Below are 138,498 nucleotides of genomic sequence, written 5' to 3' on the forward strand. Positions count from 1 at the left end.
AGCCACCGCCGGGCTTCCCAGCCTGGCGTCCTCACCGGGGCGGACTGGGGACGGCCCGGGACGAATTCGGCTGGACAGGCACCGGGTACGGAACGGGAGAGAGTCTCGCCACGTCTGCTCACCCCTTTCTCACTCCTTCTGTAGCTATTTGCGCAAAAGCCGCGCAAACGTGAGCGCTTGCGGCACGAAGCGCAGTGGGGATTGCCCATCCCGGTGTGCCGAGATGCCTTCCTGGCCCGGCCCGGGGGGGCGATGGGGCCGGCAGCACCCAGGTACCGGTGGGGGGCTCGGCGCTGCCCGTGCTCGGCCCCGGGGGATGCGCGGCCCCGGCCCCGGCCCCGTTATAGCGCGCACCGAGCCCGGAGGTGCCTCGACCCGTTATCGGTGTGAGATTACTCCCTAATTGTAGCGAAAACCCGCCCTTTCAAAAGCATTAAAGGCTTGACGTTTCTTTTTCCGATACAAGCCAATATTCAGATTACATGGACACTAATCAAATAACCCGGGCTATTCCCTTTGTCAACATGCTCATAAGAATCTTCTGCCAGGCGTTAAAGGCATTTATAGGGAACGACATCTTTCAAAACCGATGTTGCTTAGTCCGGATTTAGAAAATATTTGATTATGACAAGACGTTTGATGGTTATATTTTACATACCAGCTGTGCCATAAATCGTTTCATACCTCAAAGAAATTCCTAATTTTGTTTCCTGCGAGTGCTTTCTATGAAGCAGGGATTTCCATTTCTAGCCATCCTTACCCATACCTGCAGCTCCCCGAACACCACGATAATAAACCAGAAGTGGTATCAGGCGCCGCCGAGGAAGGCTTAGGAAGATTTTTCCATCCCCCCCCCCCCCCCAACTTTAGAAGAAACTCCTCTTTTTAAAGTACCGCTACAAGGGGAATCCCCTCCACCTCCCGAGCTCCCCCCCCCCTTCCCCCGCTGCACTTCGCGGCCGCTCCCGGGACCGCCTCTGCCTCGGGGGGACTCCGCGCCCCTTGGGGGCCGTCGGGGATCCCTGGGGGAGGCTTTTAGGGGGCGAGGGGAATTAAGAGGGAGTCGGGGCGCCGCGGTGGGCGTTATCCTGGGCGGGGAGCGGCGGAGGGGGAGGAGGAGGAGGAGGAAGCCGCCGTGCGGGGGGCGCAGGGGGGGCGGATCGGGGCCGGCCGCGCTGCCGCCGGCAGACCGAGGGCAGCGCCCGGCGGAGCGGGGGGCTCCGAGCCGTCCCTCCCGGCCGGGCAGAGCCCTCCCGCAGCGGGTAAGGGCGGCGGAGTGCGGGGACGGGGCGGGGAGGGCGGCCCCGGGGGTCCGAGACCCCCAGAGGGGTTCCCCGGGGAGCGGAGAGGGCGTGGAGGGGGAGCACGGAGAGATCCGCTGTGTGGGCCGGGGGAGATGGGGCTGGGGGCGATGGGGTTGTGGGTGATGGAGATAGGGAGATGGGGCCGGGGGGGATGGGGAGATGGGACCGAGGGTGATGGAGCCGCCGTGCTGCAGCCCCTCCTCAGATATCCCCAGGAGTTCCTCCCGGCGAGCATCCCCTCGAGCATCCCTTGCCCTTTTTGCTGCTCCCCTCGTTCGACCGGCTCCCATCGCGGCAGATCGGTGCTCGGGGTCTGGACTCTTTGGAGAAATTGGTGAAGTTTCTTTGCAATATCTCGCGTCGTTATTCTGTATTTGTATAGGGTATAACGAGATCTGCGCTCCTCTGCAGAAATTTCTGAGCGGGTCAGTAAGTTAGGAACTGCTGTTGTCACCTGGAAATGTCATATTGGGCTTTACGTTTGCAAATCCTGCCATGAAAAGGTTTCCGTAGGATTGAAGTCCGGTACCAGTGTGTGAAGCCTCTTCATACCTTCATTCTGTGATCAGACAGGAACTAGTCGTAGGAAATGTCAATGAAAACTTGATGGAGGATATCATTTTTATGCAACTCTGCATTTTCAGTAGAGTTGCTCTTAAATGAAAAGTGGTCGTACTCATGCGTTGAATTCGGGAATTTAAAAAGGATTGTTCAGGAGCTATTCTTTGTTCGTGGCTTTTGAAAATGCCGAATTTAGTGCTCGACAGCTCTTGCTACCATTTGTTAAATACAATTGGTACTACAGAGAGAGGGATTTATTTAGGCAATAGGAAGACAGAGGTATTACATTTAGTATTTTTTAAAATGTGTAAAAGTAGATAAAATCACAAGTCGTTTTTCGAGAGAGCACATTTATTCGGTATTTATCATCCTCCAGTATTCTGAAGCAAAATAGAGCTGCCGTATAGAACTCTACAGAAATACCATCTTATAGGAGAAAAAATAAAGCTCTATAGCCATAGAAATATTGATGTAAAGTCAAAATATTACTTTAGCTTCTATTACCTAAATGTAAGATAACCAGATAAGAAAAAAACAATAAATTCTTTGTAAGAAATTATATATTATATGGAAGATTTGGCAGAATTAATTGCCTAAATCCTAGCATGTTATATGCATGTTTTTTTTTTTTCTATGTTTATAATGCAGTGAATCAGTATGATTTTCCTACAGCACATGTTACTTGAAAATGCTATTAATAAACACCAGCTAAAGAACAAAGTATTTAATTGGGAAACAAATTATTTTAGATCAGAACTGCTTTAATTTACAAAATTCGCTTTCGATTACAAGGTTTCTTCGCTTCACCATAGTATAAAATAAGTTGTTTGTGTTATTTCCCACAATTTCACATTACATAGTGTTATTCAGATCAGTTACTGGCTGTTAGTGGAGTAGACATTATGTAGTTTAGAATTAATGTAAATAACATTAAAGTAAGTGACTGTTACTTAGTACAGTTGAAGTAATCTCATGTATTAACCATGTGAAAGTGACTCGTCGTAGTTTTAAAATATTTTTCTTCATATGCAAATGATAAATATGCTAAATTGCAAAAGATTATATAGCTGTATGTGAATATATATATGGTTGTGAATGCATGTGTATTTATGTGTAGACATATACGTGCACACAAATATATTAGTTTCTTGTCAAAAAGAGGTGTTTGAACAAATATCACATTTTTTAAAAATCAAGAGCTATCAAAAATAAATAGCGTGAGTGTTAAATGGAAGCAAGCTTCTTGAACATCAATCAGATAAAGTCATTTCTCTGAATTTGCAAAAAGAAAACATGAATTTGAAATATATGAAGAGAGAAGAGAAACCGACTGTTTTCACAAGTTACACATTTTGTTTCGGTCTGATTGCGTGTGATTTGGTCTGATTGTGTCTGGCTTGTGGTTGGCTGCTTGGCCGCTTGTTTCTCAGTTTCCTCTGTCTGCAGATAAGGAATGGAGGTTTTGCCTGCGAGGATGCCTGTGTGAAGGAAGAGATGCACCTGTCTGTGTGAGAACAAGTGTGGTAGCACACATTTCCGTGGTTGGGTCTTTCCTATCTACATGAATCAGACAAGGATTTTCCTGAAAGTGGATACATGCATATGTGTGGCAAGTAACTTACAGTGTGTTGACAGAGGAAGGTTTGTTCAGTTGCCTTCTCTTCCCATGAAACAGGAATTCCCATGAAATGACTTTGCTGCTTTAAGATATTTGTTTGTTGTATGCTCCTTTTGTGTGGGGAAGAATTAGAGGCCTTTTTTGCATGTTTGCTCTCCCTTCCCAGTTGTTCCCTGTAAAATTGAAATTTCCTGTGACATTTTGGGGTGGTATGTCTATTGCTGAACACTGAACAATGCCAGAGCAGCTGGGGCAGAATCCAGACCCAGCCTCTGAGATGACCACTGCCACAATTCAGATCTGGAATACAAAATACTGTGTGCTCTGAACTGAAATATATCCATACAGCATGCTGCATATACTGTGCGGCTGAAATCATGCTAATTCATTACATGCATCATACAGTAATCCTCAAACATGTCTTGAGGGTTACAGTGTGCTCCCAGTATCCCACAGGAACCCTATTTTTTAGGTCCTAGACCTTGAAATTTCAAGAACAAAAGTGGTGGATTAGGATAATGCGCCCACCACATGGATGATCTGTATGCTAGCGAAGAGTCAGCCCTTCAGTACAGATCCCTGTGCACAGAAGTTAAGTCTTTAAAAGCCAGCAGACTACAGAGCTACAGTCAGCTCTTCTTTGTCTGCAGGTGGGTTTTCTGACTTGTGAATGGCTTGTACAAGGCAGTACCATCCACCAGGGTCCATTAAATCAGATGCAGTGCCAGACAGAATGAATAATTCTGCCTCTGGGGCCAACCCAACTAGAAAGGAGTATTGACATTTTATGCATCATGGAGCTAAACTCCTAGATGCAGTTTGTCTGAACCTGGGGTAGCAGAAGATAAACATATTTCATGCTTTCTAATTAGGACATTGTGGTATTTACTATTGCTTGTTGTCCAGCCTGAAATATTAAGAACCCTGCTAGTTTTTGTGGTTTGATTGTGGGTTGGTTTGTAAGATTTTTATTTATTTATTTATTTAAATTTCTTGCATTTGGGAGGTGTTAAGCAGAGACCTCAGTGACTCTGTGTGGGGTCACTCGTGTTCTACCAGATTTAACACCTCCCATTCACAAGGTCTGCTAGATCAAGGAAGGCTCCACTGGAGCTGTGCTGATACCATTCCATCACACGTCCCAGCAAATCAATATTAGTGAGGCTTTCCTGCTGTGTGGGATGGTTCATTCCACTCCTGCCTGCCCTTTTCCTGCTCTGGAGGATAGTGGCAGTAGAGATAGGTGTTCAGTGTGAAAAGTGCTAAAGAGCACAGGGAAGTTTGCTGTGGAGCTCCCATTTGAAAATCCCTTACGTTAGGATACATGCCTCCCCTGGAACTTGTCCAAATCTCAGTTATTTCCTCACCAGACTAGCTCTGACAATGAATTGCAGACATTTCATTCCTGGGCTTCAGGTAGAGTGGAAATTGCATCCCCATGGTCGTGTGAGAAAAGTTCTGCCCCTTCTGCAGAGGGGCAACTCCCATGAGATCTCTCTCCGGGAGAGATCCCAATTCAGCTTTCCCTGTCCTCAGAGAAAAAAAGAAAAAAGAAAAAATAAATAAATAATACAAATAAAAAATGGAATCTTATCTTTTAATCTGTACTTCCAGTTGGCTCCTGTACTTCACAATACTTGCTTCAGGCAGATGTGGAGCTTTAGGTATTTACTCATTTCTAAACGGGGATTTTTGCTCTGTCTTCTTCATTATTGTCCCTGAAGTTTGAGAGATTGTTCATAATAAAAAGATTTGGCAGCTTCATGATTCACTAGGCTGGGTATCCAGCCAAGATATAATGATGGCTCATCAAGAGCTGTCAGTTTATATTGCATGTACTGTGGATTTCAGGTGATGGAAGACAGTCTGAAGACCACAGAGCCTTAAAATACCAGGATTTGGAAAACTGTTCCCTGAAGATACCATGACAATAAAACAGCAAAATTGTGAGCACCCCATAAACTTGGAGGTGTCTGACTCAGTAAAAACTTTCAGATTGAACCAGCACTCAAGAAAGGGCCAACCTGGAAGCTCAACATAGATATCAGGCTCTTCACTCAGAGCTTTATGATCTGCTTTATGATCTTTTCATGGGATGTGAAGTTTCCCTATTTCTACCCCTTATTTTTCAGGGCTTGTCAAGCCGGAGTTCTGCAGCTGCTGTGCAGAAAGGCATGATGAAAGGATGCTGAGGCCAGCTGAAATGCCAAGGGGAGACCATTTTCATGCACCAGGCTAGTTCAGCCCCGATTTTATTCTGCTCTGATCTGATCAGTTAATCTCTGCAGCCAGCAAATTCCTCCCTGGCGCATAATTGTATTTCCTTTTGCTTCTCCCCTGATGCCTGGCTCAGGCATGCTGCAGGGACTGAACTGTCCCAGGAGCGCAGGGTATGGGCTCAGAGCAGAGGAGCCAAGAAGAGGTGCTCACAGTATGGCCCAGGATAGCCCTGAGTAAGAAAAACATTCTGGTCTCCACGGGTTTCATCATTAGCATTTTGTTTATCAGCGCTAATTGAACTGCTCTTAATACATGAATTGGAAGTGGTACATTGGCAGTAAAGGCCCTTCTTTGAACCAGCTGATCCCATATCTCTATGCAGAATCATTGCTGGAATCTAAATTTGCTATGTGCAAAACTGGGAGGATGAAATAGGATACTTAGAGCTCAGGAATTCAAGGAATACTGTCCATGGGCTATTTCTAGAAGACAGACAGGATGCTGAGCTTGAGCTCAGCACTTTGTGCAGCCCACCTGGGCTGGGAATCACAGCACATGGCTGTATCCACTTGTCCTCTCCACATCTCCTTGTGCAGTTTTCTTCTGCCATGTACATGTGCTTTTCAGTTGCAAAGGTATGAAGGAACCACTTCAGGCCCAAAGGAAAGGCTCCCAGACCTGGGCCCAGGCTGAAGCACAGATACTCTATCTTGCAGCATCAGTGAGCTAAAGGAAATGGCCTCCTTAGACCTTCTGTGCTTTGAGAGGACCTTTTCAGCTTGTAATTTAAATGATTTAAGAAGCAGGTTGCAGTTTGTTCCAGCATTTGCCTTGGGGTGTTTGGAATTACTTATTTTATCTTTCAGAACAAGAATTCTTTCTTTTCTTTGATTTCCTGCCAGTTTCCTCCAGTTCCAATTCTGATTCTTCTCCTTTGCAGTTCACTGCATGAACAGAAAAAGAAAATTTTGCACAGAAGGAAAGCAAATGTATAAAACCCAAGAAGATTTTCTCACTTGTCCATCTCTGATTCCCTTGGAATTCCCTTCATGTGTTAAGAACCCTTAGTTCCTTATAACAACAGAGAATAATAAATACTGCAGACAGAAGCACTCTGTCTGCATCAGCTCAATTCCCTTAATATCTGTAGTTTATTGTGCATGACACTGCATGTCTGATCATGGATTCCTCAGACCGACAGACCCCTAATTGAAATCAAAGGCAGTTTTGGCAGTAGCCATGGGAATGCCATGGCATGGAGTCCCAGGTTATATGCCTCAGGGAGAACGTTGTCACACTTTTGAGTTGAGAGGAGTAAGTTCAAAGGTGAAGGAAATGATGGTTCCAATATTTAATTTCTATTCTATTTATTTATGTTTCAGTCTTGTTGACATGGCAAATGCTGTTCAAGTTAATCCCTACTCTGGAGAAAGGCCAGAGTAGATGTAAAAATGTCTGGGAAGACTGGGATGATGCTTCCCCAAGTCAAATACTTAAAACAGTAGTTTTTGTGAGTATCTTTTTTTTTTTTTTTTTGGTTTGTTGTTTGTTTGTTTGTTTGTTTTCCAATGTAGGGTAATTGTTTTGAAAGGGATATCACTATATGCAAATTCCATCACAGTTGAAATGGAATGTGAGGGTGAAATTGAAGAAGCTACTTAGAGTTATTTTTTATCAAATTAAGAGAACCAGTTTTTATTATCCACTTCCATTTATGTTTGCAAAGAACTAGCTAAAACAAGTTCTGGTTGAGAAGTTTCCTCACTTGCAAAAGTGGTTCAGTTGTTTTCGTTACACTCATAAAGTTGATGATAATATTAAGCAAGGCTACCAGTGCTTTTATGACCACCAAGAAGCAAAGGGTGATGCCACAGTTCAACATTAACGCTATGGCAAGAACCAGGATGAGTCCTATGAAAATAGGGGAGGGGGGAGTCTGTGTTTAAATTGGTGTTTCTGCACTTGGATGTTTCCATGCGTTTCTTAGAAGAGCTTGCAGTGACATCTGAAGGCCATATGGTAGAAAATCAGCTCATGAATGTTCCTATGACCTTCTTTCACTTCTCCTCCCTAGAAATGTATTTTTGTCACAAGGTGAGGGAGCTACCCAAATATTTTTCAGGAAGACACGAGTTGTAATCTGATTAGTACGAGTGGGATGACATGCAAGTGCTAGGAAACGGGGAGAGAAAAAGGATATCTGCAAGGTTCCAGCTTGGAAGAGCATTCAGGAAAATGGAAAATGGCTACTAAACATTTCAGCAATGGAGCTATTTCTTAATATGCATGGGAGACTGTTATACAATCAACTAGGATAGATATACAGACAACAGCCCCAGCATTGGGAATGTTTGTGTGTTTTTTTGGTGAATGTTTTTGAAAGGAACAGACTCTCATGCTTCCCACCCAGCAGCTAGGCAGTCACAGCTCCTAGCCACCAGCTCAGTGGTTGGAGGCAGACAGCTGAGGGTGGGGAGCAGAAACTTAAGAATGCCACTCAGGTGGTGAAGCACTGATCCAACCTTGGTTGTCACAACTGTCTGACAACTCCACTGCACCCTTCCCTGCTAAGCCCAAACTTACAGACAAGCTGAATTGTGTCTTACACTGTTACAAAGCATGCTAATTCCGGGGAGGGAGGGAAGGGGGGGTGGAGGGGAGGAGTCTTCTTGAAGAAGCACAGAAAATGCCTAGAATGGGTCTTAGTAAGGGAGAGCTGAAAGGAGATGGTGCTTTAACCAGGCAGCTCTATTAACTGGATTAATAGAGAACGGGTTCACAGAGGTCTTCTGAAGACATGAAAAGGAGTAAGCCAAAACATTGGAGCTGCATCTTCAAAGCAAATTACTAGAAATACCTGCTAAATCACAGTGAAACTTGGCAGGAAAAAAGGGTATAAATCTTTCAGATTAAGATAAGGAAAACCAGCCTAAAGCTTCATAGTTGACTTTGCAGGGCCACAGGTTTGATATAGATTACCCCAAAAACATCAGGTTGAGCCCTTTTCAGTAGCAATTTTTGAGCTGCTTCTGGAAACAAGCAGGCTGGGATCAATTGCTGTGAGCACCATCTACTTTGTGTTTTTTTTGATGGAACATCCACAACTGCATAATCCATAGGGAGTTGCCTGCCTATAGGTACTGGTTGCTTGACAGATCTGTCACACTCCTCAGAAATAAAGATGCAAAATCCATGACTCAGGGACATGGTATATGTGTATCAGACACTCTCTAGGGGATGAAGAGTCCATTAACCATCAAGACCCTAAACTCATCCATATGAAGAATTCACATCTGTGACAGATAGAATATGGAGAGTACCCATCGTCTAGCAGGTGATCTGACTCTAATGTGCTACTAATGCACTATAAATATTCAGTTTATTTCACCCTTTCAGAGACATGTGTGTGGGTGAGCCCAGAGGAATAGGAACTGCTTATGCAGAACATGAGTGAGAACAGCAGGGTTGTATTGCATGAGGGAGAACGTGTCTCTAGGAGGCAATGGCACTCATAGCATTGGCTGTTTGAGGCAAGCATGTCATTGCACAATACAGAGCTGAAGACATGACCTTCACAAAGAGGCTTATGACAAGGGTTCTGTAAACTTGCCAAATAATAGAAGAGGGGTGAATTAGTCAAATGTACAAGACAGCTCACAAAGCTGTGTGAAATGAAAACGCAGAATAATTACTGCTTCTCAAAGCCATGTTAGCCAAAACGTGGAAATCAGTAACATAAGACAAGTGTGATTTTGGTGTAGTATGTCTTCACCTATACGTTAAATGAATTTGCATCAAGTTCTCTTGTTGAGCACAGTAAAGCTTAAAGAGGGGTGGTTGCCTTGCTGACACCATCCCACTCCTTTGCGTAATGTCTCAGGATGGGGTTCTCTTCACACAGCACCGCCAGGTAGGTTAATCCCCTCCAAAGCAGGTGGAAATCAGACTCATTTAAAATGTTTTTTAGGAGGACACTAACTGTCACTGTTCTGACACTGAAATCAAAGGAAGGTGCTGGAGATGTCACGCTGAGCAAAATACCCCTCCACACAGGAACACATAAACACCTTTCCGCATTACAGTTTTTTATTTGATTAATGAAAATCGGTAATATTAGCAACTGTCTCCTGCATTTCCACTGGAAAAAATCATTGTTTTGATATCACCCATGAAGCTGAGAAGTCTATAAAAGGAATAAAACCACAGGGAAAACTTGTAATGCTTGTCCTGATGGCATGTGAAAACACTGATGGGCATTTCTAGGTCACTGAAAAGAAGTTGATTACAACTGTAGCTGCTTAAGTACTGGAATGAGGTAAGAGAAGGACACTTAGCTCATTGAGGGACAGAGGTGATGGTGTCTGAGGAATGTATGAAGATAAAAGACAGAAATTATGCTCAGCTTGGGAAAATAAGCAATTAATCCATCAGTGGGAACTACAGAGATCCAAGTGCTTTGAGGTTCAAATACACCAGCCAGAGGGGGGGGGGGGGGGGGGGGATAGCTGAATACACCATACATAAGAGGTGTAGGTAGGAATAATAGGAAGTTAAGGAAATGAAGGCCTGATACCAGCCTCAGAAGTTCATGACATTCCAGGAAAAAATAAAAAATCAGTTAGGTGAAGTTTTGGAGAATTCACTGTTATGATCGTTTTCTCCATCCTTTGCTCCCTTTGAAGAATGTGAGCAATTCACTTCAGTCTGTCAAAGAAAAATGCCAGTCATTCTAGTGTACCTTTTTCATTTCTCATTAGGACTCCAGTTGTAGGTTTCTAATCATTATAACCTTCTTTAGACTCTGAGGACTGTTGGCAAAGATGTGAAATTTGCTCTGGGACTGGATTCAGAATTATACAAGAGCTCCTGTCCTGCTGTCACTTTTGGGGACACCATGTTATACTGCAATGTTTCACTAGATGGTGCGTTTGACAAATTATTTGAAGAGATTGATCTTCCCTTGCTGAAAGCTTATGATGCAGGGCTTAACACAGCAAGCCTTTTTGCTCTCTATAAGCGGTACATCCTCTTCACAACTCTCTACAAAGTTGACCATGCTGTGCAAGAGAGGAATGTGACCATTGCTGTCACTTGGGGGATTTTTTTTTTTTGTCCATCACAAGTCTTTGACTAATTCATAAGTCACTTAGAAATCATGGCATATTGAGTTCAAGGGACTCTTAACTTTGGAAAGAGGGAAGCTGTGTTGGTTAGAAAATATCTTATACTCCTTATTAGGTTCCATTTCCCCCATCTCATCAATCTAGGAGAATTAAATGGAACTGAAGATGTGCATATATTGATTTATTTGCTCCCAGAAGGGAGGATTAGCCTGAAAGCAGCTGTGTGGGACAGAGAGGACAGGCAGAGGTTCCCACATCCAGGGAATTAATTCCTGCCCTTCTTCTTGGATGTGTGGAAGCCCTTCTATCCTCAGGATTTGGAGCAAGGGCATGGGCAGCACATCAAGCAGCAAACACCTTTCTGGGAGCTGCTGACACTTTCACCAAGGAGCTCAGAAAAGCTGCCCAGGTTGGAGGTATGTGCTGCGCTTGTGCTCTGGGAGCTGGTGGTTTCACATCCATCTTGCAAGTAGCAAAGCTAAAGCGGGGACACGGTGCTAAAGCCTGTCTGGCCCCTCTGCCTTTTCCCTTTCTTTGGAAAAGATTTTTTATATTATGGCAGAAATCACTAGGTGGTGCTGTTACTCCTAAAACTTGCACTTAGTATAGCACATTTTCAGTTTTTGAAGAAATGGTTCTGGTAAGCTTTGGGTGTGTGGAGGGAGCTTTTGAAAGCTGCTGAAATAGGGGAAGGTAGCAGGCAGCAGTAGCTGGCTGGAAGGGGGTGTGGATTTCTTAGATCTTGGTATTGGTGCTTTGGCTGGAATTTCTGGACAAAGGGAAGAGATTTACTGCACACAGGCAGCAACCCATCCTCTTCCTTAAAGCGTGTGTGCTCAAATTCAGCATCTTTGACTCCTTTCCCATCACAAATTCAACCTTGAGGGCCTTCAAAGGAATCAGGAGGTTCTGTTTCCTCTGGAGGGACAACAGTGTAGCCAAGGCACAATGCTCTCCTGGTTTACATGGAGACATTCAGATGAATTTCACAGAAAGGGGAATCTTAGTGAGAGGATTTGCCTTCTAAGGTCATAAGTGGATAAATAAAATAATGTTAGAAAGGATTAGGAATTTTAGATTTATTTATTTTTCTTTCTTCTGATAGTTAGAAACTTGTATTTTTATGTATTATTATTATTTTTTAATGTGACTTGACTGTTTTCATTTATTAAAAAATAATATAATTTAAATGGAAACGTGCATATGAATGTGCTTATGTGCTTATGTGTTTATTTAGGTAGATTCTATATAGTGCACAAATATACACATACAAGACATCATTTCGTTCTCATAGCAATAGTAACTTCACCGGATTATCGGGAAACCAGGCAGTGAAACTCATCAGGAACAGAAAGCAGAGACCCATTCTATCCTCCTCTTAATGATTAATATCTGGCAAGCCACTTGAACTTTGGTTGTCTTTTTTTTTTTTTTTAAGGCCATCTTACTTCAGAGGCTTACAATGTTCTGTATACATAACCATGCATTTCAATATTTTCAGGGTAGGGATTTAGACTTGCCTACCAAGAGGAAATTATTCTGAATTAACTATACTGATTTAGAAACTGATTTAGTTAAATCAGTGCAACTCTCCTGAGCACTTTATATCACTTCTGTTTAAGTCATGAGTCAGTGAATAACAAATCAATTCTGTTGGCAGAGAGTGAGAAAGATTAGACTGGATCTTCAGCCCTTCTATCTCAGTATTTATTAGGCTAAGGACTCTTCAGGGCTTGTTGCTGTTCTCTTTAATTTTCTCTGCCTAATGGACCTGATCCATCTCTTGATGGCGTAAATGAGGGTTTTTCCATGACCTCCAGATGGGAGCTGGAGATGGCAATAACTTTATTAAAAACCTAGAGAAGCTTAGAATGACAAATAACTCAAAACTGCCTCCTTGCTATGTATACAGTTCTCAGACTGAGGCTCATAATGCAGAAATTGCCTCTGCTCTGAAAAATGTAATATTCTATATTCAGTGCAAGAAAATTCAGTCCCTAAGTATACCAACCTCTACTAACATCATGCAAAGAGTCATAATCTCATTCCATTTTCCTAACAATAGCTAACAGCTAAAATCTCACATACATTTTGAGATGGGATGAAAATAATCCCTGTGTCAATCTACAAAGATTTTGTGCATTCAGGCTGAATAGATTTGGGACTCAGGCTGTTCCTGGTTTTGTATCTGCTTAACCAGAACATGGACTGATGTTACACTTACAAATTAAAAAGCACAGCTTTTTCAAAACCTATTTGGTAAAGCATCTGCTTTTTTGTTGTTCTCTTTCTGCATTTTTCTTCGCGCTTATAAGGACTACTAAACAAGAAATTTATCTGAGAATATGTTGAACAAGAATATTCTGAGTTCCATGTACTGAAGATTTTGCTTACTCTTACCAAGGCTTTTTACTGCTGGCTGCAGAGAATACAGTGCAGAAACAGTTGAGCTCTTGGATGGTCTCACTAGTCCAGAAAAGAGTAACTAAGTTGTTTACAAACCTAGTATTTTGGTTTATTGCAAAGCCTTTTTTCTCTTTCAAAACTGGATGTTAATAAAGCTCTGTGTAACCAACAATCTTCTGACATGGTCTTACAATTCACCTCCAGTTAGTTCCTAGAAACCTTTATATTGTAAGTAGTGGTGCTCCCTTCCATTTTCATCTGTATTACAAGTGTGATTTCTTACTCATTTTACAGGTTTATAATGGAACTCACATCTTTGCCTAAATTTCTGTGGACAAATGACAACAAACTTCTTCATCACCATTTTCCGGATGTATTGGCTACTGTTCACACCACACAAGACATTCCCGAAGAAGCTGTTTTTGGACCATGTATGCTCCAAAACACCCTAGTGGACACTGTAGCTTTTATTGCCCTCAAGTGTTCTGAAAGACGGAGCATCCATTACGTATTCAAGGTAGGAGAACGCAGCAAGTCATGTCAGACAGGATCACACCATCTCGCAGGAGGTGACTATGTCAGGGGGTAGATTTTTGTTCTGTTCAGCACAACTAACAGCTCCTCCAAAAGGGAGAAGTAGCCAGTGTGTTTCTAATTATGAGCTGTATACTGGAGGGACCTCAGTGAAAACTGGCTCCTTTGCAGGAATACAAAGTTCCACTGCTGTGCTGACTATTGATGACTTGGCTTTTAAGTTTAGTCCAAAAAGGAGCCCTGTTTTTTTTTTCTCATCCTCTTGGAGACCCTAATTTGAACTCCTTGGTCCAATTTGTATGCTTGGGTAAAGACAATGGCCACCATTGGCACAGGTTGTTCTTCCCAGCCAGCCATTTACCCCAGCAAAGCAAACCTGCCCCTAAGCTGTCTTTCCCCTTTGAGTTCCTCTGAGCCTTACAGCCTCTCGTGGGGTTAGCCTCCTGGATCCAAGGAACAGCCTTATCTTCACCCTTCTTCTCCAGCCTCTGTCAAGGAAGCCAGACCATGTCCATTGCACAGCTCTGACTGAACCTGTTGTGCAGTAAAGCCCCTCCCTCATTTATGAATGTAAAAGATTCATATGAGGGATTTCCATCCCAGGAAGGGGGTGGACTTGCATCTCTTGTAGTGTCTCTGCATGCACGGAAAAACTGAAGCAGGCTCATGCTTGCAGTTAAGTGTACCCAGGTCTTCTGTTCTGCCCTGTATTCCTCCCCACCTCCTTCAAACTCTCTCAGCTCCTTCCCTGCAGGCCTGGTTCCTGGAGGAGCTGTGTTCCCTTTGACTTTGCTTAGAGCTCCGGGTGGGTACTTGGTATTTCTGAAACACTGAAACTAATAAATGACAGCCTCTGTCAAAGCTATTAGTTGCAAACACTGTGTGTGTGGGTGGGTGTGCTTGTGTTGCTGTCAGACTTTTGGATTTCTCAATCATTGTTAATTACCACGGCGTTTAGAGAGAACCAGTTACAGGGCATGCTAATTTATTTTCTCCCTTATAATAATTAACTCTTATACTAATGCCCCCTTAATGTTTTATTCTTTTATTCAAGCTCCTACCGTGGTCATACTTTTCATGGTAGGTAATCGTCAAACTGAGCTAAACACAGAGAAAGAAAACCAAAATACTGTTTCTGATACAAAACACCAATGAATGGCTGCCCTGCAATTAGTGGAAAACAAAGAGCTATACATTGCTTGGGGTGAAATTTGGATCATACTTGTCATTAGACATTTTTCATTTCCAAATTTCTTCCTTTCAAAACAATGACTTAGTGCTTCAAAAATTAGTTGAGGCTTTTTATGTGTATAAGTGTTGCCCTTGATCGCCCTGTGTTTCAGCCTCCGAGCTATGAAAATCTTCCCCATCCTTCAAATACTGCTGAGGACATAGATCTGCTGTGGTAAAAACCAAGGAAAAAACCTATAAATAAATAAATCATTCCCTATTCAAAGCAAATGCAATCAATTAAATAAGATGGGAGCCACACACTGAATGAGGAAGACAAAACCAAATGTTTTACAGTTATATTATTTCCAGAGCATGGTCAACCTGTGACTAAATGACTCAGGAGTCCTGTGGAGAAAGGCATTTATGCAACTGAGGGCTATGTTGTAACATGTACACAGAAGGGAGATTTAATTTGAGCAGTAGGCTTAATATTATGTTTTTAACTTTTGAGTGCCTGACCTTCCAACCTAAGTGAAATTTTCAAATTAAGCTGTTTGGTATTCCTGAATACACACATACTGAAAGTAAATCAACCCCTCACTACACTCGGAAGTAATGTAATGAAAAGTATTAATCAAATGAGTTTTTGTCTGTTCGTATACCCTGAAATGAATTTAAGCTATTTATCGAAGGAAGAAAGGGGAATATGTCAATGTCATTTTATTTCTGAAAAAGGAAAGTGATAATAAAAGTACTTCCTAGCTGTATTTGTTAAAATCTAATATTTACATAATTTAGCCAGTAGTAAATGTGGAAGTTGTCTCCTTGGGATGTCGACTCAAATAATCAAAATGATTCCTAATTTACCCCTCTTCTGACACATCCCATGGGATTGAGACCCCTTCTTACAGAGGATCACGCCATCTGTACCTCTAAGATCCACACCCAACGCAGCCTCAGGAGACAACCAGCATCAGCAGAGGAGAGCACCTTGCCATGAGGGGGCTGGAGATGGGCCAAGGGAGCAGCCCTGGCACTGCTGGCCCAGAGCAGGTTCATGTGAAGAATGGTGTCCCCTTCTGGTCCCACTCAGTGCTCCCAGAGCTCTAAGCACTCACATGAGGGAAGCCTTCTCCCTCCCATGACTTTGAGTTTGATTACAGCCGTGTGTGATTTGGGGTTGCAGCTTTGGCATGGGCTCTGTGTGAGGCAGAAAATAGGCTTTTTCTTGAATTTCATGGAAATCTATTTGGGGTCACAGGACTTCAAACTTGCATTTTTTGTGTCCTGTTTCACAGGTGGATGTTACGTCTGTGCACAGTCCTACAGGGCTGCCTTGGATGAGACTTGTACAAGCAGCTGCCAATAGCAAGGAGCAAAACTTAGAAGCTTACTTAGAAAACAGTCAGTTATATTATCGCTCTACCAGGAAAATCAACAAAAATGAGGAGCTGCTTGTCTGGTATGATGAGGAGCTTTCCAGCCTCTTGGGTTTCAATGAGATAAAAGCTCAAAGTCCCCAAAATGGTAAGTACCAGACTAATGGTTCTGCGGGGGTCACTGAGGACTGAAGTGAGTCTGCAACATTAGCATGGGTGATCCTGTAATGCAGGAAATAAAACCAGTCTAAATCCTTAGCAGTCAGGTAAGAAAAGAGAAAAAAAAAGAGCAATCAGCTAAGAAAACATTCTGTTTTAGGGACTGAGCTGGAGGCATCCAGTGAGAAGAAATTTGTAGTTCTCTATACCAGTTTAGTTGTTACTTTCCAACAGAGGACAGTGCACTAGGGAGCAGTGCTGAAGTTTTTAAACTGTGCAATGGAGATCTATGCACCTGACTACCTTGGACTCCTAAAAGCCTAAAATATCCATTGGAAATATGCCTTTAAAATAAAAATATGCCTTTAAAATAGCAATTTTATCTAATACAAACATGGCTGGAGAATCTAAATGAGAGCATTTCTGCAAGGAGCACATGGAGGTAAATACAAGTGAACCATTTTCCATAACAGCAGGGGACCTGACTCTGCACTGGCATTACCTTTACCATGTATAGTCTTGTATGACATAAGAGATGTTTCTGGGTTTGTGTTTTGTTTGTTTGTGTCAACAGCAGGGTCAGGATTTGCATCCATCCATGATTCTAACTTTGCAAAACTCATCATTTGTTGTCTGTTTCTGCAGAGCTGAGATGCCAAGAATGCAACCGAGTCTTTAAATGTGAGCATTCGTATCTCTCCCATGTCCGCTTCCTATGCGGACCAGAGAAGAGTGCCCTGCTATGGAGAAACTTCCAGGATGGCAAGACTGAAAAAGGCAACTTAGAGGACCAGACCACAAATTTCCACAGCCTGGCAAGGGATCTAGAGGTCAAAATGGCAGCTCATAAAGATGATGCCCATGGTCTCACTGGAGAAAAGAGAGCAAAACTAGAAGAGGCTGAGAACAACAGGAGCAGAAAAACAGTGTTGTTGGAGAAAACAAATAACCTGAGTGAGGGACGTAACTGTGGGGGCAAGGAAGAAGTTGGGGGAGAGCGCTCACTGGCAGGTTCTTTCTGGAAGCCTAGTTCAGGGAGGCAATCAGCTAGGAAGGATGCTTTTGAGCAGAAGCAGAGTGCTTTCACTGAGGTCAGGAGGGTGAAAGAGAAGATGAGGAATGAGAAACCCAAGGAATCAGAAGAGGAGGATGACACAGTCCCAGCTAGTAAGGAGCAGGTATCAAAGGAAGTGTTGCTGAACTCCTCTGGCAGTGCATTCTCCTTTGTGTGGCCCACCAGAGCCCGAGGAGAGCAGAAGAGTGCTTTCAGCAAGCCTAGTAAATGTCTAGCAGAAAGAGCTGCAATAAATTCTTCTCATCCCATGAGTGAGTCACCAAAGAGCCTGGGGGAGCTGTCCGGCTTCATTGCCACCACAGACATCATGTGCTGCAGCACTCTTCTCAATTCCAAGTTCTTCGTCAGTGATTTGTGTAATGCTCAGATGCTGCAGACTAGCATCACTCGGAGCAATGTTTTCCCATATACCTCAGACCTGTGGTCCAAACAAGCAGGAGGACAGTTACAAAACACAAGCACCACTTCTTCCTCCTCCTCCTCCTCTTCCTTGACTCTTCTTCCCCCTACCTTCACGTCATTTGGAGTGGCTGCCCAGAACTGGTGTGCCAAATGCAACCTGTCCTTTCGCATGACATCTGATTTAGTCTTCCACATGCGGTCACATCACAAAAAAGAATACTCCTCAACTGAATCCCAGAGCAAGAGGAGACGAGAGGAGAAGCTAACATGTCCAATTTGTCATGAGTACTTCCGAGAACGCCATCATTTATCCCGGCACATGACCTCTCACAATTAGAGCTGTGCAGACAGATCTCACCAAGGGACTGGGCAGGTTGGGTGAAGAAGGGAAACATTATTCAATTGTATCAATTTCTTTTTGCAGTTACATTAATTTCTTACAGGAGATCACTGTTTACAGTAATTTATAATAGATGCTTTGCAAAAAATATAAAATGTTTACAAAAGTCTGAGTGGGTTGTTAGATCTGAAAACTCAACCTAGCCCTTTTCAATCTATTTTTGAGGAAATAAAGTAGTGAAATGAATGCACATGCAGTATTAATTTGCAAAGAGTTGGGAACAAAGGTATCATTTTTCAGATAGAGTTTGCTTTGCTTGTATCTGATTTGCTGGTGTATGTGCAGTACAATGTAAATACAGAAGTAACACACTCTTTACTGAATGTGGAATCTTTAAACACTAAAAAAAAAAAAAAAAAAAAAAGTGTTTATATGCTTAAAGAAAATAAGTTACTTTTCCTAGTTTTCCTAGCAGCTTTGGTGGACTCACTCCTTTGTGTTAGCTGAATTTGCTCTCTTATCAGATTCATCTCACTGTCTCCTTGGCTTTGGAAGGGACTACTTAAAGTTAAGACTACCTGAAAATAGTGGTTGTCAAAAAGTGACCAACACACAGCCAAAGAGGATGTGAGTCGTAAATCAGTACATCTGAGTTCTGTTCTATGCTCTGCCGCTTTTGAAATATCTTACACAAAACCAAATCAAGATGGATCTGCATCAAAATGTGACCTGTTGTCAACACAATCATGTAGACAGGGAGCGCAAATTCTTCCCTGAGGTGTGCTTGCAAAATGTGTGTGACTTTGGTAGGCATATAGATCGGATAGGGGCAGAGTTTAGCTTGTGGTTTTCAGTTTCTGGATATACTAAAGAAAGTACCTGGGATGTCTGAGTTACTGCTATCTACTGGTAGACAGAATCTGCACCCTTTAAGTCTGGATGAGAGGCTCTGTTCTGCTGACAGCTAGAAGAGGAACATCCTTCAGAAAATGACAGAAGCATTAATTGCATTGGATGAGACCATCTCTATCATTTGCTTTCTACATTGGCCAATCCATCCATTTTAAAGAAGATGCCAAAGTCTCTCTGTAGCCAGTCTATATGAGACAGTTTTCCGTTGCCTTCTTTGGTTTGTGCTCTGCTTAATCTCAATCAGTTTATATTGCTTGAAGGGGAGGGGAGGGAAAGCAAGAACCCTGCCTGTTGTTACTGCAGCTCATCTAATTAGCCCTTCATTACTTTCTAAATCCATTTAGGGACTTTCTCTTGATAGCTTATGACAACATGTTATTCAAGTGAACATTTATGTCTCTCTTGAAGGGGATTTTTTTAAGGCTGTCTCCTGTTTTTGTGGCCTGTCTCTGAGCTTCATCTGCAGTTATTCCCTTTCAGAAAGAGAATTGTTAAAAACTGCTTATTTCTCAAATAAGAGTACCCCTAGGATTTGTATAGGACATTACAATATACTCCTTTTAACTTCATGCTGATGATACAGTCCAGTGTTTGTCTGCAGCACACTGGACAGAATTTTTTATTGAGTTCCCATGATGATGCTTAGGTTGATAATGCAAGTATCGGACAAGTGACAAGAGACAGCCCTAGAGTCTTAGGCTGTCAATTGGGATCAACATATTACCCTCATTGCCATCTCTTGGGAGATTTCTCTAAGTCAGAGACCATATTCTTATATTATTATTTTAATAATAATATACTGTTTGTTATTAATACATGGCTGTTTCCTGTTAGCATAAACATTTGACTTATTGTAGGCCAGTCACCGGCTGTGCACTCCAGTTTTATTTTCCCAACATAAAGTGATTAAACCTTTACATTATGCCTTTGAGTTTAGAGGACATAAATTGAGACTGGAGGTCTGGTTGGACTGCAACACAGCTTTCCCAGGTCAGTGGTGGAACTTCTTTCATTGGAGTCATTAAAAACCAAAGTGAACAAAAGCTTTGAAACATGCAGCACAGGGAACAACCTTGCATTGAGTAGGGGATGATGTGGTTTCCTCCTAATCTTTCCATCTCTATTTTGTGTCCAATAACATTTACTGTGTAAGGAATATATTTATGGCAAGGTTTTACAGGCCAAATTTCACTCCATCTGGTTTTATCTGGGTGCCAGCCAGTTTACTGTGAAGTCAGTGTCCATAAAGTGTAATAAAGGACTCCATGGTGTAACTGCATTCATATGTGGTTAGGGTTATAGTTCCCATTAGTAGTTTAGGCCAGATTGTGATCTCACTTATTCCAGTGCAAATCCAGAATAATTCCATGTTGCTACTCCTGATTTACATCAATAATATTCAGATCAGTCTGACCCTGTATGAATAAGACTAAAGATTTATTTATTTATTTTTCATACCATTACTGCCAAATATTCTCCTCTGTGCTTTCTATAAAATGCTGTTGTCTTAACAGTTGTATGTTAGAAACTTAGCTTCAGATTTCTTCTGGAAAAAGACAGGAGCAGCTACGCAATGCTTCCCTGTATTATGTTGGTTCATTGCTTCACCACTCCAAGGGCCTGTTTTTCCAGTGCGCTACACTTGGTTATCATTTAGGTCAGAATGAAGCAGTATCTAACTGGCTACATGGTTTCACTGATTTTGTGTTGGTATAAGTGATACTGGGAAAGCGTGGAAAAACAGCCACTGATAAAAAGCTGCTAAATCTCCAGATTTCTTCCAATGGTGTGTTAGATCTACATCCTCAGAGCTCTCATTAGTAATTAAACTTCATTCTGCCCATCCTGTGAGGCTTAAGTAAGCAGCAAGACTACGGGGAGAGAGAGCTTTCCTTTATATCATGAAGTTGTTTTCTTTGGTGAAAGAAAAAAAGAAAAAAAAAAAAAAAAAAAAACAGCACAAAAAATGACCTATAACCTAGTTTCTTTGTGGACATATCTCAGCCACATAACTTAGATACTGTGATGACAAACCCTGTATAAATGCCTTCTGTGCATAGAAAGAAAAGAGAAACAGTTACAAAGAGTGTCAGAGCTGATTCAAAATACAAAAATGAAGAGGAGAGGTTTCTAACTAGCTTTCCCTCTGACATTGTCCTTATCTCCTCCAGTTGCAGGAACAGCATGGATTACGCTAGCATGTAAAGATTGGGGGGTTTCCTCTTGCAAAACAGAAATCCCACTACAGGGAAGCGTGTACTGTCCTTACCCCTCTTCAAATGGCCAATGGCACAATGATTGAGTGAACAAATTGCTTTTTACACCGACAATTACAGTGTTTTGTGAACTAAGACCTGTTTACACACACTACTGTCCAGTATCACATTCTTTTGCCAGCTACACCTGTGCTGACATCAGAGCAAAATATCATCGGCGCCAGCAGAATCAGACCTTGATTCCTATGTGTGAAATAAGCTCTTGTGCAAAGCCCCTCATGCAACTGGGGGGAATGTCTTTTATGTGTCTCATGTTTAACTGAGTGTCTCATCTAAGTTGGGCTACATAAACCCTTGCACTTAGCCAAAATTCTGGGAGATTTTATTTCTTTATATGAAAATATTCATATTAAAGCTGAGTGAACCAAGGCAGCGCAGGCAGAAGGAAGCCTAACGAGACAAAGAAAAACAAACTTCCTGTAACTGAGTCATGCTGGAAGCTTTTTTTCCTAATGTCTGGAAATCTGAACATTTAAATTGGTGCGCATGAAAGGAAATCCTGCTGGAAGAAAAGCACTCCCCTAGATGTTCTTGAAGAAATGAAGGGACTTAAGGAATTCATGAAGGACTGCATCCAGTCCCAGTGCAATACTGTGATTTTACTGGAGGGATCTTTGTCTTTTGTATGACTAGAGATACTTGGAGGAAAAAAATGGAGATGTGTTTCTTTATCACAACCACACTCAGATTTTTGAAGAGTATGCATGTGCTTGTTTTTAGGAGTAAGTTTTCACTAATTCCTTACTGAATCTGTGGGCTCCCTACAGACCACAGTTTGAAAATCACTGGTCTAGGGCAGTTTTTGTGGTGTGATCAAGGAAGACTGCATTAGAAGCACTCTCCAGAGAGCAAGAATGCAGCATTCTGTAGCAAAAAACAAACAAAAAAAAAACAAAACAAACAAGCAAATAAAAAACAAGTAAGCTGGCCGCCATTTCTTGGTTGGAGTCCTGTGTACTCGAAAAGGAGAAGGATCATACTGCTAGGAGGCCTGGTACACCAACTTCTGTCTTCCTTTCTTCGAAAGGAACATTATTAGAATTAACGATTAGGAAGTTGTTCTAGGTTGGATGGTAAGGAAATTGTGCTACAGACTGTTGAATGTCCATGTCAGCTCTGGAACCAGAAGGGACAAGCGTGATGGTTTCAATGTGTTTCCTGTTGTATAAAGAGCTGGAAAAGCACTTCAGTATTTACCAAGTCCATCCCCAAGACAACATCTGTCTAACTTTCTCATTTAAACCACAAATCGTGGATTTTCCATAACTGATTTTCATTTGTAATTTGGTGATATTCTAGTCTTTCACTGCAGTGTAATTTTCTAAACAATTACTCTCTATTGAGAGAGCATTACAGCATTATTGATATCAAATGGATTCACCAGCAAATGCATTTTCTTTTTCTTTTTTTTTTTTTCCCCAACTGTTAAACATTTATTATTCATAAGTACTTATCATATTACTCAGGCGAAGAAATTATTTATTATTTTTGCCCATTTGGTATAATTTTTGGTCCTTGAATGGATGGCTGAAGTTTTTAAATGTTGGGTTTGACAACCACTATTGTTTGTACATGACAGCACAACAGATTGTGTTTAGGAAAAAGGAAGCAGTATATTTGGATCATTTAGATATTAAAGAGACTTAAAAGACATTAGAAGAAATACATCAGTGTTGTTTACTCATTCATGACTAATCCAGTCTTTTCCATATTAAGTATCTTTAATATTCTTCATACATATATCACTTTACACAATAGACTGTATGAGTTTTAATCCATTTAAATGGTTCTGCAAATCTGACAAATTCAACAACTGGCTACTGCATAAAAATCAGAATATGAAAATGACTCAAAAGAGCCCAGGTTAGTGATCACACCAAATGTAACTGGAAAGATAAACAAGTAGTAAAAAAGATGGAAAGTCTACTTTGTTGTTAACATTATTTCCTGTAAATACTGAAAGAGATTCTCTGCAGCTAGATGTTTAAACATGATTTATAAAAAATGGCAGTTACTTACAAATGAGCAAGCAAACAGCAATGTGTGACTACTACTGTCTCTAACTGACAGAATTTGGGGGGAACATTTTCCTAAGCTTAATGCCTTACAGGTGGTATTTTGCTGAGACAAAGAATGTTGAGATCTAGATTAGAATTATATGTATTTTTAAATCATTACAGAGACATACGGTTAGATAAAAATTGTAATGATGACAAGGAATGTAGGGCATTGATTAGGTTCATGTGAATAATATGAACTGTTAGTTCACATTATCAACCCTGTTATTTGCCCTGAAATACACTATCAGTTAATAACTAGCTTGTTATCATGGTGCAAAGGATATTTCTTTGCTTTCCTCTGGTCTTTGGAGTAGGGCACACAACCATCTGTTTTTAGCCTTTAGTAAAAACCTGATTCTTTTTCCTCAGTGTTGATCTGAGCACTGGGTTAGTCAATGTACTGCCTTTTCCCTCCTCATTTCCCATCCCTCTGCCAGATACTAGGGGAGAAGCAGACATGCACCAGGAATCTGGGCAACCCTGACAAACTGGGAAAGATTATTTTTGGTACAACTAATGATGAAATGGAGAAGACACTTAGCTCTTGCAGTTTGGAAAACAGACAGTCACAACTACTGTTAATTCTGCTTTAAGATGTGTGAATGGGAGTGTGCACATTTTCCAAAGGAGCAGATGTGCATTTTCTATCTTTGCATGAATGCTTTGAGGTGGCCCACATGCCTTCAATACTGAGCTGGGATTTTCTAAGGAACCAAAGGAAATCTCTGTGATCTGGAGCTAAATCTAAGACAGACAGTGTAACAACTAGCATTTACATTTCAAGCCAGGAGAGAAATCCAGAAACCCCGCTGAATTATCCAAGTATCTCAACCATGCTGAGGAAGAGTTGGATTCCTCAGAATAGGGTGAAAATGCAACATGTTGAAAAGGGAGTCACTTAGAGCTATGTACAGGGAAATGATGACTACAGAGATTGAACCCAAGTTCCTACTCCTTTTTGTCTCTGGAGGTGGCTTTCTTCTCCAAGACACTAGGTTACTAGAAAATTAACACAAAAAAATGAGACTTTGGTGTGAAGCCTCCATTCTCTTTTAAGAACTCAAATCCACTTCTGCTATCCAGAACAGTACCATTCCTGACGCTTGTGAATTATTCTGTGTAGCAGAAGGGCCTTAAAATAATTTCTCCTGTGGGAACTGAGCTCTTGTGCAGTAAACAACCCATCAAGCCAGACAGATAATGCATAGAAAAACACCTGTGCCCTGCACATTCCCTCACATGCAAATGCACACACACACACACAGTGAGATTTTGGGGGTATCATTTTTGCATTAGTTACCTAAATTATGGCTAAACACTGTTCTGGGCTCCCCAAACCGTTATTGGTTCAGCTCCTGAGAGCGTAAGTCCCCTCAGGCTTCTTTGAAAATTACAGCCTACCTTTTTTTCTAGGAGCACATGCCCCTGCTGGGCTATCTAGAGCTGTGCAGGTGAGCACTGAGCATCTCCTTTGCTTTGATAAGTGCTGTTGCAGCCGGTGTTTCCATGTGAGGAGGCACCCCTTTCCCTTCCCAAGAAGTGCTCTCTGCAGAGATGACTGATCTGGAAGTGGGGATGATGATGTAGAAGTTGGTATCATCTACTTGGTATGTCTGTGGGGAATGGGAGCCACCACTTGTCTGTTCCCCAATGATGAGAGCTCTGCCCAGCCTCTTCATTATGGATACAAACTCCTCAGCAGCTCCAGATGTCACAGCACTGGTGAGGATTACCAGACCTTTTTGAGACCCGTACCTCTCCCCTGCCAGAAAGGACAAAAAGCATCACAAAATGTGTCCATTTTCAGAGATTCGTTTGCATAACTGAGCCAAGATACACTTCTTTCCTTACTTGCTATTAACAACCAAAGAAATTTTAAAATATACTTTTCAACTATGATGTTATTAGAGCACTTTTTTATTATTATTATTTTTTTATTTTTTCTCTGTAGCCCAGCTGTACTGTAAAAAAGACTGTCACCCTATGCGGTACTCCTGAGCCATCAGTTTCTGGATATGAGTTCCAACAGCTGATGGTTACTACTGCTGGATCTCCGTGGCTTTTACTTCTACAGCAGCTCCTGGAGCAGTAGGATAGTCAGGCAAGGAAAGCAAACTTCTCCATTGCTCCTGCAGGGTTACTCAAAGCTCAGCCAGCAGCATCTTCAGTTTCATTCTCATCCCTGCTCTAGGAACATGGCTGTCATAGTGCTTGGCCTGCAGACTACGCAGGCGGCATATTATGAAATTATAATTATAGTGGTTTCCCACAGGCTTTTTGTAGTCTATAAATGGAAGATGTTGCATGGCCTTTGTCCCAAGCCCTTCAACAAATACCCTCATATTTTTGGGATGCCATCCAAGTTATCTCATTCTCTTACATAAGCCAGCTGACAGGAGGAGTTTTCTTGCACCCTATTTTCAGTATATCTGAACACACTGGATACTTTTCAAGGGCTTAGTTCCCTTGAAAATGAAGTCAGTGTGTCATAACTGGGACCTGATAACTTGAAAGGTAATCTAAACTGCTTCAAAAATGCCATTCTTTAAGTAAGTTGCAGTATGACATCTAATTCTCATAGTAAATCATAAGAGAGGGGCCAATAGCATGGTAATTAATTTTCACACCATCTTTGGTCTTCTCATTTCACTGTAGATGTAATATCCATTAGAAGACCCTTTTCACGGTAGATATATATAATACAGGACCACATCCAGCTCCTTTGAAGTTAGTATGTGTCTGCCTGTTCTCTTTGATGGGAACTGGAATGTGTCCATAGTAATCATACTCCCTTAACACAGCTCATCTCTAACTGCCTGGAAAAATAGATGGACACTGCAGCCTGCTACTGAGTTTAACCTTTTCAGCATGCTCCAAACCAATAACTGCAGACACCATGGTGGCACCTCTTTCAGTGGCTTGAAAGGGGAGAAGAATTAAAACCATTGTTTAAGGCTGTTTAGTACTCCTACTGCACTTTATGAGCACCAAAGAGCTTTGTTTCTGCATATTGCAGCGTTTCTTCAACTTCCATGGACAGCAAGGTGGGGAGCGACACACTGACAAGTGCTCCAGACTTACTCAGATGTGCAGAACTTAGTGCTTCTCTTTGCTTTTGCATTCTCTGGACAAACTGGGCTATTAAGGGTGTTTTCATTTATTGAAATAGCATCTGATAGATCGCACAGGTAGGAAGTGAAGTGCTACATGTAAAACTATAAGTGAGTTTTGGAAGAGGTGTTACCAGAGTTTTAAGCAGCATGGGATTTATTTTTAATCTTAGCAACTTCTATAAGCAGTCATAACTGCTGTGTACTCTATTCAACTAAACTTCTGAGAACCAGTTTACAAACCTATGTGTCCAGTCTACCCCATTCCTAGGAGTTATTTATAAATTGCATTAAGGACAGGGCTGAGATGCACATTTTTGTTTTTACATTCTCTGCACAGCTTGAGCTAATTGCAGCAGACGCTTTCACCAAATGAGTTATGGTGTCTAATGGTTCACTTTAAAATACACAAAGAGGAACCTCTGAAATGAAAAACTATTCTCAAAATAAATTGTCATTTTACCTTTGAGCTGGGGCTGGGTCCATATTTCCTTTACTGAGTCACTGGGTCTGTCATAAACTTTGTCCAGGAGAATATGTTGTCCTTCATCAAAGAAGTATGAGCATAGGATTGGTATTGAAGTGGTGTCACCTCCAATATTGTACCTTTTCAGAAATTTAAGATATTAATAAAACAAGTAAAAATTTGTGGCAGATGACAAATCTTCCTTCCAAATTTTTTTTCTTAACATCACTGCTGAAAGGGCTTAAAGCTACGTTTTGATGCATTTACATTCATTCTCCCCTATCAACATTGGAACATCTATCAGAGAAACAAAATCCCATCTAACAGGCTGGGACTGTTATTGCCCACAGTTGGCTACAAAAGCAAACAGAATTCTGAATGGAATGTTTTTCTCTTGATTCAACCTGAGGAAAAAAACAAATCAGGAAGTACACAAAGGCTTTTATTTGTAGAGAAACATCAGATTCTTTTTCTTCTTCTGATTTGAATATTGTTATATATTTGAATATTAGGGTTACATATGTACTCATGCTTCCTATGTCATTAGTGATATTTAAAGGTAGACCCCAGTTTAAGCAACATCCAGCTGACATGGGTTCTTATTTCCTGCTGTACACAATAAAAACTACTGGTATTTGGCACCTCATAAGAGCAAGCATTTGTTTTTGTGCCTAAAGACTTTTTTAGCTGCTAAATTTACAGCCATCATGTTTGAAAACTTGGTTGTAATTTCATTTCATATCCATGTCTGAAGATTAAAGTCACAGAAGTGCCTAAATGTCAGTGGAGAACCCCTGCTATGTATACACATAGCAGAGTACCAAATTATTTTTTTGTCTGCCACTTCTCTCTGATAATAGAGCACATATGACACTGAAGTATTTGCACTTTGTTGACTATTGGGAGATAGCATGCAGTGATCTCCCGTTGTTGATGTTAGGAGTGCCTGGCACAGACATTCCAGCACAGACCTACTAGAAAGGGGTGTTTCGTCCAGTCCATAACTAAGTTCTTTTCATCTCCGGGAAAGGATTAGACAACCCAGGAGATCTCTGTCCCAAACAGTGAAGATTCCTCATTTTTCTGCAGCATTTGGAAGCTGTGTGCTGGGCTCACACTGTGACTGTCCAGAGCTGCAATGAGCCTCTTTAGTGTGTCCTGGGGAGCGCTGTGCTGCCATGAGGTGCTGCTGCTGCATGGCCCAGGAGGCAGCTGGAGCCAGCAGAGCCCAGTTCCTGCAGCTGCCATCCCAGCTGAAGAGAGTGGCAAGCAGCCAGCTAGCTAGCTGCATGGCTGAGGACAAAGCAGCTGTCTCTGCACAAGGTTAAGAGGCAATGATCTGCTGAGTTATTGCCAAAAAAGCTGAGTCCTTCCACCTCTGTTGGTGGCATCAGACAGGGCAAGGTGGATGAGCACTGAAATTCGTTGTGTTCTTGGTGCAGTCACCCATCTCCAGGAGGATTTATTTGTCTGCTAGATGTAGCCTAGAACACATTATCTCCTCATGCACTTGGAAGGAAGGAAGGAGGTCTTTAAGGTACATTTCTGGGACCCCATCTAGCCACAGTTATGCTGCAGTGCCAATCTGGGACAGCTGGCTGGGCAGCAGAGAGGCAAAAGTATGCAGCCAGTGTGAAGCCAGGCAGCAAAATGGCAGAGCAGCTGCATGCCCTACAGTGCACGTCTTACACAGACTTGAGCTGAAGAAGTCTACAAGATTTTGAGGGAAAAGCAAATGTCAAATATCTCCCTTCTCTGTGAACATAAGTTTAGAGGCTTCTCTGATTATCAAACTTCTTGTCAAGAGAAAGAGACAGGGTGGGTGACAAAGACAAGAAATATTTTGACAAGACAATAGAAATAGAGCAATGCTGGAGAGCTCTTCCTGCGACTCTCTAGGGCAGGGAAACTGGAGAAACTTTATTCAGTAATAACAACGGAGCAATTGTTAGAATTTTAGTTTAACTCTTGGAGGCAAGTTCTTCATTCACTACAGACTTCTCGTGTGACATTAGGGAAGTGGTTTAGATACCAACGAGTCTCTTCTCTAAGCTATGATATTTAAAAGTAAGGAGCTTGTGATTGGCCAGGTGAGAGACATTATGCATTATGGAAATCATCCTCCCCTTAAAATCATTGGATTGGTTTAGGTAGAATTTGAAAACATAAAATGCTTATGGTTCTTTTTACATGACTTCAGAGACTGAGTCTTTTAAGTGCTCTCAACTCTGCTTTCTCAAAGGGCTAGAAATAAGATTTCTACCAAGGAAAGGACTATAATGACACCATTTGGTACCTAGGGCATGATGTTACCTTTGCTGCTTTGTTACCCCAGCCCTGGTTTGAGTTCTGACTTGAGAGAAAACTGGGACAAGAAAGAGGAAAGTGCTGGTGCCATCTCAAGTCTATTGGAAGATGGCAATGTTAAGAGCAGGCATATGGTGCTGCAGCAAGAGTGCCACAGTATCTTGAGGCAATAGTGCCTTTAAGCCACCTTTGTGCTCTGCACAAGGACCATTGTGTACAGGGCCAATTGCCCAGCATAATTTGGCACTGAGGATATGGCAGACTAGATGCTGTAACACAGACTTATGCATGGGCTGTTTTTTGGACCATTCAATCACTTGACCGCTGCCAGCAGTGAAGGATTTAATTAAAACAAACATATATAATTAATACAAGACACATGCAGAGTCAGATTAGAAAGAAATCAGAAAAAGAAAACAGATGTGACGTCCAGGATTGCATCCTGCAGCGTAAACCCTAAATTTGCTTATTTAGTTTTAAACATGTCAAGTGATGGTACAATTTCTCTTGAGATATATTTCCCGACTGTTATTGTTTTCCTTGGCTGTTTTCCTTTTCTCATTTAATCCCAGTGATGTTAGGCTGTAAACAGGATAGCAAGCCATGTAAAGATAATTCACTGTTACAAATAAAATGCTGTTTTGAAAGAGGTTTGGTTATTTGCCATTCAAAGGTTTACCTCATGTCTATGATTAAAGCATCTGTATGAACAATTTTCTTCCAAACATGCTCTACCAGTAGGTCGGACACCTGGGTTAGAAGTTCGTAGTCTCCAAACATATCAAATCTCAGATGGCCGATGTTGTTTTCAAATACATTTGTGTGGAATGAAAATTTAATCAGATCTTCAAATACTTCTGGGGAAGGGATCTGAAAGAGTTTGGAAAAAAACAGAACAAATCATTTGCTGGCATCAATAGCTTGGCATAAGTTTTAAAAGGAATTACATGGGTCAAGTTTAGTTCAGGTGGGACATATGTGAGAAATATGACCAAGTCTGAAGTACAATAATGTAACAACATTAAGACTTCTGCATATTAAGCTTAGGTTAGCATGGGCTGCCAACCAGTACTGTTTGCCCAGTATTGGATGCCTTAACAGCATACACAGAATCCAGATCAGGCCCCCATTTGTCAAGGCTTAGCTTATTTTTCAAATATACAAGGGAAATTCTTGTGCCAGTAAGACTAAGAAGGCTACAAGAACAAGCCCAGGCCTGTAGCACAAGTCATTATTCCAGATCTGCCACCCAAAACTGCTTGCTTCCATTCTCAGGAAGGCACTTGAAGCTTTTATAGTCTCATTGATTGGGCTTAGCTGACAAACAGCTGCTGGCTGCAGGTGAGGCTGGCCCCAGCCCTTGTTAATGAACCAGTCCCTGTGACAAGGAGGAATCTCCTGTGTTGGGTATGTGCTGGGATACTCATGAAGTAGACATGTGTTAAATCTCTTAAATGGTGGCTATGTGCCTGGAATTTCATGTGTTAAGCTGTGATTAATTTCATTTTGTTTATCTGGATGTTAGCAGACATTTTTTTCATAGCAATGTGTAGCCAAATAATAAAGTTGTCCTAATAACCCCTATATGCTTTGGAGACAGAATCTTCTCCCTTTGCCAAACTTATGTTTTGCATGCATATGTCTGAAACTGGAAGACCTTCCAGCTTAAGGAGATAAGGTTTTCAGATATAGGGGTGACCTAGAAGGGTGACCTTCTGCAGCATGGGCTTTTCTCCTCAGGGTTGCTGTGAAACTGATTTTATACTTGCTTTTTCATCAATTCCCCTCTGCTATATCTCAGCCCCAGACAATCCATGGTTTAATAGTGAAGAGAACAAAGAATCTGTAGTGTCATGTGCTAAAAGGTGCTCTCTCAATCCACAGTATGACCCAGAACTTGGGAGACATCTGTGTCTTCTGCAACTGAAGGAAGTCAGGCAACCTCCTGCCCTTTGTGCAGTGCCCTGGCCTGGGGTCTGTGCTCCTGCCAAAAGCACCTCTGCCGCTGCAGGCAGAGGGTTTCCAAGCTGTGTGAATGCAACTGTACTTGACATAGCTCAAACACATTCCCTTTACCTGAGGGAATGTTAGCTACCATATCACACTTCTGGCTGCCCTGGGCTTCTTCATCATTCAGTGCCTTCTGTATGCCAGAATTTCAAGAATTACTTCAAAAGTTCTGTTGGCCAGTAGTTGTTGATCTAGCGGTGAGAGCAAACTTGACTGAGCCCTTTCCTTTACTTTCTTTCTCACTGTACCTTGTGAAAATAACCACTGCATCTGGACTGTAAACATATCAGTCCAAGCTGCTGAGTTTGTCATTTCCAATCCACTTCCCAGTGACAGCAATGCTACTTGATCTGCTCGCTGTACTTTGATTAACAAATCACAGTTTTGAAGAATACATCCAGCATGCACTGCGTTGCTCTGACAGAGCTTATTTCTAGTTCAGAGGTACTGGTCCCCCCAGGAGAAAAACTCATCACTCATTGGTAACATACAAATAAAACTGATGTGGTACTTTCAGCCACTTACCAATGATATTTTAATGAAACATGCACATTTCTTTCTTCTTTCTCATACAATAATTGCTAGATGCACACCCAGAAGCATGTTGATTAGGAATAACCTCTCGGTCTATGCCTGGTAATTTTTTTCTACTTTTTTTTTTTTTTTTTTTTAAGCGCTGTATCACATCTTGTGTTGCTATTTCTCACAAATTCATTACAGATTTCAAGGTAAGTTTCCCTTAGAGCACATCTCTTGGGCTAAAATGAATATGCAATGATCTCAAAAAAAAAAAAAAAAAAGAGAGAAAGTATGAAAATACATCTATTCCAAAGGCTCTGACTGAAAGTCGGACAAGAATCACTCAGTAAGCAATTTTCTTAAAAAATAAAAAACACAAAACAACAAAAACAACCAAACAACAACCACCACCACAACAACAACCATTTTAAGTAAAAGAGGGGAGGAGGCTGAGACTGACAGTAGAGGGTAATGGTCCTGGAAAACCCCAGGTTCATGACACTGGCTGATGGGCCACGTGCTGCTGGTACTTACAGAGGTGAGTCTAGCTTCAGAGACCAACCGCGTACTCCCCTTTGAAAGGCAAGGCTCTGCTTGCAGGTCAAGAACAAGCTGGGACAGGATGCAGCTGAGACTAAGATCCTGCTGGTCAGTTAGGCAGTGTTTACAAATGACTTGATGGTTAAATATAAACCCTCAGGTGCCTTAGTAAGAACACTATAAGCAATGTGGCTAGACTAAAGGACCTCCAAGCTAACACCACTTAAGCCAAGAAGAATTTCATTTGGTTAACTATATAGAGTCTCCAGCTCTGTTCTGCAATTGCCTTCCACATGTGTGTGGCCTAACTGGAACAGGCAGTGTGACACAGAATAGGACTTAGATTGCTGCCCTGTGACTCGTGCATGGGGTTTTATCACTGGCTCTACTACAGACACATACCCCAGCCATGGGCAAACTACTTTTCCAGCCGCACCTCTCTTCCCTCTTTTCTTCCCTTTCATGTCTCCCCTAAATTGTTTTGTTTATCTTGATGGAAACTGTATTTTCATAGCTAATTATATACTGACCACTGTAGTGTAACTCTTCTCCATTAAGGTTGCTAGTGCTGTCAGCCTCCGGGTTAAAATACTATCAGCCAAGATACCTGGGCCATTGGAAATCTGGAGGCTGGTTTAAGAACCATGAGATTTTGGGGAAGTAGGGGTTGTTGCTCCTTTCTTTCTCAGAATACCAATGGGTATCTTTGTTCACCCCCACAGGCTGAAAGGGTACCATCCATTTTAGTAGGTTCCCTAGAAAAAGGACTGAACAGGACCAGCAATATCCCTGACAGCTGCCTCTCAGTTGCTCTTAAAAACAACCAGTGATTGAGATTACGTGTTCTTCCCCAGGCAATCCAGTCTAGCACGTCACTAGCCTCACTATTATAAGGATGTTCCTAACATCTTGTGTAAACAGTCTAAGTCTGCTACTTTCTACAGTTTAAGTGCATTACTTCTTGGCCTATTCAACATGGGTAAGGAAACAGATTATTCTTTTAATATTTGAAACAGCTTCTTATGTACCTGAAGACTGTTTTCATATATCCCCTCAGTTTTCTTTTCTCCTGAATAAACAACTCAAATCCTTTAAGCTTTTTCAAGATAACTCTTACTCAACTCTTCTCGTTATTCTTTTTCCTCTTCCCCGGGCCTTCCCCAGCAGAGACACAACTTTCCAAAAAAGCATTGCCCAAGATTGGGCACAGTGTGCTCCAGCTGAGGCTTCTTTAGAGCCGAATGTAGCAGAAGACTTCATGCATTTCACTGATTATATTCCTGCTTATCCAACCCATTTTGATGATGATTATTTTTTACTGTGACAACTTGATTCTGTGAACTTGTGTTCACGTTGTGGACTCTGAAGGACTTGTATACTTCTGTACAGGACTCCTTCTAAACAAGCCATTTTCCTCCCAGCATTGTGCAGCTAATTATTCCCACTCTAGAATCTGTGCAAAAACCTTGCTTGTGCTCTTACTTAACCTCATCCCAGTTTTCACAGATAATTTATCCAGTTTTTCCAAAACCATAGCTTTGAATTCTTATTCTGTCCTCTGTTGCACCCGGACAGCCAGGATGGAGAGGTTACCATAAGCAAAAGCTGAAATGCTCTGGAAAGGATTAAATGAGGTTATTTAAGGCTTTCAGTCCACCCTGAGGAGCTCAGGGCAGAGGGAGAAGCTCTCACAGCAGATGGCGCTGCACAGCGACCTGTCAGCCTGCTCTGACGACATACGGCTCCAAACACACTCACTGCAAGTCAGCGAGCAAGAGTTTAAAGCATTGTTGTTTTCTTGCCTGGAATAACCTGGAAGATTACATTGGAAAACATGACTCATGGATAAGTTTTGATTTTTCATCTAAAGCGCACTGAAATTCCATAAAACTAATGGGGAAATCTACTGTAACACTGATGGCGATGGCAAAAAAATGAGCATAAACAGATTTCTTTGGTGGGATTATTGTAACTGCAAATGTAGCTGTATTGAGCTTCATTATCAGGGTCAAAAGATGAAAGGTGCTAGCAAAAGAACAAAACTGATTAACAAAATGCCATTTTCTTCTCTGCAACAAATATAAGAGGCAAGCAAAAGGTGAAAAGTCAAAGTTAGTTCCACTGACTGCTGTGGTTATGTTATAAATCAGCATCAGAAAGGCCCACAACATTTTTTTCTACCTGTTAGTGACAGATGTAGCAATTTGTTTACCCATCTTGACACTCTGAGGCTGAGTATTTTGTTTTAGTTGTTAATGGAAGCATAAAAGCAAGCATACTCATTTCTGGGGGAATGCCTGTAACTATTACCTCCATCAGCACAGCAGAATCTCTGCTATAGGTATTATTTATCCATGAAAATTGGTACTTCAAATGAAGGAACAGCTTCTCCTTATAAAAGATTCCTTTTTATCTTTTACTAGGGATGTACAGTGCAGTGGGGAGACTTTCTTCATCAATTTCATCTGCATTTCTAAAACATTAGCACAGAAATTCCCTTAGGTGTGAAGACTACATTAAAAAGATTTGGGCATCATCAAGGGGCCACAAGAGTCACTCAGGGAGGGGCTTGTCACTTGAAGCTGGCATAACACATTTGCCAAAATCAGGCAGCAATTCTTCTACAGGTAATCTACAATACTCAGATATTCATGAGTACATGGAAAGGAAGGTGTGATGAGAGAGAGAGACAAACAGAGGAATAAGAAGCGAGGATTACAGAAGTGTTCATCACTGTGTTTACAGAGTTCTGCCTTACAAGCAAAAGGCAATTTTCTGTTTCACAAACAGTATATGCAACATTTGCCTCTGGGAAGTCTGACTTCAGAAAGAGGCATTTATGCAGCAGAGTGCTCCGGCTAGCATCGACCTTGCTGCTGTCACAGAGGAGACATACTACCCAGTATTATGCTTCAGCAGCTGTTCTACTACAGTAGATGCAAAGGTCTGCATTTCACTTGTCTGTCTCCTATGCCCCATTCCATCCCTCCTGCAGTTACTCATCTTCACTTTCAGTTAATTGTGTTGGATCTGCTTCACTGTCAAGGTCACTATCTAAAAAATCCAACTGTCAAGGGAAAGGTTGGTTTGGAAGGTTGGCAGCACAAGAGAAAAAATACCTCTTAGATCGTTAAAGTATAAGCATAGTACAGATTAAATAGCCACCGTGTCCTGTTTGAGACTGCCAAAAAAGTGAAAAAAAAAAAGAATTTATAAATGCATTTAGTGCCATGTTCTAAGCTTCACTGTAATCTTATGGCATGTGCTTTCTGCGGTATTGGTATGGGGCATTTTCTGAACTGATTCATAGAAAACATTCCTCTTAGCTCTGCAAAAGCAAGGCAGAAACAATTATCCTGTAAAGTGAGTCAAGAAGATACAGGGACACTGTAGGAAAGAAAAAAAAAAAAAAAAAAAAAAGAGGAAATGAAAGTACTTTTGCTGCCCAATGCTCTGTGGAATAGGTGAATTTTCTTCTATCACAGGGAAAAACCTTTATGTCAAGTCTTAGTTCACTCACCGTCTTCTGCCTTAAAATATTTTAACACCATTTTCTTGTCTCTCTCCATCCCAGTTTCCTCAAGCAATGTGAAAGGATGCATACCTCCTTTGGTAGCTATTCTAGTTCCATAAGAGACCCATGCTTTTCCTCTGCTGTTTATTAATTATTCCTCCATAAAGAAATCTTAGTTTTGTCCTAATTTTCATTCACACTGCTGTGATTTCTTTCTGGTGGATAATAATATAATTTTATAATAATAATAATATATAATAATTTTCTAGTAATTTTTCTTTACAAAGAGTTCAGATAAAAAGTGGCATTAATTAGCATAATGACATTTGCTCATTAGCTCATTAGCTCTATCAGGATCAGAATTTCATACCATGTTAAAAATAAGGCTTGTCCTGTACATTCTGTTCTCAACTTTCAAGGTCTGAATAAAGTAAGTAAGGTCTGAACAAGTAAAAATACACAGCAATATCCATTAACAGCCTGCAGCAAATATGGTGACTAAGCTGCAGGATAGGTCCACTTTGTAGGATGAAGAGAAGTTTATATCTATCAGTGCTAATATGCTGCTAATAATTTAATAGGAGGGGGAGAGTAATGGAATTTAAAAAAGAAAAAATTATTTATTTATTTATTTATTTTTGCTTAGAGGCATGAACGGAGCCAGCATCTCTTGGTTATCAAACTTGAATTGAAAAAATGTCCTCCCCTGGAAATACTTAGACTTTGTCCTTGACATTATTGTTGGGGATAATACCACAAAGCTCATGCCCACCTTAATTCATGCATGCCAAAGACTTCAGAGAGTGGAAGCCTGCAAATTTCCTCCCCCAGGAAACATTTAATAGTTACCTGACACTTGGTATACTCTGGTTCATTGCAAAGGCAAATGCATTCTCTTCAAAAAGTAATTTTATGAGTCCCTTGGGAAAAGTCTCTGATAGCCACGCTGGAGCAGTAGCCAGAAAGGAGCTAACTCCATCCAAGAAAGGGATCAGGTTATCCTAACCCTCCTTTTTATTTGAATGTGGAATTTTAACAAGTGCTCCTGGGAGCTCCCTCCAGCACAACAATGAACAAGAAAGATTGCCAAGACAGACCAATGAATAAATAGCCAGGCTCAGAACAAAGCGCAGACTGTTATGCAAACCATGCAGCAAAGGCAAAAGTAGATTATTAAAAATCAATTTCTCCCTGGGGCCACCTAACTTCCACCCAGATACTTCTTCCAAAGTATTTCTAGGTCACTGGGAAACTGTCTGATGTTGAGCATGAGATACAATCAGAACAACTTTCCACTGTCACTACAAAAGGAGTTGCTTGTTGTTCTAGTGTAATAGAATTAGAAATCAGGTATGGAAATCTTATATATAAAAATCTATTGCAAAGTATGGGGCTATGTGTTTTGCAGGTCTATGCATTTACTCTGGACCAACCGCATTTTTCTCAGATTACAAACTCAGTTTGTAACCAGTGGGTTTCTGCATTAATTTATTACAGCTTGAAAAGCCGTACTACTCTTCTATGATCATGGAGATGAGATATTTTCACTGTAACAGGGAAGCCCTGTATCAGCATCTTTTCTTGTGGTAGCCACAGAAAGAGATCCACAGCCTGAAGGCCATCGTCCCCAGAAAGTATGCATCCAGAACTACCATCTACTAACACAAGCTACTACCCTGGTTTGCCTTAGTGTCAGAGAGAATTCTGTCTCCAAAACCCACTGAGGCACAGGCTTCTTTAATGGATACAGGTAAATCCTGACGGGTTGATGATATGGTTTAGAAACAAGGTAAGATATCTGACTCAGTGCTCCCATTATAACTGGCATCAGTATAGCTGGCTACAGGAGAACTGTACCTGTTTTGGCATGATTCCTGGGATGTTGTCCTTGGCATGTTCAGGGATGTAGAGCATTTTGAGGTGTTCATCATCAGAAAGAGCTTGCAGGTTGGCAGTCACCTTCCTGGCCAACTCCTCTTCTGAATTAATCCTTTTGTAATTTCCTTTGTTGATATTCTTGGTGAGATTGGATGCTATAACAGCCCCAATGTCCACAAAAGCATAATTTTCTGCCACAAGTTTACCTACAGTTTGAAGTGTCTGTGGCACCTGGGCACGCAGGTTGGCAATGTGCTGGGCTACAGCCATGGCTTCACTGGCTTGGATGGTGATGTGTGGCTCCACCCCAGACACACTCCACACTTTGCCAGTGACTGGGCTGAGAACCACTTGGCTGGGGATGGAGGCATACAGGGAGCTATTACCAACACGATAAATGCCCACTGAGAGGGAACCTCCTACTGTGGGCTCACCGATAACTGTGGCCCGGTGTAGATCCTTCATAGAGCGAGTGAAGGCTTCAGCTGCTGAGCCACTCATATGGCTTGTGAGGATGTAGACATCCTTGAGGGAGCCGTATCTCTTGCCAGTCACCTGAGGGAGAGTCCATACCTCAGTGCTGCGGGAGGTACTACGATCAAAGACAGTGTAGAGGTGTTGCCGAGGCTCAGGCTCAAAGAAGTAGGAACAAAGTATTGGGACAGCAGTGGAGTAGCCACCCGTGTTGTACCTCATGTCAATAATCATGGCATCTGTGTTAACCAGCTTGTTCCACACCATCTGCACGAGCTGAGGCCCAATGGCCTTCACTGTTTCTGCCTCAGCCATCATATCAAAGCGAAGGTAGCCCAGGTTGCCTGGCAGTACCTCAATTTTGAATAGCGCCTCAATGATATAGCTGAGCTCCTCAGGGCTGGGAATCATGTTGGGAAGCTGTTCTTCTGGTGTTGGTTCCACATGGCTGTGGAAAACATGAAGCCGATGGTCTCCTGAGGCCTCCTGCAAGTCACTGGTAAGCTGGGAAGCCAATGTCTCAAAGTCTACAGCTGATCGATAACCTCCTTGGGCCCGTTTGGTGCTGAGCATAGCACTGGCCTTCCCAGCCACTTCTGGGATGGCATAGTGAGCTTCTAGGAGTTGCCCAGTACTTTCCAAAAGCATCCCCATCTTCCTGTGAAAAGCTAGCACCTCTTCAGCCTTCTCCAGTGCGTCCTCAGCCAGCACTATGGCATCAGGCACAACTCCTCCGCCCATCCAGCTTTCTCCATGGTTGTCAATGAAGGTGATAACTGGTACTGTGATAGTTAGGCCACGGGTTATTCCCTGCTCAGGCTGCAGCAGAGGGAACGTAGAGGTGTGTGAGAGGCTGCCTGCTGTGATCTCCCCAATCAGTGTGGCACGGCCCAGGGACTGCATGAGGTAAGCAAACTCCTCAGCAGCTGTAGCAGTGTGGTGGCTGGTGAGCAGGTAGATGCCACGCTGAGCTCCGTAGGGCTGGGCCAGCAGTTCTGCCTGGCTGTTGTGCTCCTGCGTGTGGTTGGTGCGCCTGTCATAGGTTGTGAAGAGATGGACAGGGCCTACAGCGGGGTCTTGGAAATAGGAAAGTAGCACAGGCACAGCAGAGGAGGAAGGGCCTCCAGGGTTGTAGCGTAGGTCCACGATCAGGTTCTCTGTATTTTGGAGGGGCTCCCACACTTTTTTTACTATGTAAGGTCCCAGTTTAGCAAGCACAGAGGCATCAGCAAACTCATCGAAGCGCATGTAGCCCACATTGCCTGGCAACACTGACACCTTGAAGACAGTATCCACCAAAGCATGCAGCAGTTGCTCATTGTCAGGCAAGTTGGCTGCCACTGCAATTGGTGTCTCAGCAGGGGGGACAGCAGTTTCACCTGGCATCATGACTCGGACCAACAGGCGAGGGTCCTCGGATAAGGTCTGCATCTCAGTGTTGAGCTTGGTGGCCAAGTCCTCTGCTGACTGCACAGAAGAGAAGTCAGAAGTGGTGAGGTGCCGCAGAAGCACTGGCACACGCTCCACTAAGCTGTAATAGTCCTTTAATATGTCTATGAGGCGGGTTAGAGTGCCAGGCACTGCTCTGCGCACTGCCAGGATATCCAAGGATTTCTGCAAGGCTTGCTCTGCCTCAGTAGCCACACATGGCATCACTCCATTAACCTCCCAGCTCTGCCCAACCCCACTCAAGGGGCTCACAGACCGTGACACGGGAACCATTAGATAAAAATTAGAGAGGCCAATACGCAGTTTCTGGATGTCCAGTGATCCCCCAGCTGTCTTCTCCCCAACAGTGATAGCTCTGTTCATGTGCTTGAGGATGTAAGCCACATCTTCAGCCACTCCTGTGGTGTGGCGGCTGATCAAAACAATGACATCCTTTTCTTTGCTGTACCTCTCTCCCAACACTTTCGGCAATGTCCATATCTCTGTGGTGGTGTTGGAGGGCCGATAGTATACAGTCTCAACATGCAGCATCTTGTCTGCTTCATGCAAGTATGAGATGATGAAGGGAAGTCCGGAGATCTGTCCTCCAGTGCTGTGACGAAGATCTATCACCAGGGCAGATGTATTTATTAGTGTCTTCCATACCTTGTCCACCAGAAAAGCTCCAACTTTCTGCACAACATCCTGTCCTATGATATAATCAATCCTCAGGTAGCCAACATTGCCCTCCAGCTTGTCATATACAATCACATGCTCAATAAGACTCAGGAGTTGTTCACGAGTGGGGGAAGCCTCAGTTTCTTTTTCAGGAGCTGCATGTGGTGATGGCTCGTAGGAAATCACCAGTCTTGGGTCATTCAGAGCACCTTGCACTCCAGCTGTCAAGACGCTGGCCAGCAGTTTTGGATCTGAGATGTCCAGGATCTCCCCACTCTTGATGGCTTGTTCAATGGCTTCTTGCATTCCCACTAGGTTTTCAGGATAGCAGTAGTTATCCAGTAGAACTTTAGCCATGTCCAGCACTAGAGTTGGCTGAAAAATTTCCTCAGCTGATACGCTGCACATAATCAGAGAATAAAATAGGAAAAAATGTGTTCTGAACATTTTGTACTTGTATAGAATAAAAAATAAAATAGTATTTAGGAAAGAAGTCAGAAGCTCTTATCAGTCAGGATGAGCATAGCTCTCCGCTGACCCTCTGTGAATCACACTGAATTCCCTGTGATGATTCCAGGTGCACTGAACAGATAAAAATCTTTTATCTGCATTAAACCTTTAATCTCATTAAAATGGAGTGCATCATCCGAAGTGCACCAATAGATGAAGTTCAGCTTCTTGCTACTTTACAGACCTCTTATGAAACAGCAACAAACTTCAGTCATCAAGGAACATTTTTCTGGCAGTTAATTGTTTTCAAAAAATAATGCATTGCCTGTTACAAACTGGACCTGGCTTATCCTGACAGTGAATTGCTTAAATCCAAAACTTTGATTTTAACCACAATTAGAACAGCAGTCATCCAGTCTTTTAGCATTATTTATGAAAAGCTTATACCAGAAGATTTTTTCAGTGACTTAGTTGTATCAATATTTAATATTTTTTCAAAAGTTGTTGACAATACATTGTCTTTGGTGTTTTCCAGTCTGTGCTGCAAAGAACTGTTTTTTCATTCTCACTAAAGTCTCCAAACAAGGAACTCCAGACATTTGGAACAGCTCATAAAATCCAAGGTAATGACAGCCTGTTAATTTCTGTGCTGAGAATTGCCAGCATTTTAAACAGGACTTTGAAATACATTTGCTTCAACATAATGCAGCTAAATGTGAGGTGACTTTAATCTTCATAATTTGCACTCAATTAGGATTTACTTGTAATACCATTGAGTAACATATGGTCATGTCTGATGACAGCTCCCAGCCAATGGACTTTAGGCTCAACATACTAAAATAGAACGTGGGGGGTTGTTTTCTTCTGCTCACAATGTATTTGAGACCCTATTGTACTAAGAGTTTGAAAGAGGATCAGAATACGCGGGATGCAGCTGCAGGCTGTACCCATGTGAATTGTCAACACTCTTAGCTCCAGTATTACATGCCAAAGGCATACAAGAACAGATTCTTGGCTTTAAGTCTCAAAAGAGCTGCTACCCCAGCCATTCTGGTTGCTGGAGGTGGCTGTAGGAATAGACAAGGGCATGTGGGAAGGGCACGGTTTTGCATTGCTTTCAAAATGTCACTTGCTGCTACATATGAATACATGTGGAGGGGACAGTTTAGAGATGGCCTGCCCCAGCTGGGCACACTATTGGTGTCTTGAGCAATGCCTGCCTGAAACAAAAATCAGCCACTCACATGAACAAAGTTTAATGCAGTCCTCTTTCTGGGTCATTTAGTAGTAGGAATGAAAGAATTTTGGGAAGCTCCTTCCTTCAACATGTTTGTATAGGGATAGCCTAGTCTATATACGCAGGTTCTATTTCATCCCATGCTTGATTTGTGCCTGTGTGTATGTAAATGTACAAATGATGGAAAGTTAAACATATTCTTGTGCCTTTTTTCTACCCATATAATGAGTTTTCAGAAAATGTCAAGCACTATATAAGCTTTCTGGGTACGAAAAATATTTATTTATTTATTTATTTATTTTAAACCTTAACCACAGATAATCTGTAAAGTGGTGAATATAAGTGTTGGAGACCTGAGAAACAGTTTAAGCAGTTTATCCTGTTGTGCCCCTTTGAGTCTGCTTAAAATTTCAAGGCCTGTGGTGTTTGTCAAAACTGACTGGAAATTCTATATTCATATATGAGGAATAAGAAAGTATGACATTTAAATGTTATGAAGATTTCCATATCTGTGTGCACTGCCTTTGTTGACATTATACTAAAGATTAAAAAAAATATATATATCCAACAAAAGGAACAATTGAATTGTTCTAAGAGTCCATTAAAGATAGGACTGCTCTACGGCAAAAGCTATAAAACATGATGCTATAATCACAGGTATCTGTGATAACCAGGCTGTGCTCTCATTTTCAAAAATTAAATCCTAGTTTAAAAAATGTAGCCAATTACCTTGTCAAAGGAGAGGACTGGGATATAGCTGGAATTTTTGTTGATAATGTAGAAATAAGTAATTAAGCTCCAAGTTTGCCACATTTTGTGTGCCTGATTGGTAGTGAAAAAGTGAGATTCAGACTTGTTGCATCTTTGTAGTCTAGTGTGTGCATACGTGTGTGTGTTGGCTGCTCTGTGTTGTGACAATGTGTGATACCCACCACAGAGCTGACTCCAGGACATTATCACCAGCTTGAATTGCTCTTCTTGCTTTCTTCTCGCAAAGGATAATCCAGTATTCCAGGGCAAAAGTAGCTGGGATAAAAATGCTCCAGCAAAACCACACTTTGTCCAGAAATTGACATTTGAGCTCAAGGATTTATTGCCAGAGCTGAATTAATTTCTCATGTGGACAATACAGTGGACAGGGCTTCAAAAAAATGGGCTTCTGTTTCTAGCTCTGCCACTACCCTACTGAAACGACTTTGGGCAAATTGATTTCTATTGCTTTTCTAATCCAAGACTCTTCTGTCTGTTTAGTTTATAAAGTCTGGGGGGCAAGGGATCTCTCTTGCTACACTAATGTCTACCACATACGCTGCACTTCCAATGTCAGACTGTGCCTCTAAAGGCTGTTAACACAGGAATAATTGTGTACACTGCAGTGTATGCTAAGACAATTAGTTCAACAGGCAAGATATTGTACTTCATAAATCCCCAACTTAATTCTTAAGCACCATGCACTCTGTACACTGTCTAAAGCAGGGGACTTTCAAAATAAAACCACTAGGAGCTGTGGTACATAGTTGTATCACATGTGATCTTAATTCTGACACTTCACTTTGAAGTGCTTAACTCTTTAACCGTAATTCACTATTAGCATTTTGTTCTGCATTCCACCATCTTTCAATTAACTTGAAAGTGAAGATATAGATTAACTAATTTTGTTTTGATGGAGAACAAAGCATAATAATTAAGAAGAAAAAAAAAAGTGAGATCTAAAACAATGACATAAAAATGTGTAAACATGAAAGAGAGATTTTGCCTGCTGGGCTAGGGGGTTGGGTTGTTTTGTGGGTCCCCTTTTCTTCTTTCTTCTTTCTTCCTTTACTCCCACTGGGTGCTGGAGGAGGGCATGCCCAGAAGCCAAGGAGCAGGGTTGCAAAATGGATCCATTGTGACAGGAATTGGGAAAAAAAGTACAATAATCCATGTCCCTAAGAATATGTCAAGATGGATCTCTATTTCTGTCTGTCTGTGCAGTAGCTCTGAGCATACAACTTTCTATCCCACAAAAAAAAGAGAATGACATTGCATGTTTAGAGAGTGTACATAGTACTTTCCTTTTCAATCCTTCAGTACATAGTACGTAATGGCCACCTATATGAATTAATGGTGCAAAAATTTAAAGTATTTGCTATCAAAACTGTAGAAACTCAAAGTTTCTGGATTTCATGTAAGTAACTTAATTCTGATAAGTAAATCACAGTAAATCTTCAAAAACCTTTTTTTTTTTTTCTAGAAGGGCCTTCTTTTACACTGTATTCTTCTCTGTGACTTTCTACTTTTAGAATAGACATAACTTGAAAGGATAAAGGTTTACTCAAATTATCTCATTTTCAAACTTCTGTGCAAAGGGTAGCATAGAATGTTATGAGTGTTTTATATGAGGTGTTAATAGTCACCTCATCTTAATCTGAATATAACAGACATAGATGAATAGCCGTAAGAACCATACTCAGAAAGAAGATAGCAATAAACACTGATCATTTTTGATCAATATACGTGCCAGATAGTTATCTTCCATAGCTAAATAGGTTCTATATATCCTACATTAAATTCATTATATGATTTTTTACTTAGCATTTAAGGAATTAGTTTCACAGATTTACAATATTCTTCTCTACTTTAGGCATATTAAGAGGCTAAAAATATTGAAATAACCATTTCCTGCCTGTGATTTTTGTGAAATCATAAGATTAAAACAGGAACTCTTTTCTGTTTTTCACATATATATTGTGCATTTTATTGTGTTCTAAAGATTTTCATATCAGGAAGACTGGAAAAGGTAGCTGAGGTTTATACAAAGCTAGGATTTTGAGAAATATGCATAAGATTATGATTAGTTTCACCCAGTAAAATCCAAGATATGGAAACACTCCATACTGCAATATATTCCTCAAGTTCAGATACATGTTCTTCCTCATGTTTTTTGCTATTGCCCTTTGTCTCTAGCACACTGAAACAAACCTCGTTTCACATTATAAATGTAAAATAAATGTTTTCTCAACATGTATGAATTAAAAGCTAGGACAGTGGAAAAGTTTCACACTGGATCTTTTCAGTGATCTCTGATTTCTTGTGCCCTGAATTCAATGTGATATGTACCACTCATTTCTACCTTTGTAATTTTTCTTAAATAGTGTTAGAAGGTGAGAATCCTTCCTTATGTGGTGTGGATACTTCAGGCTTTGGAGAAGAACAATTTACTTACTCCTTTCTTCCTTCATAGAACTTATATTTTTATCAAATATGTTGTGCAATGTAATTCTGTTCATTGAATTATCAGTATCTAGCATGTAATTCTATCATGAAGTCTAATTTATAATATAACCCATATATTATTATGAGATATTATCTCATATATTATGAGATATTTTATATCTCATAAACTTTCATGACCCTTTAAAATCTGTCCATGAGTATTTCATTTTCTGACTTCCTGTAGCTATGAACTTCCCACATGCTCAGAGAAGAGGCTTTTTTTTTTTTTTTTTTTTTTTTTTTTTTTTAAGATTAGTCTGCCTGCATGGTCTGAGTAATGGACAGAGTAAATATTTTGGTACTTGTCCGATACTCCCTGTTTGTCATCTGCAGCTCACCGTTCCTTTAGAGGACCACTATAAATCATTTGGTCACTGACAAGCTGCAGTAGCAGGAAGCTCATCTGAAGGTGGCAGCAAGAGCTGCTTTCTCTCTGGGAGAAATAAATTCTTGAACCTAGAAGCTATGCCAATAAGGTAATGGTGAAATTTGGACACAAACTACTTTTCATTTTAATAGAGCCTCCTAATATAGACATATGTAAGAATTAGTATTAATTTAAAGGTGATATTGGGCTCCTAAATACTGAGAGGTAGGGTTTATTAGCTTAATCATGGGACTATGGTAATGAGAATGTTAATGTTTCCAGGACTTTGGTAAGTCTTTCTAGACAAACCTCCCCTGTCTTTTATAGATGTACAAGTCTGGGTCAGTACTACTTCATGGCTGTCTGTGTCGGGCATAACTGAATTGCAAAGGTATGGTCTATGGCTGTCTTTTCTGTTCTGTTCTTGCAATTCTGGTACAAAGAGAACCTTGTACCTGAGAAGGCTTTCTAAGTTGCTTGGTAGTACAAATAACAAATAATATCACCCTAAGATTCCTTTATAACTTCTAAGCTAAAAAAAAGTAATGTTAGGTTTTTGTTCCTAAGTCTTGCAGCTTTTATGCTGTACAAACCTGTAGAGATTAAAATTGAAGCTGGTGGAAGGCTTTTTTTTCTTTCTTTCTTAATGTTGAAAACTTTCCATTTTATGAAAATAACTCTAAAAATGAATAATGATTACATTTGTAACAATAATACCTTAAATCCAAATTATGTTGGATATTAATTTTCTTCTGCTAACCCTTTCCCTTCCCTTTCCTTCCCTTCCCTTCCCTTCCCTTCCCTTCCCTTCCCTTCCCTTCCCTTCCCTTCCCTTCCCTTCCCTTCCCTTCCCTTCCCTTCCCTTCCCTTCCCTTCCCTTCCCTTCCCTTCCCTTCCCTTCCCTTCCCTTCCCTTCCCTTCCCTTTCTTTTTTTAGTGTCCAAGAAAGAGAAAAGCAAAGGAATAAAAGAATGAGAAGACAACTTATATTTTTTACTAAAAGATTGGGGAAGGGTAGAGGATGTATATTCCCATTTTGAAACATCTCTAATTTCAGCCAGGATTCATTGTATGATCAGGAACAGGTGGAGAGTCATGGCACAGTTGTAATAAGCTCACATTGACAACTCTGCTGAACTGCCATATTCTAGATAAGCAGAAAATTCAGGAGGGTTTCAGATAAATGTATTGCAGCTATCCAGCCTGAGCTAATTTAAGCACACAGTTTTGCATTTTTGGGAAGTAATTTGTCAACAAAAATAGGAAATAGATGTGCAGTCCTTGGAGAACTGGTGTATTGTGTGTTTGCACTATACTATCCGTATCCTGTAGATCCTACACTTCTAATGGACTTGTTTGTCCAGCATGATGAACCAAAACAGAGTTAACCGATACTAAGTAGTAAATATTAAATATATCATCAGGAGCCCTCCTATCCTTAATATTTGAAAAAGTGAGAACTCCAGTAAGGCCTTTATTTAACTACCAGGTACTGCAAACAGCTTCCACCAAACTCATTCCTAGAAACTGTGCTGCTGATGCCTCTCCAGCTCTGAGGGCAGATGAAAGCCACCCTGCTGCAGGTGTCTACTTCACTGGCCTAAAATGAACATGCTTGGTATGTCCAGGCAGATGAGCCATTGCTGTCTTAAGCCATAGTGTTCGCCATAAAGAAGTATTTTCTCCACCACTACTCCAGAACTCCACCAGAAGCTTTGGTTCCCAAGGCCCAGACCGCCAGGTCATTGCTTGCTCAGCTCTTCTGGTGCACTGGGCCTGTGTCAGGACGTGTGAGGGCTACCAGCGGCACGGCAGGGCTCTGGCCAAAGCTAATGTCCTGGTGAGGGGACAGACTCATGGCGTCCCATTTTCCAGGGCTACACTGAGGCCTTTCTCCTGCGAAGCTTTCAGCTTACTTATGATTGACTATCCAGCATAAGCTTTGTGATCAGGTACAAAAGAGAAACAGGGCCAGCTTGGCATCAACAGGCCACACAATGGCTCTGAGGCAGCCTGGTGGCAGCAGTCAGCGCACAAATGGCAGCAGGGCAGTTGAGAGACGTGAAAAGAGCAGAAAAGGCTGTGTCCAGCCCAAAGGGAGACAGACTTTCCACAAAGACATTAGATTAATGCACCACGACATGGGGAATAACGAAAGGCCATGGCAGCCCAGAGCTGGTGCTGAGGCAGCGCGTGGGCCTCTCACAGCCTAAACATGGCACTGAGACAACGTGTGGGCCCCTCACAGCCCAGAGATGGCACTGAGACAGCACATGGGCCCTTCACAGCTCAGAGGTGGCACTGAGACAACGTGTGGATGGGACAGAAATTAGAGAATGTGAGGAACGCTGAAGAGGGCCCAAAAATGGCTCAAGGCATTTTGTAGGCCTCAGTCAGCGCCGGGGCCGCAGAGGAGATTTGCGTCTCAAGCACATCCAGCTCCACTCTCCTGCCCTACAGACAAGCAAGAAGAGCTCTTTGACCACCTTGCTCGCCAGAGACTGAAGAAGGACCTGCCCTGGTCTTCTCTGTGCTAAACACGACAAATGGTAAGTTGGGGAGTTCAAATGGGTAGAGGGAGGTGGTTAGCTCCAAGATGGCAGCTAGAGGGGAAGCAGAGCTTTTGTTACAGTGTTTGAGGACAGGACCTTCCTCACACAGATTGCTCATTTACTACATGTTGTCTTTGCCAGATTGTTCTGTATGCCCTTCTGTAGCTTTCCAGTCTTCCCTGCAGTAACACACATCAATTCAATGCTGCATATGGGCAGCTACAGTGAGGTGTTAATACCTCCTAGAGTGCGGGCCTATGTGGACCTACATGTGCGTGATTACTGTGACCAGGCACAGAGGGAGGCTGGAGGAGACCCAGCTGTGGTCTGGGAGATGTGTTAGAGCACAATCGTGTCTGAAATTATAAGCCTCCTTGAGAGAGAGTCTAAAACCTGTTAATCTGAATTTCAGGAGTTGCCAGTTCTGGGTTAACATTTCTGTTATGGTCAAGGATATTTCCAGCATAAAGGTATCTGAGCAGATGCCAGCTGACCACCTCCAGATTCCTATGAGGCTATTGTCTTTTAATCAGTAATCATGAAAATGGAGATCTTCTTGGCTTTTAGTGATCACTGGTGCTGTGTTGTTGTTAAGTGATAAGTTGCATCTGCTGTTCTTCCGTGTTGAGACATGACACAGAGGATATTTTGCCTGCTGCGAACACAGAAAATGTGGGAAGATGTGTAAAAATAGCAACAGTTTTATCTCCTGAACAGCTTCCACCAGCTCATCATTGTATCTATTAAGAATGGAGTACTGCTGTGCAGCCTTAAAATTGTCTGTGGCCGTCAGCTGGTGATTCTGATGTTAAAATGGCCGTTGTTACACAGCTAATGGGTCTGAATAAGAGGAGGTACTTCAGCCACATGTTTATGTTAAGCAAGTATGATTTGTTTTTAACTGTACGTGTGCTGGACATTGCACAAGCCCCAGCCTGCTCCTCAGTAGCAGCAAGGTGCTGGTCAGTATCCACCGTTTGGTGGTGAGGGGGGCTTTTCTCAGTGTCTGATGGGGCCTGGCTTGATGCAGGTGGCTGGGTGCTTTGCCTGCTCATGCAACCTGTATATTTTCTAGTGCTTTTTGGCCACCAGACTGATTCTTTGCACCCCAAGGAAATTGAAAAGTGAACTTGGGCAATTGTTTAAAATCAAATGTTCAAAACTACATAAATTGAGCTGCTAAATTTACAATGTAAAACATAACACCAATTTGACACATACTTCAGCCATGCTGTAGGTAGCATCTGTAGTCACGACTGGGTTCTCATTCCTTCTTGACCCTGATCATCACCCTGTGGAAAGATTCATGTTTCAATTTACTGCTATACCAACCAAAATGTTAAGCCTTTGGGAACGTGATCATTAGAGCTGGCTGGAGGAGGAATTTTTGTTGTTGTTGTTGTTGAAATACAAAAGAGACTTGTACTACAGTTTTGGGAAAAAGTCTATAGAGCTTCACTGGAATTCTGATAGCATAGCTAGGATCTGAATTTTTGAGCCAAAAAAAAAAAAAAAAAAAAAAAAAAGGCTTTAGATATTTTTATGTTTATTTTTTATTCAAGTAAGTTTGGAAAACAAAGATTGATATTTGACTTCTGAGTGTGACAAAAAGAACAACTGATTGTAGAGAATTTCTCTCTGTGGGGACTGGTCTTTCTTCTTCCTTACTATTTCATTTTTTCATTTGATTATGGATGAAGTCCTGTGTTCGGTGAACTTGGAATTATAACAAGGACCTTGTGTTTAGATGACTTAAGAGCAGCACACAGTTGCAATTACCTTAACACATGGGTGAATAAGTTTTCTAATGTGTTCACACCACATACTTGTTTGGTGTTTTTTTTTTTTTACTTTAAGAGGACAAGTTGTACAAAATATCATGAGCTTAGGAGACATCAACAAAACAAGGAGAGAATACAGGGGGGTCTGAAAGGAGTAAGACATAACAACTGTAAGATGACAGAAGCCAGTGGGGAGTGGTAAAATGAGAGGATGTCACAGGAAACCTAACAGTTTAATGACATGCATCTATGGATGGATGGAGTTTGCATGGACCCAGACCTCAGATCTGATCCAATTGCAGCCCAGTTCTAATGAAAAAGGCTATAAATCAGTCCCAGGATTCTGATGAATCGTGCTTTGTGCTCATGGTCTGTGATATAACCATCAGTTCTCGATGGAATTACAACCATCCTACTCACACTCACCTGCTATTTTCTCTGTATTAAGTTAACAATAGTAAATAAACTGCATATTAGATTTCAAGCTGAGCTGTTCGTGCCGAATGAATTCGTCTTGCCCAAAGGCTGCCTTAATTTAAAACATATGTATTCATTTAAATCATGTTGCTTCCATACATTAAGCTTCTGTTCAGACAATATTCAATATTTTGTACAGATATATAGTTTGGTATGAGTTTGAATCAAAAATGTTCTCTGATAGATTTATTTATTTATATTTTTTTTTTGGTGGAAGGTAGAGTGATAGAAATGAGGTGGACCATGAGAGCTTTGTACAGCACTTAAAACTAGCACCTGAAAACAACACAAGACACTGTATTTTCTTGCATGGGCAAAACCTTCACTAAAATCAAAGAAAGTTTTCTTTAATTGCAGGAAAGATGGGATTCTTGTTTAGTGAAAATACAAGTGAAGTCAGGAGGATCATTGTATAATAGTGTATTTATCTCATGCAATAGCATGTGTCCCAAAACATAGACAGGAATTCTCAATTAATCACATTTCTAAGGCATGAAAGAATTTTGTATGTAAAATAGAGTTTCTCCCAAGAAAAAAATAAAGAAAAAGAAAAACAGTTTGGTGGCAGACTCCAAAAAAAATATTTAGACCCCTAAAAATGAGTTCTTTTCACAAGTGCTGAGCACTGCCAACCCCCACTGGTGTTAGGATACAGCTCCTAAGACTGGACATTGTTTGACTGCATGTTCTTGCAAAGAAATACTAAGAATATGCAGTAGGTCAAAGTGGCTCTTTATCTTTGTCCAGAGATAAGGGCTGCTGTTCCTCCTAGGAAACAGTGTCTTAGAAGCGGAAGGCTGTGCTTCTTATCATTCAAGTATGTGCCATAAAGGGGTAAAAATAGGGACATTGAGGATAAGAAAGATGAAACTGAGGCACCTGTTACCCACAGAAGGAAACTTGGGAATGAAACAAGATGGAGAGTCTCGTCTGCTTTGGAAATTGAAAAACTTCACTTAGAGGAGTAAATAATTTGTCTTAAAATGATCTGTAAAAGCCGTTGAGATTACTGACATGAGAAAAGGCTTGCAGAATTTTGACTCCTGACTTTACCATGCAGACCAAATTCAGTTCACTGAGTTTTACAAAAGTTGAAAATATCAGAGTTGGATGAAAGAATTGTATTTCTCTGTCTATTAAACATGTACAGGACATCCTCAATCCCATAGGCTGCTTTGAAGATGCTTTGGTTTGTGACCTGAACTGAACTGATTTAAGAGAAAAGTTCAAATAAGGTATTCAGATTACATCACTGTTAGAAATAATGCATGGTTCTTTCAATCTCACAAAACTTGAATTCATGATACATAATGCAGACTATTTACAGCGATTGCGATTTTTTAAATGCCAGCTTTCCTTCAAAAGAAGCGGCACCAACAGCCAGCCCAATGCTGTGCTCCAAACCTTGTTTGCAAGGATTTTCATACTCATTACTAATGTACAGATTTACAGAGAGCAGAAGGAGGTGTATTCTTATTCTCAGAGCTCCTGCCTTGTATACTACCTGCAGCCACATTCTGCCACTTTCATCCCTTCATAGTTATATATCAACGTGGGCACCCCAGCATCATCCTTATAGAGAATGGAGATGGAATCCAATTTGGTTGGAACACAGCAGGCCTTAGAAGCTTTTTTCGGGTTTTGGAGGTGCACCAGAGTTTGGACAATAGCATGTTTTGTTGGGGTAACGTTATCTGTCAGAGGGAAGAAGCAACCTCCTTTGCACTCAAAAGCCTCGTAGTCTTTGGGAGCGATGATCCAGGAATCCCAGCCAATCTCCTCAAAGTTCACATGGAGGGAAGTTCTCCGGCAGTGGTTGGCTCCGATGCTTCTCTTGCTTCTGGATGAATGCCGGCGGGGTCCAGTGACGGCCTTTCCCTGTCCCGGTTCTTCTTCTTCAGATGAAGTGTTGTTCTTTCCTAATTTATTTAGTACACTTTCTTGTTCATGAACAATCATCTCCCGGAGCTCCACCCTGGTCTCTTTTGTCCTATTGCTGCGGTCATTGGAGAACACTATTAACAGGGGCAGATTTTTATTGTCAGGAGTAACACTGATATCCAGCTTTCCACAATTGAAACCACCCAGAGCCTTACTCTCAATAACAACCTCTAGCTTGTTTTTAGTCTTCATTTTGTCTGCCCTGACCCATCTTTTCACAGCGCTGGATACTTCAAACATCTCCCAGCCACACTCCCGGATATTGTGGGAAACGAGGAAAGATTTTGTGCTTTCTGGGTTTTCCCAGTGGTCTCCATCTAGAACATCATAAATGACCATGTTGCCTTCCAGTCTAGACAGAGACCCAACTTCCCTGTGACAGGAGATAAAAATTCTCAGTTCAGCTCTGGTGATTTCCTCATATCGTGGAATAGAGATGTTGAAGAGCAAGATGTGTTTCTGAAATGGATTTTCTTCTGCTGAAGCTAAAGAAACAACATCTGCAATAGGAAATTAAAAGACGTGGTTACAGTGCTTCTGACTGTCCAAATAACTTGCTTTTCAAAGATGCAGGATATATTTTGGGAGTGAAATAAGAACATGGTTACCTAGTAATAAAAAAAATAATCCTGTCTTCTGGCCAGGTTTCAGGAGCAGGGAGCAAAAAGCCAAAATGGAGGTCCCTGATGGTGGTGGTATTTTCACTAAGATTTCATGGTCAGGTGAGTATGGGGAGGAGTGGAGGGATAGTATCAAGAGTCTGCCTAGAAGAAGGTGTGGGTGATGCTGGTCAATAGTCGGTGAGTAAATAAAGCACCTAAAGCGTCCAGATTTAGCATTTTCCTGAAGAGATTTTTACAGAAAGGATTCTCAAAAAAACAGTGGGAATTTACCACTGATCATCATGCAATGGGATGAACTGCTCCCCCAGTATGGAGAAGTATAGTACGTACTTGTCTCTTTCTAGAATTAATTGTGCTGAGGCTTTTGCCTCAGCTGTCTTCAGATAGCTTTGAAAGCAGCTTGGGTTACTGAGAGTTAGGGGAAATAGAAAAGCATTTGAAAAACCTGAATCGAAGCTTGAGGGTCTGTCTAATTTGGCGCTTGGTGATAAACAGCCTTTCATGTTTGGGTCTGTTCCAGGCTGGACTCACTGAGCTTGTGTGATATATATATATATATATATATATATATATATTTATTTTCCTGCAAATGTATGTGCAGTACCAGCAGTCTGCTGCCTTGGGAGGGGCAGATATTTGGCTGGAAGATCATACTGGTAATGTTTTAAAGTGATCACTGACTGATGTCTGTTTAATGGTCAATGTAAGATAATTACTCAAGCATCATTGAGTTTTAGGGTAATTTTAATTGGCTACTTTTGACACTTGGCTACTTTTTACACTTTTTCAGTGATCACCCTTTAAAGAAGTCTGAGAGGAGAGGGGGATGTGGGAATTGTAATCTAGCTGTCATACTGTTAAGGTTTCTTTCCATTTCAGGACTAGGGTCACTGATTTGAGGATTTGGAGATCTCTATAGTTCTGTTACCTGCATATGTCTATTTTGTATATAAACAGATTCTCCCTGTCTCATTTCTATCCCAAGAATTGCATTTACTTATAACTATTTTTTACTTCTTCTTTATGTAGAGCTTTCAAAAATCTATTTATTTTTACACAGATCTTGATCTTTTGTTGTTGTTGAGACAAGCTTGACTTCCACTTTCCCTGTAAATCTGCCTGCCTAACCCAGAATCTGTGGGGAGCAGTGCTGTTCCTTGCTTGGATCCATAGCAAATTTCTCAGCTGGCTACTGTGTTTTTAAGGATGACAGGAGCCTATCAGAAAGAAGAGCTTTATTGCATGGATATCTCAGTTATAGATGATCAAAAGTATTCTAACACAGAAGCTCAGTGACAAATCTCTAGCTTGGAGAAACATGGTTCATGTAAATGCTGTATTCAGGGCATTGACTCAGTTGATGCATTTGAGAAGAGAATATTGTACAATAAGAACATCAAAGAAGAAAACTTAAGGTAATGGTATTTTTTAAAGATGAATGAAATGATGGAGCAAGACTACAGTCCAAAATTTTAACCTGCTTAGTTTCTAAATAATCTGTGGACACTCAGTTTCCTCAGAAATTCAAAATAATCTGAGTAACTGTTGTCCATATAATTCTCCAAAAATTCTAGTCCACATATGCAGGACTTCTCCTACCTTCAGTACTGAAGCTCCTCACAATGTTGGATGCGGGGATGGAGGACTTGTCCGCAGTGTATCTGTTGTATAAATCAATCATGAATTGTGGTGGTTCTTCCTTGGTCTTCACTTGTGAGGGGACCCTTGATAAATTCAAACTCCGTAGTAAATCCATCTTCATATTCTCCAGGAAAGATTTAAAGTCAAAATGGGTCTCCTCTTCCACTTCCCCAGGATCGTGAAAGGGTGCGTCAGACTTTCCCATAGCTGATAACTTGTCCCAGTTTTCCAAAGGCTTGCCTCTTGTCAGACAGGCAATGATATTGAAAACAGACAGTGCAGCTAATACTCCAAAATAATGCATTTCTTATATATTTACTTTCTGATGGAGAGACGAGAGGACAGGGGTATTTTAGCTGATTAAAAATGTTGTACTATTACAGACAGAGGAAAGGAGATGGAAGGCAAACAACTGGAATGCCCTTTGCAAATAACTTTCTTGTGTTCTTTTTGCAGTCTGCTTCAAACCCCAGCCTCTTGTCAGTTGTCAAGCAGATTGGTTGTACACTTGCCCTTATCTGAGTCATTGATGCCATGCTTCAGCTTCTGTTATCTAGCAAAGCTCTTAGTTAATGAAGATTCTGTAAACATCTGACAAACACATATGGCTGTTGGGAAGGACATTGTATATTGTAAAGAATCCACATTTCACTTAAAGGTCATCATTGCTTAATTACACTCTTTTTATCATTTCCTTTCCAACACAGACAGAAGCTTTCTTAGGGACGTGGAGGATTACACAGTTTTCATCAAGACTAGAAAACAGAGATCTAGAACAAAATTACTCTATTGGCTATTAGTAAATAACATCTCACAAATCTCTGTCATGGTCCCATAACCTGCCATCAGAAAATCTCCAGTAATTTGATGGAGACCTATGATTCTGCAAGACATGATCTCATGGCAGTGCAAACAACCTTAAAACTTAATTCGTTTATCAGCCAAGAGCTATTATTTGTACACAGTGAAATATCTGTTTTGTGTCAAGTTTGCTTCGTGCTGTTTGCAGGCTTGTCCACTTGCAGTTTGATTCCTTTGGTAGATGGGAATTAATTATTGTTTTTATAGTATCTTACGTAATATATTTCTTAGATTCTTGATGGTCATTCCAGTCCCAGAGCAACCAGTCATTATTTTGGTGACCTCAGAATAAAGACAGAACTAGGCCTTCAAGGCTAGGCGGAAAGTAAGAGGTCTCTGTGAAGATTATCTATGCAGATAATGTTACCCATGAAAAGGAGTGGCCAAGAGAAAAATACAAGTTTGATGATATCATTTCTCATGATACAGAGGAAAATAAAAGGTGTATTTATAAGCAAAAATGGCACTTGTTATTTATCTGAATGAATCTCATTATCTAATCTAGTGATACATGTTCTGTCAATATTATTAACGCTTCATTTTTAATAAGCACAGCTTAATCCACACTGCACATGTGCCACAAAGTCTGAATAGCACTAGGAGCTCTTACATTAAAAAAAAAATCGCAAAGATACAGACAAGATTTTGTCCTTCCTTCTCTAGATTTGTAGCAGGGCATATACGGTGTTTAAAGTGAGCCCAGACTTCTCAAATGCTCACTTTTGTATCTGTTCAGTTGACAACTGGGATCCGACAGTCTGGTAAACTGTGTTCCTAACCTGTAAAGTGAGAAAGGATTGCTTTGCACTGATGCTGTTCTCCTGAATTAGCAAGATTGTTATGTATCAGGTATCTTCTACCTGTGTGCAAGGGCCTGATGGCTTGTGTTTGGCTAAAGCATAACTTTTGAAGGGTCTCCAGAATATCTGAAGATATCAAAAACTGGAGTGTTTTGTTTTGTTTTGTGTTTTTTTGTTTGTTTGTTTTGTTTTGCTTTTTTTTTTTTTTTTTTTTTTTTTTGTAGCACTTTTTCCAGAAGACCATCACTCACACTTAAAAAAATTCCTGGTACTTCATTTATTGTTTCATTGTGTCTGCCTTCACCTTCTAGACACTCGTTCTTTCCTGCTGGCTTAAGGAGCCCCACAGTGCAGGCATTTCCCCCCTTTCAAAGTACTTGCACAGTGTAATCAAGTTACTTCTCAGTTTGCTGTCTTATAAAATAAACAGCTACAGAATATATTTTCCAGAACGTGTCTAAAAATGCACCGACTCTTCTTGTTTTCCCTGTGTCAGAATTTCAGTGCTTTTTTGAAAAGGTGAACCATGTGAGGCTACACATGGTTTTTCTAGTCCACCGGTACCACATGCAAAAATAAAATCTCATTTTCTTCTGGGGTTTGCTCCACTGTGCATCTTTTAAGGCTTTCATGTACCTCTTTTTACATAGTAGCATCACTGTGGATGCTCATATAATGCTATAAGACCATGACAACCACCAAAACTGTTTGAAAAGTCATGATTTTCAAGGATGCAATCTTCTGCTCAGTAGGAACAACCTCCATTTCTTGTGCCTAGGTACAAAGTTCTGCATCTGTCTACCTTGAAATGAGTTTTGATTATATAGAGTGCAGCTAAATCAAGATGTCTATACAAATACTCCTCTCCTAAACACTCCTATGCAGATGCTGTGGATGTTGTCATATACAGACTTCCAGTTCATATACGAAGATGTCACATAGTGTCAGGCCAAGTGTCATCTTTGCAGAAACTTTACAATGAACAGTTTCATTCAGTGACAATTGCTTTTGAAAGATGCTCTTTGAGGTTTGGCAGTGAGACAGTTGTTAATTCATTTGATAAACAAATACATTTATATTGTCCAGTGGTTTCTTCTAATTGTGCTGCCTTGTGAAAGTGAAGTGAAACAGTCCAACAGTCCGCAAAAACCTAAGTGCATTCTATCTGTTGCTTTTACCTCTGACAATTAAATTGTGATCTCAAAGAATGAAATGAATTTTGGTTTAGAAAAAAATGTCCTTTAAACTTCGCTGACTAGTATCAGCTGTTTTCCTGGCTTATCTGTCTTTAATCATGCAATATTACTATATCCTCAATTCTGTCAGGATTAATTGTGGGATTATCTTGACCTGCTATTTTAAGTGTTTGTCAATAAAACTTTCTCAAGAAATTTTAACACTGAGTGGAATGGTTTATAGGATGGTCGTAGAGACCAAAAGGGCTGTTGGAGGAGAAGAACCAAGAGAGCAGTGATGGTGATGTTTTCCAACAGCAGCTGACTGCATTTGTGCCATTTTAAAAATAATTTAAAGTGTTTAATGCAAAGCTCCCTTTTCTGAAGGAAGTTTAGATGTCAAATACCAAAGACACAGAAAGTAATAGCCACTTCTATACAAATAGTGGTTAAGGCCTTGGGCACATTTGAGAATTGACCGATACAGCTAAACCAGAAAATGCCTTGTGAAAACATGGGTTTCTACTCGAAGTTACACTATTCCCCTAAATGAAACAAATTTTACTAATAAGAGAATTGTTTTGTTTGTATAGTAATTTTGGTTTGCCTGTGGTAAATTGCATAGTTATGCCAACAAACCTTTAAATGCATATTTATCTTTCAAGGTTTTCTAGGTATCCTAAAGAGTAGTAGGAGTAGCGTTTTACCTTATATCCTATAGACCTTACAATAGATTGTAGGATGGTATCTCTATTTTGTAATTGCTTGCATGGCACATCTTGGAAAGCAAATTTGTACTCAGTGACTAACTCAAGATACAGAAAAGATTCCCGGAGGAGAACAAAATGCAAAAGACCATATCATAAATACACTACACTAATATGTCATTCTGTTCACAGCTGGTGCTAAATGGGATCAAGATGACCTACAAAAAAGGATAAATCTTCATGTAGAACAGAAATGGCAATGGCTTAACGTACTTTGGAAAGTGTTATGCTTAACGGCTGTTCTGTTGGAACAAATGATGGATTTCTGAGAAGTTTCTCATTTTTCTTTATGCATCAGCATTACTCTGTCAACATGAGTTGAGTGTCTCTTGATTTATAAAAACATAAGACCCTACATTTTTAATGGAGGTCTTTAACAACAATAGTATGCAAAGGTTTGTCCTGGTAGTACGCATGTAAATCCCTGTAATGCTTTTAGAGAAGAAATGCCTAGCAGGATCCATGACCTTTGGGCAATTGCTACAAGGTCTTAGAGATAACTACTTCTTAATGAGAGCTGTTGGGAGGAACTGGGAAGAACTGTTGATAGAGTAACCTTGCAGACACTCCCATGTACACAGAATCTTGGTTTGGTGTAGGTTAGCAGGAAGGGCCACATTTACACACCCCCTGTTGTCTGGTAATCTGCACCCCATGAATATGGAATATTTATGGTAGAAATTACCTAGCGCTTTAGCAGGAGAGGAGCCTTCCAGGTCAAGTCATTCATTTGAGGGTAGTGTGTGTTTTGTCCTTTCCATGAGCAATACAGCTCCAATAAGATAAGCTGGTACAGAAGGTTGGACTGTCCCTTGAGTGAGAAAGGCTCCACAGCTTGCTCTCCGTACTACCTCACAGACCTCAGAAGGTTGTTCTGCTCCTGCTCCGCTCAGGTGGTTGTACAGCAGGTGGGTGAAAGTGGAGCACATCATCAGCATGTCCTGGCACTCAGGGATGCAGAGGAAGAGAATTGACTGGCTCAGTAATGGAACAGCAGCTCTTAGAGGAGTGCTGCAGTTATAGGGGCTACAACAGATGCATCAGCAGAGGATTATGCAGGAGTTAGAGGGAAGCAGAGTTATTTCTGTTAAGACTTTTAATGGAACAACTGCCAAAGATTGTGTCCCATTTTGAAGTTCTCTGTTGGAAAGAGAATTTAATGAAAGTTCTGGAAAGACTTCAGAAAAGAGCCATGAGAAATTGTTTTGAGACTTGGAATAATAAGAAATCAAAGTACCTATTTAAATCTTAGCCAAAATGTAATTCGACCCTGCTCTATATACTAAAAATACACAGTGAAAGTATTTTGGATAATAGACAAAAGGGATCTAATAAAAATAGGTTACAGTAAAATCCAGTGAATTGAAGCTAAAGCTTAATAAATTCAGACTAGGATTAAGCCACTGCATTTGAACAAAGAGCACTAACTTTTGGAACAACTACTCATAGTCTAGGAGAGATAGTCCATTACTTGAAATTGTTAAAGCCAAATTTATGCAGTTTTTTCAAAGGTATTTCCAAGCTCAAAACAGAATATCCATAATACATGGTACAGAAACTACTGAGCAAAAATCTTTGAACTGTGCTGTGCAGGAGGTCAGTGCAGATGATCAGAGTATTCCATTCATGCTATAATCTGTTGAAGCACATTATGACAAGCTTAACATGCATTTACATGTTTCCATCTAATTACCAGAATGTAGCAGAGTGGATTTATAGAAAGACAATTCAACTATTTTTAGATACTACTGTACCTTTAATTTATTAGCTTTTGTTAAAAGCATGTAACAATCTAGAGGATATAAAGTATAATTTACAAAAATATAAATCTTGGTTATTTTATTTTTAGTATTTCAACATATTACTATAAAGAAAGTGTTACTCAGAGCATATGTTTAACAACCTGAAATTATATCCAGCAAACCAAAATTGTGGGATACTATATATGTCTTTCGTAGAACAAATTATATATTAGGGAAGGGTAACCAAAAATGGCTGTATTATCATACTGTATATATGAAAGCTTATACAGTGCGCTATACTTGCATCCTGAAGAAAATATACATATTAAGCCCTTTATTACAGCATTTTTCATTATAAATATGCAGATTAAGAGAATGAGTGTTTTAGGCAAAAAGTTTCGATCTGTTTACAAAAGTGATATTCTAAAACAAGCCTGCCTTTGCAAATTCACTTCCCATCTCCTTGGTTAACTGAAGAGATAAAATAGTCAGTAAGAATAGTGTATAAAAACATATTTTAGTCCACTGATTATGGAAAACTTTACATTTAAATTTCTCACTAAATACCATGTTTCTTGGCTAGGTGGGTTAGGAAGATACTTGCAAAAGTACTGAACTCCTGGAAGGTAAATATACAAGACAGATGACAATTGTAAGACATATCCTTCCAGGTGAGCATGGGTATTGTTTTAACCTCTCCGCATGCTTTTTGTGGAGGAATTACAGGGATTGTAGAGGAATTGTAGGCATCAACACAAGTGGATTCATCTCCCATTCACAACTTTCCCAGTGTGGTCAGGCAGGACGGGTAGGTAGGTCTTGTTAGAGATGTGTTTGTATGAACTTATCGGCAGGCACAGGTTTCCACCGACATATTGGGATATACCTTCAAAACAACGTTTTTGTTCTCATCTAAGAACAGGACACTGAGGGAGCTCATTTTGTCAGGAACACAGCAGGGCTCTGGGATGCCGGGAATGATTCCCACTGCTTTTACGATGCTCTGGATTGTAGCATGGTTTGATGGTCGGACAACCTGGAACAGAGAAGGAAATGGTTATTGCTTCACTGATAAGTAGCTGCTTTTCCAAAGCAGCTTGGGAAATGATACAATTCTGTTATTTGTCTTGAAAAATTTAATATATGTGATTGAGTCACAGGGCCATGCAACATAGCCATGTGCTCACATTTTCAGCTTTTCTGCAGAGGATGTATCCAAGTTTGTACTCCGTATGCTGCTTTCATAAATACCAGAGGAGGGCACTGGTGGCACAGCCAACAGTCAATAGCTTAGAAAAAGAGAAATGTCCATGGCTGCACCTATTAAGTGCTGGAGACAGGCATGCAGGGAAAAGGGCTAAGGTGGGGCAGACTTCTCAGTTGCAAGATGTTCTCTCGTGTTCTTAACCTCTTATCTGACTGAGAAAATTGGCTCCTCTATTTCCAAAGTAAGTATGTTCCAGTACTGTTGCTCTTCACATACACTAACCTGGAACTAGTTACTTTTTCCCTATACTAATTACTCTGTTTTAAAAGAGTGCTCCAGAAACAGCCTCAGCAAAGGGAAGTTGATCTAGAATAGACAAACAAGCTCACAGAGCCTTTTCAGATCATAAGCCTTTGCAAACTAGTACTGTTACCTACAGTTTTGATAGTTTTCAACAGATTTGGTGTACATGGCATCTGGGGGACAACAAACAAGGACTTTGCAAAAATCAACATGGAAGCAGATACTTTAAGTGAAAAGAATTAGATTAAGTTAAGGAACAGTTGAAAGCTTTAATTTAAGTGACATCATTTGAGTCATTACAAGGATGGACTGTGAAATCACCTTTCTGCTTTGTTGTTTCAAGACAGCATCCATATCAAGACAGTCCCAAGAAATAACTGGTATTGGAAAGAGCCTTTCTGTAATTAGCATGTGTTTACATAATTAGCAACAGTTTGCTCTCTTAGATTTCAAAGCTGTCCAAAACCAAACAGCAGTGAATTAGCCTTGAAGCTGTGGCTTGAAGTAGAAATAAGCTTCTATCCACATTGGCCATGGCTGCCAATCTGGACAGCAATAGAGACAGAAGTAGCCTTCATGTATATAAACAACCGCAGAGTTTAGAAATTCAAAGAACTGGAGCTTCTAGAATCTAACTCCTGCATTAACCTTTACAAAAAGCTCCTCAAGGAGTCCTAGCTCCCTTATTATAGTGTTACTTGAAAGTCACAGATCTTAATGGGCTACTGAAAGAATTTGTTGACCCCATACCACAAATAACCACCACTGCCCTCAGTGCCAGTAGCTGTCTTGTAGAACTCCTTTTAATGAACCTGCAGAAGATCCTATTAGGACCTTCTCCAGCCATACAGCCTCTAGGATCTGCAGGGAACAAACAGATGTGGGCCAAGTCTAGTGAGAGCAGCTGTCACCCCTGAAACCAGTTAGAAACAATTCAGCTTGAGTAAATCAAGCTACTAAGACGACAGCACTAATTAGGTTTCTAATGCCTGCAAGCGTACACATTATGAGCAACAATGCTTAAAGAGAAAGCTGCTTATTATGGACTATTACTTGGTAGAAAATCTGGCTGCCTGAGCCCTACATCCACAGTGGAGCCAAGCAGCACACCCATCCCACATCCAGCCAAGCTCCAAATGTTCCAGCCCTTCTGGAAATCTGGCCCAAGTGCTTAGTGATCTTGGGTTAGGCTTCACATTGGCTTTTGTACCGATGTGCTAGAGTGGAAAGCTTGAAAGACCAAGATGAATGCCCGGTAGTGATGGTACTGGGCAGGCACTTGATGACTTAAATGCTGGCTACAAGTTAAATAAAGCAGGCTAGGTTCTGCTCTTTTTTAACCTCTAGGACAGTCCTAGATGGGGGAAATTCTGAACCTCAGAAAACAGGAGGGTGGTGATGCAGTTGAAAAACAAGTCTGAAATACTTCAGCTCACCTTCCCTGGTTTGTACCCCTTCTAGAGTCTGCTTTGTCATGAATTTGCCCATTAGAAAACACCCTGTCACATCTTAATAAGCACATGGTCTGAACTTGGGTAGACCTGTGCGGTGTCAAGAGTTGGACTTGATGATCCTTAAGGGTCCCTTCCAACTCAGGATATTCTATGATTCTATGACTACTTCTTAGCTTCGGGAAAGCTTTGTTTTCATTTCAAGAATGGAATTCAAACCTGAAACTCATAAATTGATTCTCTTACAAGGATTAAAAATTGAGTATTCTGATTACTGTAGATCAGGGAGAAGGTTTGGACAAACACTGGTTTCTGATGTTTAATGTTACCAAAATAAACTTATTACACTGTTCCAGCTAGAAACATGTCCATCGTGTTTTGGTTCTGTTTCCTCTTCTGTCATACTAGTTTGCCCTCAGGAAGCCAGGTGTTTGTTTTTTTTTTTTATTATTTATTTTGTATGTATGAACCATGCATCAGATTATGGCTGAGGACCCATATTCCCAGGCTGGGTTTTGCATTGGGTAAGTTAAATGGTCATGGTGCTGCATAATATCCTATACTACAACAGAGCAGTGAAATTGTATGTGAGCCTCTGCAAGCTCTAATTTTTACCAGATCATGTATGAGTTTGTGTACCTGGTTGAGCATTGGCCAGCAACACAAGAACATAGAGTCTGGGCAGATTTCTGCACCCCACCCTGAAATCCACATTTCTGCTGTTCCTGGACTTAAACTACTAGCCTGCGTATTCTCTCTTCCTGCAGTCATACTACTGATTTCAACGCAAACACACCAGACTCCCTGTAGGGCAGATTCCTGTCTCAGATCTTTGATATTCTTTGTTGTAAACCACTATCAATTATTCATGGGCAGATTGACCATGTGCAAAATTGGCAGTTAAATGAATAATCAGACCATTTGTAGGTAGAAACGTAAAATTATTAGTTTTTGAACATGCACATTATGCAGTGCTTTGAACCTCCTTCCCCCTTTATCTGAAAGCCCTGTAAAATGAGAGAACTTTTGTATTTTATAGAATTGCCAAAATCTCTACTTTTTGCCAAAGGGCAAGTGAGTTGGGAGTAGGCCAAATCAGAATTCCACTAGAATTCAAAAACTCTTTGCCTCTTTATTAGGAAATTTCACACTGCTTCTTGAGGAGGAATTCAAAACACCAAAGTCAGAGTGTTACAGACAGCTATTTGGCATTTTCAGCCACATATGGAAAAGAAACTTTTTTCTAGTTTGAGCAGAATTTTCTCAATTTTAAGACTTTGACAAATTAAAGAAGCACCAGAGAACTTTGAGACAAATATAAGTGTAAATAGCATTCCTCTTCTCAAGGTGACAGGCAGTTTCTTAAAGTATGTGTCACTACTCTGCATTTTTTTCCTAAGGTATTACCAGTAGAATTCAGAAATACTCTGATAGAGTAACCTGTTTTATTAGTTTTAATACTGACTACTTCTGCTGCCACACAGGAGTAGTTTGATTCTTCAGTGTGCATAACCATATTTTAATGAACTGTGCAAGTCTGTTGTGGTTTCAAGATATAAAATAAGGATTTCTAGAAGAAGTTATTTTACCTGAGACATTTTTCTTATAAAGTTGTTAAAAAACAATATTGCTTTTTTTCCCATCTAAACAAAGTATGGTGAGATGGTAAAAGTCTAAAGGTAAAAATCTAGCTAATGAAGTAGTTGGAAAGGCAGAGCAGTACTATTTGCAAGCTAACAAGAGTGAAAAGGTGTACTACCTTAGGCATTGGAAATTCACATGTCCCTGCACAATAGTAGGCATCAAATGATTTGGGAGATATGATCCATTCATTCCAGCCAATGTCAGCAAAGTCAACTTTCATATATCTTCTTGAACAAATCCGTGGCTCATTCCATTGTTTTCGCCTTGCCTTCTTCATTGTTTTCTCATCAAAATTTAGCACCTGAGACTTTGCAAGTGTTTCTGTGTTTTCTTGCCCTTTTCTCCTTCGGTCTTTGCGTGAGCCTTTTGGTTTCAAGGACTTGTAGGCATTTTCCCATATGTCATGTTTGTTGTATTTGTTGTTGTTATACTCTACCTCTGGCAACTCATTGTTCTGAATAGAGCTAGAGAGGTATGTGTCCCTTCTCACTCGGGTATCAGTAGAAGCATTAGGCGAAAGATTTTGGTCCCCATCACTGGAGGGAAATGGGTCATAACGTTGTAGGGTGACTGCCACACTGTTGGGTTCAGAGATTGCAAGGTCATTGGCATAAACCAGAATATAAGGCAAATGGCTGGTGACCTGTTCAGGGAAGCCTTGGTGCTTCTCCCCAGAATCAAGCTCAGCACAGAGGATGAGCTCCGCAGCCTGTTTTGATTCTTTTATGATGTGTGAAATGTCCTTTGCATGCCAAGCACCTCGCCTTTGAATAAACACGGTGATGTTCCCTTTCACTAGTCTATAGGCAGAATTCTGGGGGATGGTTTGGAAAATGAGGTTGAGACGCAGGATGGGAGGCAGGTGAAGGAGTCGGCAGGATGAGTTCTTGGACCGCTTACAAAACAATTCCCGGTGCCGAGGGCGTTTGTCAGCATAGAAGTGAAATGTGGCAGCAAGGATCATCTCTGAATCCTGCATGGATGTCAGGTTGAAGCAGTACAGCGGCTTCTGGGCCAAGAACTCTGCAAGAGAACGAGGAAAACATGGATAAATATGAGAAAAATGGTAGTCAAACCACTTATTCCTGAAAGCACATTAGCAAAGTTTGTTTTTTTGCTTACTCACTTCAAACCAAGGGACTCCAACAAGGTGGCTCCAACAAGGGAGCTTGTTGGAGTCACTTCAGCTTAAAACTGTAGTGAACGAGAAGAGGAAAAAACCCTAGCAGTATTTAGCAGCAATATTAGATTTCAGAGGTGAAGAGAAGCACTATTTATACCATTATTCACTGATCAATAAGATCTCAAGAAAAAAAAAATACAACCATCTGAGGAACATACTGCTCTCTTTAAGCTCAGACTGGTACTAACAATGCTTTAAGGGACTAGAATGGGTAACCACTACATTGGTGCTTGCTGCCTTCCAGTTCAGAGGTATGCTAGCCAGAGCCATCATTTGGATGAAACCACAGCATGTTAGGATGTTCATCAATACCAGGACCACAGATATAGTCTGAGGTACTGAAATTCAAATAGGCAATTTCCATCCACACCATCTGTATTTCTTCTCCTCACGCAGAGGAGTGGAGAAGTCTGTCCTGATACCCCTGTAACATTTCCATAGGTGGCAGAGCAGCTGACAATGTTCTGTGATGACAGCCTGTTTGTTTCAGTCAGTTCAGGACAGGATTCCTATCAGTAAACTTTTCAGTCAATTGTAGTTGGATTCACAGGTGCTCAGACTACAAAAAAAGTTGAGTTCAAATTCTACTAAAATCTTTGGAGTAGTACACTGCCAGCACTATCTGTTCTATACTGAGAACTTGATTGTATGCATCACTTGGATAAAAGTGTTTCAAACACCAGAGGTTCCAGGGTTTCTGATGAGAAGAGAATTTGGAATGAGAACTCAAAGAAAGGGAATTTTAGTTTTTCTGAATTGCTAATTTTTGCATTCCAAAGTGAAAGAAATCCTTCAAAGTCAACATTCTTTGTAGAAAGAGTGAATCAATAGCTACTGAAAATCCAGAACCCTGGAAGTGTGGGCTTATTAGGAATTGAGGAAGCCTGAGTTTTGGATGGAGTGCAGCCATATTTATTGTAATTCAACAGATTGCTCATGCTTTTACCAACCTGTCAGCCAAGAATTGTTATGTTTTCCAGGCCTACTCTGAATTAAGCTGTACTAGCTGCATGCATTAAAGCTATGAATATTTTACTGACTGTGTCTACCTCTGATCACTCCAGGCAACTTCAAGTTCAAAGTACAGGCAAGATGTATGGAGGGTGCATGCAAGAGATGGGTATAGAAAAAACAGACAAGTGACCAAGGAAAGAACATTTGCTGTTAGAAGGCACGCCACCTACTAGGAGAATATTGATTGCAGTAAGTGAAGATTAGCAATGCAGATTTACTGATAACACACTTGTGTGAAAACCAATATGCAAAAAACCTAGTTTAAAATATTTTAAGCTATGAAATTATGTTAAAACAACTGAAAGCCTCTAGAGGCCAGAATTATAGTTCCTGAGAAATCTTAATTCGCTTTTCTTGCACATAAGCATTATGGTACTGTCTTAAACTGCTGCTATTTTCCACTCTTCACTGAGGCCTGGGCTTCATTTGGAGGATGGGTGGCATTCAGTGAAAGAGCCTGAGCTGTAAGAGGCAGTTTTTGCAGGAGGGTTTCATGGCTTAGAAAGCTGCTTGCTGCCATGAAGACCAATTCCCTTATCTCAGGTATCTAGATGAAGTTGGACAATAACTTGTTATTTCACATTTGGTTACAAACTGCACTCCAAAACCACTTATGACTTGACTGTGCAGCTAGCTTTGGTCAATTGGTGCCATTTTCTAAAGCTACAAAGTTCCCTGAAAACAAGAAAAAGTCTATGAACTAATTTGCATTGAACTAAGGGAAAACTTGAACTGTGTGCCCATCTCTCAGCTCCTTCCCAGAGGAATAACCAGCTCCTGGGAACACAGGTGGAGGTGAGAGGCAATCAGAGGTTTGGGAAGCATTCTTCCTGAAGTTATTGGTACTGCTAGAGAAACATTAAGTTATATTTGGAACACATGCAAAAATCATATGCTATATAGCAATTACTTCACATTAATATCTAATGCTTTTCCATATTCAGCAACCCCAGTCAACATCACCCATATCCTGTAAGAGATGTGTGGTTTCTCAGGGCTGTGGTAATACAACTGTGTAATTGAAGAGACTGCAGTGGCACATCTGATAAAGGAGCAACGTCAACCCAAAATCCAGTGAGAGCCCTCATCTTGACAACCCTATCTTGAACACTGATGCTAGAATGTGCCCAACAAGCTTTAAGTTGCAGTGCAGGAACAGAGGGTTACAGGTTTTCTGAAGGGTACTTCATTTCTTTTTCAAATGAAGTAAATCTATTGCTTGGGATAACAAGAGGAAAGTTATTGTAGGTGTAGTCTTTTGTGTAGATAAGATCAGAAGTGTCATCTGTATTTCATAGAGAACAGATGTCCCCCATATCACATTAGAAGACTGTGCTGATTTCTTCTCTCAGAAGAATACTAGAATTTCTTTGAGGAGGTAAAGGAAACACTCTGCAAAGTGAGCTTCTCCCCACCCTTGGTCTTATGTCATTCCATGGTTGACTTCAGACTGCTCATCACTACTAGGTTGATGAATCACAAAGAAATAACATTTATTGTCACGAAAAGCATTGCAGGGGAGCTTTGGCTTTCATGCCACATTACTGGGGAGAGAGGAGATCCCACAGAGAAGGGATATGGACAGACTACAGGAAACAGGAGGTTTGGACACAGGTGTGCATGACCCTGGGCAAGTTACCATGCAAGCATCTCTCTCTGCCTTAGTTTTGTGATCTGACAGATGAGCAAAATACTGGTGTGCAGTATATGTAAGTAGGAAGCACTATTCTGGTGTTTTAAAACTGAATTTAACCACTTGGATGCACCTTGCTTGTTGAGCAGAATAGCTAAATAAGAAGAATATGAAAGTGCAAGAGTTGTGCCACCAAATGGGGCTTGTGGCCCAGGGTCTTATTTGGGTAGCAGGCAACATCAGCTGCTCAGTTCACTGAGAAGGAAGAGCAGTAGTAGGCAGTCACAGAGCAACCATCCACCATGGCAGCTCCTTCCTAACCCCGTTAGTTAGTGGCTGCCTACTGGTCTAGCGCACAGAGATTTCCATCCCAAATGGCTGCAGTTGCTTACATCCTAACTCCTAGGGGGCTGTGTGTTTTAACAGCCACAGCCCTCTGTGGGATCTCTTTCTAGCAGGAGGACTTGTAATATTGCATCTGACATAGGAAAGATTTAATTTGTGCATTACAGATAAGAGTTACTATGCGATATTCTAGTAACCACTCACTACTAATTCATCAGAGGTGCCTATAAAATCAGCACTTAAGTGTAACAAGTGCTGTTCTGGAAGCTGGTCTAATTCTTGTTTCAGATGTACAATGCTAGCTATAACCTGTAAGAGCTAACCAAAGAAGGAATAGACATTTTCCAGAAACGTTATTTTAAGTATCCTTGGCAAAGGATAACAAACATAAAGAGCATTAACTGAGCAAACAACTGATTTTAAAGAGAGACAGTGACAACGTAAGCATAGTTCCGCCCCGGTACATGCTGCTGCGCCCTCATAACGAAGCCGAGCAGAGCTGGGGAGCAGGAGGCAAAACGGGAGAGAGCCCCTCGGTTTCTCGGGGCCCGGCAGCGCAGCGAGCTCAGTGCCCCAGCTGCCAGAGGTCCCGCGGGCGGCACCGCTTCTGCACAGGAGCCGCGGGGAAGGTTTTGGGCCCCGGGAGAGGTTTTGTCCCCCCGGGGTTATCGCAGGTCCTTCCCGCGGTGCCCCGGGCACCACCGGTGTGCTCACCCCTAGCAGCGGCAGCTCGCCGGGGGGACCCCCTCGGGGCAGATGCTTTCGGTGGAGGGCAGGGAGCGGCGACACCCGGCTGGGGGGCACCGAGGGACCTCGGGACTCGTGCAGGCGGCACCGTGAAGCCCCCCGCAGCCCCCGGGTAGGCTCCCTCCAAGCCCCTCTTACCTGGCTTGGCTTTGAAGCTGCGCACCGTGTTGCCGTCCCCGGGCCGGCTCCTGTGCCGGTTGTACTTCTCGTAGAGCTTAAGCATGTGGACAGCGACCATGTCCTGGGCGAGGCCGCCCAGCGCGGGGGGCGGCGGCGGCGGGGAGCCCCCGCGGGGGGCTCTGCCGGCGGGGCAGGCGGGGGGCCGGCCGGCGGCGCTTCCCCCGGCGGCGGGGGGAAGGCGCAGGGCCCAGAGCAGGAGGCAGCAGCAGGTCAGGCGGCCGGCCATCGGGGGCTGCTGCTGCGGGCCGGCGGGGACCGAGCCGCTGTGTCCCGGGGCGGGGGGGGCGGCCCCCCGCTGTTAAAGCCGCTGCCGGGCCAATCCCCGGGGCTTGGGGCTGGGGGGGGGGCCGGGGAGCCCTCGGGAGGGGCCGCCGCGATCCTGGCGAGCGGCTCGGCCCCGCTCTTTTAAGCGGAGCGGGGCGAGGCCCCCCGCAATTAGCGGCCGGGCGCTGATTGGAGACGCGCGGCCCGCCGGGGGCACGGCGAGCGGCGGGGAAATCGCGCCCCGAGGCGGAGAGCGGGCGGCGGTGGGTGGAAAGGAGGAAGGGAGAAGAGGAGAAGGGAGGAAGGGCCCCGCTGGAACCGCGATCGCTTCCCGGGGGCCGGGGAAAAAGGCAAATCCCCGGCAAGAGCCAGCGCGAAGCAGCCGGAGCGCAGCGGGGCACTGCTCGCTCCGGGCGGGCGCTCACGCAGTTGGGCGCAGGGGGCTGCGCCTGGGCAAACTTTCCTCGCTGGGCCGTTTCCACGGGGGATGTGAAGGAGGAGAGCACCCGGGCGAAGTTCTGTAGGGCTGCCACGGCTTAGGTCGGAGGGCGGCGATTCAGGAGTGGATGGTGCGCGGTGTGCTCATCCATCAGGTGACAGCAGCTCGGAGCCAGGCTTAGAGTCACCCAGCGGGCGCAGCAGCCGTCCTCGGGCAGGCAGCCTCCGAGGGAGAGTGCTGTATTCCTAGGGAGTTCGTTCATTCCGCCTCTTTTTAAGTCTTGTCCTCCGGTAGCCAAGACAGTTACTTTTCTTGGAGAGTATACAATGCAATAATTGAAAAATTGTTGGAAAAAGCTACTGTTGCTGTGTATAACACAACTCTTTTGTGATTTTTTTTAACCTTGGAGTGTCAAATCTGAGCAGATACTATTGAAAGCCTCTGAACCACAAGTTTGTAGCTTTTGGATCATTGCAAAGAAAGGTTCGATTCATTTTTAAAATTAGCACCAGGCCACATCTCTCTGTGCCCCTTGAACGTCTGAAATGACCAATTTGCAAATACAAATTTGTCCAAATGCACGTTGCTAAAATATCAAACTTCCCATTAATTACTCTTTGCTTATAAATAAGCCAAACCATCCTTTGATGCTTTTTTTTTTTTTTTTTTCTCCATGGTAGCATGCTCATGACCTCCACTGGGGGTGTGAGCGAACCTTTTGTTGTTTGTGGTTTTTGTCTGTACTGTTTCTATACAATCAAGGTCCTGTGAAAAGGAGGAAGAGGCAGCAGGAGGTAGGAACAAGCTGGGCTATTTTGGACCAATGTCCCATTAAAACGTTCTCTCTCTCCTTAACTCACTCCAAACTCCTATTCAGGCATACACTTTGTATCAGTCTTTAACCTGCACTAAAACCTGTAGGACACTGATACTTTGACATTGTTGGGAAAGAATTAAAGAATCAACCAGGGATGGCTAATATTTCTTGCCTTATTTTATTGCAGAACAGCAGGAATTCTAAGTCTTTAAAGCTCTGGTACTTTGACTCTTTTATGCAGTTGAGATGATGAAATAAAAATGTGTTTGGTAAAGGAATTCAAATTAGCACTGGGTCACATAATTCCCCTGTTCTGAATATGGCCAATCAATGGCATCTCTAAGGCATCTAGAGGCAAGAGCTATGCAATTTCTGCTCATGCAGAATAATATTCCTAGCGTGGAAATTTCTGCTAATTAAAGCTCTTGCCAAGTAGAGTCTTTTCTTTTTTTCTTTTTTTTTTTCTTTTTTTCTTTTTCTTTTTTCTCTTTTTCTTCTTAAATAGCTCAAGTCAAAGCTTTGCAAGCCAGGACTTGGAGAAAGTTTCCCTGTAGTTAGAGCAATGCATTCAAGATTTTAAATTGCAGATCTAAGCTTCCTGCTAAAACCATCAAGATATAAATAGCATTACACACAGTTAATAACATCTTATATACAAAAACAACCCAAATAACATTTTCTTTCATTAGAATTAGAGACATCTATCCAAAGGAATTGTTGTGATCCATGCCTCTTTTGTTGTAGAACACAGATGTAGGAAATATATACAAAATATATAGGAGGGGAGAAACATCACTAGGAAGGGAATCTATTTCCTTTGTTCTATGGTAAAATTGCTTACTAACTCCCTTTAATGTTAAAACTTTCAAATCTGTATTAAAATAGTTTTGCCTGACCCTTTTAATAGTAAAGTCAGTGGCAGGGATAATGATGGTTAAAACTCCAGGGAAGTTGATGAAACAAATTATTACTGAATTTGGGCTTCAGTCCAAATTTCTGGTTATTACTTATGGTAGGACGTCTCATTCAGTTTTCACTCACAAAAATACTGTGCTACGTATAATGCTGTGCAATTAGCTAGGACCGTACAGGACCATTTCTTAAATATATTACACGTTAATTGGAAATAAACTGGATGGAATGCAGTGGGCTGCAGGTTCTCCTGGAAACTGGTGGCAGAATTCTAAAAATCTCGTCACATACCTTCCAAAATCACACGGTGTGGCAAGAATGATATATGGTCAGTAAAAAATCACTTCCGTCTGTTGTTCAGTTTTTCTGAACAATAGTGAAATTCTCTTCATGCCCAAAACAGAAACAAAGCAGCGCAATGCTGTTTAGGTGTTCCAGCAGGTGGAATGGTCAGAGCTGATCCAGAGCCTTGGAAGGCTCCCAATGTTGAGAGGAGAAGTTTGGACATATCAGGCAGTGCCCATTGTGGGCAGGGAAAGCTTTGCCTATCAAGGAGCAGCACTCACTGTCACAGTCCATCCCATCAGCTCAAGAACAAGCTCCCACCTTGGATTTCCACTCTGGATCCACGCTTTCATCTTCCAAACTGTTGCAAGCACAACCCCTGCTAGGTTTTCCATCCTTCATCTTAGTAACAACAGTTCATTTTTTTTTGTCTTGTTGAGAACCGAGAATTGCCTCTCTTCACCTGCTACCACACTGTCTACAGCGTATAACTACAAAAAGTAAGGAACTAGGAACCAAGAAGCACAGACTCAGTTCCCATCATTTGCTGACACTCTTTGATTGCTGCTAGGACATTGGACCAGGTTTTACAGTGGTCCCTTTGGGAAATGAAAGAAAATATGCTGTGCCTTCACATCTGTGAAATGATAAACTTTATCTCAGATATGTGATGTGAGGACAGATGAATACAAGTGTAAGAGGTACCAATGGCTCTAGTCAGGTACATACCTAAGGATTGTCATTGTAGTGTAGTTTCTGAGTGTTTTCCTAAATGCTAGGTGTTCATACATACACTAAACAAGATGAATGATCGTTAACAGCAATAATGATCAGCTCTGTAGTTAGGTTTATCAGGCCTGGAGAGCACCAATAGGCCCTAACTGTCCTGAGCAGCCTCACGTGGGGCTTCCAGCCCCAACCTGAGCTCATGACCCTGGAGCACTATTTAAGCCCAGACTGAAGGCTTTACCTTCTGTTTATGAGGTGTTCCTGAGTGTGTCTATTTCTAGTCTTGCTCATGAGATGCTGTTTGGGTTTGGATTTCTTGGGTAATCTGTGGACTTACTGCTTTTACTGTCTCATCAGCAGACTGATGAGACAGTAAAAGTACCCAGCTCAGGTACTGTGGGGCTGTGTTTGGTGGGGAGGTTCCTGCCTGGCTCCTCTAGGCTTGCTTTTTCTTGGGGAAGGGGGACTTTCTCTAGTCCCTGAGTAGTTAACCTGTACTTCTGCAACCCCACTATGCTCCTAACAACCCCTATATTGTCCTAAAACACTAACAGTGCTACTTGCAGGCCCTGTAAACTGAGAGAAACCTGGAAAAGTCCATAAACCAGGGAGCTTATACTTAGTCACAAGAAGCAGCATTCATACATTTTCACTGCAATGTCTATATTCAAGGCAGCATATCTGAACTGCTGGTGTTGGGCTGCCTTTGTAGTCAGTGGGGGAGAAACAATGATGGATTCAGTGTAATTTGTTGCATCCTGTAGTAGGTGTCCAAAGATGTATGTACATAAGGTCTGTTCTCTTGGAGTGCCTGTAGCTCCGCCTTGGTTATAAAAGAAGTCATCTAGCTAAGATGTGTGGGACATGAATTTCACTGTACAGGACTGGCTGCATGAGGTGGAGAGCACCTTCCTCTTTCATTAGTTTCACTAGAGTATGATAGCAAGTGACACCTTAGCCTCAGGATTAACATTTTGTACAACTGGATTTAACTGCAGTTTCTCATCATGTAATTTGCATTTAACAGGTATTGGCATACTCATGTCTTACTCCATGAGTAATGAAGGTGTCCCAGGTTTCTCTTTTCCACCGCTGTCCCACTGGGAGGTTGGGATATATTTTTCCATATTTGAAGGATTTCAGAAACTGCTTTGTTTACAATAAGGCTGTCTATCTGGAGTCACAGAGTTGTGTTTCTGCCTTGAGGTTTGCTGTTTGTGCCCCTAATTAGGATAGCCTAGGCAATCATTAGACAAACACCTCTCATTTTGTTGCTACCCCCAATCTGCCAGGCTCTGTTGGAGAATTTTCTCTATTTTTAGGTTACTAAATGCAATCCCTTCATCTTGGCAGTTTAATCTAGCAGAGATGTCAGCAGGTATCAGCAAAAGTAGAAATTCTGTGATGTTAGTAGGCGCTGGCCTGAAATATAGGTGATGTTTTATTTTATTTTATGGCAGGCACTTTCAACTTTTCAGTGACCCATGCGCCACCACATAGAGTCATTTAGGGAGAAAAAGGATAGATGTTTCTTTCCATTAAGAAAGGGAAATGAACTTTCCCAGTGGAAATTCCAGTGGTAATTCATATGAGTTGCAGAGCAGGTTGGTAATGCTGCCTTGGGACTTGTGCAAACTGCAGTAGCTCCTGTCATTGTCTGAGAGGCATCTTATTGTGAGATGCTGTGTTGGCTCTTGTACTTTCTGGGGTATGTACCCTCTCCTTCTGTGGGATGGAAAGCCACAGACCAAGCAGGAGGAGAGCACAAGGCAATCCAAACACTCAGACTGTGGCTGTAGCAAAAATACAGCTTTAGGGAGGGAAGGGGGGGGCTTAAATCCAATTTCCTGTTCAAAAGCAATTTTAAGGAAATATTTCAAGCAGCCCAAGGCAGCAGTCTTCATGTTCCAGCCAGCAACCTATAGGGCTCTGAATTCCCTGTCCTTTTACTCAGATTGTTTCCTAGGCAGCAAAGACTCTCGCTGAGGTCAGTGTTCAGTCCAAGTTCAGAGCTCAGCCTGGTGCGTTTAACAGGCAAGATCGATACCTGCTGGGCTGCAGCTGCCAGAGTAAACAGCTCTGCTTTCCAGCAGAGCTGGGGGAATGGGAGATGGGCTGGGTAGGCTTGGTGAGGCTGTGGCGTGCCCTTACACACGGCTTCAGTGCTCATGTGGCCAGCGGTAACGCGCATCTCCAGGCTCCTGTTTGTGAGTGCAACCTGAAGAAATCTGTGGAAATGCCGGGGGGAGTGGGGAGGTAGGGGTGGGAAGAGGCAGCAGTCGTTGGGAACAACCTGTGACCACAGCTGTTTTTGCACAGATCTTGCAAATTGGGTTGGGATCTCTGCAGGATGTTCTTAGTCTGGGTAATGCTGCAGATGAGAAGATGTACTGAGCTGATAGTGCAGAAGGGTTTCTGCACATGGTAGATGACAAATTCTGGGGAAGTATCTTAGAAGTACGAGGAGCGGCTCCTGACCAGTAGATGGCAAGCGTGCCCCTAAGTCAAGGCTCACCCATTGCTCTCCTGTGTATGGGACACGGCTGTGTCCTTAGGATGACAGTTAAGATGACTTAAGATCCTGTAGCATTTTTCTAGTGAGTAGCACTGTGTCAGGTAGCCTCAGTGTTTCCAGCTTGCCTGTTCATTGCTTTCTAAGACCAGAGAGGGCCATTGTAATAGCTTTGGCTGATCTCTGCTTTTGGGTGACCCTGACTCAGTGAGGTACACCTGGTGCTCCTGGATCTCCCTTGGGATGTAACAGCTGTGTTAAGGATCCATGCAATCTTTATTGCAAGTGGTAGAGAACTTGCAACAAGAATTATATTATCATTAACGTTTAAAATTTACATGTTTATATTTCAGACTTGCTGGGTGTTTTTTCCTCTAGAGATTCAGAGCTGCAGTATCGAGTCAGTGCAAGAATGAGTGGTTCTTGTGCCCTTCCAGCAGGGGCAGAATTGCAGAAACGAATGCAGGCAGTTAGGGATGTACTAAAGCCTGCCTTATGACTTATCCATACCAGGTATGGCAGATAATGCTAGGGCATTTCCTCCCCTAGAGGAGGAATTCTATTCAGGCATTTAAATGATTAGGCAGACTTTATTTATCTAGCCTTTTTTTTTTTTTCCATATTTCCTCAATCCATATGTTTTTCATCTTCTCAGATCCAACACTCCTGCAGGGAGGTGCCAACCTATCTCTCCTTTGGAAATTTGAGGCATTCACCATTCAGCTAGTCCATTTGAAAGTCATTCAGGTTATCATTCCTATTGCAAATTTAATACTGATTTTTCTTTTTTTTAAAAAAAGGCAATGAAATATCAAAGTGGAGTTTGTTTCTGATTTCTATAAACAGAATTCCAGGTAGTAAGCAGGATTCACACATGTATGAACTGACTTTATGGATCACTGGTGTGTAGCTTGGCTTCATGTGGGTGTTTTGCTTCTTGTAAAAGAAAGCATAAAAGGGGATATTCTGTTTTTCTGTCACACTGAGTTGTAGGCCAAAATGTAATGTCACTACATCAACTTCAGAGTTGCACCCAAGATGAATTTGGTCTTGTCATTATGAAATTCTTGCTATGATCTCAGAAAGGGCTTGTGCCAGAACAGCAACCACAGAAATCATCAGCTGAAACGCCACCGAAGTTCTCATTCCGTGTATATTAAAAATTAAGCTTTGAAATAGAATGCTTTATTTTGCAATCTTGCATTACCTTTTCATTAATGTTATATAACGGAGGCTGTTAGGGGGATTCCAGTTGGAATGTAGGTATTTCAGCTGCAGCATGGAATGGGTTGAAGTGTGAGTGGAGAAATGGAAACATGATTCCAAGTGAGATATGATACTAGTTCTTGGTATCTTATCTCTGATATTTTCAGTTATTTATATATTTTCAGGTTGCCCTGTCCCCATTAATCAGATGTACACTTCAGTAAAATAAGGCCTGTTCATGGATATGCTATGAATTCAAAAACATCTTTCATGTGTAGGAATGATGCATAACCAATGCTTTTCCAGCTCTTCCCAAACTCTCTTCAGAGGAACTTTTTTTCCACAACAAACCCCCCTAGAAATTCCATAAGGTTTACTTGGAATTGCTTTATAGCAAATGAATGAAAAAAAGATGGTAGATAAATATGAATTCTGGAGTTAACACTAGTTTTTTCCAATAGTTAGAGGCAGAATTGCATGCGTCTTAAAGTTCTATTCTGAAAGACTGTTCTTCCAATGTAATTTTTCAGACTATCAATAAGTCAGTGGACAAAAGGAACAGATACTAAAAAAATCTATCATTAACTGATGGATTAGTTGGTATTGTATTAAAAGGACCATTGGTCTAATGGCATGGCAGTCTGTTTATGCACTAATCATGGCATTACAGAATCACAGAATTTCTAGGTTGGAAGAGACCTCAAGATCATCGAGTCCAACCTCTGACCTAACTGCAAGCCAACTTGACTCCCTTGGCCCAGCTGTTTCACATTTCTGGTGAGGACGGGTAGGACATGGAAGTTCAGAACTAGGGGTAATCAAATTGTAATTAGAATGCAGTAAATTATCACACTGACCATCAGGTGTAAAATTTACATTCCAAAGGCATGCAGACATGAAAACATTTCTTTATCCCTAACATAAGAAAAGCAGAAATGCAGGGAACAAATGATATTACTTTAAATCTCTGCTTCTTGGAATGGAAAGCTAGGTTGAGACTACTTGCATGCATTAATAATCAGCATTATTTTTATTTCTTTTTGTCCAATATTAAAAGTCTTATGTTCAAAAGAATGCATGTGTGATTTCATAAATATACCATTCGCAGAAGCAGCGAGGAAGGGCTGTGTTAAATTTGCTAGATTTCCTGTCATTGAGAAGGCTAACAGAACTTTTTTTTTTTTTACTGAAAGACCCTGAAGCACTAGAATAAATGTGAACTCTTAGAGGCTGGAGCTTTTTATAGATGTGAAAGACAAACATCTGTGATGAATGGTTAGGTGGAATTGAACCTGCCATGGGACAGGAGAATGGAATGAGTGACCTTCTGATGTTCTTCCCAGCCTGATTTCCTATGCATCGTTTTGCAGATGGAAAAAATGAGTCTAATCCAGCCTGCATTTATAAAGGAATAGAGCAATCTGGGTAGTGAACTTGAAAAAGCTGTGCACAAAAGTTGTAAATTTGCAAACTCAATTCTTATTTCATCATTTCTTAATATAAGATGGTTGCAGTAGCAAGTGGAGACCCTAAATGTGTGATGTAGTTTTGTCCTACAGATCTCCTAAAGAGCTGCATTAAATTCTTTGTGAAATCCACATCTTCAGTAAGATCTCTACTTTGAATTGAAGAGTTAGCAGCATCTTAGTTTAAGAAATATCTCAGCATCTGTGCAGATCCAATAAAAATGTTAAATCTGATTGCGGTTCCTCAACTAGCTTGATCTGTCATCATGACCTTCCCTAGAAAGGTTCTGGGGTGCAGAACAAGTCGGCTGTGGCTTGTGTGGAAAAGAGGGATCTCAAAACTGTAAGGTAAATAAGTAATTTGCTTCACATATTGGAGAAGTAATGGTAAATTAAGTGAATTGCCAAGTAAATTGGTAATTGCTGATTGTTAGTGATTGTCTTACAGACATGTCCTTCACACCTTTCCAGCAGGTGGTTATCTGACTTGCCTGGTTAATGAAGTATTCAGCTGCTGCAGTTCTTTGGTAGCACATAATCTTCTGGGGATTTCAGGAGATGGAAGCTTCTTGAAGACTCTCTTTGAAACAGTAGAAACCATTTCTGAGTAACTAAGGGCTACTGAAACCCGTACCAGATTTTCCTCTACATTCAAGGTGCATTTCCAAGACATAGCGTATTTTTTCATAAAAGACCACAGGTATTGGCTTGTTGTGTTTGTTTATAAGCTACAGGCAAATAAGAAACTTCCACACTCAGAAATCTTTGGATGGCATTCTGATGCTCGGATGTAGAACAACTTGTATGTGTTAGGACAAACATGCTAACCTTTGTTGCCAGCATCTTAGTGTCTTCCAGAACCCAGGTAGAGAAGTAGGTGTGCTCTAACGAAGTGGACCAAGTCAGGTGAGCAAAGGTCACTTAGGAGACTACTGGCTCCACCAAGGTCTAACCTCCTTGGTTCTGCTCAGTGAGGCAGCTGTGAAGTCATGAAGCAATGTGTTCTGAAATTGGAAAGGGCTGCAGCAGGCAGTAAAAGTTTGTAGTCAAACAAAGCTCTAAGCCTCTACTTTGTTTTTGGTGGGTCAGACTCCTTCCATAGGAGCTGAAAGCAGCCGCGGTGCCGCCGAGTCCCAGAGCCGGGAGTCAGACAGCTAGTAAAGTGGCTCAGCAGGGCTGTGCTGGAGCAGAGGCAGCTTCCAATGGCCCTGTCTTTAGTGAGGAGTGTCAAGTTTTTATGAGCATCGTTATGTTTTTATAGTTTAATGGCTTTGACTATTAAAGCATAACAAAGCACGTTAAAAACTTGCCATGGCTCATTTCCGCACTCAGTAGCAACTCCTTGCTACGTGCAGTGTGGGTCCCTAGGAAATACTAAATAACAAAGACCAGCTTAATACAGTGCTTTTCACATCTTCCTTACCCACTTTAATCATTTTGGTCCCTTTCTATTTAAAAATGGTCTTGATTTGGGATGTGTTTTACTCAGCTTCAAAGTGCTCTGCACAGTGGCTGGTCTGGAATTCACACCTATCGGTTGACTTGTTTCTAAAGCAATGGTAGTTTGCATAAAGACCCCAAATGAGCTGGAGATAACTAGAAATGTGTTTTAAGAGACACTTCCTTAGAAACTACAGAGCCCTGAATTGAAGAATAGGGTGATGAGTTTCCATAAAGAAGTAAAGAAAAGAACTACGACTAATTGCCAACACCTGGAAGTTTGACAGAATGGAGAAGGATGTGTTTTCAACAATGATGCTGTCATCTTCAGCTACAGGAACACAGATGTAGAGCCAGGTTGTAGTCCAAGGCAAGTGGTGTAGCAGCAATTCAGAATTCACTCTAGCAGAAGAGAGATCTATAGATGCTAAATGCTGTTAAATTGAGACTGGACACTGCTCCCATGGATGTCAGTGTTGCAGAGAACGTGGGCAGGCACTGAGGTACTCTGGCTGCCAGGTACTCTGTTACTGGAGCTCCACAGGGAAACAAGGATGGGGAATGATGCAGAATGAGGAGCGGTTCTTTAGGGTGGGTGAGAGAGCATTAACCTTCTGATGCTTGTGAATGTAACAAGTGCCTTGGGGTTAGATTTCTTTGTCTTTTTCTACATTTGCAGTGTAGAAAGTATGATAATTCACTGAAAAATCTTGTACAAGGGAGAACTTTAAGTCTTAATTCCAACCAGCAGTTTCATGAAATGAATGAACAGAGTACTTAAAGCTTTGTTTGATTTTTTGGTTTGCTATTTCAATAGGATCTTTGCAAAATAAAATCTTAAAGTTACTGTTAAACTGAAGCCTATAAGGCAACTTAAATGTAGTGGAGCACTTATGTACTTGCATTCATTTTTTTAAGAAGTTATCTAGGTGTCTAAAGATGCAGATGTACATGCACCTAATGACATTTTCAGAAGAAAGCTGGTATTTATATTGGGAATTTTAGAAAATGTTACTAGGTGCTAATTGACATTGTTTCATGCCTAAATATGATTATAATTGGGTTCCCTGTGAGCTTTGGGATCAAAGTCCTTTGGAAATGTAAAGTATTTTATTATTATTTACTGCCTTTACTTAATTTGCTCATATGTTTTATAAGCTCTTGAAAGTCATTGCAGAGTTATGGCAACATGATCCAGACATGGAATAAACCCATGGATGATGCATTCAGAAGGGATGTATTTACCACAGTGCATTCCAGTGCTTGTCAGTAGTGCTTGATCCCCAAAGATGGTTTGTTACTACATTCATCTTCCTGCTAGCAGTCTGCATTTAATACCAGTCCCGCTCATGACTCAGAACACAAGTTCATCATGGGGTTATTTGCTATTGCCAAAAAGACTTCACTGTCTTTTTTTTTTTTTTTTTTTTTTTTTTTTTCTGATTTCTTATTTCCAAGAAATCAGGATTCTAGCAAGCTACTTGAAAGGGAACTGCTAAATTTAGGGATTCTGCTTCATGATCCACGTGTTACAGGATCTTTTATAGCAGAAGGTAGTTATAACAAATGTCACTGAAAACATATTGCAGATCACTGTAAAATAATCCCTGCTTTATTACAGTGAAGTGATTCAACAGTAGAATGATGAACAGGAAAGAAAATCCTCCTAATACCAGGGCATATGCCTTTTTAGGGTTCTGGAATGGTAGCTAGACTTCTTGGGGAAGACGAGTAAGCACAGGTGACAGGGATCCCAGCCGACAGATTTTAAAAAGCTTCTAGCATGGGAAAGCAGAAGAGGGACCTATTGTGAAGCAGTTTGCTAGAAAATGGTTTTCTTAAAGAAAGGTGTCCCTGTTTGATAGGAAGGAGTAGAAAGTTGCTCATTCTTTTGACAGCAAATTAAAGATTGATTCTGAGATTTCACGCCAGAGCAACTGTAATACTTTATCCCTTGTAGGAGTTATGGTATGCTTAATTCTGCGTGTAGGTCAAGTGGCGAAACTGAATACGTAACACAAGATAAAGGAAAATCTTACGTAAACATCGTTGTCTGTTCGCTTAGCTCATTCATTGTACCTGAATAGTACAGTCTTTTCTCCTCTTTGTAGATAGAAAGTGTTGTTGGCTGCTGTCAATATGAACTGTTTTATTAAGAAATGTAGAAAGTAATTCCAATTTGACTGTTTCTTTATATGGGGAGCCTTTATGTGGCAGTAGGTGAGGTGTGAATAGGAAAAATGTGATTTTGGCCTTTCTAATGTCACCAGAAGTGGATTTGTCAGTGCAGGTATGTTCCATGAACAGTAAGAGAGGTAGGAACACGTGGACAGAGTGCTACGGGACTGAAAGACAATAGCATGATGCAATAAGTGCAGTACAGGGAAAGGTGAATAAAACTGGATCCTGTGAATCACCCTGTGGGGTGGGGGAGTTTAGCTGCCTGAACTTAATGGGATAGTGACTGTTCCACTTCTGTCTTCATCAGATGAATGGCAGCACTGAAAGTGAAACAGAGGCTAAACATGATGAAATTCGTATACTAACAAAGCCAGTACCATCAATGAGTTGGGTACTGTAGTCTTCCCATAATATGTAACGTGTGGTTTGTTGTGTATTATATCCATCAGCTGCCTACGCTCGCCTATCACTTGCCAAGCAGCTAGCACATCGGTACCTCCATCTAACTGCGCCCTCTGCTAACACAAAGCATAACACAATTACTAAGGAGAATTCATTCACTTGTGAGACAATCCAGTGAATTATTCTTTGACTGTTTCCACCCCTCAGACAGGAAGTTCTGTTGGTGCTGTCTGGATAGAGACAAAATGATTTGCCATCTTTCCTGTATCAAAAATAGTTTCAGTACAGAAAATGCCTTTGTATACATGTACAAACATACTTTCATACCTGTATCATACATTTCATGTAGCAATGTTTGTTAAAAAGTCTGTGTTTCTTTTCATATTCACTTTAAAATGAAATGGAAAAAGCTGCCTTTGCAAGGAATTTTTATTGGCGAAGCATATCATTTACTTTGGCTCCATAAATCAAACTGCAGTCATGCTGCAAAATATGGGTAGCCCATTTCAAAATATTCCATCAGGAGGTATAGAGGTACAGTATATTATACCTGCTGTGTCAAATAAATAGCATTCTCAATTCCTGTTCATCTGTATATGATATCTTTTACTGCAATGTGGTGCTTTCCATCAAGGTAGTTAATTTTGTTCCTGCAATTTAAGATGGAATTGATTGCTACAGTACTTGCCCTTGGGACAAAGTATCTTTTTATCCAGCGTGTCATTTTGACTTTTCACCATTCTTTAAAAAATTTTCTATATTAAATATTGTAGGGTGTGCAATAAGCTTTATAGTTCACTTTTTTTTATTTTCTATCTTCAGCATCTGTACATAGCCTGCAGTAAGTACTATATACATCCTTCTGCCTGCACTTGGCTTTGCAAGATGTATTTCAGTATCATTTAGATGAAGCCTATGGGTGACTTTGGCTAGCTTTAGATTACAAGGTTCCTCAATCAAGTATTTAATTTTTGCACCAAATCTCCTATAGTTTTTATAGTTACTCAAAGAGAGATGCAGAGCTGAGTTTTAATTTCAAGATGTTATAAATGAAAGCAGCTTTATAGTATTACCTTGAAATAATTGCCATGTTTGTGTTGGTTTTCTAAAATTGTGTGTGTTTTATAAATTAAATTTTATTTTGAAAGTAATTTCCAATGAAAAAAGGAAGCGTTGGAAATCATTCATAGGTAGCTACTTAGAAGAAGGCTGTGTCAGACTTCAAGATGAATTGATAACCCAGAGTAAGTGAACAAATAGCTCGGGATGGTTAGATGTGTATATCTTTTAGTAAGCTGCTGAAAGAAGTATTGCCTTGCTGAGTGAAGCTAAGCTGGAATGCCCGAGGAGCGATAGATTTCAAACAAAGCCATAATGGAACAGTGCAGTTATTTCAGAATTCAAGTGCAAAGCCCTTTGGGCAGGGACTGTATGTACAGGGTGTCCTCTAAGGTACTATTCCAGTACAAATAATGATAAAAAATTAACACAGGCATTAGAAAAAACAAAGTGGTTGAAGGAGGCTGAATGCTTGCCTCCTGGCATTAGTGGTATGGGTGGGGAACAGCAGGTGATACTCTGGTAGGATTCGAGCTAAAAAACTGATGTAGTTGAGTGTATTTTGTGGACTGAAAATTCTAGCTCTAGCCATCTAATCTGGATAGAAAAAATAAGGAATTAACTGTGAATGGGCAGTGTTCTCATTGGGGAAGTTCAGTCATGTTTCTGATTCCCAAAATATGTATGTTTAGGCAAGTGGGATACAATTAGTGCAGCATGGATTGCAATAACACATCTTCAGTAGAGAGTGAAATCCATTGTTAGTAATGCAAACACATTTCTATTCCACCCTGAACAATTCTATTTCCAGTATACTTTCATGGATGAAGAAAAATGGCTGTGTAGTAGTAGGAAAACTTGTACAGTTTAATAGTAGTGTGTGAGCAGGAAAAATTTCTATAAAGTGTTCCAGAGTAAACATAAGTAATTTCCTTTTTGAAACACCCCTAATAGAATAGCATGAATGTTTCTTTAAATGTCAGTGGTGCAGCATAGCTGGTAACACTTTCTCCATTGAACCACATACTTAGCACTGAAAGTTTCTTGCCAGTGTAACTGTCCAGGCTGGCTATAATTGTCTTGAGCCCTAATGGATTGCATACGGCCCTGTTCTTTCAGCGAGGCTGAGTGGAAGACTTGTGGAGAAGGCGGCGTGCTGGTAGTGGGTGACTACACACGGGTACTTGGAGCATGAGAGCCTGGGGCTGGCGTGGTTAAACTGACAAGGCCTGTGAGATGTTCCTGGTTACTCAAATAGGACTGAACTATCAGACTAGAGCATTGAAGTGTACTCTGTAAAGAAGTGTTACGGTGCTTATCCAATGCCATCAAGACTCTGGGATTCTGTCCATTTATTTCTTAAAAGGTGGTGGGCTGGACAATATGCTTGTGGTCCCTGACAGCATTTGCAGGTCATTGCCCCCGTGTGTCTGTGGTGTGCTGTGGGACTGTATTTCTGAGATCTCACTTGAGCATTTGATTTTCTTTCTGCAGATAAGATTCATGGGATACTTTGCTCTTACCTAGCCTGGTTTCTGTGTGTTTGCTGTGTGAGGTGAAGATGTGGTGATCTTGCTGGGATGTTTTCCTGACCCCTCTGGCTGTGGATAGAGAAGCAAGAATTACTTTTCCATCTCCCTCTCATCAGATAGTACACAGTGGGTGTCCGTGCATGTCACTTGCTGACTGATACCAGTATTTTACCAGCAGGGTGTGTGTATACATACCTATGTGTGTATATAGTTCCCATCATTCACCAGAAATGTTGCCAGAAAGAATTTGAGAGTTAAGTGAATGAAAAACGATACTTATTTTTGTAATACTATTTCAGGAACGTTCCTTGCTGTTGTGTGTCCTATTCTACTACATAAACATCCATTACTGTTTGAATTAAGTAGTTAGGCCATTGCTTTTCACATACGGAGTCATTTTTAATTCTGAGCTTCTAAAAAAGAGTTATGTCCATTGTTTGAGTGTTATAGGAATTTTGAACTTACAATAACAGATCTTTTATTCTTCTGTTCTTAAGAATGTTGTATTGCTAAAGTTATCATACACTGTGTGTTAAAAGTATGCATCCATGCTTCAAGCATTAACGATCAGGGCAGGCAGGACATGAATTGGACATTTAAGTATTCTGCAAAAAAGAAGGAAATAGACTGTATGAGTCTGTGATCGAAGAACACCAAGGGTAGATGGAAAGTTGTATTAGGAGTTCTGGTGCTGAGTCTGCAGCTAGCTGGGAAAAAAACTAGGTAAGCAGACTGGGTCCAGGATATATAGATTGCAAAGGGAAGATTGCAAAAGGAAATAGATGCACTAGATCAAGGATCCAGAGGTGATTCTTGTAATCATCTGCCTCACTCTCTGCAAATCTACCAGCTTTTGCAGTAAATGAGGCAGGACGATCCTTTGCCGTGCAACTTTCCTGGAGCAGGTTTGTCTAGAGCCCTGAATTAACCAAGAATTTATAGATAAACAATGTTTCAGATGTGGCTTTAGATTCTCAGATGTACATGCACAGAGTCAAAGTTTAGGATGGGCATGCAAACCGAACTACAGTATTTTCAAATATCTGCTGTTTGACTTTAGTTCAAAAGTATTATTTTTTTCTGTATATACCAAAAACTTGTGTACAAAAGGATGTATATCCTAAGATGCTTGTTCAGGTATATGCAGACTATAGAAATGGACACAGCAATGGAGGAATACACACAGAATCAGGAGGGCATAGGACCATGTGTGCACATATGCACATACAGGTATGAATTCACATACATGTACAAGTGGAAGGTGCATAACTGGGAAACAGCATTGCATGAATACGTAGGTATTTGTGCACCACAATCTCCTTCTTGGCTATATAAGGTGACAGAAAGGCCTGGAGCTGTGCAAACATCATTAAAAGGCACCCACACAGCTGTGGCCATCTCGGGCTGGGGAAGAAAAAAATGAATACTGAAAAATACTGTCTGGGAGAACAAAACAGGAGAGTCAACCCATCAAATGGCTGGAACTAAAATAATGCCAGAGTATACCCCAGCCAAAAGCACTGCCAGCAACTCAGTCAGTCACACAGCAAGAGCAGTCATCCACACATCCATATGCTGCAAGAAAAATATCCACCACCTGCCAACTGGCTACTAGCAACCATGACCTGTGTGTGTGTGGCCAGTGTGTTGGTGCCAGTGTTGGAAGAGGAGTGGAAAGAAAGGAAACAGCAATAGGAAATCAGAAACAACAGAGGTGAAATGGAATCAGTGCTCCTAGTCAAAACATTTGCTTAATACAAACAGAAGTCTGGAATGCATACAGTTTGTTTTACAGTGAAAGATCCTGGTCATGTGTGAAACTTCAGCCTTCTTGAATTGCAGGAGGTCCTGTATGTGTGCAGCATATTTCTCCACTTAGCACACATCAGAGGTCTTGAAAAGGCTGAACAATGCAACAGGTGGCTAATTGGCTTCCATCCTTTCAATTCATATAACATGAAAAAATCTAGTCCAGTGCTGAGAATAGGATGTTCAGTCTTCCCACTGGTATTCTAGGCTCTCTGAAGTGCTCTGTGGTCTTAGGTGACTTGTTTGTGTTCTTTGCCTACCATGTGTGAAATAAGGACAATGATGCATTTCGGCCTCTCGAAGGTACAGGAAGATCAAAAGAATGGATATAAAACTCAAGACTTGTGAAAGATGCCAAGCAGAAGAAAGCTGACTTGTAAATGAAATTCCTGAAGTCTGTCAGTCAGTGACATAATGTAGATTTGAGCAACAAAAGCATTTCATGACAGTCAAATTTCATTTCCATGGTGATTTCACATCAGTATCTCCTGCGTTAATAGCTTTTAGTATGATACAGTACTTTGTTCTTGTGTCTTACGATTACTGTATGGCATCTCCATACCTAAACTTCTAAAACCAAGTAATTGGAAAAAAAGCAAACTTGACCCCTGTAATTTCAGCATTTTCATATTTCATTCTGTATGGCCAATAGCTATTTTTGCCCTATTGTTCTTACCTGTTGCTTTCTGAACAGCTTTCTTTGAGCCTGAATCCTGATGAAAAATGATCCATAAGTTAACTGCTTATGTGTCCTCCTATAGGAGGTACCCTGTAAATGAGGAGCTCATCTATTCTTACATAAGGTAGTAGGAGTTTTTGAATTAACTTGATTTAATGCTGTGTTGCCTTCACTCACAACTCTTAGGTTTGTAAAGAACTGTTACCAACCACCGTGCTGGGAATTCTTTTAGCTATTCCAGGTTACATGTGTTGGCTTCTCATCTGTCATAAGACTTGGTGCTTTGTCAGGGATTCAGACCAGGCATAGACAGGATTTGAAATAAGATCACATCCATCCAGACACCCACCCAACTGAGTGTGGTTTTGGCCAGAAATTCAATCCAAGATATAAGAATGCAGATAAATTTCTGTTAAAATGGTAAGTACAGTAATTTTTTTTTCCCAAGATATTCAGGTATTTTTAACAAAACATGCACTCCATAAAGTTCCAGGCCAGCAATATACTAAACTTTCTTACCACTGAAATTCTCATCATGGACTAAATATATAACTAATTAGAATTTCTCATTGGGTTGTTTTCTTGTCAATGAGTGTCATTCAAAACTGTAACTATATGAAGGCTGTTGATTTTATGCATCAAGAAAATAGAAGACGAGGCATTTTAGTGGGGATGGCTGGTGTAACTAGATTTGTATGAAAATGCATTTGGTCTTGATTTTCTTTGTCTTCAAATAATATTTCATTTACTTTACTTTTTTCACCATAGTACATCCCATGCTTTACTGGGTGAGTAGAGGCAGTTGTACATCTGCTTTGCCCGTGTTTTGAGCCTGGCAGATATGAGAAGTCCAATTCAGAAGCCATGTGCTGAAAAGCAAGATATATTAGCGCAGGCTCAGTGCCATGTTCATATGGTTACATGGCTTTTGGATAGAGCTGGCTGACATCTGGCTTGTGTGAAGTGTGGTAGAGTAAAATCCCAACTGTCTACACCTATTCATCTGGACATACCCAACATGTGGTTGAAGTAACAAGTTGTAATTCACTGCTTAGTAAACTTGCTTCACCATTTTTAGTTTCTTTTCTGACTTGTGTATTAGCAGGTTACATCCTGTGTTTACACAGTATCTTCATTGCTCTATCATTCGTCTTATGCCTGTCATTAATACACCTAAAGCACTGTACAGATAAATAACTATAGCTGCTCAAGATTACTACATTCTCAGAATAAAAACTGGCTTTACATCTACTTGGGAATAATCATGAAATAATGTTGGTTTAGAAAAGAATTGAGGAGCCATGCCTTTCTAGAGAAGTTTGGATCTCCAGTTTCCTTTATTTCAAGAGAAGTATAACTTTTCAAAAAGCTTCCTATTTGTGTTTTCAGTAAAGACAATAGTCTAAAGAAAAAATCCTTTAAATCATTGCTAGTCAAAACTTGGTCACTAAATTATTAGAAAATGCTTGGATGAGTTGTAGTTTACTATGAATTTACAACTTTTGTCTCAATCTGTTTATGATATGGGTATCCCAATGCAGAGAGTTCGTAAAATTGGATTGAGGTTAAATGTTTTAAATTACTTAAGTCCTAAAGCTTCTGTATGAATTTTAAGAAGGCTGGGAGAAAGCATGCTGGTTAAAGTTCAGGTCTTTGTATGATTTATGAATGATTTGCTTCTGTTTTAGGTTATGAGCCTCTCAGTACCTTCATCAGTTTTTCAAGAAAGCCAGGTAAGATGATCCGTTAAGAGATTTTTTACACTTTTGTACTGAGCCTAGAATCATGGTTCGTCTGCTTGACATCAAAACACTTTTCTTGTGAATAAAGCTCTGCCATAAATCACACTTAAAGGAGCAGATCTTAGACTCCCTTTGGAGAATGAGTTGACTAACTTACTCTGAAGTTTGGCTTTGTTCATAACTCCAATAGCTTGAATTCTGAAAAGCCTGCTCTACAAAATCTTCTACTTGGTTTTGCAAAGATTTGCAAAAATGAGCATAAGGAAGGCACTAAGCTTATTTCATGTGATGAATGAGCACCTGCCTCTATTTGAATTTTCAAGGTGAGTGGTTGAATTTAAGCTTGCTATAGTCTTTCTAATACTGCACCACACACTTACCCTGGGTTCTTTAAAACAAACGGACAAAACATCATTTTTTTCACCCTAAACTTTGCTGGTATTATTTTACAAGCATAATCTTGTTTAATACCTGGTAATTAGTGGTGATAGCCTTTTTAACTTCTGAAGCTGCCAAAACCACACATTTCTAGCAAAAGAATACTAGGTATCCAGGTAGTAGGCTACAATACCCCTCCAGTTTGCTTCAGCTAAGAAAAATCTCTAACGCATGTAGTTTTGGTTCTTGTTGCTGCTCAGATTTGTGTTGGTGTCTTTATCTTAGTCCTAGAAGCATCTAAAAGGCACAAAGCAGAGAAATGTCCTTTTTTAAGGAGGATCCACAGATCTCAAATCCAAGAAGTGCAGTGGAAGCCACCAGAAATGACACGTCTTTTAATTTACTGTCTTGCTTGTCACATGCCAGTACTCAAAAAGTGGGATGCTATAACTATCTTAGAAACAGACTGCAAACCCTACAACTGTTGTAACGCTGTGAATCCAACCCTCTATTGTAGCTGGCTCCAAGATCATAAAAATAAAAGCCCAAAAGCCCCTTCCACATACTCAACCTTCAACACAGTTACGTTCTTAACAAGCTTGGAAGCAGTGCTGTCTGTGCTCTGTGCATTGGTACAGGGATTTGGGAGCATGGCATTGGTGCTGGTCTTTGTTTTGCAACTAGTGTGTGGAAGAATTGTCACTTATCTTCTAGATGTTGGATCTTAGCACAGGATAGCATGTCAAACCATGAATAAAGACAGCATCCCTAACATGTTTAGGATATCTGTGATGCTGGACAACACAGGAGTTAAAAGAACATGTCTTGACAGCAAAGCAGTAGCATTATGACCCATCCACTTATCACGAGAAGTTTGTGCAAGCTGAGGTGAACTAAGGGTTGAACAAAGGTGGGTCCTTCTGTCCCTAGTGACAAGTAGGTCCCTGTTTCAAGCATATCATGTATGGACATGGAACATGCTTAGAACAAAGCTAGCTGCAAATGGCTGTTAATGTCAGCAAACTAAGGGGGTTATGTCATCTTAAATGATTCCAAATCAAGTGTTTTCTAATTACTATGGATGACCACTTTATGTATGCATTTCATTCCCATGATGAAAGCTTTTTGCCAATGGATTTTCTGAGACCAATTCAAAGGAATGTATAGAGACCAGAGAGTCTATCAGTTGAGAGTTCCTACAGGCACAAAATGCATGAAGGAAACCCAAAACAGTGAAAGCTCAAGACTGACTCTCCCTAATGGTATCCTGCAAGTTGGCTGTAGAACCAGGGCACATAACTATCAGCTCTTTCACTGGTCACGCAAGCTTTGGTTTTTCTTAATTTTCTGAACTTTTCCAGCTGAATATCAAGCACATTTGTATTTGGAAAAATATGTGCCTTAAATTTGTCTCTGTACTCACTTGGGAAGCTGCACTCCATCTTTCAAAAAGCATGTTCGTTTTTTTATTCCCCCTAAAACAAGTTTCCATTTTTGAGAATATAGTTCTTTAAACTTTGAGTTGCCCCTTAATTTTTATTTTTAATGGGGAAAACAATTATTTCTCAAATTTAATCCAAAGCAAAATGTAGTAGTTAAAGATAATGCTCTTTGGCTGCAAGTGGTGCTTCCTTTCAGTTTTTCAATGGCCAGAAATGTTGGCTTGTGACTGAGACTAATTTTTCTTGATGTCTTAGAAATGTCATCAATGAAAAAATTGATGCAACCTTAGTTCTGACCTCTTGTCTTCTCCTGTACACACTTAACTCATGCTTTTCCTCTTGTATTTCAAATGGAAAGCTCTCTGCTGTTCCTCAGGTTTCACAATAGTCCTCAATTAAAAAAACATCTTTTCCAGGAGCATAAAGAGAACATGTAGCATGGAATGTGAAAGCTGCTTAGAAATGTTGGATTTCAAGGCTGCTGATTAAGAATTTGATTCTGAATTATGTCTTTTGAGAACTTTTCTTTTTGCTCAGATCCTGGAAATTCTCCTACTGCCATGCTGGAGACTATGCAGCAGCAAACTGATGGCACACTAGAAGGATTAAGCTTTTGAAAAACTATTTTCCTCTAAAGAAAACCCTCTTAGGAAGTGATGTTTATTGCTGCCAATGCAAACATTCACCTAGCAGCCTAGTGTCCATGACAGCAATAAAACTTTTTTCCAGAAAAAGCATGACAAACTTGTGAGGAGCATGGTGTGTGGTGAAAGCATGAAGGGCACGCAAGCAAGCCCAGTTATACAAGAAACTACTCAAGCTTAGAAAAAACTTGTTATCAAGGAGTGATATATGGTCACTTCTGTTTATGTTGCTCAAGTGTTTAGAGCACTCGTCTGAACTCGCCACCCCATATTGCAGTAACTTCAGTTCATTACAAGAAACAGCCTCAGCCCTCAAGCTGAAATACAAGCAGGCTAGACAAGTAAACTAGGAGGGTGATGGGCATAAAAACCCCTGTCATAAGGGAGGCAGTTGCAGAACTGAGAAGTCATAATCCAAAGGAGAGTGCTGACCTCCCTGAAGTCAATATAGCTTTGTCATCTGATGGTGAAGTGGTAGGATTTATCTGTCCTCTGCTTCCCTGAACAGTACCAAACTTGGTCACATTTTACTGATAAATTCCTGCCACTGGTGAATTTCCATGAGTGACAATTAATAAATCTTCTTTTGAGGAGAGAGGACACCTAGTGTGTTAATGTCACAAACCCTTCCACTGCTGGACTGCTCTTCCAGCCAGCTTGTTCCTGGCTCATTCAGTATCACAGATACTTGAGAAAACTGGTATTGTCTGTTAAAAAGAAACACTTTTCAGAAATAATTTTTGAAGAGTTTTTTTTTGTTGTTTTTTTTTGTTTTTTTTTTTTTTTTTTTTATCAAACCGTGAAACTGCAAATATTTTGACAAAGAAAGTATGGTATTTTGAAATGTTACTAGTCTTGTGCCCTGCTGTCCAGTTTCCAAGTAATTAGGCTGGCCACTTAATGCCTGGGTAGTGGCCTTGTTGATGTTATATAGAACCATTAAATTCCTAAGGTCTTAATATCATCAATGCTATATGGTTAATGTTAAAAGGCCTCCTAAGAATTACATAGTTGGCTGCCCCTTTTCCCTCCATTCCCATGTTTCTGTGTGCATCTTTCAACTATTAATTCACAAATTCATTCCTTTTGTAGATGCAACTTGTAGTTTTCCTTCTTGCACATAAGCTACTTGTGCCCTCAGTATCAGCCAGCACACCAATTAGGGTTTGATCTGTGTAGTTCATTACCTATCCTTCCTTCCTGTAGGATCTGAATCAGTGGGCAGAGCAAGCCTGTGCAAAACAGCTTGTTTAGTAATAAAACAATGCACTAGAGGGAAAGAACTCTCAAACATAAAGCAGTTGGCACCTAAATTGCTGTATTTGCCTTTGTGCTGACACTTGTGCTTATGTGGCTGCACAGGGAGCTGAATCAGGGAACTGGATGAAAATTTCCTTTTGCAGAAGGAGGGGGTTGGTTTTCCAGCTGGATTAGTTCCCTGACCCAAATTACCGTGCAACCACACAAGCATCCCTCTTAGTGGCAGCCCACACTTAGATCAACTTCATTTGCTTGTATTACCTCAGCTTAAGTGGTTGGTGAATGGTGGAAATAGTCATTTTGCAGAATAGTTTTTCCAAAGATCTGTGTTTCTGGAGGACTTATTTCTTGTTCTGTGTTAAGCTTGCATCTACTCACCCTATGCCAGTGGTTACTTCCCTGTCTTTGCTCCGCCTTCTGCTCTGGAAATCAAGCCTAGGCACTTGGATTGTATGTACTGGACAGGTGATGACATACTTTAAATAGTTTTTCAAGTGTAAATTATTGAGATCAATTCAGGACTTGGATAAGTAAATTATGAACAGCTAAAGGCTGTTACTCATCCTGGTGAACTTAAGTGACACTGCCAATCCAGTATGTAAGGGGAGGAAACTGCTTTTTTTTCAGAGGTGATCTGAACACATTTCTGCAGAGACTCATCACTTTGTTAGCTTGAAATTTGTTTGAGTAATGAAGACTGAACTCCAGCAAGGATGTAGTTTCAGACAGAATATGGGACTGTCTCAATATGGATACTTTAGTTTGCATTTAAACACCTATACAGCAGGCTCTTTCCAGAGTAGAACAGGGGTATATCTTCACTTAAGCACTGTTAGAGAATACTTCAACTCAAGCTACTCCTAACTAAAGAGTGCTTGGACTTGTAAATGAAAATCACTGAGACCACTCTTACTTATATGGATTGAATTGTGAATTGTTTGCATTGCAGTAAGAAAATGCAAGGGCCCATGTTTCTGAAAAAGATACCTATTAACTTTAATAAAACTTCACTAGTGCAATAAACTTCATATTTTTGGTTTACATATTAAAAAAAAAAATAGTGAAGAACTCTAGCTTCAAGAAAGGCTGTTTCATTAACACCAGTTTACCACTACAAAGTTTGATTAGGCCGCGTTACACTTGCCTGCTAAGCAGCTATGAGTGCATTGTACCTATTGCTTTGGTGTTGGCATGTATTACGAGCGTTTCTTCCCAGATAGCAGTCACACAGCAAAATCCTACTGGTGTGCAGTTGGGTTCTTTTTTTGACAATGTGCTTCATAGATATCAAGTGTTGTGCTGTTTTTCAGTGTTACAAGAAAAATTGTGATTTGGGCAAAGGGGAGCGTGCCACCTACATGGAATTAAGAATGTATTTTTATACAATGGCTGAGTTAATGGTTTGGTCTATTAGACTTACAGTAACATACACTCAGGGTGTAAATTAATACAGGAAAAAATACAATTGAAATTGTTAGAGAGAAGAAAACTTTTCCTAATACTACTGGGCTAATTTTCTTATGAATATGTTGTGGTAAAGGCTGGTAGAGAGGTGGCTTCAGGCAAGAAGAAAACAGATTACGAGCTATGTGGGAAAACAGAGGCTAGAGATAGCAGGAATGCATGTGCACATTTGGTGCTGTAAGAACTAAATTGTCTGGACACTTATCAGGGGTCTCATAAATGGATTACATTGTGAAATTACTTGGCATGGGTTTAAAAGTTGCATATTTTTAAAAGTTCATTAAAACCTATTGTATGGGAAGTTACGAAGGCTGCCATTAAATTTCAATAGCTAAATGTGGAACATGGATTAGGCAAGGACTATTTTGTAAATGCAGGCTGGGCAGGCTATTGGTTGTTTTACCAACAAACCCATAGGATTTGTGCTGTATGAGAAAGACGGAAAAGAATTAAAGATGGGAAAAAAAGTTAGATAAAATAACTTGACTTCCCTTAGAGTAATAGATCTCAATCCTTTCCACACTGGCTGTACACCACAGTAGGCAAATGTAACACATAGCTTTTATACCAAAATGTGTATCCAGTACCTTTGAAGTGTTTTTCAAGGGGTGAGAGTCATTTTATCTCTAAATTATTGAAGGGGAAGCTAAGGCAGAAAACATTGACAAAAATTGTCTATGGTCAGCGTACAGGCAGCTGGCTTCTCAGAGAACATCACTGTGGCCCCAGTCCATTGTTCGAGACAGGGCCACACTGACAAAAAAAAAAAAAAAAAACACTAACCCACAAATACAAAAATAGTTATTTCAGTACTTTCTCTCCTTTGCTGTAAAGACTAAGAATCCTCTTGACATCTGTTCGTACCCTGCTGGAGTTCCATTATCCTCTAGAACTCAACTCAGCCCCGATATCCTTTTGTCTGTTACAACATAAATGGTCAATGACCACACACTGTCAAGCCTGGAATTTCACTTGTGAATGAATGTATGCCATTCTTTGCAGTTGTCACTTCACAGCTACTCAGCTGGGATAGCTTCCATGGCCTCTGTCCTGCAGCCATGGGTGACTGCTTGGGCAGATCTCACCCAGATATATCACAAACTAAAAATGGTGTCACTCGGAGCTGTGAAACAGTACTCGTTTGGTCATTCTGGTTTGAGATTTTGCCAATTAAACAGGATGGTGAAGACATGCTCAGTGAAAAGGCAAAAAGTACCGATACTGCCTGGCAAGCAGGATTTGACAAATTACTGTCTGTGTGGCATGTCCTATAGGTTCCAGTTGAAATCCAGGCCTCATTGTCTTAGATGCTGGAGCTGGACAAGAGAGTCTGTTTTCATGGCTTAATTAAGTGCTATGCAGATACTCCCAGTCTGTCTGAATGATGATGCTCTCTCCAGCATGGGTTAATTAGATTGGTTCTGCATTGCATGTTTTCTCTGGGGATAGCTTGTGTAAGTTCTGCACTGAGGATATAGCACGGGAGCAAGAGCCTCCACAACACAATATTCTTATGTGCAAAGCAATATTTCCTCTTCTGAACGTTTCTCACTTTTCTCCATATATAGTTATCTCCCATAATTACTATTCTTTCCTGTATAAATTCGATGTTTTTAAAAGATGAACATAAATATTAACTTCAGGCTGCAGAGGTGGATACAAAATGCAGGATTAAATTTAAATCTCTTGAAAATATATTTTTTTAAAAAATATCATTGTCTGGAATTAGTATGGAGAAAATCAAGGCAGATTTCAAAAGATCCACAAAGTTACAGCCTGACACATTTCAAGGCCTGGAGGAACCATCTAATTTGACTTTCATTCCAACAAAGGCCAATGAATTTATTTCAGTTGGTTTTGGACTGAATCAGTGCGATTCAACCTCAGGCTACTATAAAAATCCAAGCTTTAACAGAAAGCCACAGAGTTCAGACTTGGTCGAAGGATTGGAGCTTCCCCAAAATTGAGCATGTGTTCAGTCAGTAAGATCTGATCTTGTTTCTACTGATGTGCAAAGAAACAGTCAACTTCTGTGTTTTCCGTTATTATTTCTATTTATGTTCTTAATAGAAAATAAAAGCGTGCCCACCTTCTGTCCTTAGCTCCAGTTTGTCCCATCCTTAACAATTGTAGAATCAAAAGATATAAGCATCTGTGGAAAACTAAAAGCCACGGGGAAAATCTTTCTATTGCCCATTATGTTTTGTTTAAAAAACAGAATTTTTGGATGGAAGCATTCCTGGCTGTAGCCAAGCAATGACAGGCCATCAATATTTATTTAGAAGTGGCATCAAAAAGACAAGGAGGATCAAATGTCACAATGTATTTGTCACAAATAAATATCACTTCAATTTCAAGCTATTATTTCTCCCTTTCTCTGAAATGAATGCTTGTGAGGGGAAATAATGAAAGACTGGTGAGCAAAGGATCCAACTGCAACTACTCAAAGGAATGAAGTCTAACTAATGATTACTAGGCTGAGATTCAGATTCTGTCCTGAGATGGATTTTGTTGCTTATTTAAATTTTTTATTTCTTTTGTATCTGGATAGATTACTGGGCTGAATAGGTGTAAACACAAACTGAGTCAAATTCACTTGCTGTGCCTAATGGTCAGAAGTGTGGGGTCTCAAAATAGTTCTTTTGCTTATTATTAATAGTGTGTAAACATGAAGGTGTCTGAAACAACCTTAGCCCTTACTCAATAGTGTGTTTAGATGCAGTCAATCAAAGATCTTACCTGCTGGAGCAGCTCATGAACCAAAGTGCTGCAGTGCTAAGGATGGGGTCTGAGAAATTAAGAGTTAAGGCTAGTGACAGAATTTGGACAATTCCCAACCGTGCTGTGGCTCACCTTGCCATTTAGTAGTTTTCTGCGTGCTTTGCACCCTCAAAGTCATTTCAAAAAGTGTTTTGAAATTACATTTACTATATTAGAAAAAAAAGGAGTGCATTCCTGGCACTCCTGCCCATGGACTTTATAGTATTAGGCATGTCACTTTCTGTGCTCTCTGGACAGCACTTTGCCTGCAGAGCATCCATCGTACATCTTGCCTGTGTTGTCGTGTACTTGAAATCAACAAATTTCACTTCAGCATTTTTGAGTAAACAGTTTCCTGTGATGTTGTTCTCTTCCTGTATCCTTGTCGAGAAAAGTAGCCTGTAGTTGAGCTTCCTACTTATCACCATATTTTAGGAAGAAGTATAGTTGCCTTTTATTTCTTATAATGAGATGTTAAAATACACAAAATTAGTAGCTAGCAAGGATAAGAACTAGATGCTGGGATTGTAGGCAGGAGAGGATATTTTATGTTAGTAAAGGGCTTCTTATATTAGCAGTCAAAGGCAGCTGAACCAGAGCACACAGAGCTAAGGTGCACACTTAAATGTGGAAATAGTTCTTGAAGGGAAATATTTAAATGGGATTCTGGAAGATTCCCTGTCTTCTAGGGAAAGGAACATGAGTAAACACTGGATGCTGTTCTGAAAGGGACAGTCTCGTTTGTCCTGAAATGCCGGCCAGCAGTGGCATTCAGTGGTGTAACTGCATGGACAGTTGAGTTAGCAGGGTTCAGTAGAGTTAATGCGGTTCTTGGCGCTTCTGAGAACCCAGCGCCTGTGCTCTACAGATGTACAGAACAGTCTCTCTTCCAAAAAATGTAGTTTAACCCAGACATTCAAAAGTAAACAAGTAGAGAGCGAATCTTTGAATGTTTATTTTACAGTATTATCAAATACTAGCTACTTTTTGGGGATGTTACAATAACTTGATTTATAGGATGCAAACTGAAACTCTGTGGGCTAGAAAGGAACTTAAGAAACTTTCCAACTTAATTATATTTGCATAAGAAATGTTTAATCTCAGCAGCAGCTCTGGTAACTTTATAGAGGGAATGGAGATGTTTCTTATGGGACGTGCTTCCAAATAACTCCCCTCAAAGCATACCCACGCTCACTGACTCTGAGGAAAGCATGTGGAGAAATCCTTCCACGGATGCTTGCAGCATATAATTTGATGTGTAGATTACACAGTATTGCAGAACAAACACAACAGATTCAGCTAGGGTGACAAAGCATTACAATTAGTTCAAAACCTTTTTAAGTAGCAGGCTGCCTAGCATCATTTTTCCAGAGTCCACCAAATGCTCTGACTCCAAATCCTTCTCCCATAGCACTATGGATCACTTCTCAGAGGTTGTATCAGATCTTCCTGAGTGTACCAAGATGGGACAGGAAGATTCCTCAGGATGTGAGGAAGTAATTGTGAAGAGGAACACTTAGGGACTTGATCCAGAGAAGGAAACAGGGACCTGTCCAAAATGAGGCAATTGCACTAGAGCAGCTACATTTCTGCACAGTACTGTATCCAAAACAAGTAACTGCCATTTTGGCCTAATTATTTTTTTCCCATGAAAGTGCTAGTATTTTTCTACAGAAAACAGCAGCTTTTTGAATTGTACCACCTTATGTTAAAAGCTTTTCTAAAAAGAAAAAGGAAAAACAAAAACATTTTTAGTTAGGAGACTTCCATTACAAATAAAGTGGTTAAAGCATAGAAGCACAGCAATTGATACTTTTGTGTACAAAATACAGGGGTACTGTATGTAGCTGCCAAATAGTGTAATCAGAACTGTCTGACAAAAACACCAATTTCCTCTTCCTCAGCCATTACAGTTAAGTGATCAAAACAGAAAACTGTACTTCTCTTGATGTGAAGCTTGGTACCTAGTGATAATAGCAGAGGATTTATTTTCCATGATTTAAACAAATGAGGTTGGCTCTCAAACCTGCAGTTAACAGTTGACAGATTTATCTTGATGGACAAATTTTTACTTAGGAAATGGAAACCATCATAAATGCCTTGCAGGGGCACTGCTTAAACAAAACAGATTCTTCAAAAGGAGTATAGGTGATGCCAATAATCACGCTGAGTCAAACAAATACAAAAAAAAAAAAAAAGTTTTCCTCCAAAAGACTTAACAGAATACACAGTTGAGGTAGCTGTTAAAAGCCCGTGCGTTTCAGTTGGTAAGCTGTACAGAGACCTGGGGCCACGGGAACCAGGAACCAGCCATCATGGAAAATCTAGGCTAAGTTATATGGTAGGTAGCTTATGGATATATGTGCAGCTTAACACATGTACCTCAGTAAGTGAGATGGAAAACTGCATTACTCAAGGATTCTGTGTACTCAGCCACACTGGAGGATGGTGAAAAGAGAAGTGATCTGCATGTCGTGAGGACTCAGGACAGATTACGAGCTGTTTCTCTGCATCTGGCCAACAAGCACCACATCTGTATCTAAATCTCTAATCACCCAATACGTAAGTTAGATAAATCTGCATTACCATGTAAATGAATTATCATTAAAATATGACCTGGCCATAGGTCTTCTGTAGAAGAGGTAGCTTTCCATAGTGAGTTCTGTTCATTCTCAATAATGCAGTCTGATTGCTCTGAGATAATTATCAGCCCCTGTTTTGTGTTCACCAGGTGGTTATCAAATGACTGATGATCTTTCACTGCTTTGTAAGAGCATAGTTGTTCTAGGTGAGGAAAGTATTATGTTGGGCCCTTTTGTGATCTGCTAGCCTGCGACTCCATACTTGGGTAAAGTGATAATGGTTTTGTGGCTTTAGCTAAAATGGTGCCTGTCAAACTGTGAGCAAGGAAAAAACTGCAAATTATATGTCTTAGTACAAGGAAGCATCAGGGGAGATTTAGTAAGCTGTGCTGCACAGGAGTTCAAGCTAGTTTAAAATCTATATGAAGTATCTCTGCATTACAGTGGGTTTTGAAGCCAGACACCAAAAAATCGAGCCAACTATATGTTGTAGCAGACCTTTACAGATATAGAACAACATCAGTCCCACTGCAGTCATTGAAAGCTCAAAACAGTCATCACCTGTGAAAATAAAGTGGGTAAGGAGGATTGGGTTGTATGCCTCCAGAATGAAAACCACTCACACGTAGTCACCAAGATGTTGGCAGCTAGCAGCAGGAGTGAGGTTCAATAGAAAACCATGTAGTTAGGCTCATGTTTATGGTGTGGGAAGCACTGGAATCACCCTCTGCCAAAACCTGTTGTTTCTAATACTGAGCTTTCAGAATGTTTCATGGAAACAAAGTGGCAAAGGTCCATCCTCTGGGTGCTGTGGCAGAAGGAATGGTACAGTTCATGCCTGCACCCCTTTACTCTCTTCCACCCACAGCCATACATCCTGCCTTGAAGTGTGAGCAGGAATCAGCCCCTGGCTGTAGAATTCCCGTACCGTGCCCAGGCATTGCTGGAGACAGTGACCAGTTAGCATGAGCCAAAATCGTGCCAGGGAGCACCCTGATATTCCAGTAGGAGGAATGGTTGTATGCCAGTGCTTCAGCTTGTGCCCTAGCCATGCTTGGTTTGCTAGCACAGAGGTGGTTTCATTATGCCCATGAGTTAACCAGGTAAATGTGTTCTAACAATATGGTGAGGGTGTCAAAAATAACTCTCTTCATTTTTACTCATCTCTAAAGCTATATGTTCAGCTGGCTATAAGGCAGAAGCAAATTGCTTTGGTAAGATTGTGAAGGCAGTGGAATAAATATTTGGAAGCTGTATTACAAGCACAGCAGAAGGCCCGAGGAAAGTGTGCTGCATTGCCGGTGTTGAGATATTAATTTGAATTTGTAATGTAATAACTCAAAGGTATCGGTATATTCTAACGGCTGGGTAAGCTCCCAGTCCAACAGGATTCTGAGTTTTCGTACCAAGCTCACAAGCTAACCATGGACCTCTCAGTTGGTAAAGCATGGCTGATGAGATTGGCAAACTATTTTAAATTTTGCCACTGAGAGGCTTGTAAAGTGCTAACTAGCGTTAGCTGCTGCAAATGCCTGCGGTGTACTTTGCCTCTGTGATCACTGATTGGAGTTGCAAAAGAAACAGCTGGCTGCTGGATGAAGATATGAACTGTGCTGAGAGTCATTTGCGGCTGCAGGCATTTGTAAAGCGTTAAGGGACACAATTTCAATGGATTGCAGTGGGCTTTTCACCACATAACTCCCTTTGATTGCAATGGGAACTGACTACTTTTGAAGGCTAAGTTGTGTCAGCATAGCACAATGATGAGGCTTTCATCTCAGACATTTGCATGGCAATGATTTATTTCTTCCATCAAGTCTTCTAAATCATAGAAAAACTGAATAATAGACTGCAATAAAAAATATACCCAGGGACATAATACGTACTGAGTAAGCAGGCAATGAAAAAAGGCATGTGTGTTAATTATGCAGACAAAAATCTCTTCCTAGCAGCCTGATTCTCAAGGCTGGGACTCCGTAAAACCTCCTGCTACATCATTTTTGAGAAGGAAGTATTACATTCACAATCAGCCCTACCTGCTAGGCCGCAGAGAAACCATAGGTTAATTATGTTTTCAGATCCGTATTCTTTAGGCACAAAACCAGATGGTTTTTGATGAAAACCAGTTTTTGATGCAAGGGAAGAAGAGCCTGTCTGAATAAGCTCCTTTGGAATAGCTGGCATTTCAGATGTTTGCAGGGAATACAAGCCCAGAAAACACACCACTATATGTGTGCTCTCCACTCCCAGTATCCATCAGAAATGAGGCTTGGTTGCTGTACTGCATGTAACTTGATGCCACTGACTGCTTAATCCTTTTGCACTTGTATACAGCAGGTGCATACAGTGTAATACTTCATCGAAAGCTTCAGCTTTCTTTGAAAATATAGGTCTTAAACAGCTAAAACTAGGATACTGCTGGTCAGTCTGACCTTACATAGAAGACCCCACAGGTCTGCATCAGTGTCCCTTAAAAGTGCTGACCTGTGGATGGGTGGGGCCTGGCTGATGGCTGGGTTTATATTCCTGGGTTTGTGGTAAAGCCTTGTGCGTGACTGTAATCAGATTACCTCTTTCTGTTTTAATTTGAGTTTATTTCTATCTGATGAAGTTTCTTATCTGCCACGTGTTAGACAGTAACAACATGGGTACAGAAGATCTGCTTAGTATGTGGACAGTGCTTTGACTGCTGGAGCTCTGTCTCTGAACATGTAGGTACTGGGGCCATACAAGCACCAGAAGCCCCATTCCTTTACTGTAGGTAATGTAATGCTGCTCTGAAATCCATATGGGTAACAGAGCACCCAAAGAACTGTGTTGTGTTGTTTTTGTTGTTGTTTGTTTGTTTGTTCCTTTAAGGCGTTCCACACAAGAAACACTATTTTTGCAGGGTCCTGATTCCTAGTGACCTTGTTAGCGGGTACAGATTTGAGGAAAGCATGAGCTGGGAATAACTGATTCCTGAGCAGAAGTTATCATGGCTTATTTGCCACAAACCATCTGTTTTGGGCTGCCCCATTTGTATTCTTTCCCTGGGCCTGGCTCACTGTCACAACAGGCACAGGTTACACTGGCTGAGTTGATACAGCTTAAGTCAAAGATGACTCCTAAAAATGACAAAGCTGGGAGCAGGCTCAAAGCTACAACTACAAAACTAGCATGAGCCAAGAAACATTCGTCTCTTTTCCCCATTTTTTAAAATTCAGAGCCTACTTTTTTTTTTTTTTTTTTTAAATCTGGGAGAATGGACAAATATATTGCTTGTAGTACATAAGGAATTTCATACTGCTTATGTAGCTAACTGCCTAAATATTACATGTCATCTTTTGCATGGAAATGGCCTTTGTGGAGTTCATTGCATTAATTATTTTCTCATAGCTATAATTTACTCCTTACAAATTTGTGATTTCTGCATGAATTATTTTGAAATATAATGAGAAATATGATTATAAACTGATTTATGTTGTGGCGCAGCCTAACTGGCAGTCAACTTCCCTCTGGTCAGTTCCATTTTTATTCTTTCAGTCTTTTGATCAGAATTCATTTAAACCATTTTAGAATTTTCAATTGGTTATTTTTATGTTAGGCAAAAGAAGGCTGCAAATAATATAAACTATTGCCTTAAAAAAAATAAATCATTTTAGCATCATCTTTGACCTTGAAGTTTTATTGAAATTCTGTTGCAAACTCTTCAACATCCTCTTAAATTTGGAAACTCATTTTTGATGACATGCGCCTCCTATGCTATGGAACCTTCCCCCCCTACTCTTCCAGAATACTTAATGCATCTCATCCCAGCTAAGAGGTTTGTAGCATGGTCTCATTCCAGTCTGGTGTGATTGTTAACTGGATGCACTGACTTCATTACCTTCATGATCTTTCCAATGAAGTCAGTGGAATATGTCCTTGATTTGTATACATTTGTCTTTTTTCAATGACAATGGCATTACATTGATTTTTACCAGCTGATCTGATTTTAAAAATGCTCTTTTTACCAACGTAAAGCTGCTCTGTGATCCTAATCTTGCACGTAACAACATTTAAAAACAGAGCCAGATCTTCCAATGTGGAATTGGTGGTAAAATATGTGATAGTGTAGGGGTGCTCTGTGCAGCCAGGCATTGAGAAGATGAGCTTTTATTCAACACAAGTAGTCTGCTTCTTCTGTCCACCTTCACTTCTACCAATCCCAGAATCACTGTTTTGGCTCCCCATTAACACACTTAGCTCAAAGTTAACAGTTTTAACCTCTAATCTTGTTAAATTTAGCATCCGCGTAAGTGATTCATCGTTGCTTGTCTATGAAGACCATAGATGCTGGGGCACAAAGCTGAGGAAAGCAGGGCATTGGAAATAGGACAATTTAATTCCTGTGCTGAGGCACAAACTCAGACCATCAGTGCTCAGGATGCATAGCTGTAGTTTAGGCTTTAACAGCATTTTGGCAGCATGGTCTAATTACCCTATGGATCTAAACATAGAGCTGAGCAAGATTTGGGAATAGAGTTGGCAATTCAGTTGGACATTAACATTTTGAGTTCTGTTATCTAGGTTAAATTGAAGCTTTGGGGAATATCACTTCTTAGGGGTGTGTTCAGGTCCTCTACAAGATAGGTGGAGTTCAATTTTCCTTTCTCTCATCTCCAGTCTTACACAGTCTTGTACAGGTGGCTATGATCAAGACTTTTTGCCATCCTCTGAAGCATTTGGTATAGGTCACAGCTGAATGTGAAATTCTGTGCCCGATGGACCAGTGACCTCTTTCACTGCAGCTAACTGCTGCTTACAAAAGACATGGCAGTGATGGCAAGGAGCAGGCTATCAGCCACTACGTGGCCCTTCTGTTCGGGCCATCTCCCCAGGCAGGGGGCTGCAAGGTAATCGGTGCTGGAAGAAACCAGGTCAGGGTGTGTGAGGTTTTGAAATGAATATTAGGAAGGGCTGTTCTAAGGTTAAATTTTACTAGAATATTGACATCTGGAGGTTTCCAACCCAACATTTAAACAACAGCAAAACAGCAAAATCAAAAGCCAGCCAGTTTAGCTTGGAGGGAAGCATTCAAAGCAGAAATTAAAGTAACCACAAGACAGAATTGCCAGTATTCAAAGAGAGAAATGAGATACTGCAGTGGCGAAAGGAAGTGTCCAAATGTTCTGTAGCAGTGCTATTATTTTTCAATTATTTTGTGGTGTAAGATGTTCAGGTCTAATGGCTTGCTTTACCAAATTTGGGTGATTTCAATTCTAGTCCTAAAATCACTTATAGGTATCATTTTTATGCGAATACTAAGTTTACGTGGTATAAGTGCTGTTGCTTTAAATCTGTGAAGTTCCCTAAATGTAGTAAGTACAGAGGTGCTGCAGTGTTGACCTCTCACTTTACATGGTTTAGAATATGTCCATCTGCAATTCTATTCCAATCATTAAGGACAATATTGTTTCCGTTAAAGTCCATGGGAGAGATTCTGTGAATTCACTGCATCGTGACTTTAGCTGCAATCTGAACAGTAAAGCATCTGCAAAATGTACTGGAATTTTCCACTGTGAATAAGGGAACATTTCACATATCTCCAAGCTTTTTGTGAAATTTAAGGTAGATACCTCTTTTCAGGGAATCCTGTTAGAGTAGCCATGCAGCTGTGAAAGAAAATCTTTTTTAAATGATAGCAAAGGGAAATATCATTCGCCAAGTGAATATTTATCATGTGTAATGTGTTGCCTCAGTCTGGTCTTAGTCTTGTCAGTTGATAGCAGAAAAGTGTACAGCTACCCGAGAACCTGTGCTCTATTCATGAAGGACCGTGATGTTAAAGTATTCTGCCCTTGCAGACTTCAATGGTATAAGCAACTTGAGTGCCTAGTGAGGTCCCAGTCTCAGGACTATCAGGAGAGAGTAATTCAGGCTGGTTTGGTGCAGCCCAATCAAAGTGACTCCCACAAAAACACAGAAATGACTGCCTGACTATAAAAAATATACTTGCTGTGTGGGGAATGGCCACTGAATTCCAGGGGCCTCAACTCCCATTGCAGCCAAGGGACTCTTGGTTTTCAACCTAAGGAGTTCCCTGCTTAGGTTTTGGTCTGGACGTTAGCCTTAGGACTGGGTTCTTTACAGTGTCTGACTCTATAGATTGTGGTACTAATAGCCCCAGTGTGCTTGGCGCTGTAACTGATTATTTTGTCCCTTGGAAGAGCAATAAAAATAGAATTGCCAAATTAAAATGGCACAACACAAAGAAACACAAATTAATTTCATATTTGCCTTATTTGTTTTGGAAAATGTTTTGCCAGATCAACCCAAACTAGAGGGGTTTTCACTGTTTCACACTTTAGAGACAATAAATGCTTTTAAAAAGTGTGCTTTTTGCATCTCAGTAGATCTTCAATGTTGAAAACACAGTGCAGACAAGATGCTTCTAGTTTGAGTAAATTCCTAAAAGTTAGACTTGACTTTGAAGGAGCTAATATTCCTTTTTTTTTTTTTTTTTTTTTTTTTTTTTCCATGGTGCTTTTAAAGCAGATAGCTGAACACCAAATTCAATTAAGTGAAGCCAGAACCGCCGTCATCTTTATTCAGCGCTCCCTACAGCTGAAAGGAAAGGCCAGAACACATTTCTTTTTACCCTACGGTGGCGGAAAGACCATAATTCAACAAGGAAAACAGAATTAGAAGCTGAGCAAACTGTAGATAGACAGTTTGCATTTCTGCTCCACTTAGCATAACTTGGGTGTAGAACTGAGTGTCCTTGTGGCTTAATTGTCTTTGCAAGTACTTACGTGACTCCAGTTGCCTGTAACTGATTTACATGGTTTTAAAGATGTCTATGATTTAGATCTTTCTTAATTTTACAGATGTTGGGAAGCAGGAACACAGAGGAATAACTTTTTTGAAAGTAACTAGGATTTAAACTGCCTTCCTGGGTAGTTCTGGTTAGAGGGGTCTGTTAAGGGACTGATTTTCTAAGGGACTGATTACCAGCTTCAGTGGTAGCTACCTTTCCGCAGAACTGAAGGATCAGTACTTCTGAAAATGTAGGTCTAACTGACTTCACAAGGTCACTCAGTTGGCACCAGCAGCAGTAAACAGGTTTGCTTTGAAGACCCCCCTCAGATCAAACTCGCCCACTTTGCCATTTTGTAAATGTTGATAAATCCTGCCAACGTGGAGTCTCGGAAATCTAACAGCATGGCTATACACCCAGATCAGAAGGCCCTAAAGAAGGCCAAACCATTCATTTTCAAGTGTGTGTGCTCAGAAGCAACAGAAGAACTCTGGCTCTGAGCTTAGGTGTAAATTTATTATCATGGGTGACTTAAAATTCCAGCAAAAAAGCTTGCAAAACCAGGGTGTTAGTATCAACAGTGGAAAAAGTACTTCTTACAGGTTCCTGGAGCAGGAGCGCTAGCCTATAGATTTCAGTCTTGGAAAAAACACATAACATGTAAATTTTTTAGCTGGTTTCATGAACTTTTATAGCAATGGACAACTTACACTGTGGAAGTTGCGCTGAGTTGCTGGGAAATGCTAGTCAGGCAGCACGTCATTTGAGCATGGTAGAAGTTCATCATTGAGCCTGAGCTGTAGAAAACTGTCCTTTATTTGTGTTTTCCTCTTCCCTATTTCCAAAGTATTATGAATTAGGGAGTAACAAAATGTTGCTTTGGATATTGACTCTCGCTATAGCCCCTAATGGTATGGCTGCTTCTGGTGGTCTTAGAAAAAGTGTCTTTCCTGTCACACCTTCTCAAGTCTCTGAGCAGATCTGTGTCTAAAAGTATACTTCCATGACAGAGTGTAACTGCACTGAGAGTTAGCTCCTCAAGAAATGAGTACCTTACCTTTTGAAAAATATTTCAGAGCTTGCTTGAAGTATTCAGTGATATGTTTACACTGGGGGAAAGAGGTCCTAGTCCACCTGATAACATTTATGGAGTGATTCCAGCCAGTGACAGGCTGGTTAAGTGATAGAAATCCTGGTTTCAGAGTCTCTTTTACTGAAATGATTGGGCCTTACTTTGCTGTGTTTCAGGGAATTAAGTGATGAAATGCAGGTGTGCATGGCTGTTATCTGTGTCATGCCACTTAGTTTTTGAGGACCTATAACAATCAGTTTTCTTTTTCCTGCCCTGTGACAGCAAGTGCTAAAAGAATAGCAAGCCTTGAAATGCCATCTGGGAAATCTTAACTGTAAACAATTATGCATATTTTCCCCCAAACTGGAAAGAATTTGCTGTTTGTTTGTACTTCATTTAGAATCTGTAGTGTTTTGTTATTGTTTTGTTTTAATAAACATTTCAAGGGAGGGTCCTTCCACATTTTATTTCTCTCCATGTCATTCTCTTCCCTGCCAGAACCTCCCAGAAGGCATTGAACATAAAACAAACAAAAAAGAAAAAAAAAAAATAATGCCATGGTCCATCTACCTTCATTTTGGCTGCAGCAAGCGGTCCTTCACAGCACTATGTCTAGGGATATGAGCTTAACAGGAACATCAAATTCTCCCAGAAGCATTGTGCCTGAACTTCTGGTGCCCTGGTAATGGTATATTGTTTAGGGAGCTTTCGTTTGTTAAAGTGCATTAAGTTAAACTTGTTGTGATGCACTCAAATGGAATGGGTGCCTGCTAAGTCTAGACAGTGACAGTGCAGGTCTTTTACAAAATAACAACCTCATTCCTTTTTTTTTTTTTTTTCAGTGTGTGTAAAGGGCACTGTGTGCTGATGTAGCTAATCCATGCACCAGGCTTTCAAAGGACCCTGGAGCCACGCGCACCCTAACGCAGCATAAAGAATCGGCAAAGTACTGGGAGTGCAGGTTTTTTGTTGTTGTTAGTTGTTTATAATGAGCAGAGCTTTAGCTGCATCTGAACAAGCCAGGGATGGGTTTGCACAATTCCTAGAGGGAGGAGAAGGCCACACAGAGGTCTGTGCTCTGTACCCTGAGCTGTGTATTGATTGCACAGTACTGACAGAGAAGAGCAGCAGCATTCAAAGTGGAGTGGCAGGATAAGAGGGGAAAAAACACGCCTGCCCGGACTGGGAGTTTGCTGATAGAGAACAGCAGGAAACTGGTGTTTGCAGGTGTATTCCACTGCGCTCCTTGTACAGATGAGCCATCTGCCACATCCAGGCTCTTTAGGCTGTATAAACTGAAGGAGACTTTGTGAAGTTTGAGCTGGAGCAATCGGGTTTTATCTTCTCCTCTTGCAACCACGCTGTCTGCTTTTATGGCCATCTGTGTTTCTCTCATCACTTCCTTATATTGGTCCAGGTCCAGTAGAGAAGAACCCAAACCCAAACCAAAGAGGCACAACCTCAGCAGTGAGCTTGGAGCACAGTGTCTTGGCCCAACTGCTGCTGCTGCAGGCGCAGCCCTAACCCTGGAACTGGGATGAGGCTCAGATCCCCGGCCAATCCCAAATCCTGGATTGTATGGTTTTACCTCAGTTACCCTTTTGCGAGAAGAAATTCTTTTGAATTAGCTGATCCTAGTAGCTGTGCTTTCTGACCAGTATTGTTGAGTCTGTACTGTTTTCATCCCCAGCAGCCCTGGAGGGCAGAACAGTACTGTTATCTCAATTTCATTACTGGGGAAACAAGCGCATGTAAAGGAAATGTGTGCATGTCTTTGCGTGCAGCAAAGCAAGGAATTGCAGAAACATTTCCTAGCACTTGATTGCATGTTGTTTCTAGCTGAATTAATGCTACATTGCTTTTAAATGCATATGTCCTGATCTTGGAGTTCATGCACAGAGTAGGGGTTATTTTGAAGTGTGAAGTGGAGCGATGTGCTGTGTGGCCACAGCTGATAAGAGCTGTGTGACCAAGCAGCCATCTGGTTCAGAAGGGCTCAGACTGCAGAAATCAACTCTCATAGCCTAGTTTTGCCCTTTTGCAGTGAATGTCTTTAAGCTGAGTTACTGATACTAGTCCAAAGCTAGAATTATCTGAAAGCTGATACCATCTGTAGATGGTTTGTCTTTGTCTATTTTTCTTTTCTTTTTCAAATGGGGTTCAATGCAGCTTGACAAACCAGACAAATCTCAATGTCTTTTGATTGTCATAAATCTCACAGTAACTTTTTGCTCTTCAGTCCTGCTGAAATCTCATTTCTTCTGAACAGCTTGGGTATGGAGATGAGCTGGAAAATAGCTCAGAAAGCAGAAACTTGGGTTTGTCCTAAGTCTTTCATCTAAACTGTCCCTTTGTGAGGCGATGGCAGCAGGCACGCAAACAGGAGTGTTCAGGTTCTGTGCCGAGCACTGTCTGCAGCAGAACTCCATGCGTACAGGTAGAAAGACACAGACACGTTAGGAAATGCTTAGACGGTGCTGTCCTCTGGTATTGCAGTGCCTCTCCGTGTCAGTCATCACAGACTGGCTCACGTTCTTGCAGCTTGCTTAGGGACTGAAATGAGAAGGAAGAGAACAACCGAGGCAGTAAAAAGGCACATGGAATGCCTGGCAGAAGGCAGTCCATTCCTCATACTTGATTATTTTTTTAAGAACAGATTCGGGATCAAAGCGTCTTTTGGAAACAGATGGCATTGACTGCTGTTGGAGAGAGCCTACTGGACTAGTTTGACCCCAGGCTGCTCCAGTGTGTCAGTGCCAGTGCTCTTGGGGAAAAAACAGAGAAGGAAATGTGATCGTGGGAGAAAGGGATCTTTTGAGATAGTCCGGCGGAAGGACACTGGTCCGGATGTCGGAAGATAGCGCTTCTATTCCCAGCTCTGCTCTTCACCTTCTCCTGACCTCGAACAAACTTCTTTGTTACGAGGATTCTTATGTGCGTACAACTCTTAGCATTACAGGGCTTCCATATCACTTGAAAATACCATGAAATAATACATTTTGATTTCAACCTGACATTGGCTCTTCTCAGGCCAATTCCCAACTCTTTTTGTTGTATCTGTTCAGCCAGAAAATTAGAGAATAAAACTTAAACCAAAAAGGGATGATGTAGCTCCAAGAACAACTTCCATGATCTCATGAAAATGTTTATCCTTTAATCAAAATTCAAGTAACATAACAGTATTGTTGCTATCCTATATCACCACAGCTTATTATAACAATAATTTAGTCACTTAAAAAAAAATACCAAAAAACTTCTGGGCTCACATTTCAGTTCTCTGCCAGAAAGGAAACTACAGAATTGTATCAAAAACAAAACAAAACAAAAAAACTACAGCAATATCAAAATGTGTTTTTCATCTGGTGCCATAGCAAATGTGTGGAAAATTTACAGGACCATTTACTGCTATGGTCAACAATTTTTTGTGGTCAAATATTATGGGATGTTAGGAATATCTTTTATGACTAAGGAGTCTGTTATTTTCCATTTGCTGTGCTGTTTGCTGGTACCGAACTGGGATAGGACGGGAGTATTGTAATGTAAAGCAATACGAACCCAAACTGCAGCATCTTATCATAGACACAGAAAGAACAGGAACAGGATCTATCTTACCAAATAGTTCTTCCATTTTCCAAAATCTTTCCTCTGCTTTCTGACCCTTGCTTCCTGTTCCTTGCTAAGGACATATGCTAGCCCTGTGGAAGGCACTGAGTTATGTCACAGGTGCAGGCAGGCAGTTATTTCACCATAATGCTCCTATGCAGAATAGCAAAAGTCTGGCACATGAGAACACACACGTGGCTGGCAGTCAGGTTTCCATTACAACAAAGACATAGGTAAGCATTCAGTCTGTCCCAGAATATGCTGAGAAGCTGCAGTGACAGTAGGCATTAGGTGAAATGTATTATGACTATCAAAGCAAAACCAGGCAAAACTATGACAGCATGTTGTTTGGCACTATCTAAGTAATCACAGAACGTTTCAGCATTATAGCAGTTATCTTAAGCAAAAAAGCTTTTTTTGAGCTGGTGTGACGTTTCTTATCTGCCTGTGGAACATGGAACTGGGGCTATAAATCCAATCTTAAAAATAAACAATTGCAAGGTACTGAAACTGTGCAAGGTAACTAGACGTGCAAGTATGGAATTGAAAACCAAGAAGATCTTATGTATAGTAACTTCATGTCTGACATTGATTCCCAGTAGGCAAGTTATCTAGTGGACAAATTCATCAGTTCAGTAGGCAGTCATCAAATCATTTTGCCCATTTCCCTCCAACAAAAGACAGAAAATAATCACTGACAAGGATTTTCTTGTAAAACTGTCAGACTGACCAGCAGCACAGAGCCCTGATTTAAACACAGTCTTTACCTGCTTGCAAGGACACCGTGGCTGTTCCAATTCGTGTTAGCAGGGAAATTGGCATCAAGATGTTTTACACTAGCAGAGACTAAAGACATGTGGATTCTATTTGTCCAGAAATTGTGAATAATAAACTAAATAACAATTTAGTAGGTAATTTATGGACAAAAAAGAAGAGAGGCATTTGCCAAAACTATTACTCTCATAGTTTAAATCCGCAGATAGTTTAGTTGCTATTTCCTAGCTTTTCTGTGATGCTTTATGCCAGCAGTTCCTAAATGTGGTTCTGGACCACTCACTGGTGGTCCATAAGACAATGAGAAATGGCTGTGTAGCTGGTTTCTGAAACTACATCACCTTTGTTGTGTTTCCAGCAAAAATTTAAATGGGAAGGGTGAGGCTGAGAGAAATTCTTAGGGTTGATGGTGACAAAAACTTTGGGAGACCACTGTACTAGAAAATACGTGACCTTTTACAAGACTGATGTGTAGTTTGGTTTGAAGGTTTCGTGCATTGCAAAGCCGTGTTTAGGATTCAAGTGTGTTCTGGGCTGAGTTGTCCTCCAACCTCCGCAGGTCCGGCTGGTGCATTGCCCTTGTTGGGGTCACGCTGGGAAGCCTCAGCTGCAGGAACCACACGTTCTGAAGAAATGGGGTTCTGCATTTCTGGCACTGATTGCCCACCATTGGAGAAAGAACTGGATGACACTTAATGTAGAGGGCTAATTACTCAAAACTTTGAGGTTGAAGAGGGGAAAAAGAGAATCCTATTTTGGCAAGTAATTCTGTGGCAGATACATCCCACAGACAGTTTATGCCCTGAAGCTTGGTCTGATTACTGCAGTCATTATCTCTGCCTAGCATGGCTAAAGATGTGAATGGTCATAAAATGATCCAAGCCTTTCATTAGCACTCAGCCACAGTTAATCTCACTCTGTGACCTTTTGGGGTGGTGAGTTTTAACAGGTCAGCTTCATGCTGTTCAGAAACTTTTCCATTTCTGGCTTCTAAAATTTCCTGCCCTTTAGTGTCAGCAACTGTTTCCATATTTGGGATCAACAGGGAGGATGGAGCGATCAGTGTACTGGGAAGAAATGGGTTTCAAAATGCGAACCACTGATGTTTAGAGGAGTGCAACTGCCACTTCTCGGTGTTGCTGAAGGTACGGAGCGTGACTGCATTATTTGATAATAAAGCAAGATGCTTCTTGGCTCTAACAAAACTGTCCATAGAGCTATGGACCTATTTTGCTACCTGCTTTCTAGGTGTTGCATGTTTAAGTTTATAGGACTGCCACTTTATTCAAAGAGCATGTTTTGAGGGTAATGTGCTGTATTCCAAAAGACTGTATCTTTCCTTTGTGGTTTAATCTGAAGGAAAATTTCACAAAAAAAAAAAAAAATACATATTTCTTTCTTGCATTTGGAGGGGAAAAAGATAAAAACATACCTTAAGGACATTCTCCTGCAACTTAGTCAACATGTTCATTAATACCAGGAGGGGAATGGAAATAGTAGCTCTGTTCAGAGATACAAATAAGTTACCTAATGTGTTCACTGCACCTCTTCCTAGAAAGAGAAGGGGTGAATAAGAAGGCTGTTACTGTGGTAAGACTGTCCAAACTGCATAGTCAGCAAGCGCAGGCAAAATGGCTTTACCTTGTCTGAGAGCATGTAATGCTACGACTCTGGTGCTAGCTGATTGCTGTCAAAATTTTAGTACTAGAAAATTCCATTCAGCTTTGAGCTGAAAGCCTTTGATTTATTTATATATATATATATATTTTTTAATCTTCATCAGCTTGTATGGGTGGTCTAATAGGCACTGAGGGGACAGAGCACATACACCACTGCAGCCATGTTTTCCATCAAACATGCAAAGCATCCTGTTGGATAGCATAACTTTCCGCACCTTAGCTGGCCTTGTCTACACTGGAAACCAGCACAGAAAAATTGGCGTGGGTATTATTCCCCTAGAGCTTTGCATAGGTTTGTGCATGGGAAGGAAGGAGGGAAATCCATGCTCATGGATGTCTCTTGGAAAGTCCCTACAGGAGAATTTATCCCTGTGGTCTATTGTCTGCTATAAGTTACTCCCTTGTTGACATTTGCCACCAGGTTCTCAGGCATTTGAAGTTTGTAGGACCTATAAAAATAAAATTAGACTGCTTAATAGAGATATTCTATCTCTGTATCTGTATTTTACTGCTGGATCCTGTTTAAGCATGGCAGATAAAATGAATAACTTACACTGGTAGTCTTCAAAACTTTCTAAAATTGGAAGCTACTTCTGACTTATCATGAGTGAAGCAACAAAATGACCCTGTACAACAGCTTAAACCAGAAAATGAACAGAGTTTTTTTTTTTTTTTTCATTAAAAAAAGGAGATGCACTGAATTAATGACTAATCATTCCATCGGTATTTATTTTCGTCATAGACAGGGACTACCTTGTGCCAAGAGGAGTAGGGCCATGAAAAAGGACAGGGTCTTTTTCTTAAAAATTACTGTTTAAAATTTGTCTACATGGAATCATTTCTGAATAAATTGTAAATGTAAAGTTCAGTAGCTATTGCAGAAAAAAATCCACGGGGAATTCCTTTTTCTGAATCCATATATTTTTCTGAGAGTCTATATAAATTTTATTCTTGCTGTGTAATCAGAAGGGCAGGAAAAAGTCCCTGTGATTTTTCTTTTCTCTAGGTCGCTGCTCACATGTTTGTGGATCCCCAGAGTTTTCTCTTTACTTGTTTTGAGTGTTTCTCAGTCATCTCCTTTTACATATATATTTTTTTCAGTGTCCTAATGGCATGTCAGCTGTTGCAAATGCTTTGGCTTCACTTATAACATGTCCTAGATATTTTTTTTTTTTTTTTTTTCAGAAGAACTTTAGAAGTAAAAGGTTGCTGAACTCAAACTGATCTAAGAATTTGATTTAAATTCATTCCATTTAATCCCTGGTACTTTCCTAGGGCATTTATTTTCAAAGGCATTTAGACATCTGCCAGTATTTTTGCTAGTTTCCAGCTGTCACATCCATATAAGAAGATAGAAATTACATGGTTTTGTAATTGAATTATAGATTTGGGATAACCAAATTTTGTTTAAACTATGGATAAAGTTGCTGCCTTGTCAGCTTTGACTTTAGTCTTTTGGAGGCATTTCTTGATTTGAGTGCTACTGTCAATGCATGTTAAGCGAGTCTTCTTTTTTTCCTCTTTGTTACCCCTTTTCTTCACTAAAGAACCCAGGGAGCCTGTCTCTAAAAATTATTTGAAATGGCTGTACCCACAAAAAGCTCCATAAGTATTCTAAAAAAAAGTGTTTGTCAAAATTCCCCAAAGATTCCTGATTCTCTGCACAGTCACAAGAGCTAGCATGTATTCCTGCCATTATTTGGTTTTAGGTAAGCTGAAGAACTCAGTTGAAGACGATTACCAAAAGAAAATATGAGGTTTGGCTGCTTTGTGCTGAAGTGCAGGGAATCATAGGGAATCAATGAGACAATATTGGTCAATAATTTAGAAAACAGGCTTGGTATACCAATGGGCTCGCTTTCACAGAGATTCTTACATGCATCTCCAGATGAGCCAACTCTAAGCAGGTCATGCAGGCTAATGTTTCAAAGATGAGTTCCATCGCTTCTTTGTGCACCATTGGGTGTGGAAACGTATATTAATCTCATTAGCTGATTAAATTTTCTAGGCTTGGAATAAGCTTAGTTTTCCTGATTATGTCAGGTATGTGAAAATACTTAAATTGAACATCTGCATTAATAATTTGACCATTCTAGGAACTGGGTCAGTGGCTTTTGGCCACAGTTTGCCATTTCTTCTGATGTGCAGCATCTCTAGCAGTAGGGTGATAGTACTAAGTAGAATGAGAAGGGAAAGAGTCATGGTATGAATCCCAGATATACCTGGAGGTCTCGTTTTCTTTCATAAAGCATTGCAGTCCCATGTAGCTTCTGAAATTAAGCATGGTCTCATTTTCAATGTAGAATAGAATAGTTCAGCTGGAAGGGACCTTCAAAGATCAACTAGTCCAGAGATTTGGATAGATGAAACTCTGATAGTATTGCAAGTCCTAGTAGAGGATCAGTGCGTAGATACCTGCCTTTTCACTGGTACACTTTTTTTGCAAATATTTTTCAATGCCAAACCTGCCATTCATTATGATGACAGCAGCAGGTAACTGCTGCTAGGTCTGTTGTTACCTTTGAACACCTTCAGAGCAAAAGATACCAGGAGCATATACATTCATCTTTTACTCCACAGAAGTAAAGTGAAAACTTCCCAGAAGACTGTAGGAAAACAATATTTCATGTTGAACGTGCTCTATATATCTGAGTAAACGTGTCAGATATGTGAAAGAATACTTTTTCAGCCAACATATAATATGTTAGTGTTCTACAGCTTGTGCTGAATTGCTATTTCTTATAGTTTTGTGGGGCTGGTACTTACTAGCTGTGCCTTTAAATGAGTAAGCCTAGGCAATCTGAAAAAAAAATCTTACAGGGTGATGTACTATTTTGCAAAGCATCAAACCAGTAAGAAGACTGGTGGTGCCTTTCCAAGTATCCATCTTCTTAACTGCTTATCCATCTTTGAAAAGATGGAAAGGAAGGAAGATCATTTTCTGATTATCTCTCGACCAGATCCTTAACTACTATAAGTTGTGTGACTATGAACATTTGAATCATTTGAGAATCTGAAACTGTGTATTGCAGATCAGATGGCAAAGTAAAATGGGTACATTTTGAGTGTATGCAGAGTACAACACTGAACTTCAGATGAGTTTAGGGCTACAGGTCACACTGGTTCAAATTTCAGTTTGAGCTGCTTTTCAGCTTGCTGAAAAATCTGGCTAAATTAAAGCAAAATATGGAATAATCCATTAAATTTGTGACTTCCAAGTTTTCCTGCGGTTTCCATAATTTGTGGTATTGCAGTATGCACAAAAGCAACAGAGCAGCCTTGGAATGAGAAGCTTACTATGTGCTTCTGCCTTTGCCTGCCTGAAAATTTCTTGGATTTTCATCTAGGTTCTGGTAACAGGGCTTTTCAAAGTTCATATATAACTATTTGTGGGCAAGATGAGAACCATTCTTTGTGCTTTGCTTGGTAAGTCTTCAAACAAGAGATCCTAGTTCATTTGGTGCATTTCTGAAGGCTTCATCTTTGAAAAATATGCTTAGGGGAACTTGCCTTACAGCATGAGAAAACAAAATGACAAACATGAAGTTGCTTTTCGCATTCTGGTGTTACTCACGTGTTGGGGTTGGGAGTGTAATAGGAAAAATAGCTGCTTCTACTCTTCCTGCATTAATGGGTGCAGGAGCAGTACCTTTGCTTTCTGGAATACAAGAAAGCATAGAGAAAGAATGAGGTAAACATTATTATTTTAGATCATCCCAAATGCCTAAATTCAGGATTTTAATGACTTTGAGTGACAGATTGCACCAGGCTATTGCGTTTATTAGCTGAACTTAAATGTAAGTCATTTCACAAATCCTATTGGTAGGATCTATTTTTAATGTGTTTTTTTTTGTTTGTTTTTTTTTTTTTTTTAGACTCAGTAGTGCTTCTGGCCTCCAAAGATCCTGCAGCAGTTTGTTTCACTACTGCATTATGTACTATATAGAACTATGTCCTTGGTAGACATTGGTTTAGTCCCCTACAGACTTAAAATTTAGGGAAGGGCTCTTTTTTTTTTTTTTTTTTTGTGCTGTAAAATACAATGCTAATTCCATGTTTGCCTGCTCCACATTATTTGTGATTTTATAGACTTCTACCATGTGTCTCCTCAGTCATATTTTTTCCATCCTGAAAAGTCCTGGTCTGTTTATTCTCTTATCTTCTGTAATGGAAGTTTCACAATACCTCTCACCATCCTTGTAAGGCTGTTGGTACCTGTTTTGGGATGTGCTTGAATCTTTCATAGGATACTCTGGTACTGGATCATAGGATACATAGTGTACACTGTATCCCTTCATAGGAAATCTACCACTGGCTTGGCTTCAAGCTCTAAACTTGGATCTTAAAATCCTCAGAAGAAAAAAACAAACACAAACAAACAAACAAAGAAACATCCTAGGGTATGTTGTTAAGGACTTAATGATGTTTCTTACCTAACTAGACAGTGGATTAGTGTCACACATCTAGATCCTCAGCAATAGTAAAATGGGGAATTTTATTAAACTATCTTACTCTGACCTTTGTGGGAATGCGGCATGACTCTCCTGGGGGGATCTGGGTTGTTCTACTTAATATTAGCTGTGGGGTGATTTTATGTCAGGTTTTAAAAATATGTAAGATAGAAAATGGTTTTAGCTAATTCGTATTTGCAGAAATTATGTTACTAACCACCTGCTTCTGCTTCATATCCAAAGATTTTCTGTCTTATTCTCAAAAAAAAATCTCTCATTTAAACACAAATGTCTTTAAAATATTGAACTGCTTGGTTTTCAGCACTTTTAGAAGATATTATTTTTCTCCCTGTCTTTTATTGCCTGAGTTCAGCCCTTGTTAATATTAAAACAAATATCTTGGCACCAAACACAGTCTCCCTGATCCCTGTTTTTTGTTAGCCACTGTTTGAAAACCTTGTTAGCTTAGTGTTGGGCACTCATTAAACTTCCAGCTTACACAAGGTGCCTCCCAGCTCTGACAGATTCTGCGCTGCGGCGTTTATATGCATGAGCATGTGTTAGTGTGTGTTTGAGTGTGTGACTTACTGACCTGTACACCAGGCCAATAAAACCGTAAAAGAAACGTGCCCTCGCTTCCCCCCGGCAAGTCCGGGGTGTAATTCCTCCCTTCCCTCTGTGGTGTGCAGAATCCAGCAGTGACCCCATACAGGGCTCCGTTCTGCTCCCAAACAATGGGCTGCTGTTCGTGCCATATTATCATGTACTACCTTAGCAGTGGAAACTCCTCATTACTAAGTTAATCAAATATTTTTCTTCCTTCCCTCAAAATTTGTCACAACAAAAAGATGCATGCCTTTGCATTCAGAATGATCAATATCTCTACTTACATATGCAGGTGGTCGCATGTTCTTTGTTTTATTTTGTTTTCATTTTTTTGTAGTTTTTTTTAGCAGCGCTGCAGGCAGCACAGGAGACGAAGGGGATTCTGTTTTTCCAAAGGTTGGACTTGGATATGCCAATGATTGCCTGGCTTGCATATGTGGAAAAACACCGTCAAACAGCACAGCGGCTCTTTATTTTTTAATTACTACGTGACGTTTAAATGTTTTACTTTAATTACATATCCCTTCTCCCAACACTTGCCTGCTGTTCTGAGAAGGAAAAGGAAAAAAAAAAGAAAAAGAAAATAAGTCCTTACAGACCAATTAAACAAGTAAAGACACTTCTGTGCAGTGCATCAGAACAAAAGGGAGAGATTAAAATGCTTTCGTCCAGCTCTGTCTTCCAAGGTCCTTCGACCAAACAGGTTCCATTTATAGCAAAAGGAAAGCATCAGGAATTTGAAATATGTGCACACAGGTCCTCCGTTTCAGTGTAAATCAGCAGTGATGTCAGTGCTGCTGTGCTGATTTACACCAGCTGGTTTAGCTACCCGTTGTCTCGGTGGGGTTGTAGTGCCGTACACCTGCTGAGAGACAGCCTGGGACACATCTCGAGTATTAGTTCAGGCACAGAACGCTGTTCTGATTCTGCTGTATCTGGTATGAATTAGGAATTAGTCCCACAAAATTAAGGGAGCTTGTAATAATATAAGGGAGGGTTAAATTGGGCTCCTTCAATATCTGCTAACTTGCTTGGCCTCTGAATTTATTCCCTTTGCTATTCGTCTCTCAGTAGCTGCTTGTACTGCTAAATATCAATATTTATATCAGGATATGTTGCCTTTAAACCCAATGGCTGATTATTTTTTGTGGTTTGTGCTTGAGCTGAGATTCAAGGTAATGAGGGCTTTTCCTTCCCTCTTACCTCCTCATGCTGAGGAGGTTCAGCTGGTTTCAGCTGAAAACTAAAACTAAAACAAAAAAGCCCTAGATTTTGATGGATAATTTCAAGAAGAAATTCTGAAATGCCTAAGACTCAGTCTGTTCTTTTCAGGATAACTCTGTCTCCAAAATAATGCCAGTTCTGGCCCTTTTGCGGAAGGGCTGTGGCAGATGAGCTGTGGCTGGCCTAGCCCTGAGGCCTAAGCCCTGGCGCCCTTGCCAGGGGCCTGCCAGTGCAGCATGGGGCAGGGCCGGCCCAAATCCCCTGCGCCCATTTCACAACCTAGCACCAATGTCCTCTAAAACCAGCCTTGGGTTTTGCCAGAAGATCTCCATATGTGTTTGCTGGCTTACCTGCTGGTTGAAACTCCACTTTAACTGAGGTAACCTAGATTAAATTCTGTGTCAAAGCATGACATGGATCAATAGCAAGGCTTACTTTAAATGTTACCCCAAAACGTTACCTCATAATCTTGATGAAATGGTCCTTCCAGGAATGCATTAGTGAGTCAGGACAAGGCCAGATCTTGCACGAATGAAATTCTCTTTCCATGTGCTGATATGGCTGCGTGTTTAGTTGCCATAATTCCTAAGAGATGGGCATCCAGATGGATCATATTTTCTTTAATCACTTAGTGAAATCAATGAAAGTGCTTTCTACTAAGAGTAAAGGTTGTCCAGCTTATTTCTAGGAGGCATTATTTTTGTTCTTTATAGTTTTTTTGTTAAATTAATATAAAATAGAGGTTATACTGAGTGATCTTGCACAGCTCTCTGGATGCATCGTATTTCTGTGGAATTGAATAGCCTCATCTTTTCCATGTATGTCAAGGTGTCTCTTTCAATCTCAGTTATATGAAATTTCATTTCAAGCTATTTAAAATATCCTGCTTTTCTGGAAGCAGAGAAGTATATAACAGTTTGACACCACTGAACCCAAGTAGCTCAAAGCTAAAGAACATTTTTATTTTTTTATTTTTTTTTGCATTTAATCTCATTTTTAGGACTATCAAAGTTCAGTGTTAGGTTTACAAGTTCCTGACTCATGATTTTAGCAGGCTTGATTTGCCAGCCATAGAGCAGCCTTTGAAAATGCGTTTTAATTCTGTGAAATAATTGAGTCTTCAGAAAATGTTGTTCCAGGGAAACCTTCGGAGATTGGAAATAAAGCTGTTTATACAGAATATTTGAATTTGACTAAATCAGCAAGTTATGAGAAAGACCACTTTGTTGGAGTACTTCTGGTTTGGTCTACTTAGTAGTACTACTTTTGACTTGAAATCCATCACTGTCTTTCTGAAACATCAGTCACATTTGGAAAAATACATTTTCATTAGCCTTCCCACTTTTGAACGATGTTGCTCTTCCTCTGGAGCTTACTGTCTGTAGAGAGCAGAAAGCAGATGTTTGTCTCAGCAGCTGAGATGTGTGTTGCTGCCACTGAAATGTGAGGGGGACGTTGCTACTAACGTCAGTGGCACCTGATTGTAAACAAGTAAGTGCATTCTCCTCACTATCTGCTTTATCCATTTGTTATGCTAACAGAAATTATTCTAGTGTATGTCACCAGCAGGAAGAAATTAGTTTTTACAGATTTTCTGCAAGTTAGACTGTTTTCCAAACAGAGAGAGGAAAATAAGGGAAGAGGAAAAAGGGAATGGGGCAGGGATTTCCTCTTTCCTGTTTTAGCAATGACATAGAACAAAGCAGACTCCATCATCACTGCACCTCAGGTGCTAGTATTTGTTGTCACAGGAGGAGTGTGAGTATGTGCCATGTGTGACCTGACCTGGTGGCAGCACCCTGTGTCCCAGAAATGGAGCCTGTCTATTGAATACTCCCTACAACTGAAACTTTGTGAACGTAATGGTCAATCTGCACTGGTTCCCTCAGAGAAACGAAGAGGGTGGCTTTCAGAAGAGGTCTTTGGGATGTCTTTTTGTATGTATGCAAACCGTGTCTTATTTTCAGTGGAGCTGAGGAGATTGAGGGTTCTGTCTAACCCAAATGGAATAAACTCTAAGAACGTAGATAATGGATTTTATTCCCTTTTGTTCACGTTGTAGTAAATTCTTGTACAGCGGTAATACAAGTATAAAAAAATGCCATACACATCCCAATCAAGGAAGTTCACCTTGGAGACTATATTAGACTTTTGTGTAGTTCTATATTAATATGGAGATGAGCTAGATAACTCAGTAACTTTTCCCATCTTCAATTTATATTTTTTGTTCCCAGAAATTCTGTAAAAGTGCTGGAAGATGTCCCTCTTATTTGAGCCCATTCTGTGCTCTGTTCTTGGGTTTCAGGAAGGAATATGAAGGAGATACCATCTTTGTGTTTCTCTGTGTTTTTTTTTTTTTTTTTTTTTTTTTTTGTGTGACATACCTGAGACTAATTAAAAGACAGTAAGTTGCAGTTGATACAGAAGATGCAACATCTGTTCACAAAGTATGATTTTCTCTCTTCTGCCTCGCACCATTGGCTTACCATCCTGTCTTTCCTGTTGGAAACTGAAGAGGTAAATGATAAAAACTGGGCTTTGTCCAGTTTGCAACAGTTCAATATGTTCCTCTCATGGGATTTAGCTTGAAGTGCTTGGTTGCATCTCTTTTCCCCACTCATGCTGGTTCAATATCCTGTCTATTTTAAAATAAGTTTTGCAACATACAAACCAGATGTTTCTGAGACTGGAGAGGAGATCTGTAGTGGAGTTTGAGCATGTGACTCCTGTCCTTCCCCCAGTGTGGTGAGTAAGGACAAATAAACATCACCAGAGTGCAAAAGACTGGGCATTTTTAGCCCTGTAACTTTCAGCAGCTTTCTCTTGAACACCTCCTGAGTTTGTTCCTTTGCTTCATCTGCTGTCTTGCTAGTTGTCCCTTCTTCTGCAACAGCATACGATCAGTTGTTGTACGTGCAACTGGTGGTGGCAGTTCACCAAATAAGAACGTGAGCTATTGCTTCCTTGCATAGCACAGCTTGTTCCCCTCTTGTAGCCAGAAGGCTGGGTTAGGGGGTTCAGAAGGCAGGCTTAGGGACTGTCCCTAATGTATCCCTTTACCTCTCTTGCTGTCCCCTTGCTCCTGCCTTCATCATCTTCTGGGCCCTTCCCACGTGCAGGTGTTTCCAGGTGCACCTGCAGTGTAAGCCTTTTTACCTTCCAAGACATGTTCCCACAGTAACTTCTGTTTCTAGCAGAGTCAGATGAAACAGGCAAGTGTACATGTATTTTGTGTGAGAGTCTGAATGTGTGAAAAATGCTTGTTTCACTTCCAAAGAGCTTGTTTTTTATTTTTTATTTATTTATTTATTTATTTATTTTTAATCTGAAAAAGAACAGGTTAGACAGAATTGATTTGTCTTTTTACACTAACTTCCTTTCTTCCAATGTGGGAAATGCATAAAAAAATGAAAGAAAAGCAGAAAGTAATAAATAAAAATTGTTGGCCGCAGCTGAAGTTCCACAGAGAAAATATATTCAATTGAAAAGTCATTTTCCATCAGTAAAACTTTGAAGCCAAAAGTGTCAAACAGCCTTTTCAGCACATTCTCCTTTTCAGCAGTCATCCAACAGAGGCGATGTGACTGCAGGCCAAGGGGAAGGTGGGCTTCAGCCCAGTGGCTCAGGCTGCGTAACCGTTTTTCAAATGATTTCTAATTATTAGAGGCATCTCTTATGGGATCATTTGATGAAGCCTGATGTTGTCTGACCTTCACAGAACATAGTACTCTGGTAATTGTACTGGTGTTTTATTCTTTTTCAATAAGGAAATTGTTGTTTATAGTTCACAAATAAGTTATCATCTTGACCTTTTCATCTGCCACTCATACACTCCCTCGAGTGGCCTATGTTATGAATTACATTTACTCAACAGGGCTGTTTGGTTTGTCTGGATGTAATTTAGCTGGTATTTTGAAGCACCTCAATACTGCCTAAAACAGCAAAGTTTTACTGTGAAATTGTGAATGTTGGAGTTGTCTTTAGCTGAGAACTTGCTGGGTAGAAACAGCAGGAATGGAAAGGGTTGCCGCCTTGTTTCCCTGTCCATGGAGTTGCTGTCTTGACCATGTGTCACCCACGGATCAACTTATGTGGTTCTTCCTAATCAATGTGGCTTAGCAGTGACATAATTCATGTAACTCTTTCACTTGAATATATCTTTGTATTAGAGGTTGGTGCCAGTTCTACGTAAAACTCTGAATTCCTGTGTTCGTATTTTGTTTACCAAATTATCGGTATGACATCTGTGAGGATACCCTCCCTGCTTCTTTAAAACTGCAGTGGGAAGTACATCAACAAGGTTTGGGAATGTTCTTGGCTGACACTTACAGGGGAAGACACACAGGAATGTTCCAGCCATTACTGATTTTCTTTTTCAAAGTGCTTTGTGTTTGGTACTAAATCTTTGTGGAGTGCTGTTCCCTGATGAAAATGTCATATGTATGACTGATGGAAATGTCGTGAGTATGGCCCTTGGACATCTCTGACAAGTATCACATTCTCGCTCTCCTTTTCATGTTATTGCTAACACCATTTTAAGGGGCCAGATTTGGGAGACATATTTCTTCTGTCCCAGATATTCATGCTGTTAGTGAAAGATGTTTAGAACAGTGATTTTTTGAGGGTATGATCCTGTAATCTTGTGAATCAGCTAGATGCCTGATTTTCTAGCTTTGACCAGGCTGTCCGATTAATCGTAGGAGAAAGTTTCAAAGTCTCACTGCCTGACTCTGACCCTCACAGGTGTTTGGAAGCACTAGCTGCTTGGTTTTCTCTGTATAACTGCCAGCAGGTGTTTGCTGTTGTCATTATCATTTGTGCTGCAGTAGCATTTAGAACTGTTCCTCATGAACCATTACACAGTACTCTACAGAACAAGATTTCAGCTCCCAAATCTTAGAGTGTGCCTGCCTATAGTCAAAGGTGTGGCTGCAATTTGTGTGAACATCAGTACCTGAGCTGAAAGCTAGGTAGTTTGGTTCCAGCATAGCTCTTCATGCAGCAGCTGAAGCATAGAGAGAGGAGGTGACATCTGCGAGATCATTTAAAGACCCATAATCTAGGGTGGGTTGGGTAACCAAACTGCTGAGCTTCTCTCTAGTGCTCTGCCTACCAAGCTACATACATACTGTCTGCTAATTCTACTAGGATCAGATTCTTCAGTGATAAAAACATAAACCCAGCTGCATTTGATTTTCACTACAGCTTTTGACAGGGGTATTTCCCCTGTGTGGCATCCAAAGAACAGAAGATCCCAGTATGTAGACACCATTAGCACTGGGGGGTGCCTTGGGGGGTGTTGATCTGCAATCAACAGGGCTGGCTTCTAGCATAATGATTTCCTGATAATTGGCCCATGACTGGAAGTGGCAGGGCATACTAATATTTGCCAGAGCCAAAGGGAGTGATGGATATTGTGGACCTTCTGTCAGTTGATAATATCCTCACTGCTGCATGCGTCGGAAGAAGACAAAGGCCTGCTCTTCCCTGGGGTTTCTCACATGGCAGAGGGAATGCCTGGCAGTTTTACATGGACTTAGTTATTCAGCAGTGGAAGCTGTGATCATGAGCTGGCTTCATCTGGTTTCAATCAGCCGTTTCTCTCTCTCTGCTGAATGTTCCTATGTTCATGGAATATTTTTCCAACTGCCAAATGTGTTCCTTTGGCATTACCTTTCCAGCCCGCAGCAGAAGGATTGCAGGAAAAAAAAAAAAAAAAGTGGCTTCATCAAAGTAGCAGTTTGAATCAATAAGGCGTTATCAATGCTATGGATAGCTTTTTTGGCTGCCCTGGCAGCTAACTTGTTCTACTTCTCTTGCGGGGAAGTGCATCTTAACCTTTCCCAGCTCTAGCCTCAGTGAAACTTAAAACGATCAGATCGGTATCTTCAGAGTCCTCAGCTAGCTAATATGATTCTATCTTGCTGGTGTGGAGTTAAAGGGTGTTTGAATGAAGAATGGAGTAGTGTTCTTCCAAGATATCATATTATAACTTTGCTTTGGGGGAGATTTTCTTTTAAGCAAGTAACAGTTGTGATGGAAAATAACCTCTCCTTTATCCTTCTTATACTTCTGTCACCAAGAATTTAAGCAAATCTGTTCTTCATCGCATCCAGCTAAAGTCACAAGCAGATTTCAGAATCACTGCATGTGTCAATAATCAAACAATATAGAGGCCAGGGGGCTGGTTTAACTTTAGCAGTTTTGTGCTGGGATTATTAAAATGCATGGTGATGTGTTTCAAGAATGGGAATATCAAAGCGCCCTCTTTTATGTGGAGGAAGCAATAGCACATGTGAGAACACTCTAACTAAAAACTGCATTTTAAATAAAAACATTTCCAATATAAAGGCAGATTAATCTGCATGTGTCTGCTGCGGGGTCCCGTACTGACTCCAGGAAATAAGTGTGCTAAGTGGATCACTTTTAACTTAGAAACAGAAGAGCAAGATGATGTCAGTGTCCTCTGGCAGATCTAAAAAGAAACTAATGGCTATTTCAAGGAATTAAAATGAGGACCTATATGTGTGTTACGTATATATCTCTTCCTTTAGGTGAGGACTACTTTAATTTGTTTTAAAGAAATGGCATTCAAGAGCTGTTCCATGTGGTCTGATCACTAGAGAGGGCCAGAGATGCACATTACATTAATGGGGTTCCACCAGCAAGATGCAAAGGGACTTGTCTTTTAATTGAGTGGAGTCATTTTCCAGTGGAGGTCAGGTGGACCTGTATTGAGTTGCCTAAAAAAGCCCAAGAGAACATCATCAAAATACCTTTTGTGTCTCTGCCCACGATAATGTTAACAAAAGCTTTCTTAGTCTGGGTAGATTGTTTAGATCAGCTTCACAAGTATCTTTCATTACTTCAAGGCAGCCATGACAGAGACAATTGTCTAAGGTTTAAACATCTCTGACTAAGAGCTAGAGGGAAGTGCCATCAACTTCAGGTGGTTGCTATAGAGGGCCAAAAGAAACTAGATATACAGCTGAGCTAAATTATAGCAAATTTAACTATTGCAAGCTAGATGAACAAGACATTAGGCTTCAAAGACACTGCACCATGCAAAATCAAGAGTCCACAGGTAAGAGCACTCACAATTCTTAATCTCATAGCTGTCTGTGCAAACCTCATCACCAGTATTGCAAATGATAGATCTAGAATCATTTTCAGTTCTAAGGTAAGTTCACAAATTTTGCTTCAGGTCCTTAGCTTTAGAGATATTCCTAGTTAAGGTAAAACAAAAATACAGCAGAAGATGGTGGGAATAAAATGAATTGATTGAAAGTTAAGGTGGGAGTTGGAAGTATATCAGCTGCAGGGGCAGACATGCAGCTGCAGTGCAGTAACGGCTGGGGAAGGCCTCCTCCTGACATCGGGCAGCTGTTCTGTCTCAGGGAACTGGTGGAATAAAGCAGAGCAGAAAGTGCTTTCCTTAAAGCACAGGTGGCAAAAGCATCATCCAGAGCTTGCTGAGTGCAAGCCAAAAGCATACTTTGTTCTGTGGAGCAGATATTAACTCTGATCAAGGCCTTAATGAAAATGCATGTGCAGACACTTGCCCTGGCTGGAGTTTGTCATTGCTACAGAGTGAGTTTGGATGACCAGCACCGCATCATGTCCCTAGCAGTGAGCAACAGCCACTTCACAAAGCCATCCCTACAAAACTGGTCCTTCCTTCTGCACGTGCTCTCTTGCTTCTGTACTCCCTGTTGCGCCAGTAAGTTGTCTGGGAACGTGTCTTGCTGTTTTTGGTATGTCAGTAAGCTGAGCATTGTGTGATTCTTTCTGCCTGACGTATTTCTCCTTTTGGCCTTACATGGGCAAGTATGAGACCTTCAGATAACTTTCTGTGAAGGGTTACAGTTGAGAGTGAGCATGATGTCTGGTCCCTAGCCTCTAACCTGGGGGGAGCCAGCTATCCCAGTTGGAAAATGTTATAATTGTGAGAACATTTTAGGGTGTTTTATAGCAAAAATTTGAGTAATTGATTACGCTAAAGCTAAGGAATGGGAACTACTGTGGACTTACGTGGTACATAAGATATTGATCTCCTGCCTGGGAGCTAGGCTACATCTGCAGTACATCGTAGTCAGCTGGACTAGGACCAGAGCTCAATAGACACCTGATAGCAATACAGGACATATAGCGATAGGACAAGGAGAAATGGCTTTAAACTAAAAGAGGGTAGGTTTAGATTCAATTTTAGGAAGAAATTCTTTACTTATGAGGGTGGTGAGGCAATGGAACAGGTTACCTAGAAAAGCTGTGGATGCCTCAAGTGTTCAAGGCCAGGTTGAATGGGGTTTGAGCAACCTGGCCTGGTGGGAAGTGTCCTGGCCCACGGCAGGGGGGTGGAACTGGGTGGGCTTTAAGTCCCTTCCAACCCAAACCCTTCTGTGAGTGCCTGTGGCTCTGTGGATTTCCTCAGCATTCCCATGGGAGCACAGACTGTGTGCAGATGCTGATCTCCTCCTATGAAAGAGGGTTTTAAGGCACTGTAGGGAGAGTTCTACAACATCTTGTCTTCTCCCATGGGCTGAACTTTAAGAACAAATCTGGAATGGGTCACCGTGCCTTGTCCAGATGCAAAGGGAAGCTTGCGTGACGAGGCAGTATAGACCAGAGTTCTCTCTGTCAGAAAAAGTTTGTCCTCACACAGGATGTAAGACAAGTATGGGCTTGACCATAGTTTCAGTCCTGCTGTAGCAGTCTTAGCAAATTCTGAGTGTTATGCTGAAAACAAAGAGTGCAGAGTGAGAAATTCCCATGTTTCTCACCTCTGTGCCCTGGCATGTTTCAGAGGGTTCTATTTGTCTGGTTGGATAGTGTGTCTTTATGATCCTTTCTTCCTTTTTTCTTTCTAGAAGGATTTCATACAAGATGTTCCTTAAATGATGTGGGGAAGGCTAGACTTCTTAAGCAGAACTGCGGTGCTGCCTGCTCCAAATACTTTGCTAGTCAGTCTCTATGCCACTTTGGCCAACAAAGCCACCACTTGCCCATGTCAACAGTATCTACTGCTGCTTGTCTGGGGGCACTTCAGAGCTGCCTCTGATTCCTAGGACTAAGCAAAAAAAGTTTGTTTGGGAGTCCAGCTCACATCCTGTTCACTAGCCAAATATAAGAAGGTCTTTGGTCATTTGAGTATAACTGATAAGTATTTGACTCAGTGTTGTATTAGAGTAGAAATCTGTCTTTGTTGAAAGGTATCGTTCCTCCTTTTTACTTATGTTCATGGATGTCAGCTTGAGATCATATTGACTAGGGTCTTCTTAGGTACCAAGGGGGTAGAAACCTTGTAAAATGCATCTAAGACTGCAGGGTTAATTTTTAACCTGCTGCAGTATAAAGCAGTATAAAATCAATTTGGCCAAAGCCTGCTTAAGTGGGTAATTAAGGTCACAATCAACCAAAATGGCTTCTGAAACCATTGCAGCTATAGATCATTACACTTCTCTCCCAGCACAATGCAAAAAGACAGGCCCCAGCTAATGCTTTCATCTGGCTATCAATCATCATTACATTGTAAACTGCCAGGGTGAGAGAGGGCAAAGCTTTGAATTCAGAGCTGATGGAAGTTCTATGACCTGGGGGCTTTCTTAAGCTAAAGGCTAATTAACCATAAAAGAGTCAAAGGTCTGCAAGTCTAACACATTAAACGATGTGGCTGCCTCTTTAGGTTCCATTGTATCAGTAAACATTAATTCTGTTAAGTGTGAACAAGTCTACGGCAATCTGTGCCTTCTCCCACCTCTCCTTCTGCTTCCTTAATTTTATATCTTGGAAGTTTCTCCACCTACATGAAGTTAGGTGGAGCTTGGGAACCGTGCTCCCGCTGGAGAAAGTTGTGAGCGGTGCAGGCTACATCTGGAAGAGGAATTCTTGACATTCTTCTTTCCTAATCTGCTTGGCCAAGCTAATCACATTAGCTTCAGAGAGTGTGTTTGGTCATCATGGTCCAGAATAAACAAGCTCATAGTCTAAACAAGTGTTTGAGATTTCATAGTCTGTGTGAGGCAGCTGTAAAACCATATGAAGCTGCATAATAAATCTATGGATAGTGTAGAATTGAGAGATAAAGGTAAAAATTGAAATGTAAAGGTAGAAATGTCACAATATGCGACAATAGCAATAGCAATGATTAGGCAGATCTACATTCTGGAGAGTTTAAATGTTTGTTTTCCAAATGGTGTTTTGTTTCTATAAAAAACATCATTTAGTGAGAAAGGTGTACAATTTTTGTCATGCAATACCTGCTGTTGGGGCTTGACTTAAAGGCCACTGAATGCAGGGGGAGTTCTCCTATGAGTGCCCATCAAACGTAGGTCCAGAAGACATCACTGAAATATGGTATTAAGCAGTGTGCCAAAGCTCAGGAGATGCATATGTGCCATGGGTGTAATTATATATGTTTGGTACCCCACCTTCATTCTAGCCCATCTTTCTCTTCGCCTGCTGTCATGCTCCAAACCTTCAGTTACATCACAGTGGTTTGCTGAGCTACTCTATAAATCAGAATCAAAATAGTGTTGTATTAAAATAAAACCTTTCAATCCATTTCAGTGATCCAATTGCCAATTGAGAAGAGCTGGGGGCAGAGAAGGGCAAGAACTTCTTAAGTCGTCTTTGGCACTGGAGAAAATGTTTATCTGGGAACATTCTGAGTCCCTCAATGATTTGCCATTAGCATTTAGCAAGTTTCTGAGGTTGCAGTTCCATTTTGCAATTCCTTTCACAGCTGAGCATAAGAAGTTCCTGTTCCTGTCCCTTCTAAGCCTGCCTGCATCTGTCAGCTGCTTGTTCTTACTACCTGCTAGACATCACGGCCCTTCTGGGCATAGCAGCAAAGTTGTTTATGTAGCTGTGATCCAAAAAACTCTAAGAAATGACCTGCATTGTGCATTTGAAAAACACACGACACAGACATCTCTAATCTGTTCCCCCTAAAATTCGGTAACAGCACCTCCTATCACTCCAGGTATGTTGGCTCTGCTAGGATTTGCTTTGATGTGAACAAGAGGGGAGTAGCATAAGAGAGCTGAAAAACATGGAGAGGTTTGGTTTTCTGTTTTCATTTTGAGATCTCTACACCAGCGGTCATGTTTTGTTATCACAAGACAGTTTCTCAAAGGAGTGCTAGTACTTGGTTGGAAGTCTTATTAGAAAAGTCTGTCTCATGCTAGGAAAAAAATATTGATGTTTCAGAGGCCAGAGCTTTATGGGCTTTGGGCTGCTCCAGGTAATGTTTTCAGAAAAGCTTGAAAACTACCTCCTTTTAGTGTCAATTGAAGATGCCATGATGCCCTTCTCAGGAGTGTTAGAGCATTTTTTTTGGTTCAGTTCCACCGTGACTTAAGATGTTGTAGCTTTGTGCAAAAGAATTATTCCTTTTTTTGCCTCTCTGAAAGTGCTGTATCTTTGCTGGTGCTGAATGAGAATGTATCCAGGCTATACAGTGGTGTTGGACGGGTATTTAATAAATCTTGGAAAACTGAGGAATTCCACAGGACTGGAGGATTGCCAGTGTAGTTCCACTGTTTAAAAGTGATTAAGAGGAAAGCTAGAAAATTACAAAAGCGTGTAGCCTAATGTCAGTTGTACTTAACATAATGGCATGGTTAATTTGGAACTGCACCAGCAAAGAACTGAGAAATGGAATCCTTGCCAGTAGTATGGCTTCCTGGAAAGCATGCCTTGTTAAGTCAACCCATTATCCCTAGCTAATAAGGTTGTTGATGTTTGATATGAGGAGTGTTCTAAGACAGCATACTTGGCTTCCTCCAAGGTTTTCGATTTACTACTAATAGCTTTGCCTGCATTCTGGGGTAAGTTTTGTTACAGTGTCCCTCCACTTGCCCCCATCCAGCCCTAGTCCTCCGAGCAGCAAATGGGAGCACCTAATGGAGCTGTGGGAGTTCCCTCCCTGCTCGCCTGTCTGTCTTTTGCAAGCTGCAGCTGCAGACCTGCTGAAGGGTCCTATTGCACTGGTTGTTAGTGCTCAGAATTAAAAGGTGCATCAAAACCAAATCTCACCTATTTTTTTTCTAGGAGGGGTTCTAGGAGGGGTCCCCACAGACTACTTTTTGATCCGATAACATTTCATATTTCCTTCAACAAACTTCATAATAAAATAGTCTCAAATAACAGGTGTTTTTTAAATAAAGAATAATGTAATGGTAAATGAAGAAGAAGGCAAGTTTCTGTCACAAAGAGATCAAATCATCTAGGCAAGTGCTCTTCCAGCAAACTGAGTTTTAAGACTGCAAGCTATGAAGGTCAGGTATTTCTGTATGCCATGAGACACTGTTGTGGAAATTCAGAGGAGTTAGATGTTGTCCTAAATAACCATAACCCAGCAAGAGCTGTCAGTGCAATGCTGAAAGAAAGAGGGCCAATGTGATCTTTTTAGAAAGTAAAAAGGCACCAAAATGGAAATATCAACCAGTCATAGAGAATACATCTTGCATATGTACATGGAATTGATGAGATTAGTTTGGGTATTCCTATTACCAGGAATAATGCATGAGAGGGATTACCAATGGGAAGCTTATGAAGCGAGTTTTGAGAGTTGCAGCTGAGGGTATTTATGCTTAGACATGTAAAGAAAGATGCCAGATTCTCTGCCTCTTTTACAGGCTGTTTAGCTGCAAACCAGCTTTTGTCAGGAAGCTGTAGCTGCAGACATGTGAGTGGCATGCATGGGATCACTTCTAACATGCACCATTTTCCCTTTACTTGGTGCCAAAGGACCTGCTCACAAAAGCTGGGCAAATGAGTGACACTAATGGAATTATGAACAGCGTTGACTCTTCAGGAGTCTTGTTTCCGTAAGCACAGTGCCTTGGTATTACACCCAGCAAAACTAGGTAAAAGTTGAGTGATACCTGATGAAGTATACAACAGAACGTGGTTGAATTGATACAGTTGAATTGATGCAGGCTTACTGACCACTGCAACACTGCTCAACAAGGATACTTTTAGTCAAAGGAAATAAAGCCATTTCAGTTCATTTCAGACATATGCAGGTGAAATTTGATGTCCTGAGTAATACAAAAGGTCAGATGATCCAATGGCTGCTTAAGTACTGAGATCCTGTGAGCCTTAGGGAACAGCTTCTGCTTGCCCTTCAGCTCGCCATCTCCCTGTGCAGGACAGGACGGGTCCCACTTCACCCAAGCAGGAAGGCGCTGTAACCCGGCTGGCTTCGCAAGAGTCATGCTGGTGTCAGACTGGAGGAGTGCAGTGACAGGCTGTATGGTTTGCACAGAATTTTTGGGATACCTCAGGATAAAAGGTGTTATATACATGTAGGTCATTTTTATTAAATGCCTTGCAAATCATTTATAATGCCTTTAAATATCAGAACAGCCATACCACATCAATAACTTGTGCACATGTGTTTACTTTATTTTAGGGTTTGCCACAGTTCACTATAAATGGCTTAGATATGTTCAGTAATTCACTTATAATGAAACGTGCAAGCCTTCAATAAACGTATGTGTTACAACTGGCCTCTGATGTAAATACTTTGCCAATTATATGTACATTAGTGATGACTGTAGCAGGCTTATAAATACTCTTTGTAATTCTTTGGCCTCTATTCTCTCCTCCCTTACATAAGTTTTATAGTGGTGTGTAATTCTAGATCTACAGATTTTAAGGCCGGGAGGGACCCTTAGATCAAGCCTGACTGTCGGTGCAGCAGGCTAGAGAATCTCATCTGGTTATTTAAGCATTAATCCCAAGAACCTTTTTGCGTTACTAAAGCCTGTCTTCCAGTCTGCATATCTGCAAGTGCTCAAGTGAAGACCTTGAGACATGAAAAATCCATTTGTGGCCTCAGAAGTTTGCTCTGGTTGTTAACCATCCTCACAGCATGTCATCTTCTACGATATCCTGTATTACTTCTTTGGACACAGGAGATGGTCCTGTGAGGAGAGCATCACCTTAGTTTTGAGCTTCAGACCATTTCTTTTCAGATTCTAACCTACATAAAGTTTAGAGAAAAAAAAAATCATGAATTAATTCTTGTTAACTTTTTTTTTTCTCAGCAGACCTTTAGATGTTATTTTCTACGATGGATAAATTCTCTGCAGAAAAGCTGTGTGAAAGCCCTATGTAATTTAAAATTTGTTTTCAGCTTTTGAGCACATTATTGAAAGAATTCATCTGAGATCAGTAGAGCTTATACATCCAGAAATGATGTCACATTTTCAGGGGTCAGGCACCTTTGTAGGTATATGCGTAAGATAAAAGACCCTGTTGAGTTTTACCAAGAATATGAATAAATGTAAAGGATGCTGAATAGGAGCTGAACACCTTGAAAAATCTTCTTGCTAAATCTTCTTGCTTTATGTGGATATATCTTTTGGAAAATGGGGCTAATAGACACATGAATTAGCTTGGCAATTCTTTGTATGGACTCACTAGAAAGGAATAAGTGTTCCCCCTTTCTGTCCACCACCATACAGGTTTCTTACAATCACCAACATTTCTTTGGACTCTTTACCTGACTAAAGGGACTTTTACAAGTCCCTTTAATCTCCCATGGTCACTTCAGCACTGTCAGAAAGTCTACACATTTCTAGCAGCATGGTTTTATCTGCCAGGTGTACAGGGACTTGCATTCTGTGGGAATGGAGGAGGAAGGAGAAGGAGATTTTAAAAGCAGATCTGAATCTAGATATGGTTTCATGCTTTTAGGGAATCTCATTTTATGTAGGTTGTTTCTTTAGTCTGTAAGGATGAGTAAAATACAGCAGATTTGTTAATGGCTGGCAGAGGAGCAGGTGACAGGGAGGAGGAGACCTGGATGCATGCAGCTGGTAGGTGGTGCCTTGGAGTCCTGTGGCAGAGCAAGGCACATCATCAGGGAATGTGCAACCCAGTAATTTAAGCAGAAACTGGGCACAACAGAGAACCCATAATAGTTGATTTTTTTTTTATGTTAATGGAAGCACAAAGGGGCAGGAGAGGTCTGTATTCTCCTGACAGGTAGTGATTTGCAGATCAGCCCTGAATCTGCAGGAAAGCATTGAAACCTCTGTAGAATGAAAATGCAAATTTGAGATGGTGTGCATTTTTAATTGCTCTATTAGCACAAAATAAAAACGCATATAAACTTTAGTGCTTTTAATATTACACTTAGGACTGTTTACTTGCTGAAGGTAAAGTGCTTTGAGAAGGAAAGCATACTTCCTCACAGGGGCTGCTTCCCATAATTAGTTGGAGTATGACTGTTTAAATTGTAGCTCAGCAGAAATGTTTTGATTCTGTGGGGCACCAGCAGCTCAGCAACAGTGCTGCCTTTCACATCCACTTCTTAAGCGTAACAGATCATTTAGACCCTGGGTTGGCCAAGCTCACATAAACCAGGTTTACAAAGAGTTATAAAAGCTTGGCTTTCCTCCTCCCTTCTCCCTCACATTCCAATTTTTCCCCTTATAATTTTACCACAAGGCAATGCAGTCAAGCTTTTCTTGGATCATATGAATCTAGATCAATAAATATCAGTTGCAGAATGGGAATCTATGCACAGGCATGTGCTAGAGGGATGAAATGGTGGTGTTAGTTTAAAGGAACCTCAAAGTTTGTTTTGTTCTCTGTTGCAGGGCACAATGCCTATGTTATATAGGCAAGCAGAAACTGGAGTGGAAAAAGAAAGTTCCTACTACAAAAGCAGCAAAGCTGGAATGTGCTGTGGAGACTCAGATTGTTTTTCAGCTCTGTGGGTGTGTATGGTAAGCAAAATGATGTTTCTGGCTGGGCAAGGGTACTGTGCTTGTTTGTTTTTTTGTCTGTGTCAGTCACTACCGGGGACCTCGTCCTCACTTCCCCAGTTCTTTCCTCATATTGCACTTGCAAGAGATAAGTGACATTATTAATTCTAAAGCAAGATTCAGAGTGAAATTCAACCATTTGCAGAACAACACTACAAAGATTAAGCATCATTTAGCGGAGGTCCTATTGGAAACCCATAGTGCATGACATTCCTGGCCTGAGCCATTTTCATCTACCCGTCTGATGTCGGTCACAGTAACTAACTTGAGTGAGCATTAGATCAAGTCTGTACTCCATGTAGTGTATGAATCAACAGATCTACTTAGAAATCAAGGACCTCAAATAATTCTCCAAATATTAGTAAGTTAAGCCTTATTCCATATGCCATGCTTATCTGTGATGTAAGTAAATATTAGTAGATGTATCTTACAAAAAGACAGATTTGAGTTCCCTTAAACTACTTTGCAAGCCTAGAACCAGGCATCATCAGAGCTGAGAAGGGACCTGAGGAACTGTGACAAAGCACTGGAGGCATTGGCTGTTTTGCAGCCTTTACAGAATCCAGCAGCAGCAATATGAGAGGTTTTCCCTTGATCTCTGAGCCAGCCTGAAGTAACTTTTTAATTTTTGTCATGATGCATCTGTGAAAGAAAAGTGTCTGTTGTCTGCATCAGATAAAAATAAAAATTCCATGGTCATGGGATTAGAGTGCCAGGAGATTCTCATGACTGCTCAGAGAGTTCCAAATTGTAAGGAATTATGAGGAAGGGGAGTTCCAATCTCTTCAGTGTAGTTAAGAAGTTCTGATCTGTTTCTAGATGGTACTGTTGAACTTCACTGCTTTAGTGAGGTCCATGTTGACTAGCAACCCACAATAGTAGTCCAGGCACTGGGGAAGAGAGGCTTGCCTACAAGGCAGACTTATAAAACAAAAATGTGAACTTACATGTTTAAAGATATCAGGTATCTAGCTACTACTGAGATGTCAGAATACTTTTTCAAAACTGGGCTTTACAGGTTATTAAGCAAGTGAATGAAATACCTGAACATACATAACTAACAGACCAGACACAGAGTTCTGTCGTGAACATCTTTGTAGGGCCACATTTAAAAAATAAACATGAAGGATGACAGAACATTGCATAAACATATCTCATTTCCTTCAGTTTGTGAATCTGTAGTTCACTGTCTAATCTGAACCATTCATGGTGATGATGAGAGCCAGTCATACACCAGGTTTACTGTCTGCAGTCTTGAGGAAACTGAAGGATTAACTCTGATAATTTACTTTTTTTTTTTTTTTTGAACAAACAAGCTTTAGAACCTTGTTTGTCTTTTCCGAGATCTGACAAAGCTGCTGTGCTTGCCTGTCTTGCCTAGAAGGGGTGAAGAAATGTCTGGTGTAAGAAGCTGGTAGAGTCACTAATGCTAGATAGCCCTGTGGAGCTGTGGAGCAAAACCATGCAGCCTCACATGGCTTGAAAGTGCTCCTTTCAGGGTACTGGAACAGTGGGAGAAGGAATTGGATAGTCAGGTCTTCCTACTAGTACCTTACAGAAGCTGTCACGTTTTCTTGCTAGCTGTGCTTTTCTAGGTCCCCCTCATCCTTAGCTCAAGTAGTGATGGCTTCAAGGCCCACAGTGCAGCCTGTCTCTTTCAGGAGAATCTACTGAGCTAAAGAACAGATCTTAAGCTGAAATTTCTAAAGTCACCTGGAAGATTAGACACTCTGTTCCTGTTAATTTAAATAATAACTGGCCGTTCAAACTTCTTAGGCCCCCTTTAAAATAACAAATCTTAAATTGTACACCCCTAGAATTGCCCAGTTCACACGCAGCACCTGAACTGTGCAAGTATTTTCCAGGAGTTGTTCAGTTCACTCCAGGTGCTCCCTGGAGCAACGCTGTTCCCCGAGCAATAAGCCCCCCATGGAAGTGACAGTCCTCATCCCTCTAAGAGGAAATTAACCTGGACTTTTTGTCCTCCTTCCTGTTACTCAGCTCTGTCAGACAAGTTAGTACGTGGTAAGGGACGTAGGAAAAATCAATAAGACACCCTGAACAGGAAAAGCATGCTCAAGTCTGACAGCGTGAGTCCCAGAATACAGATAAATATGTGCAAAGCTTGGTCAGTTTTACCCAAGTTGGTAACTGGAAGAGCCCTGAAAGGGAAAGAAAGCTGGAAGGAGCAGTTCTGACCATAAGCAAAACAAATGTAATTGCTTTGCCTTGTTCACGTCTGATTTGGGATTCAGTGGGAAGGAGGATCTGTGCACAGTTCTGTTTGCAGATGTACAAAAAAATCTCTCAGAAACTTTTACCAACTGAGATCAAAGTAAAAAGCCAGGGCAAAGATAATCTGAGAGAGCACAGGCCAAAGGTTGAAAACCCATATTTTTGCTGTTTGTAATCCTGCACTGTTGTTACTTACAGAGCACTATCCTTTTCTCTAGTTGCTGTAATTACAAGCTGATAGATGGAAACTGCGCAGATTGAGGGTGCTCCATGTTTTCTGAAGAGAGTCATTAGAAATATCATTGCCTTGTGCTGGGATTTCCCATTTTTATTGCAAGATACATGTATGTGTATTTTTATACCAACACATACATGTACACTCCTGCAGTTCCTGAAGATGACATTTTTCTGGATAAAGTCCTCATTAAATGCAAATTGATCTAGTT

General features: G+C 40.9%; 4 protein-coding genes across 4 annotated transcripts; 1 reads left to right on the forward strand and 3 right to left on the reverse strand.

Moving 5' to 3' along the window:
• Positions 1-1,131: 1,131 nt before the first annotated feature.
• On the forward strand, positions 1,132-22,379 carry ZNF488 (zinc finger protein 488). Its single transcript, XM_027460507.3, has 4 exons — positions 1,132-1,262; positions 13,527-13,749; positions 16,238-16,466; positions 17,123-22,379. Exons 2-4 carry the CDS (start codon positions 13,534-13,536, stop codon positions 18,289-18,291), a joined length of 1,614 nt encoding a protein of 537 aa, XP_027316308.1. The 5' UTR covers positions 1,132-1,262; positions 13,527-13,533; the 3' UTR covers positions 18,292-22,379.
• Positions 22,380-23,184: 805 nt separating this feature from the next.
• On the reverse strand, positions 23,185-42,145 carry RBP3 (retinol binding protein 3). The gene is made up of 4 exons (XM_005022217.6): positions 37,866-42,145; positions 30,105-30,295; positions 27,116-27,258; positions 23,185-25,304 (listed from the first exon to the last, which is right to left on the reverse strand). The coding sequence occupies exons 1-4, from the start codon at positions 40,911-40,913 to the stop codon at positions 24,976-24,978; spliced, it is 3,711 nt and encodes a 1,236-aa protein (XP_005022274.4). The 5' UTR covers positions 40,914-42,145; the 3' UTR covers positions 23,185-24,975.
• Positions 42,146-49,861: 7,716 nt separating this feature from the next.
• Positions 49,862-59,972, reverse strand: GDF2 (growth differentiation factor 2). The gene is made up of 2 exons (XM_005022206.6): positions 54,748-59,972; positions 49,862-53,025 (listed from the first exon to the last, which is right to left on the reverse strand). Exons 1-2 carry the CDS (start codon positions 55,091-55,093, stop codon positions 52,085-52,087), a joined length of 1,287 nt encoding a protein of 428 aa, XP_005022263.1. The 5' UTR covers positions 55,094-59,972; the 3' UTR covers positions 49,862-52,084.
• Positions 59,973-60,127: 155 nt separating this feature from the next.
• On the reverse strand, positions 60,128-70,758 carry GDF10 (growth differentiation factor 10). The gene is made up of 3 exons (XM_027460396.3): positions 69,800-70,758; positions 64,855-65,762; positions 60,128-61,170 (listed from the first exon to the last, which is right to left on the reverse strand). Exons 1-3 carry the CDS (start codon positions 70,065-70,067, stop codon positions 60,979-60,981), a joined length of 1,368 nt encoding a protein of 455 aa, XP_027316197.2. The 5' UTR covers positions 70,068-70,758; the 3' UTR covers positions 60,128-60,978.
• Positions 70,759-138,498: the final 67,740 nt, after the last annotated feature.

The sequence above is a fragment of the Anas platyrhynchos genome, chromosome 6 (genome assembly GCF_047663525.1).
Source record: "Anas platyrhynchos isolate ZD024472 breed Pekin duck chromosome 6, IASCAAS_PekinDuck_T2T, whole genome shotgun sequence".
NCBI lineage: Eukaryota > Metazoa > Chordata > Aves > Anseriformes > Anatidae > Anas > Anas platyrhynchos.

Excerpts from the sequence above, each read along its gene's own strand:
- RBP3 (XM_005022217.6), bottom strand. The coding sequence starts at position 40,913 with ATGTTCAGAACACATTTTTTCCTATTTTATTCTCTGATTATGTGCAGC. Across the intron at positions 30,296-37,865 it reads CAGGAATCATGCCAAAACAG|ATCCCTTCCCCAGAAGTATT; the intron begins GTACAGTTCTCC and ends AAACTCTTTCAG. Across the intron at positions 25,305-27,115 it reads GACCCAGCCCCAGCTCAAAG|GGGAGAGGTACGGGTCTCAA; the intron begins GTAAAATGACAA and ends CCTTTCTGGCAG.
- GDF2 (XM_005022206.6), bottom strand. The coding sequence starts at position 55,093 with ATGCATTATTTTGGAGTATTAGCTGCACTGTCTGTTTTCAATATCATT. Across the intron at positions 53,026-54,747 it reads GAGGAGCTTCAGTACTGAAG|ATGTTGTTTCTTTAGCTTCA; the intron begins GTAGGAGAAGTC and ends TTCCTATTGCAG.
- ZNF488 (XM_027460507.3), top strand. The coding sequence starts at position 13,534 with ATGGAACTCACATCTTTGCCTAAATTTCTGTGGACAAATGACAACAAA. Across the intron at positions 13,750-16,237 it reads GCATCCATTACGTATTCAAG|GTGGATGTTACGTCTGTGCA; the intron begins GTAGGAGAACGC and ends CCTGTTTCACAG. Across the intron at positions 16,467-17,122 it reads AGCTCAAAGTCCCCAAAATG|AGCTGAGATGCCAAGAATGC; the intron begins GTAAGTACCAGA and ends CTGTTTCTGCAG.
- GDF10 (XM_027460396.3), bottom strand. The coding sequence starts at position 70,067 with ATGGCCGGCCGCCTGACCTGCTGCTGCCTCCTGCTCTGGGCCCTGCGC. Across the intron at positions 65,763-69,799 it reads CAGCTTCAAAGCCAAGCCAG|AGTTCTTGGCCCAGAAGCCG; the intron begins GTAAGAGGGGCT and ends GTTCTCTTGCAG. Across the intron at positions 61,171-64,854 it reads GTGAATTTCCAATGCCTAAG|GTTGTCCGACCATCAAACCA; the intron begins GTAGTACACCTT and ends TCTCTGTTCCAG.